Source organism: Camellia sinensis, chromosome 7 (genome assembly GCF_055761805.1).
Source record: "Camellia sinensis isolate YWXY chromosome 7, ASM5576180v1, whole genome shotgun sequence".
NCBI lineage: Eukaryota > Viridiplantae > Streptophyta > Magnoliopsida > Ericales > Theaceae > Camellia > Camellia sinensis.
In genome coordinates this window covers 676,897-821,075 of record NC_138967.1, presented here as the reverse complement: position 1 = coordinate 821,075, position 144,179 = coordinate 676,897, and the positions used below count along the sequence as shown (strand labels likewise).

At 37.2% G+C, this 144,179-nt stretch overlaps 5 protein-coding genes and 1 pseudogene across 8 annotated transcripts; 4 read left to right on the top strand and 2 right to left on the bottom strand.

The window, feature by feature from the left end:
* The first annotated feature begins 15,969 nt into the window (after positions 1-15,969).
* On the top strand, positions 15,970-19,075 carry LOC114320916 (uncharacterized; annotated as a pseudogene). Its single transcript, XR_014334884.1, has 5 exons — positions 15,970-16,064; positions 17,577-17,716; positions 17,811-18,173; positions 18,379-18,441; positions 18,690-19,075. The product of XR_014334884.1 is annotated as an uncharacterized LOC114320916 (transcript).
* Positions 19,076-20,203: 1,128 nt separating this feature from the next.
* Positions 20,204-34,478, bottom strand: LOC114320913 (protein TRIGALACTOSYLDIACYLGLYCEROL 4, chloroplastic). Its single transcript, XM_028268000.2, has 5 exons — positions 34,070-34,478; positions 33,663-33,909; positions 32,757-33,111; positions 21,249-21,586; positions 20,204-20,637 (listed from the first exon to the last, which is right to left on the bottom strand). The coding sequence occupies exons 1-5, from the start codon at positions 34,339-34,341 to the stop codon at positions 20,440-20,442; spliced, it is 1,410 nt and encodes a 469-aa protein (XP_028123801.2). The 5' UTR covers positions 34,342-34,478; the 3' UTR covers positions 20,204-20,439.
* Positions 34,479-76,647: 42,169 nt separating this feature from the next.
* Positions 76,648-88,704, bottom strand: LOC114320912 (F-box/LRR-repeat protein At3g26922). Its single transcript, XM_028267999.2, has 5 exons — positions 88,390-88,704; positions 78,917-79,033; positions 77,843-78,802; positions 77,344-77,490; positions 76,648-77,169 (listed from the first exon to the last, which is right to left on the bottom strand). Exons 2-5 carry the CDS (start codon positions 78,950-78,952, stop codon positions 76,852-76,854), a joined length of 1,461 nt encoding a protein of 486 aa, XP_028123800.2. The 5' UTR covers positions 78,953-79,033; positions 88,390-88,704; the 3' UTR covers positions 76,648-76,851.
* A 5,092-nt stretch (positions 88,705-93,796) lies between these two features.
* LOC145794924 (uncharacterized) lies at positions 93,797-94,551 on the top strand. Its single transcript, XM_082877256.1, has 2 exons — positions 93,797-93,964; positions 94,141-94,551. Exons 1-2 carry the CDS (start codon positions 93,797-93,799, stop codon positions 94,549-94,551), a joined length of 579 nt encoding a protein of 192 aa, XP_082733382.1.
* A 5,666-nt stretch (positions 94,552-100,217) lies between these two features.
* Positions 100,218-100,841, top strand: LOC145794923 (uncharacterized). Its single transcript, XM_082877255.1, has one exon. It carries the CDS (start codon positions 100,218-100,220, stop codon positions 100,839-100,841), a length of 624 nt encoding a protein of 207 aa, XP_082733381.1.
* A 396-nt stretch (positions 100,842-101,237) lies between these two features.
* LOC114292546 (uncharacterized) lies at positions 101,238-141,940 on the top strand. 3 transcript variants are annotated; one of them, XR_014334877.1, is made up of 6 exons: positions 101,238-101,841; positions 103,689-103,770; positions 104,859-104,940; positions 105,299-105,332; positions 140,651-140,779; positions 141,749-141,940. XR_014334877.1 is itself a non-coding variant. In XM_082877262.1 (5 exons), exons 1-3 carry the CDS (start codon positions 101,696-101,698, stop codon positions 104,937-104,939), a joined length of 309 nt encoding a protein of 102 aa, XP_082733388.1. In that variant the 5' UTR covers positions 101,238-101,695; the 3' UTR covers position 104,940; positions 105,299-105,332; positions 140,651-141,940. The 3 variants fall into 3 exon arrangements, 1 of the variants encoding a protein (XP_082733388.1); XM_082877262.1 differs by having other exon boundaries at positions 140,651-141,940; XR_014334879.1 differs by lacking the exons at positions 103,689-103,770; positions 104,859-104,940; positions 105,299-105,332 and having other exon boundaries at positions 140,651-141,940.
* Positions 141,941-144,179: the final 2,239 nt, after the last annotated feature.

Sequence of the window (144,179 nt, the reverse complement as noted above, 5' to 3'; positions counted from 1 at the left end):
ACTTTTCTTCAGTTTGCAGACTAGATTCTGTTTCCCTTTGACTTCAAATCCTTCTGGTTACTCCATATAGATCTCTTCCTCCAAATCACCATGGAGAAAGGCAGTCTTAACATCCATCTGTTCTACCTCCAAATTCAAGCGAGCTGCTAATCCTAGAGTTACTCAAATGGAAGTCATCTTCACAATTGTGGAGAAGATCTCATCAAAATCAATTCCTTTCTTCTGCCTAAAACCTTTGACCACCAAGCGAGCTTTATGCTGCAGTATTTTACCGTTGCCATATTTCTTCAATTTGTATACCCATTTGTTCTTCAAGGCTCTCCTACCTTTTGGAAGTGGAACAAGCTCATAAGTGTGGTTCTTCTGCAAAGAACTCATCTCTTCCTTCATGGCTTGCACCCAACAGTCTTTCTCTGTATGACTCTTTGCTTCCAAAAAACTCTCGGGCTTCCCTTCATCAATAATCAGAATATACTGAGAAGCAGGATATCTGGTTGATGGCATGACAGCTCTTCCAGATCTCCGCAACTGAGGCCCAGTTGCCTCTGGTTGAGGGGGTTGCTTCCCCTACTCAACACCCTCTTCATCTGGGTCTTCATTTTTTTCCTCTTGATCCTCAATTTCTGGCATAGGATGCTGCAACTCTGGCATTTCTTGTTGCACATCATCACATCTAGCATTTTGTGATAGCTCGGAAGATGGGAACAAGTCTAAAGTGATGACATCTCTAAATTTTGCAGACTTCTCAAAATCTGCTACTGTCTGGTTTTCTTGGAACATAATATCTCTGCTCTTGAACATCTTCTTGTTCACTGGGTCCCACAACTTGTACCCAAATGCTGCATCTGAATAGCCTACAAATATACATGGAGTAGACTTGTCATCAAGCTTCTGTATGTTTTCCTTTGAGATGTGTGCGAACGTTTTATACCCGAAGACCCTCAAATGAGAATATGATACATTTTTTCTGGACCAGACTTCCTTAGGTATCGCAAAATTCAACAAGACTAAAGACGACCTGTTGATGAGATAACAAGTTGTACGGGCGGCTTTAGCCTAGAATGACTTTGGCAACTTTGTCATTCTAAACATGCATCTGACTCTTTCCATAATAGTGCAGTTCATCCTTTCTGCCACACCATTGTGTTGTGGGGTGCCGAGAACTATAGTCTCGTGTCGGATACCTCTGCTGGCACAATATGCTGCAAAAACATTGGAAGTGTACTCGCTTCCATTGTCTGTGAGAAAACACTTTAACTTTTTTCTGGTCTCTCTTTCCACTATTGCATGGAACTTCAGAAAATGCTGAAATACCTCATCATTTGTCTTCAGGAAATACACCCACAACTTCCTTGATGCATCATCAATGAAAGTCAGAAAATACTTGCGGCTGTCGAGTGACTCCACTTCAATTGGGCCACAAACATCAGAGTACACCATACTGAGTACTTATGTTTTCCTCTTGCTCGTTGAACTAAATGATACTCGATGCTGCTTGCCATAAAGACAATGATCACACGGCTTCAAGGCACTCCCTTTGGATAGGGGTATCCTAGATTGCTTTGCCAACAGATGCAATCCCTTCTCACTCATGTAAGCCAGTCTTCTGTGCCATAAGTCTGGTGACTCCTTGTCTTCTGCTGCGTTGAGACTTTCCAAACATATCTTCGTTTGAGTCTTATACAGTATTGGAGACATCTCTCCTCTGGCGATTGTCAAAGCTCCTCCTGTCAACTTCCAACGACCATTTCCGAATGTACTTGTATAGCCCTGTCGGTCTAGGCGCTTCTGGAGATAAGATTGAGGCGCAAATCTGGAACATGCCTCACATATTTGAGAACTAGTTTGTGCCCGACATTAGTCTGAATGCTAATGTCTCCAATACCCACAATCTTCAAATAGCTAGAATTCCTTATTCGAACAGTGCCAAAATCTCCAACGTTGTACGAGCTGAAGAGTTCTCTGTGGAAATGGCGTGATAGGATGCAACTGTGTCTATCACCCACTCTGTATAGCTATAGTCAGCCACATGAAGGCAGTCCTCCTCTTCACCAACTGCAAGAAGTATTTCATCAGTTGTTGTGGCTATCGTGTTTTCATCTCCCTTTGATTTACTGCTTTGGCATTTGTTGTCTTTTTGGCTTGGGTAGTTTCTTTTTATGTGACCCTCCTGGCCACAGTGAAAGCAAGTGAAGCTAGAGTTATCTCGACCTTTGTTGTCTCTGGATTTACTCCTGTTGTTCCAGCTGTTTCTACTCTTGTTTCTTTCTCTGCCTCTTCCTTAACCTCTGTCTCTGCCTCTATCTTCTGTGACAAGAGCATGGGACTGATTACCTCTCATGTCTTTCCTTCTTGTCTCTTCATTGTACATGGCGTCTGTGACTATGCTCATAGTTAGCTTCCCTTCTGGTGCAGAGGTGCTGAGAGAAACCACCAATGTCTCTCAGCTGTCCGGTAAAGAACTAAGCAGTAGTACGGCTTGCATTTCATCATCCAAGCGCATCTTGATGGTTGTAAGCTGATTAACCAGATTTTTGAATTCACTGGTGTGCTCGGCAACAGACACACCATTCCTCAACTTCAGATTTGCAAGCCTTCTCATCACCAAGGCTTTGTTTCGGGCAGTCTTTGACTGGTACATGTTGTCTAACATTGCCCAAAAAGCATAGGCATCTGTCTCCTTGGCAACATGATGGAACACACTATGGTCTATCCATTGTCTGATACAACCGATATTCTTGCGGTTCATCTTTATCCAGTCATCATCCTTTACTTCTGCCGGTTTAACCCCTTTTAGAAAAATAGGGTCAAACAGGTCCTTTTAATACAGGATGTCTTCCATCCGTGGCTTCCAAATTGCATAATTGGAAGGATTCAACTTGATCATGGATCCTGAAGTTGATGTGGATTCCTCCATCGTATTCTTTCTTTTTATAGAAACTCTGATTCAAAACTATGACCGTACGGATGTGTCCGGAATACTTCAAATAATTGGAAAACACTATTAGATCGTCAAAAACGGACTCAGAATGGCTCAGATTAATCCAAAACAGTTTGGAGAATTCAGATCTGTAGAATCTGGTACGGCTGAAAAGCACTGGATAATTTTTCTAGTTTGGGTGACGTCAGGCTGACGTCATCAGCTTGGTCAATGGCTGGTCAACACGGCTTAGGAAGCGGCTCGGCTCGGTGGCTTGGTCAATGGCGCGATCAACGGATGACACGTGGTAATGACGTGTCTGACACGTGGCGATGACGTGTGTTGACGTGACGATGACGTGGCTACCACGTGGCTCGTCTTCTTCCTTCCTTCCGTGCGAGTGAGGCGGGTACTGGCTACTGAGTTGATGCGCCAGCAGTTCGAACGGCGCGTCGAGGCGCGTGCTGAAACTGGCTTCACTCGCTTTCTTCAGAAGGCGCGTGAGGGCGCGTGGATTCTCTTTTGGGGGTCTTCTTCAAAGTTTTGGACTCCTCTCAGCAAGTCCTTGCTCTTGGTATGCTCAAAAGCTGATTTCAAGCAACTTGATTTCTGGGCAGTTTCGAAAAACACTCTGTTTTTGTTCCGAAATACGACCAACGAGGCTCTGATACCACTTGTTAGGACTATGAGACACCAGAAATCAATCACACACAGAAAGGAAGACAAGAATTTTACGTGGTTCGGCAATAGCCTACGTCCACGGGAGAGATATCCACTATAGAAATTCCTAGAGGGAGTTTACAAACTCACAACTTGTTAGAAAAATAGTATCAAACTATAAGGAAAATATAATGTAAAATTATATAAATGCTTTTTGGGCAAAACCAAAAAACTCAAATATATCAACATAATAACGTGATAAAACTTACAGTACGTAAACAGATAAAACCTGATCGAGTCGAGTGTGTGACACTCTTTCCTTAAGACAGATTCGTCTTTCCACCGGTGCTTAGGATTCAATGGACGTCTATCTCCCAGGATACAACGATCAATGTCTTGCACTAGCAGCACTACTATTGCAAGCCTAGCGAACTTTGCTATGCATGAACTCTCTTTATAGGAAAATTAGACTCAGGCAATATGAAGAATAAATGCAAAGTGAAGAAGAATGGCAATTCCCCATTTAAAATGAAGTGAGGGACATGGAATATAAAGACTACTAAGTGACTCTTCAAAAAGGTTGTGATCCTTCAAAAGGACACACCCTTTCATTTCAAGAGACACAACCATTGAAGTAAATTAAATTCAAATTTTCCAACAATCCCCCACATGAATGAAATTTACGGAAAGGACATGCAACAACATGCAGACAAAGAGAGAGTACATTATGGAAATATCCTGCATCGGGATAGGTAGTTTTCGACTTTGAACCTTCCCTAGTGAAAGCCTATCGGACTTACTAGCTAATCAGTGGACGTGATGCCTTGAACTGTTCAGCCGTTTGTGTAAGCCAAGACAATAGAATTCACACAGAATATCTTCAAACACAGCTTAGTTCTCACGGTTGTGCCCGTTTTGGCCTTGGGCAAGTCCTGGTGTTTCTTGAGTGCTTTAGAGAATTTAGCCTTATCAATTCTCATAGAAGCGGCCCCTTCACACTCATATAGGTGATCCTTATTTCGAGTCTCTTAAATACTCCTCTTGAAAGATACCCCTCTAGGATTTCCAAGATATAAGTAATCATTAAAAGCATAGCTTACCCTAAGTTCCCTGCATTCAACACATGTTGCAGATATCACTCTCATCATAGGAATGGATAGGAGTTAGACTCCTTTAGTGATTTCTGGCGAGCCACACATAACTTAGTTGTCCCTTTGAACTTAGTTCTTGGGATCTCCAGTCATCTAAGTAGGGTTACCATTATGATGACTCTGATATAATAGGCTTTAATCACATTCCCCTCGATAAACTTTCCCTCATTTGCTCTTTGGTCAAACTTTTTGTTTAGCGGCCGCTATTTTTCCGTTTGACTTTCTCAATTAGATATCATTGAGTAGTTAGTGAATCCATTATATTATCATTAGACAATATTCACAACTAAAAGCAAATGTCATACGGTGTCAAGTCTTTGATTACATTGAGACTTATCGTTACTCTATGTCACTCCCATTTAAATAATAAACATAGAGTTGTTCCTTAGGAGTTAATGAAACCATTGTTATTTCTACTCCAATTTTGTCCTATATAAAGAATTGAGATTCTTTGTGGACCTATTATCGGAACCGTTACTTTGGTAAAATCCTCCAAGCACTCCCACATTTTAAGCATTCTAAGGAAACTTAATTCCTCTTGTTGATGTATAATTATACAAAATATTAATACACCCCCACAATTCTGAGATAAATCAGAATATATCATTAATTGACGTGCTTGAACTAAATAACAAGATGTAAACTATTTTGTGAATATAATCACAATACTAATTTGTCTAAAACAATTGGACTTCATAACTTGCTTTTGCAGTACAAAGAAGAAACCACTAAAACCAGTTGTGGCCACAACACTTTGTCAAATAACATTTCTTTAGCCATGATTAATTTCTTTTTGTTTACTGCAACCCTTAATTCCAATCTCAACATGGAATATCACTGAATAAATACATTTACATCTTATTTGTCTTATCCAGTATTGGTGACTACGTTAACAATTACCAAAGTGTCTTTCACCCATGAAATATTTTAACTTATAATATTTCATTATGGAGTTATCGGTCACCACACCAATTTTAGTCTTTATTCCAAAGAATAATTAGAATTCCTCTTATGTAAAAACACATAAGTTCACATTTTTATCAATACTTTGATAAATAATTAACATCCATTTATAATATATCAATACTTTGATAAATAATTGACATCCATTTATAATACACCGCATACCAAATTGATATTAAGGATATCATAAATTGATTGTCAACTCTACAACATATGTAGACATGAAATCTCTACAACATATGTAGACATGGAATCTCTCTTCCCCTACATTTGTGATAATACGTAAATTAGCACAAACAACATGATTCATTCCCAGACAAGTGACACAGTCACAAAAAATAACTCATAAATATATATATATATATATATATATATATGGGACAAAAATGGAATTATCTCTTTTAATTCAAAAGATAAATTCCCACAGTAAGAACATGATACAAGGTTAACCAAATCTACCATACACGGGAAATAAAGATTGAAGACATCCTATCTCACAAAATTTAAAGTTACTTGAAAAATAACTTTCAATTAATTATTAAAAAATAATAATCAACACAAAAGATGTCTCAAACTACTTCCAATTAAATTGTGATTGTATTTGTTTTGAATCATAGATTGACCAATCAATATAAAATTTCCATTCAAATACAAATTACATAAATTAGATATTCTAATTTATTTATCCAGAAAATTTACCCAAGCATATAACATATACTCTATATTTTCTCAAGCTTCAAGAGATCACCAACGAAAAGTAATATCTTGATTTTTATAATGAAAATCATAACTTGATTTTAAAATATATTCTTGAAATTTCCACAAATAATCTTGTGGGTTACAATAAACCATGAATATAAATATGAAACCTTAGACCCAATGACTTAAATCCAATATATGGATTTAACCACTTCAAACCAGGCATATAAAAACAATATATTGCTTTATTATCACACAAAATTTAAAGAGAAAAAGGTGTCTTATTGTATAACGTCAAAGACACTTTGAATAATGGAAAACAAAATTTTAAACAGGCTGTAAAAATTTCTTTTTTTTAAAAAAAAATAAATAAATAAATAAAATAAAATTCTATTATCAAGTCACCATATACATGGTTTTAAATTTAAAAATCAAAACCCATGGGTCAAAACCGTATTTCAATACACAAGACTCATCAGGAAAAAGATGTATCTATTCATAATTGCTACAAGAGAAACAAATATATATATATATATATATATATTGCAGTTTCTGGAAACAGTCTGCCAAACAAATATTTGTATTTTTTTTTTCCCCCTGTGAACAAAAAATAGTTTCTGAAAACAAGTTGACAATTGTGGACATGTTATTAGCAACCTGATATCAGGCAAAAACCATGTCTGAAAATTTAAATTTGTTGATAGCAACAACCTGATCCAAAGCAAGTAAAGTAGGCAAAGAATTTTAACTAAATTCCGTAGTATAGGATAAAGATATGGAATATACTTCAAAGACTTCCTGTTAATTCGAAAACATATCTTTCACAAAAACATATCTTTCCAACCAATGGAAAATATTTCTCCAAGACGTATACACAACGGCAATCACAACACTTACAATTTGCCTTTTAATTCCCTCACCTCACCAATCATAAACATGATAGATTTAACAAATTACATATATCTATATATGCATAGAAACATTTTGACAAGATTATGAACTTTCTGTATATTTAACCAAAAATTGAAATTTGTAAACCCATATTTTGATATACATAGATTCATATCAATTCTTAAGATTCACTACAAATATATCAAGGATGATTCTTCAAATTAAAACTATGGGATAAATACATACAAAACCGTATACAAAGATGCGACTTTCATACATTTGCGATTGTACAAAATACATGTATAAGAACCAAAACCATTGAGCAAATAAGATTTGTCAAGGAACATAAACAATTTCTATCTTTAACAGGTTCTCATAACAGAGTACTATAAGAGTTTTACCAAAAACAGAAACTACAACCAGAACAATGTTCTGTTGTTCATAAACATTGTTTCACAAAATTCTAAATCTGTATGAAAGTAGTTACTAAAGTAACCAACCAAAAATAAATTGATTTCTGGTAGATTCAAACTACTTATAAGTTATAATCGGAACTGTTTTAACATTGATAAATCTGTTTAACAACAGTTCTGATACATAAAACAATATTTGCCCAAAAATTATATACATGGCGAATCTATCTTAAGATTGTTAGAAAAATAGTATCAAACTATAAGGAAAATATAATGTAAAATTATATAAATGTTTTTTGGGCAAAACCAAAAAACTCAAATATATCAACATAATAACGTGATAAAACTTACAGTACGTAAACAGATAAAACCTGATCGAGTCGAGTGTGTGACACTCTTTCCTTAAGACAGATTCGTCCTCCCACCGGTGCTTAGGATTCAATGGACGTCTATCTCCCAGGATACAACGATCAATGTCTTGCACTAGCAGCACTACTATTGCAAGCCTAGCGAACTTTGCTATGCATGAACTCTCTTTATAGGAAAATTAGACTCAGGCAATATGAAGAATAAATGCAAAGTGAAGAAGAATGGCAATTCCCCATTTAAAATGAAGTGAGGGACATGGAATATAAAGACTACTAAGTGACTCTTCAAAAAGGTTGTGATCCTTCAAAAGGACACACCCTTTCATTTCAAGAGACACAACCATTGAAGTAAATTAAATTCAAATTTTCCAACACAACTCACTCTCTCTCTATAGCACTCTCGCTCCCTCTTACACTCTATGTCTCCCTCTTTGTTTTTAGCCTCTTTTCCTCACCTCACATTTATACAGAAGAGCAGGAAACAAAGTCAAAAGAAAAAATTATTGGGCTGCCAACTGCCCTCGTCCCTTTTTTTTTTTTTTTTCACTTTCCTCCTACTCCTTGACTTGGAGTACTCCTCCATGTGGGCTGGAGCCAATAACCATTTCTAGGAGACCCCAAAACAATTGTCCCAATTTGATTTTGAATCTTTTTTTTTTTTTTTTTTGTTGGTGCCACAAACAACAGAATCACCGAGTATGGGTTATCTTCCATTTTCTCTCTGGGTGTCGATTTCTCTTCCTCTCTCTTCTCCTGGTTAACAACTAGACGTATGTGTCACCAATGGCTCTGTTCCTGGCCAGCAAGGCTTCTTTAACCCTCATATTGGCTTCAAGCCCTGATGCCGAAGCAATTCGAGCAGCGGCCATCAGTTGCATTGCCAGGACATTGTTCGTTATCATTGCCCCCCAAAATAAAGAAAAGATAAAGAAGAAATTACCAATCACATCAGAGGTTATGTGAGAAAGTTATTACATATAAATGAATAAGTTTACACTTTTAATTATTAATATTGATGAGATTTATCGTTAATCTGTAATTATTTTCAAATTTTACACTGATTTAAAATTTTCTCAAAAAGTAAAAGGCATCCCTTAAATAAGTGCACTTATTTAGGTTATATTATTTCTTTATTTTTTTTATATATCTTTTCGTAAAAAGTTAAAAAATACATTTATCTAAATCATTCTAAGTCTATAATTAAGTGGAACAAAGAAAGAAAATTTACACTGCAATTCTGCCCCGTCTTTGAGTTGTTGGCTCCATGATTTGTTAATATTTTTTTTATCTTACACTGAATTGTAATTTTCTTAAATTTTTTTTTAACAAATATGGTCATAGTTTGCAAAATGGAGGCAAAATTCATTGTATTTTACTCCGTGGGCAATTTGTATCTATAACTTTTGGAAATAAAGATATAATTCTCTTATATCCTGATGTGTTTCACCAAAATTAAAAAAAAAAAGAAAAAAAAAAAGAAGAAAGAAAGTTAATTGCAATGGTGATACTACATGTGTAGGTGGCAAAGTAATTACTCATTGAAAGTGAATTCACTCTCCGTATGTAATTTTATTGTTGGTTGAGGATACCAAATTATGTATCCCTATGACCTTGAATTTTTTCTTGTGTTTCACATTTATTATTAAAAATGTAAGGCAATAAATACATCTCTTCAGATTTATTTAAAATATAAATTGTTCTCTGTAGTTTAGAAAATTACAAATGCCCCATATTATAATTTTTTATTTAATAGAATTAATTTAAAAAAAGAAATTCATAATTGTTCTTCTATACAATAATAAAATTACCTAAATTATTAATTGCAATATATTTCTAACATCGTTAAAAACTGTTAATTGACTTGATAATTTATTCATAAAATGAGCGATTTGTTATGAAATTAGAAACTTCAAAGAGTGAAATATAATTTTCAGAACTGCAGGGGCGATTCGTATTTTAATCAAACCTCATGGGGTGTATTTATAATTTATCCAAAAATGTATAATGGTGTATTTTAATACACAAAACTACAAGGAATTATGTTATTTATTTTCAAATAACAAAAGATAAACCACACATGGGATTATCTATAAGGGAGTCAAGTAAAATTTGCCCAATCATTCTTCCATCAATACAACTAATAAATTTGTAATAAAAAATAGATTAAAGTAGGGAGAATTACATCCCAGTGAGACATATTTTTTATTTATTTTTTACATAAACATGGAAGGATGCACGTCACACTTGCACCCCCATCATCTCACTTGCATCCCATCACAGAATCACTTGCACCCCACATGTTTTTATAAAAAAAAATTTCTCTGTAATTCCCTCATTAAAGTCTTACATGAATTGAAAGTAAAAAATAAAAAAAAATCCAATATAATTGATGGAGCATTGCTATCCAGACCAAAAAGTTAGACATACTTTCTAAACCCTGTGATGTGTCAAGAAATTATCAATTAATCATCTTATTGACACATCACTAAGTAAGTGGGTCTAAAAAGTGGAGTTGTATATTGTTTTCCCGATGAGGGATAAATTTGTCATCATTTTACTCGATTCCACTTAGGTCTTTCTTGTCTTGTTTTTATAGATTCATAAAATGAATATGCAGTTAGACTACTCTATATATATCTGTAAGGGAATATTGCCCCTTAGCAACCACAACGTATTTTCAGGGAATCCCACCGCACCTACATCGAGGCTGTAGCGACTCTAATTTTTCTTAAGTCATTATTTATTATTATTACTTTTAAATTTAAAATAAATTTATGGTGAAAGTTTTTAATTTAGAGGTAATATTTATTATTAAAAAAATAAGGAATAAATTAGTTAGTATATTTTGATCTAGTAATAGTTGTATTTTATTTAAATTTATTAGAACCTTTTTGTTTATATATATATATATATATATTGGAACCATAGGTTGCCTATAGAATTTATAACAACAGCAGCCACGAGAGAGAGAGATTGAAAAAAAAAAAGAAAAAAGATCATCAGAACTGGGAAAGTCGAGAGAGGTCGTGAGAGACGGCGGGAGAGAGAGTTGGAGAAAAAAAAAACAAAAGGGCTAGGGTTTGGTTTTGATGGCTTCATTAATTCTCAAAGTAATTTTTTGATCTTTAAAAAATAATTGTAGGGGCAAAACTCATTTTTCTTGATTTATGTTTATTTTATTGTTATTATTTATTTATTTGATGTTGGTTTGATATTGTATTTACATGAAGATGATGGATTGATTTCAATTATTTTGATTAATTGTGTACGCAAGGTTTAGGGTTTTATATATATTTATTTTATGAATGTAATCACACTCATAAATATATAAAATTAAAATAAACTAGAAACTCATAGATAAATTTTGAATACTCCACCATGACTCCATGAATTGTTGTTTTATTTGAGTGCTGGTGAGAAAAAGTATATAAAAAAAATGAGGATTATGAGATTTATTTGAATGCCTTAGGTTTGACATTGTTATGTTTGTTCTCATGAGTAGATGAGAGATTGTATATATATATATATATATATTGTTATGAGTGTTTTGATTTACGCGCGTACATATATGTTAACCGTCCAGGGAGTGTGGGTCAAACTCGGGACGATATTCCCGTACAAGTTTGGCTTTGGATCGCTGTTAGGTATATGGAAGGCACATAGGATATATGTATAGGCCGGAAGTGAAGGGCCAAAATGGTCGAGTTAAGTTACAAATAATTAAATATGAACTTATTGGTATAGTTTGAATTGTTTTGATTTGTACATCTCGAAAAATAGTAAATGATCTCGATAAATTACGAAATTTGGACAGAGACATGCATGTGTGATTCTTGACAACTTTTGTATTTTATCTTTTTATTAAAAAGATCAATTAGAACTTGTAATCAGATGATTTTGGTTACAATAATTTTTATTCATTTTAGCAAAGCAGACTTTAGATACCGTTTTAACTCACGAAACGAGCTCATTTTCATTGATTTCACACTAATGGAAGTAAAACATTATTCTAAACACTTTTCATGTTTTGAACTTTTTCGAAAAAAATTCAGCTTCAGGTTTTTCGGTCGAATTTCGTCTAAGTTCTTCTATTAAGTTTTTCTCTCAACTTGTTCAGTTTCTACTAAATCCTTCCACGTTACTTTTTATGAAATTTGATTTTGTACAACTTTTGTTCTTTGAGTTTTGGCCAATTCAAATAATTTAAGCATGAAGCGGTGCATTTTTATACTTCTTCAATAATCTACTTATGATTAAATTATACTAACTTTATTTTTTGCAAAATGGTAAGATTTACTAACTTTTTATACAAGGCTTTCCCACCATATTTTTTTTAATTTTATTTTTTTATATACTCAATTTATATTCAGTTATGTTATGGGTAAGAAACTAAATGTCACCATATCTCGGGAAACTATTCTTTCATCTCAGTGCGAGTGGAACTACTTGTTTTTGTCCCGCAACAAAAATTAAATGTACTTTTGTTTGTGTCTGGTGGACACGTGGGTGTCAAATCTTATACTCATACCAGTATACTTTTATACTAACTCGTTTTGTCTCTTGGCATCTTGGGTGCGTTCGGTTTGAGTTAGGGCTGCAAATGAACCAAACTATTCATAGACAAGCTCAACTCGGCTCGGCTCAGCTCGTTAAGGGCTTGGTTGGACTCAGTTTGTTTAGTAAACAAGCCGAGCTCGAGAGCTCCCATAAGCTCGACTCGTCAAGCTCGGCTTGTTATCTTTATTTAAATTATATAATAAATTCATTATTTATATATTAAATAATATAAATAATATTTTTTATTTAAATAATATAAATAATATTTAAAAAAAATTATCTAGCCGAGCTCGAGTTTCATTAATGTTAACAAGCCGAGCGGAGCCGAGCTTGAGCCCAATTTCTTATCGAGCTGAGCTCAAGCTCAACAAACGAGCTCGAGCTCAGTAAAGCTCGGCTCAGTTCGGTTCGTTTGCAACCCTAGTTTGAGCGCAGCCGAACTTCCTTTACAGGATTAGTCGGGACTACGGTGATAACAAGAAATAACTATGGTTGTAGGACATGTCTTTTGGATTTCTTTTGTTTTCTGGAGTTTAGGATTGATATTAGTTTATTTATTTATTTTTATGACCTTAATATTTTGATAATTTGGCATTGTGGGTTATTTTCTAACTTTGCATTATTTAAGTTGTTTTGATTATTTGTTGCTACTTTAATGTTGGATGAATTGGATAGTTATGAATTTATAATGGATGGTTTGGTTGACGTTTGTTAATTTTTTTTTATCCCTTGTTTTTTTTTTTTTTTTTTTTTGAGTATTGAAATTTACTTAAACCAGATTGAGACGAAAATATTTAAATTTTGTTTTACTCTTAGGATTTGGATGATGGAATATTAATTGAGATTTAATCTTAATTTAATATTTAATTGTTTAAATTTTGGGACGTGACAGAGGCCAAGGCTTAATTCTCGTGTGCTCTAAGTGCTAAGAAGTATATTTAACCCAACAAGGGGTGCCCAAGCTTAACACTCATTATTTTTTTTTACTTGTCTACATAAACATAAACAAGTGATGTGATAAAAAAATTTCTGTCTACTCATATTGTACGAGGCGTGCATGATAAAATTTTTCATAGGGAAAGACTATGGTATACACCCTTTAAAGGGTGTGTATCATATGCACCTTAAAATTATAGAAAAAAAATGACATAATTTCATACTTTCTGAGTTATAACTAAAAAAAATAAAAATAAAAATGAAATAAAAGTCATAACTAAATACAAAAAATTCATAACGAAAATCTTAAAATAATGTTATAACTAAAGAAGAAAATTAGTCATTATTAAAAAAAATTTAGCTAACTAAGAGTCTATTTGTTTTGGGTTATAAGGGATGGGATTTGATTAAAATAGATGTGGGGTATTTGTTTGCAAAATGGGTAAGAGAATTCATAATACCTTGAGACTATGATAGGTTTCTATAGATGGAATTAGTAGTCCCCATGGGAGATGGTATTAGAAAACAATCCCTTGAGATTAGAAGGAGATTTACTATTTTACCCTCTATTATCCTACCTAATTTATTTACTCTACTTGATTAGTATGGTCTTTTGTCTATTATTTTTTTTAATTATTCCATCATTTTTTATTCCACTATTCTTTATATCAAAATAATTTAATATAAAAATATAATATTATAATAATGTTTATACCAAAAAATATTATAATAAAAATATAAAATAGTACCAAAAAATATATATCTATGAAATATAATTTTTTATATTAAAATATGTAATGCATTTATTCATTGGTATAAATCCAAATTTAATAATAATGAAACGAGGATATTTGTGAAATTTTATATGATTAATCTCACTCCTATCTCTTAAAATAAACTAGAACTATTGTTAATCCATTGGTTATCAAATAAACACAATTTTTCTTAGTCTCCTCACTAATAATCTCCTTATTAATAATTTCATCCAACCTATCTCTATCTCTAAAAACAAACGACCCCTAAAGGTATACAAGATAAAATTATTTGTCTACATATACACTTGGCTACATTTGTTTGACGGATTAAGTTGAATGAGATTGTTAGTGAGAGGATGATTAGTGAAGAGATTGTTAATGTGGAGATTGTTAGTGAAAAAATTAAGTAAAAGTGTGTTTGTTTTGATGATAGTATAAGAAATGATTAGTAATGAGATTGTTAAATTATTTTTATATAAAATAAATAAATAAATTATTTTTATATTAACAATATTAAAACAAACAAGTGCATTATTTTTTTTATATAAACAATAAACTCACTCCCTCACTATTTTTTTAATCCCGCTCAAAACTTAACCAAACTAATCCTTTTAGTGTGGAGATTACTAAGCCGCTTAAATTATCCCTCTACGTTCTCATTCCATTACCAAACATGCTTTGAGTAAGAGAGATCATAACTATAAGGTCATGTTTGATTCACACAACTAATAGTGAAATATTAATAATCTTATTAAATTAGTGTAATATTCACTATCTAATTGGATTAATATTCATTAGATTAATAATCTCACTCCTACCCCATTACTAATAATCTTATAAATTTATTGAATTAATTATTCATTGAATTAATAATTCTAAACCAAAATGTTAAAACAAATATAAAATAATTAGACCTACAAATTAATAATCTCAATCTCATACTCTAATCCATCTAATCAAACATTGCCTGATAGTTCAACCCAACCACTCAAGCCGCGAAACAAACTTGAGCTTAGGAAAATTCTAGGTACAAACACCCCCTTTTAACGCTCATTATTTTTGCTTTATCATGCGAAAGAAAGAAGGCTAGGGAGAGAGGGGGATTTGGAGAGAAGAGGAGCCACCGAACAAGCCCAGCCAGTCGGACTCTGATCTTGAATATATATATATGTGTGTGTACTAATAGTGTGTAGTGTCATCTCTTCTCTCTCTCTCTCTTTCTATCTATCTATCTAAATATATATATATATATACACGTAACGCCCCCTGGTGGATTCGTTTGAAGAGAGAGAGAGAGAGAGAGAGTGGGGGTTATGCTGCGGTTGTGGGACTTCACTCTCTTGTCAATCTGAGGAACTGTTCAGACAATTATAATGTCTCTGTTAATACATTTCCCCATAATATTTGTGTCTCTATTTATATATACCGAATTTGAGCATATTTTTAAGTGCGTATTTTTTGGCGGCAGAATTGGGGGGGGGGGGGGTTGTGGGACTTCACTCTCTTGTCAATCTGAGGAACTGTTCAGACAATTATAATGTCTCTGTTAATACATTTCCCCATAATATTTGTGTCTCTATTTATATATACCGAATTTGAGCATATTTTTAAGTGCGTATTTTTTGGCGGCAGAATTGGGGGGGGGGGGGGGGGGGGGGATCCTAAGCAGTTAATAATAATAGGGGGGAAGCAGCAGCTCACCGTACCTGTACCACCAGCTTATAAGCGGCGCATGCTTATGTCCTACGACGGTTCTCGATTTTACGTTCTTTCCTTACTTAAATCTTGTCTGAATTAATTAGTACCATACATTACATTACATACATATATAATTCATGTTAATGAAATGGTCCATTCTTTGTGATGGGGATTTTGCTCCTGATCCTGTGCATCATCTGCTCTTCCCTATTTTATGCAAATACCATTGTTTTAATTATACCCTGCCTGCAGAACCCCATTTCTCTGTATTGCTTTGTTCTACGTTTTCCCATTATTTTCTTATGTTATGTTTTTTTATGCTGCGTTTGGTTGGAGGATTTGAGGAGAATTTGAAAAGTGAAATAGAAAAAGTAGGTGAAATGTGAATAAAATATGCTTATATTTCACCTAATTTCACACTCTTTTATTTTTTCCTTTCAAATTCCTCTCCAAATCTGTCAACCAAACACGGCGTATTGGTGAACCAAACACAGCATAAAGAAAATAGTGGCAAAATTTTCTTATGTTGAGTTTCTTTACTGAATTTTGCCACTATTTTCTACTTCTGTTACTGTGCGTGTATTGGTGAACCCTTCATTTCATTTTGAGGCTGAGTTACTTCAACAAAATGGAATTTTACTTCTTCTTTTTCCATCACTTCAAAGCCTATTCTGCCCTACTTGATGGGGAACGGAATGGCGTTGGATAAAGGACGGACAAATTAAGCAGATTTTGAGGTTTAATTTAATTTAGACTTTATTTTTTTGTGACCTTAGTTAAGGTTTTCTATGTTGCCTATTTATAGGAATTTCATGTAATATAGTTTTAGATTAGCCTTTTTTTCTTTTTTGATGGGAATGCTTTGAATTAATGATGTTGAGAGTGTTTTAGGCTGTGGTTGTCTTTCTGTCTTCTTCTCTTAAATATTCTTTTCTTCTTGAATCTTGCTTCTTTTCTTTTGGAACCATTCTCCATATTTTTTGGTCTTTGGAATCAATTGAATCGTTGAACGGATTTCTTAATAGGCGTTCTACATCACTACTCCTTGAAGAAGCATCTGTTGTCTTCATTTATTCTCGGATCTCCAAGGTTGTGGCTGCTGAGATTACAGTTTTTTGTATTCAAATTCTTGTGAGGGCGGCCTTTACTTGGGAATGCCTTGGTTTGTTTGCGATAGTATTTTTCTGGGTTTGAGGGTTTTTTTTCATGATCCAGGTCGGGGCTTCATTCTGATTGCTAGGCTAGTGTTCGTTAGGCTTCTGCTTTTCAGTAATTCTTCTTTAATTCTCAATTAAAATATAGGATATAGCACTCTCATTCTCTTATAGACCTTGTGTGTGGCAGTGGCAAACGTGAATCACGTGAATTATTTTTCTTCTTCCCGCTAGTAAGATAACACTACATCTGGCACATAGGTTTGGCTTCTTCAATTCTGTTTTTTTTTTTTTTTTTTTTTTTTTTTTTCGTCAGGCTTACAAAAATGCTTATGATTCCTGAAATAACTCTTGTTTCAAAATTCTATGCTTTCACTGGGTGTTATCTTGAACGTTATGTATGTTGTTCAGGTTGGCAGTATCAGCAGTCTCCACCAACCATACAATGCATTGTGGAGAAAGCTTTAACCCAAATAACAAAACAAGAACGAAGGGATCTCCATTTAGTTGGTACAAGTAGGACGGATACTGGAGTCCATGCTTGGGGTCAGGTCTGACTCTTTCTTCATTATGCTTTTTGTGTGGGGGTTCTACAAGCATTAACCAACACATAGGATGTGTATTTAAATTGTGTTTAGCTTTCAGGTGGCACACTTTGTTACGCCTTTCAACTATGACAGATTGGAAAGCATTCATGCAGCCCTAAATGGTCTTCTTCCTTCAGATATCAGAATTTGAGAAATTAGCGCTGCAGTGCCTGAATTTCATGCTCGCTTTTCAGCAAAGAGCAAGGTTTATCACTACAAGATATATAACGATACCATCATGGATCCATTTCAGCGTCAGTATGCTTACCATAGTGTTTATAAACTCAATACCAATGTCATGAGGGAAGCTGCAAAGCATTTCCTTGGGAAGCAGGACTTCTCCGCTTTTGTAAATGCATTACACAATGATTGATCACCAAATCCGGTGAAGAATATTTTCCGCTGTGACGTAACTGAGATGGTAATTGTGAAGCCCAACAGCAATGTACCTCAAGTTAAAAGGGTTGTAGGATTTCTGGGTTTCATCCTATTAGCCCTCCTGTATGAATGGATTAGCAGTTCCACCATAGATTACACATCCTCCCCTATTTTTTGCCATTTTGTTTTTTTGTGTGTTTCTACTAGTGATAGTTTTGAATTTGCCGGTTGATTGTGTTGTTTTTTAGGGACCTCTTTGGCAGCTTGAAGTTGAGGGCTCTGGTTTCTTATATAGACAAGTGCGAAACATGGTATGCATTCACGACAACTAATGATTCAAAGATTCTATCATCTCATTTATCTGCTTCATTACTGCTGTACTATGGTTTATTCTTGGTCTTGTTAAGTTGATTATAGATGTCATGATCTTGAAGTGATATTTCTTATTGACATTGTAGGAGCTAGCGATAGTGGGGGCATGTGGAACATGATATGTGAAAATTTTAAACATCCTTTCAATAATCTACTTTTTTACGGGTTGCTTTATTGCTGCAAATAGGGAGGGAAGCAATTCCACCAGATATCGTCCCCAGGATTTTGGCAACTCGAGATTGCAAGGCGCTTGCAAAGTATGCTTTATCTGCCCCACCTCATGGTCTGTGTCTTGTAAGTGTCAATTATAATGAAGAACATCTGCAGCTTCCAACAGCTTGCCCTGCAACTAGTTTCGGTAGGCATCATAGCATAAGGAAATGCAAGCTTCCATTTTTTTTAAAGGAAATTCATTTGTAAAATTGAAAAGTCAGAAGGAAAAAAATCAAAATGCAAGAATTGTGTTTAAAATTCTCCGAGAACTTGCCCTTTTAGCAAGCCATGTGGCATCGCGTGTCATATGTAATATGCAATAAAGGGATTTATTTCTCTTAATATTAAAATGTTTGAGATATCCTAGCTGTGAGGTACCTTTGCTCTACTCTGCAGCTTAAACAATTAGACGAAGTTTTTTCAATGTTGAAAAGTTTCATATAGGTGTGAACTCGTGGTGGCATGGTGCAATATATGAACTACTTGGAACTTCGGAAGTGATAAAATGGCTGTTGTTCTGCTTGTAAGGAACCACTGTCTAGTCTGATTTGTGCAGGAGGAAACAAACATTTATCAGACCATCAGTCAAGATAACAGCTATGACTATCTGATCAAAGATACCACCCACCCAAGTATGAAAGGAAAGCAAGCAAACCTCATACACACCCTTTTACAAGTATCAGTATCTGGTATTTGGTTGCCAAAACAGCGGCTGGGCAAATTTAAAAATGGAAAATTTAGTCATAAGTCCTAGTTTTTAAAACGTTGAACCATTTAGTCCTAAAAGTTTTCTTATGCTCCATTTAGTCCCATTTTTACATCAACATGATGTGAATGATGTAAATGATCTGATGTTTCATTCTATAATTTCAAAATTTATTGAAATCTGATGAACATTAGATGTTTTTCATCCTATATTTTCAAACATTATTGAAATTTGATGAACATTATATATTTGAAATCCAATGTTTGTAACATGACTCTGATGTTATTAACATTGTATCTGATGCTATTAATATTGTAATGGGACCTTTCAGTCTATAAGAAAATTTTTAGGACTAAACAGTGCATAAGTTATTAATTTGGGGTTTATTGGTGCATCCTCCTTTAAAAATATCACCTTTGCAATTTCTTTTTCATTCAACACACAGTGCACAAAAAATTAGTAATCTCCGTCCCAAAATATTAGTCTCTTATTTCATTTTTCATTGTCTCAAAATAGTAGTCCCTTTTCAAAAATCAAGTACAAAAATAATATAAATTTCTCATTTTGCCCTTCTTTTAAACTCATTAACAATATAAAAAGTATAATTATGATATTAATATTTCTCAAAAAATGTATTATCAAAGGATAATTTTGAAAAATCAATTTTTTTAAAATACAATAATTATACTATCAAAAAAAGTTAAATTCTCTAAAAGAGATTATTATTTTGGGACGGATGGAGTAATAATTTCCAACATGACATGACATGACAAACTACAATGTTGTAGCAAACATGAATATCCAAGCCTGTTAAAAGGCAGGACTGTATTGCATATACCAGAAATTGCATAATTCAAAACCACCACTCCAGTTAACCGCTGCATCGACTTGTTAGATGGTGAACAGAGTGGATACAGATATCTGCATGGACAGTGTCTTCCTTGAAAGCAAAAAACACTAAAAGGGAGGGGGAGAAAAGAAAAGCAACTGAAATGATAACAAACTGGAGAAACATGGTTTATGTCTCAAAAAAACGAAGCTCTATCATAAACTCTTGCTGCTTTGGGGAATACCAAGCCACAGCCTTTGCTGACCCAAGAACTTGCAATGCATATTCAATTGCAAACACAGGATCATTCACACTTACATGCCAGCCACTGTTCTTGTAATCGAGTGCCACTCCTGAATCAACTCGGAAACTGAAAGGCCCAGCAATCTGCATTTAAGTATATGTAAGATGTCATAACTGATCCCCAAATTGATATTATTTCATACTGAACATGATGCAAACAATAATTTGAAGTATTCCCAATCAAATACTACCACAGAATCAATTTGAGATTCATGAGCTCTGATATCAGACAATTTCTTAAATGGTTAAAATTATAACACAATTTCATCACAATTTCAGACAAGGCGCAGAAAGGGAGACTTAAATTTTTCTTAGCAATCAAAAAAACAAAGCGCAAGGGAGGTCAGTTCAGTACTGAAACCTTAGCAACTACTTAGAAAAATAGTGTTAACTCAGAATGAATGCCTTCTGTTTGATTCGAAGCCAAAACCCTGTTTGGGAACCCGTCACCACAATATCAAGGTTCAAATTCAACACCTCCAAAGTACAGAATTATGTCTTAAATTAATTAAATTAACAAGAAGAAACATTCAGAAGCATATTTGAAACTGAAATTTAAGTTTGATACAGAGAAGGAACAAAATAGAGCGAGATATCCAATCGATACTATTGCCTTTTCCACTCACTTCTCAGTGTCAATTTTATTTACAATATTATAGCATAAAACATGGGAGGTTGGCAGAAAAAGTAGGTACCTGCTGCTGAAGTGAAAGGGTGGCTTTGGGACAAATTGCCTGAATTGCTTCCACACTTGGCTGACAAGAATTGTAAAGATCTTGAGCCAGATGAGTGGCGCCTGAAATAAATTTTGAGCCAGAAGGAAAGTCCATGCGGGCGTAAAATCGAGTAAGATCTAGGAATAACCTTTGGAAGTTTCCATGCTGCACAGAAAGTGAAATGGATGCAAACATATCAGCCAAAATAGTAGAATTTACTACTGGAGCACGAAGAGTTAGGCCCTTAAAAGGCAGTGAATCTTCTCCTCCTTGTGATATGAGTAAATTATCTCCAATACATGCCGTTAGAACAGCACCTGTAAAGATAATCATTCAAACAATAAGGGATCAAAATATCAGGTAAGAGGGAAATGTATGTCAATTTAGCAGACTATGATGACTTCCACGATGCTCAAAGACAAAATAAAATGACTATAAGCAATTGATTGTTGTGGGCATTTATATCACGCCCAGTACGTGACGAGTCCCACAGGCATCACGTCATCTCCACCATCACCTCTACGCAGTAGCGACTCTAGAAATTTTTTCTACTGGGGTCAAATGAAAAATTTAAGCAAAACAAATTCTATAAAAAATAATAATAATAATTTACATATGTATCATCTATTTCCAATAAGTTGATAAAGAATTTAAAATTTCAAACCACAAAAAAAAAATATGAGGAAGAAGAACTCCGAAAATATGAGGAAGAAGGAATATATTTCTGTTATATTCAAAACTTCTTATTTTACAAGACCAAATGACACTCCTTATATAGGAGATATTACAAACATCATTATAACCCATTATATGCCACTTACATATTATATATTACCACTATCTACCACTATCATATTATATACATGCCACTATCTACCACCAACACCACTATCATATTCTATACATGCCACTATCTACCACCAACACCACTATCATATTCTATACATGCCACTATCTACCACCAACACCACTATCATATTATATACATGCCACTATCTTATTATATGCATTAACACAAATTTCCAGCACTCCCCCTCAAGCTGGTTTGAAGATATCTTCCATAGCCAGCTTGCTAGTCAGCTTATCAAATTGCTTCTTGTGTAGTCCCTTCGTTAGCACATCAGCTAATTGTTCACCTGTTGGAAGGTAGGTCATACAGATTATGCCAGCATTGATTTTCTCCTTGATGAAATGTTTATCCACTTCTATATGTTTTGTGCGATCATGTAAAACTGGATTATGAGCTATAGATATAGCTGCTTTGTTGTCACAATAGACCTTCATAGGTGTCGGGTGAGAAAGCTTTAATTCTTCAAGAATTCTTTTAATCCACATTACTTCACAGATTCCATGGGCAACAGCTCTGAACTCTGCTTCTGCACTACTTCTCGCTACCACATTCTGTTTTTTACTCCGCCATGTAACTAGGTTCCCACCTACAAAGGAGCAGTATCCGGATGTTGATCTCCTATCTGTAACACTTCCTGCCCAGTCTGCATCTGTGTATACTTCAACTTGAAGATGTCCATGTTTCTTGAACAGTAAGCCTCTCCCCGGAGTTCCTTTCAAATATCTTAAGATCTTATAAACGGCCTCAAAATGCTCTGCCCCTGGTGAGTGCATGAACTGACTTACCATGCTGACTGCAAAGGCAATATCAGGCCGCGTATGAGACAAGTAAATCAATTTCCCGACAAGTCGCTAATATTGTTCCCTCTCTTTGACTTCTTCAGCCCTAGCAGCTTGTAACTTCAAGTTAGGCTCGATCGGAGTCTCCACCATCTTACAACCAAGCATACCTGTTTCTCCAAGGAGATCAAGAACATATTTTCTCTGATTAACGAATATACCTTCCTTGGATCTTGCAAATTCCATTCCGAGGAAATACTTGAGGGCTCCCAGATCCTTAATGTGAAATTCTTTTGCGAGTTTCTCTTTGAGGGCTGCTAACTCTGCTTCATCATTACCAGTTAAAATGATGTCATCAACATAAACAATCAAAATTGCAATTTTACTGTTTTTTGAATGTTTATAAAATATTGTGTGATCTGCTTGACTCTGCGAGAAGCCACAACTGATAACTGCCTTCCCAAAGCGTTCAAACCACGCTCTTGGTGATTGTTTGAGTCCGTATAATGACTTGTTCAATCTGCATACTCTGTCGCTTCCAAGTCTCTGCTCAAATCCCGGCAGTAGGCTCATGAACACCTCCTCTTCAAGATCACCATTGAGAAATGCATTTTTAATGTCAAGTTGATGTAGAGGCCAATCTGAATTTACTGCAAGAGATAACAGTACTCTGATGGAATTTATTTTAGCAACAGGAGCAAACGTCTCCTGATAGTCGATCCCATAAGTTTGAGTGAAGCCTTTAGCCACCAGTCTCGCCTTGTATCTCTCAACGCTTCCATCTGCGTTACATTTTATCGTAAACACCCATTTACACCCAACTGTTTTCTTGTCTTTGGGTAGATCAACTATCTCCCAAGTACCACTTCTCCTTAAAGCATTCATCTCCTCCATGACTGCTAATTTCCAATTCGGATCATCCAATGCTTCCTGTATATTCCTTGGAACAAACAAGTGTGAAATCCTAGATGTGAAAGCTTTATGGTTTTTAGACAGTCTTTGATAGGAGAGGTAATTTGCAATAGGATGTTTAATGCAATTTCGGACACCTTTCCTAATTGCTATAGGAACATCAAGGTCGGAAATAGAAGGAATAGGATTACCTAAAATTTCGATGCCAGAACTCGGGTGGACATTCGGGTCATTAGGATGGACATTCGGGTCATTATTCCTCAGATGAAATCGCTTCCTAGTATAAACCTGAAGCTCAGGATTTAGATCATTTTGTAGTACTTCTCCCCCTAAACAAGAATCTTCTTGACTAGGCACCATAGAACTTGGTTCTCCTAAGTGATCATTATCAGACAGATGTGGTTTTTGTGTAGGATAAATGACATTGGGGAGCGGGATAGAAATATCCCAAAAACGGTCTTCTACTCCACTTGTCTCCCCCTGAAGAGAAGTGTTGGGGAAATAAGATTTTGTTTCCACAAATGACACATCCATACTCACATGAAATTTCTTGGTTTGAGGATCGAAACACTTATACCCCTTTTTGTTTGAGGAATAACCCAAAAAAACACATTTTATAGCACGGGGGTCAAGTTTTGAACGAAATTGACTGGGAACATGAACATAGACAGTACATCCAAAAACTTTGGCGGGTAAATCAGAAAACAACCTCGTGTCAGGAAAAAAAATTTTTAGACAATCGAAAAGTGTTTTGTATGTTAACACCTTTGTAGGCATCCTGTTTATCAAATAAGAAGCTGTTAAAATTGCTTCACTCCATAAATATTTAGGAACATGCATGTAAAACATTATAGCACGTGCTACTTCAAGTAGATGTTTATTTTTTCGTTCTGCAATGCCATTTTGTTGAGGGGTATCCCGACATGTAGATTGATGAAAAATCCCTTTTTTTTCCAAAAACTCACCCAACTGCCCATTGAAATATTCTGTTCCATTATCAGAATGTAAAATACCAATTTTGGTTTGAAATTGGTTTTCAATCATATTGTAAAAATTTGTGAATAAATTTTTCACGTCAGATTTTTTATTCATCAAATAAATCCAACATAAGCGGGTATGGTCATCAATAAATGTAACAAACCATCTTTTACCAGAAAGAGTAGTGATTTTAGAAGGGCCCCAAACATCACTATGAATCAAATAAAAAGGTTTGGAAGCCTGGTAAGGTTTTGGCAAATAAGTAGAGCGACGAAATTTTACAAAAATGCAACTTTCACAATGAAAAAAAGAACAATCAATCCCTTTAAATAATTCTGGAAATAAATGTTTCAGATAAAGAAAACTAGGATGTCCTAGCCTATAGTGCCATAGCATTATTTTTTCTCGAACAGAGATTGAACTAGTACTATTAAAGCTCTGAGCTTTTTTATTACTAACAGGTACTTCATCAAAGTAGTAAAGACCTTTAAGCATCCTAGCACGCCCAATCATCATCCCCGAGTTCTGGTCCTGAAATTCACAATGGGATTCAAAAAATGTAACACGACAATTATAATCCTTAGATAGTTTACTGACAGACAAAAGGTTACAGGCTAAGTTGGGGACGTGAAGAACAGCATTGAGATTAATTTTCTCAGTTAGTTTAATAAATCCTTTTCCTGCAATAGGTGAAAAACTACCATCGGCTATTCTGATTTTGTCATGACCAGAACAAGGGAAATAGGTACTAAATAAATGGGAAAAACTAGTCATGTGATCGGAGGCACCGGAATCTATGATCCACGGAGAGAAGTTTAGGCAAGAGAAGGCTTTAGGATTTCTACCTGTTTGTGCCAACAAAACACTAGGAGTACCGGATGAGGAGTTGGATTTTATCAGCTTTAAGAGTTGATCAATCTGCTCTTTGTTGAAGGGACCTGAATCGGCTTCATTAGCGGTAGGAAAGCCACGATTCTTCTCTCCTTGTTTGCTGCTTTTCCAGTTGACAGGTTTGCCATGGATCTTCCAACACGTTTCGCGTGTATGGCGAGGCTTGTTGCAAAAATCACACCAAACCCGTGGCTTATCATCAAACCTGCGCTGGTAATTTGCAGCCTTGTTGGCCGCAGCATCGCTAATTAAAGCAGAAATTCAATTGATTCACCAGTACCTTTTTTCTTAAGCATGACGCTCCTTCGGCTCTCTTCCCTTCTGACTTCAGCAAATACTTCGCCAATGGATGGGAGAGGAGGTCTGCCAATAATTCTTCCTCGCACTTCATCGAACTCAATGTTGAGGCCGGCAAGAAACTTGTAAATACGGCTGTCTTCCACTGTTTTCTTGTGGTGGTTGCAGTCGTCAACCGATTTCCATTCGTATGTGTTGAAGATGTCAAGATCCTGCCACAACCTTTTCAACGAATTGAAATATTTGGTGACGGAATCATCTCCTTGACGAATCTCTCCCAACTTCAAAGTTAATTCGAAAACTTGAGATTGATTTCCTAGGTCAGAATACATCTGACTAACATTATCCCACAATTCTTGTGCAATAGGATAGCACATGTAATTAGAGCTTATATCCTCCTCCATGGAATTGACCAACCATGTCATAACCATGGAGTTTTCAACGTCCCAACTGTCGAACAGCGGATCACTAACAGCAGGAGCCTTCTTGTCACCAGTGATGTAACCGATCTTTCCTTGCCCACGGATATACATCCGGACAGATTGTGACCAGCGGAGAAAATTATCACCATTTAGGCGAATGGTGGTGATTTGGACAGAGTGAGAGTTGGACGTTTTCACTGGAATGGCAGCGGCAGGGGTTGAAGTGGTTTCGGACGTAACTTCCGACATGGCTATGACGGTTTTAGGGCTGCTGTGTTTTTTGTTGCTCTGATACCAACTTAGAAAATATGAGGAAGAAGAACTCCGAAAATATGAGGAAGAAGGAATATATTTCTGTTATATTCAAAACTTCTTATTTTACAAGACCAACTGACACTCCTTATATAGGAGATATTACAAACATCATTATAACCCATTATATGCCACTTACATATTATATATTACCACTATCTACCACTATCATATTATATACATGCCACTATCTACCACCAACACCACTATCATATTCTATACATGCCACTATCTACCACCAACACCACTATCATATTCTATACATGCCACTATCTACCACCAACACCACTATCATATTATATACATGCCACTATCTTATTATATGCATTAACACAAATTTCCAGCAATTAAAACTCCAATGCATTCATATGAATGTTTTTTCAAAAAGTTACAAGTACATAAACTTCTATAACTACCCTCAACAAGGTGTTTTATTTTGCCTCAAATTATTTTGCTTTATTTATAATGGAAATTCTATAATTCACCTCATGGAAAGGGGTGTACCATTTGTTTAGTTACAACTTTTGTGATATTTGATTATGACTCATTACGGTGTTGGTTATAACTCATTGTAGTATTGGTTATGACTTAGTTATGACCATTTGTGGTTGTTATTTTGGTTGTGATCGAAAAGCGATTTTTGCTTATGCTTCAAGTGGTGTTTGGTTATGATTCATTGTGGTGTTGGTTACAACTTGGCTATGACACATTGTCGTATTGGTTATGACCTATCGTGGTTGTTATTTTGGTTAGGACTATAGAAGTCTTTGGTTAGGACTCAAAGGATGTTCAGTTATGATCCATTGTGGTCAAGGGCGTAGCTAAAAACACATCTAAAATGATATGTTAATAATATTTTTGAAATTATGAAAACAATAGTAAGTGTTTTGATTGAAAATAAAAGGGCAATAAGAAATAACATCATTTTGTATAAAACTTCTGTTTATATATCATTTCTTCTTTTTTTTTAATCTTTTAAAGTAGAACTTAGTTGAGAGTTTACCTTCTTTTTAAACATGAGATTCTTAAGTGTATATGGATTTTTTCCCCTCACATTAAGGCTTATTTTGCCCTCTATTTTTTTTTTTTTTTTTCATGCGCTGTATTCAATCAAATATATATACAATGTTATTGTTGTGAATATAATACGTTTTGTAGAATTAAAATTATGAAATAATGATATCGATGACACCATTGAAATAAATTTTTGGCCACGCCACTAATTGTTGTCCTTTTGATTATAACCAAAAATGGTTTGGTTATGACATAAAGTGGTATCAAAATCATAAAAGGTCATAATTTACATACAATATACAACAAAATAGTGGTGTGTACTATTGTATAAACTCCCTATTTATAACTCTTGAAAATAATTTAGTGGGTTCAATATCTGCCACTAGTGGGTTCAATTTCAAAATAAATGTGTATATAAATTTTTTCTTAATGAAATCTTGAAGTCCAATGGGGTCAATTGACCCCGCGACAACACATGCAACGTCGCCAGTACCTTTACGTGGCAGACCACTGAAGCACCACGATGTCATGATTGGACTAACTGGAGTTACGTACTCAGCCAAACCAAGGCATATACACCACCAAGTATGTCTTCTAGGCTCACTAGCATAGTCACCTCTATAACAAGCCAAAGCACTATAGTGAATGAGTCAAATTATGAAGAGCTCGATGTACAGCTCGCAGCACTACAAGTTAGAACCAAACTCACCCACTTAGCCATAGTCAACTCGGCAGTGCCACAATTTGCCCGAACGAGCCTCTGCTTAGCCATGGGCTTTCATACCTCATTCTCATTGAGTACATTGAGGAGCGACCAGGAGCATTGCTCGAACCCAAGCATGCCTCCACTCAGTCACTCCTACTCGACAACATCATAGCCCAGCCTTTTGCTCGCTTATATGTCCCTTATGAACTCACTCCCTTTGTTGGGATCTATGTTACATGGACTCGGGTACGAATATCAAGTGTAGGTGTGTATTCAAGTGTTAGGCCTTCATAAAATTGGACATGGGTACGGAGATGCGTCATGTGCACATATATATTGCATATTATATAATATTCTCAGATGAGATGTTGTAAATTATGTAGAAATATACTAAAAATTACATAGGATTTAGAAAAAATATAAAATTTCTATATCTAATTCATGTGAGAGACTAAAAATATTGCTTTACTAATAAATGTAAGTTTCTTCTTCTTCATGTATTGTCACAAATTAAAGGATCTGAATGTCTAAATTGAGTGCGAGTGTCGGACACATATCGCACACCCTTACCTATGTCATATCCGGTGGACATGGGTACTCTGGGGAAAATAGACGAGTCCATGTAACACAGGTTGGGATCACTTACTACATACTGCTATCATAGTCATCACTTGGCATCCTAGGCTAGGAGCAGGGTCCACACATTCACTACTTGGGATCATTGAAGGATTGTGAATTGGAAGCTAGGATCATGGGTTTGTCAAGGTTGCTTGGTTGTCTCCCAAGGGAAGACAGCTCCTCCTTGATTAGTCTTAGAGAGATAGAACATTGGCCTAACACTCACACATGCATCATGCCATGAGCCATGATACACATATCATCCCTACCTTTGTAGCTCCTATGATACAACCTTCCCAAGGTCTAAATCATATAATGCACGAATAGACCTAATACCGCCACTCTGTTGAGTCAAGGAGAACTAGCCACCTATCCATAGGTGACATGAGCTCCAATGTGCTTGCTTGGCCTATAAAATGGTATCTTTACACATAGTCAAACACAATAACTTAACACACAACAATCATATATCTCCCATAACTCAGGTGTCTAAGGTCTCTCAAAAACTACGTGCCAAACCAATGCACGCATAGAACTGTAACAAGTATTCTAAGCCACTACAAATAGAAAGGTAAAATGGTATCATACTATTCCTCATAAAAGCAAATACCTCAACCAAATGCAAGTATTTTTTTGATAAGTAACAAAAGTGACAAGATTAATAAGCCAAAAAAAAAAAGAGAGAGAGAGAGTGAGATAAAAAGAAGAAGAAGAGAAATACAAGAAAATGGAAGACAAGAAGTCTACTAAAGAAAACAAAAGAGCAGAATAAGGAAAATCGAATCAACATGACAAACTACAAGTGACACACCGTCCTCCAATCCCTAGAAATAAAAAATAAAGGAATCCCCTTTAAAAGGGAGGAAATTGAAGCCTGAAAAGAGGATAGAAAACACACTATCTCAAAGCGAATTAATGTTCTTGACTTTGTCCTCAAAAGACCCTAGCGTTAGAGGTGTTCATAGATAGGTTCGACTCGAGTTTACCCTTGGCCTGGCAGTTGGACTACCACCATCAGGTTAGGAAATCGCTCAACCATTCTCAATCGATTTATTGTTCAAAATCAACCAACCAAACATACTCAATTTGGCAGTCAGTAATGATCAATTTCAAAGATCTGTTAAAGAAAGAGGGCAAGGGAAAAAATGGAGAAAATGGGATTGAAAGGTCAAAATCAAAATAATAAATCTCAAACAAATTTATGAAATAAAAAGATGGAGGGAAAAAATGGGGAAAAAATGGAAAAAAAGTGGAAACTCATCATGCCACTGGCATTGCCATTGCCATTGTTGATTGCCACCGCCATTGCTCATTGTCGCCGCTGCCATCACTCATTGACATCTCCACAGTTTGTAACCAACATCATTCGCCACCAATGAAAAGGCGAAAATGAAATACCGAAGAGGAGAGACGAGAGAGACACAAAGATGGGAGAGACTAAGAGATTAAACAACATGTGTCTATGAGGCTTAGAGAGAGAAACGAGACACCTAATGAGAGGGAGCATCTGTGTTATGGGGTTTAGATTTGTTCTTGGAAGTTGGAATGTGAGAGAGAGAGAAATGAGACACTTGATGAGAGAATGCATGCGTGTTCTAGTGTTTATGTTTATTCTTGGACATTGGAATATGTGTGTGTGTGAGAGAGAGAGAGAGAATGAGAAAGAGAGAGAGAGATGCTCAAAAGATTTTGAAATTTGGAATACAGGCTGTCAATAATTAACTACATGAGAGATAAGATAAGCATGAAAGATAATCCCAAAGGCAATCAATTGCCACCTGGACGATTTAAAGGTAAATATAAAATCAAAGTCGAGAAAACCACAGTCAACCATTCAATAGTTCGAAACGGTCCGTATCTTCTAGGATTGGGTCGATTTAAACGGTCCGTACCTTGTGTTGTGGTCTAACCAAATAACCCGTAGTATTGAACAAAAGACAACATTCAGCTTTGCCTTTCTTATTGGTACCGAAAGCTCTAAAGTCGATTAAAAGTAATTGGGAGCAAGAAGCTAGAGCCACCCAACACATCTGTTAGTTGGAATAACCAATGCCATAAATACAAGGCCAATGGACAACGCAAAAACAAATTATCCATTGATTCCTCATTCCTCCCACACATTACACCAAATGCCAGAGAGTGTTACACTCATGGGAAAATCTCCATAACTACTTTCCAAGCAGAGCAATATTTCTTCCCACAATATTATCGATGGCAAGACCTCCTTTTATTTAGAGAGAGAGAGTTTCACAATTCACCAAATGATCCCTTCTCCCTTCATCTTTTCCCTCTCACAAAAAATCCATCATTATTTTTTTGATTTTATTTGCAAACCAACTGGAATCTTAGACAATGACAAAAAATAGATTGGAATACTGCTCAACATTAATTGCACTAGGGTATACCCCCTTCTAGAAAACAACGCTCTCTTCTAAACCTCAAATTTCTTAGAAATTTTCTCTAACATCGGGCCCAAAATGACTCCTCTATGGGATTACCCCCTATAAACTTGAAAGGAAGATGATCAACAAGACATTCCAATAGACTCGACAACCTCTATAACCTATCCTACTACAAAGTGCACGTGAGATAGAAACTCAATCCCTCTCTACAACGAATCCATCATCAAGACCAACCTCCAAGACCATATCAACCATTCGTCCCAAAACATCCACCACCAAAATAGAGAGAAACGGGGAGGACATAGGATCGCCTTGCCTGAGACTCCTAAAGCCCTAAAACTCTTTCCTGCCTTACCATTTACAATGATCAACATGTTACAAGAACACCAAAACCTGCGAATCCACCTTTCTCGATTTTACAGCAAATCCTTTTCTAAGCACATAATCCCAAAAAACCCAATCAACATGATTATAAGCTTTCTCAAAGTCCACTTTAAATTACATCCTGCTTATTAGACGCTCTATAATCTTCAACCACCTCATTAGCAACCAACACAGCATCCAAGATCTGATGGCCCTCCGCAAATGCCCCTTGAACTATGGGAATAGTGTCTCCCAAAACAACTCTTAATCTTTTTGATAAGACTTTCCCCAAAATATTATACAATGATGAAATCGAGCTAATAGGCCTAAAGTCACTAATTTTCTTGAACTACCTTTTGTAGGAATAAAGCAAATAAAAGAAGCATTGGTCCAAGCATTCACCACACCATTCTCAAAGAATTCCTCAAAGACCCTAACCAAATCCATTTTTTGACAATATCCTGAAAAATCGCCAAGGAAAAAACCATCAGGACCAAAGTATAGAAGAAAAGCATTGTAGATAGCATGACAGGATAAGCCAATGTCCAGCCTCTATACAACTCAGTATTTCATGATGCAAGTTCTATAAGTGGTTAAGATAACTGGTCTTCCCAGCATAGGGATCTAATGAGCTCAACCATCAGATCAACACCTTGGTTTTATAACAGTGAGAGGTAGTGGGAAAAATAAATAAATCCTTCCAACAAATTTAGGATCATTGACGTGGGGAAAAATGAACTTAGCAAAACATCAATAAAATGAGAGCTTCAGCTGCCTGACCTCGAAGTCAGATGCATGATATAGATACAGCACAAAGAAAATGTTGACTTCCTTGAAATAGTGTCATTTCCTTCAACTAGATCAACGAACAAGAAGCTAGACATATAAGAAAATCTCAATTAGCAAATGACGGCAATTAGGTAGTAAACAGGTAGTATCTTACCAAGTATCCCTGATGCTGAGATGTGAGGATTTGACAAGAATATGTCAAACGGTTGCACCATTTTCAACTTGGGAGCTTTGCTTCTCCAAATATCAACATTTTTCTTAAATGAAAATGCATTTTTGATTAACAAACCAGGAAGAAGAGTCATCGGCACTCCACCGGTGAGTTGATCTTCATGCTGCTTAGGTTGTCCCGCATTATGATTGACGCAAAAATGATAACTTGCACCAGAGTCAGAAGCAACAGAAGCCAGATCAATCGCCATTGAGAATGGTACATCCCAGTAACTACCAAGATCATCAACAAAAAGTTGTGGCCACGATGCCTCCGCCGTTAGATTGTGATGCAAAAACTGCAGAGGCATTCATATCCAACACTCATCAAGCAAAGTAGAAGAATACATTTCCAATAAAAAGCATCAAGCAAAGAAAGTATACATCGCAAAACAAAAACATTTAACGTGTAAACCATTGAAATTTTCATGAGAACAAGTAAAAGCTGCTTAGCGATATTTGACAGGTACCGGGATAGAAGAAAAAAATGCATTGGCACGACAATGTCAGATAACAACAAGTGCCAACAAATTAGACTTGGAAAAACAATAGAAAATGAAATAAAAGAAAAGAAGAGGCTACAGAAGCACAGCTGGATCAACAACAAAATTTCATCTTTTTGTTTTTCTTCCCCCACCCCATATAAGGAAGTGAGGAACCAATTCAAATCCAAATAAAATTCAGTTAGTAATGCTAAGCAATAAATAAAAACATGAATAAAATCTATAAATAAATAAATAAGCAAACGAAATACAAAAGTCTCATCATCAGCATAACATTTGAAGCACCATATATATATATATATATATATATTATAATCAAAGAGGCCAGGCAGGTCAAAGACCCTTGCCTTGTGATGAAGAAGTGCTTTCTTTCGAGTTGTCTTGTTATCACCATAGGCTTCTATGCCAAGGAGCAGAGTATCATCAGGAGTTATCAAGAGCTCTGAACAGAAATTGAGGGCATACAAGGATTTGTTGCAAAGGTGTCTTCCAAGGCTTTTCAGCCATGAAGATTCGGAGGGTTGCATCAATCCATTCTCTTTGACAGAGGATAGGAACTTGTGTAAATTGAACTGACCGAGCAAAGTTGCAAACCTGAAGGACGTGTAAGAAGATAGATAGATAGATAGATAGATAGATATCAGTGAGTGAGTGAGTGAATATCAAACTAAAAAGAAAAAAGAAATGGGGGATCGGCATGATTAATTATTGCAATAGTAAGTGGTAGTGGTAGTGGTAGTGGTAGTGGTATTACCAGTATTCAGCAGCAGGAGGAGGAAGGGGGAAAGTAAGAACGCGTTGGAGAGACAAGGAGTGAGGAGGGGAGAAGGAGGGGAGAAAGGGGATGGACATGAAGCGCTGGAAGAAGTGAATCTGCTTAGGTCGGGACAGCCTGGACCCTCTACTGCACATACCCAACGGCAGAGCCTGCCCTGGCACCGCCCTACCCACTCCCTCCAGGGTTACGGGTGTCGACACATCCAATTCCCAAAACCCACCGTCCATTGCCCATCTCAACTTCTTCATTTCTTAATTCCCCCCACCCCACAAAAACCCCTCCCTCCCTCCCTCTTTCTTCCACAAACAATATTCTACCACTTCTTCTACTGTATCTGTATTACCCCTCCCTCCCTCCCTCTCACTGTCTCTCCCTCTCTATCCCCGGCCAATTTCCCTCTTCGTGCCATTTTGAACGTTTTAGTCCCATTTTAGGGTGTGTTTTTATCTTTATTCCCAAAATAGGGTAAAACGGTTTTCCTAATGCCGTTTTTTAGAAAATGGTTTTCCTAAAACCGTATTCATCGATTAAAATAATAATAAAATTTCAAAATAGAAACCGGCTTTTTTAAAGCCGTTTTTAATTAAGTTTTAATTATTTTGAATTAATTAAAAACGGTTTTCGTAAAACCGTTTTCCCATTAATTTTTTTTTTAATTTATATTTTCAACATAAATATTTTTTGGTCAAAATTTTTTTTAATAAAAACCGGTTTTAGAAAAGCCGTTTTTGCATTAATTTTTTTTAAATAAATATTTTATGACAAAATTTTTTTTTTAATAAAAAACGGTTTTAGAAAAGTCGTTTTTAAGAATTTTTTTTTTTTTTAAAAACGGTTTAACAAAAGTCGTTTTTTGACCAAAAACATTTTTAATGAAAACCGGTTTTAGAAAAGCCATTTCATTCCTTCTTCTCCCTTATGAAAGTCGTGTTTGATCCAAACCATTTTCTTCTCCCTCTCTCAGCCGAAGAAGACCGACGACTTGATCCAACCCATCTTCTTCTTCCTCCCTCAGCCGAAGAAGACCGACGACTTGATCCAACCCATCTTCTTCTCCCTCTCTCAGCCGAAGAAGACCGACGACTTGATCCAACCCATCTTCTTCTCCCTCTCTCAGCCGAAGAAGACCGGCGACGAAGAGGAAGCACACCACCGACGGAACACCTTCATCAAACACCCACTTCAAGTTTGTATCGCATAAATGAGGGATTTCATTTTAGATTTGGGATTTTAAATTTTGAAATTAGGGTTTCAGATTTGGGATTTTAAATTTTGAAATTAGGGTTTCAGATTTGGGATTTTAAATTTCGAAATTAGGGATTCAGATTTGGGATTTTAAATTTCGAAATTAGGGTTTCAGATTTTGGATTTTAAATTTCGAAATTAGGGTTTCAGATTTGGGATTTTAAATTTTGAAATTAGGGTTTCAGATTTGGGATTTTAAATTTTGAAATTAGGGTTTCAGATTTGGGATTTTAAATTTCGAAATTAGGGATTCAGATTTGGGATTTTAAATTTCGAAATTAGGGTTTCAGATTTGGGATTTTAAATTTCGAAATTAGGGTTGTAAACTTTTCATTCAACAACGCCAGAATTTTTTGAATAATTTTCTCGTCAGTTCCATGATATAAAAATGATATTTGTGAATAATTTTTCAAATTAATTTGATAGGTTGTGATCATATATATGAAAATAGTTTCTATGATATTTTAAAGAATTTTGTAAGATTGACGAAAACTTAGTTAATATTAGGAGCTGTAATGATGAATAAATCAATCAAATGCCTATATTTAGATGAATAGCATGATGATTCCAACCATTTCTTCCTAATAACAAGCCAATATCTTATTGAAGACCTAACAACCACCTTCAAAATGAAGTATGTCTTGAGATTTATCATACAGAATGTGATTGAAATAGAGATTCAAGGAAAAGAAAGAGAGAGAGAGCTTACATGTGCAAATGTAGTTATATAAATGTATCAAGAATAAGAGCTGCAAAAGAGAAACCCAAAGAAAGAGAAAGCTCTCTCACAGATACAAATTGGTGTGAGAAGCGAAGCAAAGATAAGCTCACAACCAATATAGGAGAGAGAAGTGCAAAGATGATTCTTCAGTTCTCTCTCTCTTTTAGAACAAAGCTCAAGATAATCAACAACAAATGACAGTTTTTCTAATTAATTTGAGAGAGAGAGAGAGAATTGCTGAGTTGGGGATTGTCAATGAGAGTGTGGTGGATTAGCTTAAATAGAATGGAAAGGAATGATTGGTAATGATTTGCTCTAGTTGAAAAGTCAGGTTAGGGTGTCAAAGAGGGACAAGTGCACATACAAACATATAATTAGAGAGAGAGAGAGAGAGAATCCATGTGAAAGGAAAGTGAGGTGGATTACGATGATAGAAGAAGAGAAAGAAATGGATGGTAGAGATTGGTTTTTGTAGAACAGATGTAGGGGTGTTAAAGAGGGACAAGTGCACATACAAACCTATAGAGATATAGATAGATACAAAATAGTCAAAAGAGTATTATCGGCCACGTTTTATATTGATTCATTCAACTCTTTATTTGTTTCTTAGCTATTCACACATGCATCCCTACCCTATCATTACACAAATATTTATCCTATGTTTCTGCCCAACTTCCGGATATGGTAAGAAACACTCCCCATGCAAATATGTCTCCAATCTCTCTCTCTCTCTCTCTCTCTCTAGAACTTACGTATATCGCACGTCTCTCTCTCTCATCAATTGATATACGCGGCAAATACAATTCTTAACTTGAGAATTTGATGCATATCAGATACATGCTTGCTATAGAATTTTTTAAATTTAGGAAAAACAAGATAAATGTTAAAACATTAATAGACGTAATACGGCATGTCTTTAGAATCATGTGAAATTTGATCGAAATATGAAAAATGACATGGCCAACAATATTCATTGCTTCGTCATGGCATACGATGAATTTTGAATAATTTTTAATGTTTATGTCTTCAATTTTGTAATTTTGCTAGTTTTGAAAATAATTGATTCACATATAACTCAATTTAAACGAATCCAATTGGGACTAGATTTTTTTTTGTTCATAACATGTATTTTTCATTGTAATTTTTAGATTTGAGCTTAACGCAAATATTTTCATATTTGATAATTTTTATAATTCCTTTGATTTAAGATTGATGAGCACATATTGTTTTTTTCAATTTATCTTTTAGCTTAATTAGAACCTCGTTCTATTATAAATAACTATTGTAAACTTTAGAAGAAAAAAAAAACCAATTTATTGTGGAGAATTAGTATTATTACCAAAGAGAATATCTTTTTATTAATGTTGATCGACTATGTCAAACACTACAACGTGAGATTTCTCAAATGGGTCGTAGATTGGCCCGCGATATGCAGCTACTCATACTTAAGAAGGATGCCCAGAAGAACAGAACAGAACCAAATGTTGCGGCTATCAAGGGTATCATGGAGGATCCTGAACTTGTCTCTGACGCTGAGCTTTCGGATTGTTCAGACTCTGAGCCACCTGCCGATTTAAGCGCGAATTAGGTATTAATGTCTACACTTCGGCAATATAACAACTTGCATTAATATGTAATGTCTGTGTTAGACTAAGTGTTTCCCTAATGAGTTTGTCAGATTGTCTACCTAATATTTGTCTGTCTAACTATTATGTTTATGTATTGTGTGTTCAGTTCATCGTGTCTAGGATGTATGTATTGTGTGTTCAGTTCATGGTGTCCAGAATGTATTTTTGTGGGAGACTTATGTCTATACTACCTATGTAACTGAAAATTGTTAGATTTGCAACTTCAGTTATGTTGTTTTCACGCATGTATGAGTATTTAGTAAATTAGTGACTTCTTATATTATGTATTAAGTTTTATTACAAAAATGTTGACAAAATTTATTTGTGGAGAAATACACTTTTATTTGTATTAAGCTTTCAATGTTCATCAAATTTTCAGCCCCAAATAGTGAAAGCGTGTTTTGTAATAGCACTTTAGCCTAATTTGGAAATTCCGTCCAAACTAGGCCTAGTTTGGGAATTAAGATAATAATTTGGCTTAATATGGGAAAAGCCCCCAAATATAGTGCACATTAAAAAAATAAATAAATATTTAAAACATAAAATATTTATTCCCACTCTAGGGTGGGTTTTGTAAACACTTTGAAATTTTGAAAATTTTTTAAAAGTGATTTTGGAATTTTTTTTTCAAAAAATTTGAACTACAAAAATTCGTTTTTTCTGTTTGTTTGTATTTTTGGCATTTAGTGTATTTATGCTAGGTATGTTTAAAAACTTAAAATATTAAAAAATTCAACAAAAATAAAAAAATTTGAAAAATAAGAAAATAGAATTTTCTAAAAAATGTTTTAGAAAACTCAAAGCAAGCATTACGTTTTAATTTTTATTTTTATTTGTGCTGTAATTTTCTAAAGAAACCCATCTTTGAATGCATTGAAATTGCTGCTCTCTTACTCATCTTTTCATTCCCAAGTCCAACCTTCCCACATGAGAAAACATAATTAAAAAAAAAAAATTCTAAAACCATTTTTTATTAAAAATATTTGTCGTCAAAAAATATTTATGTTGAAAATTTAAATTTAAAAAAATTAATGTAAAAACTTTATATTTTAAAACCACTTTTTATTAAAAAAAAATTTGGTAGTTTTCATATTTAAGTTGAAAATATAAATTTTAAAAAATTAAAAATTAATGTGAAAAACGATTTTTCTAAAAACGTTTTTTATTAAAAAATATTTTTGGTCATAACATATTTATTTAAAAAAAATTAATGTAAAAACGGCTTTTCTAAAACTGGTTTTTATTAAAAAAAAATTTTGAACAAAAAATATTTATGTTGAAAATATAAATTTAAAAAAAAAATTAATGTTAAAAAACGGCTTTTCTAAAACCGGTTTTCATGAAAAAAAAAATTTGAACAAAAAATATTTATGTTGAAAATATAAATAAAAAAAAAATTAATGTTAAAAAACGGCTTTTCTAAAACCGGTTTTCATGAAAAAAAAAATTTGAACGAAAAATATTTATGTTGAAAATATAAATAAAAAAAATTAATTTTAAAAAACGGCTTTTCTAAAACCGGTTTTCATAAAAAAAAATTTTGAACAAAAAATATTTATGTTGAAAATATAAATAAAAAAAAATTAATTTTAAAAAACGGCTTTTCTAAAACCGGTTTTCATGAAAAAAAAAATTTTGAACAAAAAATATTTATGTTGAAAATATAAATAAAAAAAAAATAATTTTAAAAAACGGCTTTTCTAAAACCGGTTTTCATGAAAAAAAAAATTTTAAACAAAAAGTATTTATGTTGAAAATATAAATAAAAAAAAATTAATGGGAAAACGGTTTTACGAAAACCGTTTTTAATTAATTCAGAATAATTAAAATCTTAATCAAAAACGGCTTTAGAAAAGCCGGTTTTCATTTTCAAATTTTACTATTATTTTAATCGATGAATACGGTTTTGTGAAAGCCGATTTCTAAAAAACGGCATTACAAAAACCGTTTTACCCTACTTTGGAAATAAAGATAAAAGTACACCCTAAAATGGGATTAAAATGTTCAAAATGGCACAAAGAGGGAAATTGGCCCTCTATCCCCCCACCTCCAACACTCCAGGTTACATATTTATGGGTAATTCTTTTGACGGGTAATGCTTTTTTTTGAAAAGAAAAATGCTAAGCCCTCCAAATCTTTTATTAATATTTTTATCAAATATTTTATATTGCTGTAAGGGTCATATCACGTGGTTTCATATACATTTCACATTTATATAAGATATTTGCTAAAAATAAGATATATTTTTTTAAGGTCTTTGACATTAAAATTTTATACCATAAACGATACTTAATATTTTCTTAATGTTTAAGGTTCCTCAATATCGATTTAGAGAAAATTCGATTTAAAGAATTTATCTGGACAAATCACAGAAAAAATTCTAAATGTCTTTGGACACATCACAAGAAAATCTAACTAGAGAATTTCTCTATTCAACCTAGAGAAATTCCCCTCTTTACCCTAGAGAAATTTACTCAACCTCAGAGAAAATCCCCTCCAACCAGAGAAATTCATTTGTGTTGTTTACAATTTGATGGCTTTAGTGATTTGAATGCATATTCACAGAGAAAATCTCATTAGAGAATTTCTCTGGATTCAACCCAAAGAAATTCTTCCAAATCAAAGAAATTTTTTGCATCACCCAAAAAAAAAATAACCACAACCCAAAAACAATGGCTTGAATTATTGAATGTCTCTGCAACTCTTTGCATCATCCATTCATCAATCAATCCCCAAAACCCAACTCAATCAAATCTACAATTAACCAACTTAACGTCTTTTTCCTCTCTTTTTTCCTTCCCACACAACAACCGTCATCACACAATCTCTCTCTCTCTCTCTATCTCTCTCTCTCTCTCTCTCTCTCTCTCTCTCACATTTTGGAGTTTGAACCTTTAACCTTGGCAAACCAGCAGCACAAGAACTTTCTTTAGCAATTCACTTTTCCCTCAAAGATATATCTCATTGAATTGTAAATGCGTTTGTATGCATTCATTATCTGGAATTTCTTATTTGCATCTTCTGCTGCTATCTTCAGAATTAGAAATGCTAATTTACTTGGGCTGCATTCTATCTTTATGATTATGGGACCGTTTGTTTTGTAAGAAAATGACCTTAATTTTCTCATCTTGCTAATTTCTGTTTCTGGGTTCTAATCAATAAAACAACCAACTCTTCAAATAACCCTAATGATTTTATCATGCTCCTTTTTAATTCTGTTTTTGGTCTTTGAAATTCTCTGGATTCAACCCAGAGAAATTCTTTAAAACCAGATAAAATTCCCTCCAACCAGAGAAATTCACATGTGTTGTCTGCAGTTTGATGGCTTCAATGATTTGGATGCATATGGCACTATAGCACTAAAAGTCAAAGGAGAATCAGCCTCATCTTCATAAGTGGTGATGTAGTGTAGATCCTGGGGAGTTAAACACTGTTGTATTTTGTGTTCCATAGTGGGTTTGTGGCTTCGGCAATGACAAGTTTTCTCCAGCGCTGGTTTCAGATTCTTCTTTGGCGCAAGCTTTTGTCTGTTCTGGCTTGAGTTTGTCTCAACTCCGACACTGGTCTGGCTCTGCTCCGGTGCTAGGTTGCTCTGGTTTTGATCGCTAACACTGTCGTTACGGTGAGCGTGAAATGTTTGCCCAATATCGGGACAAATCGCGGATCAGAGCTGATCTCCATCGGCAAAGCTTTATAAATCTTGCTAGTGCAAATTCCTCCATCGTAGTCAATGCCAATGAAGCTTTGAACAATGCTGCGGATGAAGAGGAGAGAGAGAAAGAGGAGTTATTTGTTACAAGAAGAGAGAGGAGAGAGAATGAGAGAGTGGGTGTTATATATGAGTGTGGATGAGATACCTTAGACTACAAAAAAATTTATTGTGGACCTCTCCCATTACTAAATGTTGGAGAGGGATGTTAGACCAATTTTTCCTAAAAATAATAATAAAATATTTAAAATCTCTAACATTAATCGCTATTTATTTCTTGTTTTTGTTTTTGTGATATTTTTCTAATCCGGTGTAATAATTTGTTGTTTTTGATGATTTTATATATTTTTTAATTATAAAATATTTGGATAAAAAATTACGTAATATTATAAAAAAATTACAAAATGTTAGAATGAATTACAAATTATTGTAAATTTATCAAACAAATGCACAATATTTACTACAAATGTTGTAATTTTACAACTACAACATACAGGAAAAAAGTGACAATGTCAACAAAGGGCTAAAAGACCAATGCAAAAAGTAATATTTTGCAATGCAATTGGAGTTCACACATTTTTTTTAAAGAAAAATTGTACCAATCGAGAAGAGTATTTGGAACATATTCATGAGTTTGAAAGAAATTTTTTATCAATCTCATTTATTTTTTATTGTTCTTTAATTATATTAATTTATGTGTTCGATTTTGTTGTAATATACGAGAAGGGCACTCAATTTAAATCTAGATGTAACTAAACTTAATTATGTAGTAGCTCTAAAATATTTTTGCTTACATTTTTTATTTGAGATCTTCATGAGTTTAAATTTGTTTCTTTGCATATATATAGCGAGTACACTAATTAACTAGAATTAAGTTGTTAAATGATGAGTTTCTCTTTTGCAGTAAAATGTCCTCTAGGCAAAGAAACATTTGAAGCACAAGATTAGATCTAAAAATCCTTAATAAATATGCAAATAAACTACTTTGTTTTCAACTCATAATACTCTTTATACCTATATAATAAAGCAAGATGGTTTTTGAATTTGTCCTACTGTCACGACCCAAACTCGCCTCTATGGGTTTAGCACCGTAACCGGCCAGTAATCCGAGATTACCGAAGGCCTGCTTAACAGTAAAACAGTAATACAGAGTACAGGGGTTGGCGGAAGCCAAAACAGTAATTAAAAGATGTCCAATGAGCTATGAAGTCTGTATGCCAAAAAGACTTCTCATACATATTCACATTCGAAACAAAATAGTATGTACATACATCATATACAGGTATTCAGGTTAGGGACCAAATCCCTACCATAACAGTATAGTACAGGTACACATATCATTCAGTCTATACAGTGTTACAAAACTAGATACAAAAAAGGGAAAAACTAAAACACCCCAAAAAGCCCTAGCTTGAAGGACTTGGAACCTCACAGTGAGGCATGATGGTTGGCTTGACAAAACGAGAGCTTAGCCCGACGCTCCTAGCAACGGTTTGGTGCCTGTACACCTACATATATATATATGAGCAGTGAGCTAAAGTCCAGTGAATAACATATGCATAAAGAGGTTAAGAATGAATGTCCTTTCAGTATTGAAAATAGTCATTTATCAGTATATCAGTCATTTAGTTTGTGGCTCATATTTCATGCCATAACAGTCAATCAAAAATTATAATAGTCATATGTGGTACATCTAATAGCAAAACAATACATTAAGTCTTAACAGACCGAACAGTCAGTTGATGGCCATCATATCAGTAAACAGTAGTGGTTCCAACATGGGAACCGACAGAGATCTCTGTGACAGTAGCAGTACAGTACAGTATCAGTAAATTGCTATAGATGCCACGAATACAGTTCACAAATAGGACAAACATTCATTCAGTAAGAAATATCATTTCAGAAAGCAGTACAGTTGTTCATTTAGAAAATATTCATGATTGAATATATCTTTACAACATTGTTACTCACAGAGCATTGGGCTATAAGCAGCTAGAGTGTCCTCGAATACCAACCCTACACAGTTACAGAACAAACACACACTAAGCTGTGCAGTTGGGGAAATAATAACTTAATCCCTAATTTGCCTCGGTGTGGTTCTACATCAATATCCTCATTAAGATGCCTTAAACTAGGCCTAGGGTGGAATGAGGATGCAAAGATGCACTTTAAAACACTTTTCAGAAATTTTAGAAAATAGGGGTCTCGTTTGAGCGTGGCTTTCTACGCTCGAGCAGACATGCAAACAAAGGAGCTCCGCTAGAGCGTGACTTCCGTCACTCGAGTGAACTGTAAGCTACAGTAAAAATACTGGATGCACAAAAGTCACGCTCGATGGGCGCTCGATCCACGCTCGAGCGTGAGACATAAGTCCTCGCTCGAGCGTGCACTCTCTTGCTCGAGCGGACTGTAAACTCATGCAAAGTAATGGATACACGCATTTCACTCTTGAGCGCCACTTTCCTCGTTCGAGCGGACTGCATGAACACAAGGCGTACGCTCAAGCGTAGAGTTCCTCGCTCGAGCGTGAGTCCAAAATCTAGAATTTCCAGATTTGAACCTCAAGCTCAAAAACAACTTTAAATGTATCAAATTCGATCCTTTTGGGCTACATTTCTGGAAAACACTTGTAAACTCATAATATGACATCTTTCAAAGATCAATTTGAGAAATCAAAGCGCAAAGGTAGTTCAATTAAACACAAATTCATTTAAAACTTCAAGAACATGATCAAACATAACATGCATGTGTTCTATTGAGTTCAAAGCTTCTAATACATGCTCCAATGAGCCAATTCCCTCAAAAACAAGATGATTTCATGATCTAAAATCAAGATATGGACATGCATGTAACAAATTCCATGAAAACAACTTCAAAACCTCAATATAAGAGCATGCATACATGATCTAGCTCTCAATTGACTTAGATGACTAAATTACCATGAGCCATGGAAGAATTAACTTAAATTCACAAACAAGAAGGTAAATTCCACACCTAGGTCCCTCAATTATAAGAATGAGAGCTCAATTATGCAATCAACCTTCAATTTCTTCAAGTCTCCTAGGCAAGTTTGATGAATTCAAGCCTATCATCCTACTCTCTCTCTCTCTCTCTCTCAATCGGTTGTCTCTCAAAATGGATGAGCAAGAGGTATGTCTAAGTGTATTCAAGCCTAAAGGTGTTGGAGAAAGTGGCCCACTAAGCATGGCAATTTGGTGAATAAGTCCAACTCTTGTAAATTAGCATTATTTAATCCAATTTAAACATACCAAATCACATTTCAATTAAATATACTATAAAATTTCATAAATTCTAATTAGCACATATCACCAATCAATTTCGGATTCGGCCGCCGTTAAAGCCTTCAATTTGCAGTTCAAAACATAATACATGAACAGATCATTTAACAGCCAAACAAATAGAAATGCATTTAAACTAATACCCTTAATCAATCAGTTCAGAATTTCAGTCTAATCAGTCACTTATCATGTTCAGTCACAGTTTAGCAGAAATCAGTGGTGAGGGTTGTCACAGTCTCCCCTCCTTATAAAGAGTTTGGTCATCCAAACTCGAATTACCTTCATTCTTGAAAGAAAACAGGATTCAGTGGGAACAATTCAGGATATCTCGTCATCATATCATCTTCCCTTTCCCAAGTGGCATATACGCCACCATGGTTTTGCCAGTCAACTTTTACTAACGGAATCTCTTTGTTCCTTAACTTCTTGATCCGTCTGTTTACAATATGAATAGGCCATTCTTCGTAAGTGTAGTCATCACTTAGCACTATATGGGTAGGCTCAATCACATGGAAATGATCCCGGAGGTACTCCCTCAACATTGAAATATGGAACACATTATGCATATGCTCCATTTCAAGAGGAAGCGCTACTTGATACGCCACCAGATTAATCTTTTCAATAATCTCATACGGTCCGACACATCTCGGCGCTAGCTTACCCTTGACTCCAAAACGAGTCTGGCCTTTCATCGATGTCATTTTTACAAAAACATGATCACTTACTTCATACTCTCTGTCCCGCCTTCGGACATCCGCATAACTTTTTTGTCGGTTCTGTGCGGTTTTCAGTCTCTGTTGAATTAGTTTCACCTTCTCTGTGATTTCCTATACAATCTCGGGCCCAAGCAAAGGCCCATCTCCAACTTCTGCCCAGCAGATAGGAGGTCGACATTTCCTGCCATATAAAGCCTCGAAAGGCGCCATACCAATGCTTGAATGAAAACTGTTGTTGTAGGCCAATTCAGATAACGGTAGATGACTTTCCCAATTTCCCTAGAAGTCAAGAACACACATTCTCAGTAAATCCTCCAGAGTCTAGATGGTTCTTTCTGACTGACCATCTGTCTGAGGATGGTATGCACTACTCAGTCTCAGTTCAGTACCCAATGCTGTCTGCAAACTTTGCCAAAATCTCGATGTAAACTTTGAGTCTCTATCAGAAACAATGGACACAGGCACTCCATGCAATTTAACAATCTCATCAATATAGATTACAGCCAATTTGTCCGCATTATAAATTGTTTTGACAGGTAAGAAATAAGCAGATTTAGTCAGTCTATCAATAATAACCCAAATTGAATCCATACCTTTACTAGAGCGAGGTAAACCAACAATGAAATCCATGGTGATATGTTCTCATTTCCACTCCGGTATCGGTAAGGGTTACAGTAAACCTGCGGGTCGTTGATGTTCGGCTTTAACTTGTTGGCAATGAAGACATTTCGACACAAAGTCAGCAATCTCTTTCTTCATTCCCGACCACCAGAAACTCAGTTTCAGGTCTTGGTACATTTTTGTATTTCCCGGATGGATAGACAATTTTGAATTGTGGCCTTCTTGCAGAATTCTTCTTTTTAGTTCAGAATCACTCGGTACACACAATCTTCCTTGAAATTTCAACACATTATTTTCAAATTTGAAATCCAGCCTCGGTTTAGATTCCCGTTCTTCGATGATCTTCCTCAAGAAGTCATCATGTTGCCGTCTCTCTTTAATCTCTTCAATCAGTGCCGGTTGAGCAGAAATAGCGGCTATGGTTCCACCTTGTTCATGCAAAACAATCTCAATTTCAAGTCTTTCAAGATCACATAGCAATTCTTTCTGCCCGGTGAGCAAACAAGCTAAATTTCCGATCGATTTCCGACTCAGTGCATCGGCAACGATGTTAGCTTTTCCTGGATGGTACAAAATTTACAAGTCATAGTCTTTTATCAGTTCTAACCATCTCCGCTGCCTCATGTTCAGTTCTTTCTGTGTGAAGAAGTATTTCAAACTCTTGTGGTCTGTATACACCTCACATGTTGCCCCATAAAGGTAGTGACGCCAGGTTTTCAATGCAAACACTACTGCAGCAAGTTCTAAATCATGGGTTGAGTAGTTCTTTTCATGCGGTCTCAGTTGTCAGGAAACATATGCAATAACTTTACCATTCTGCATTAAAACACATCCCAAACCCTTATGAGAAGCATCACTAAATATTGTAAAACCATTCATACCTGAGGGCAAGGTGAGAATCGGTGCAGTCACTAGTCGAGTTTACAACTCTTGAAAAGCTGATTCCCTCTGATCGGTCCAGTCAAATAATATCCCCTTCTGAGTCAGCTGTGTCAGTGGTAAGGAAATTTTGGAGAAATCTTTGACAAACCTTCTGTAATACCCGGCTAAGCCTAGAAAACTTCGGACTTCGATAACATTTGTCGGTCTAGGCAAGTTCACTATTGCTTAAATTTTCTGTGGATCAACTATAATACCATCCTTACGATCACATGTCCCAAAAACATCATACTATCTAGCCAAAATTCACATTTAGTCAGTTTAGCATACAGTTTCTGTTCTCTTAGGGTCTGTAGGGCAATGTTCAAATGACGTTCATGTTCCTCCGTGCTTTTGGAATAAATTAAAATGTCATCTATGAATGAAACAATAAAGTCATCGAGGAATGGTTTAAAAATTTGATTCATAAGGTCCATTAATGCAGCTGGTGCAGTAGTAACTCCGAAGGGCATAATAAGAAATTCGTAATGTCCATACCTCGTTCGAAAGGCAGTCTTTTCAATGTCCCTTGTCTTGACTTTCAACTGGTGGTATCCAGATTTAAGGTCAATTTTGGAGAACACTTGGGCACCCTGTAACTGGTCAAATAAATCATCAATACGAGGTAATGGATATTTATTTTTCACTGTTACCTTGTTCAGTTCACGGTAGTCAATGCAAAGTCTCAGTGAGCCGTCTTTCTTTTTCACAAATAAGACTGGCGCGCCCCACGGTGAAGTACTGGGCCTGATGAACTTCTTATCTAACAGTTCTTACAGCTGAACTTTTAACTCTTTCAATTCGGTAGGTGCCATTCTGTAAAGAGCTTTAGACAGTGGCTGCGTACCCGGAATCAAATCAATGGTGAACTCAATCTCCCTATCAATCAAATCCCCTGGAAAATCATCTGGAAAAAAATCTGGGAATTCTCTGACTATATGAATATTGTCCACATTAGTTTTATCATCAGTAAGTACAATCAATACAGAACATAGATACCCCTTACACCCCTTTTTAATCAGTTTAAAAGCTTTCATAGATGAAATCAGGTACGGGGAGGTACTACTCCAACTCCGTTAAACACAAATTCAGGCAGTCCGGGTGGATGGAAAATAACTTGTTTTGTTACACAGTCTATGGTAGCATGATATTTCGTTAACCAGTCCATTCCCAATATCACATCAAGATGATCTATATTCAATGGCAGTAAATCAATATACAGGTGCGCATCTTCAACAATAATCTCACATGCAGGATACATATAAGCACAAGTCATGGATCCCCCAACAGGTGAAGATACAGCTAATAGATAGTTCATGGGTTCCAATAGTCTATTCAATTTTCACGAAAAAGCATGCGATACATATGAATGTGTAGACCCCGAATCAATCAAAAGATATGCATTTTGAGTACAGATTAAGAGTATACCTGACACAAAGGTCACGGTATTCTGTACATCTCCCGGTACAAGTGCGAACACTCGGCCTTGCCTCAAAGGCTCTTTTCCAGTCGCTTTGGGGTTGGGTTTCGGTAGAGCAGTTGATGCTGCTGTGCTTGGTGCAGCTTTACTATTGCCTTGAGAAGTGGAAGGACAATCTTTAACCATGTGGCCCACCTTGCCACACCTGTAACAAGCACCTGAAATTTTATAACAAACCCCTTTATGATTCTTGCCACATTCGGAGCAGGGCGGTATAGAATGGTTTCCTTGACTAGAACTGTTTGTTGACCCTGTATTTTGCTCTTTGTTCAACGAACTGTTCCGGCCGTTCTTAAATTTAAAACCTCGTCTCTTACCACGCCATTCAGACGTTGGTGTTTCAGTCTGTTTCAATGCTTCGATGTTCGACTCAGCCATTATTGCTCGATCAAGAACATCCACGTATTTCAGTAACTTCAAAACATTTATCCTGTCAAGTATTTCAACATTAAGGCCGCCTTCAAATTTCCTGGCCTTCTTGTAGTCAATGTCCACCATGTGTGGTGCATATCGGGCAAGTTCAGTAAACTTTGATTCATACTCTGCTACCGATATGGTGCCTTGTCTCAACTATTCAAACTCGGTTACCTCGCGGTCTCTGACACACTGTGGGAAGTATTTCTCAAAGAAGGCTCCCTTAAACTGAGCCCAATTCATAGCAGTATTGGTGTCGCGGACCAGTATCCACCACCTTCTGGCCTCTTCTTGTAAGGTGAAGGTAGCCAGTAGCACTTTGTGTGCTTCGGAACACGGAAACACTTCAAATAATTTTTCAGTTTCTAGCACCCATGCTTCAGCCTTCAGTGGTTCAAGGCCTCCCTGAAATGACGGCGGTTTTATCTTACTGAACTTTTGTGTTAGAGCAATGATGTCATCATTCACATTCTGTTCCGGCTGTACCGGAGGAGGTGGGGGCTGTTGGTTCTGTTGTTATAGCCTTAAGGCCTCAGTCAACATTTCCATTGTTCTTTCTAGCCTTACCATTCTGGTCTCAGATGATTCAGATTCATCAGTAGTTCTTGCGTTATCCATTTCACTATAGGTAATTATGACAATAATAAACATAGGCAGTTGCATACTTAAACACATTAACACGTATATTCATGTCATGGCCACACACACTTATCAATGCTTATGCAATGCCCTATTCACTTTTTTAGGACATCCTATAGCTCATTCAGACACGTGTGTGCGGTATAACTCGTGGTTTAGTATCGCTCTGATACCACTCTGTCACGACCCAAACCCGCCCCTATGGGTTTAGCACCGTAACTGGCCAGTAATCCGAGATTACCGAAGGCCTGCTTAACAGTAAAACAGTAATACAGAGTACAGGGGCTGGCAGAAGCCAAAATAGTAATTAAAAGATGTCCGATGAGCTGTGACAGTCTGTATGCCAAAAAGACTTCTCATACATATTCACATTCGAAACAAAACAACATGTACATACATCATATACAGGTATTCAGGTTAGGAACTAAATCCCTACCATAATAGTACAGTACAGGTACACATATCATTCAGTCTATACAGTGTTACAAAACTAGATACAAAAAGGAAAAAAACTAAAACACCCCAAAAAGCCCTAACTTGAAGGACTTGGAACCTCGCAGTGAGGCACGGTGGTTGGCTTGACAAAATGGGAGCTTAGCCCGATGCTTCTAGCAACGGTCCGGTGCCTGTACACCTACATATATATATGAGTAGTGAGCTAAAGCCCAGTGAATAACATATGCGTAAAGAGGTTAAGAATGAATGTCCTTTCAGTATTGAAAATAGTCATTTATCAGTATATCAGTCATTCAGTTTGTGGCTCATATTTCATGCCATAACAGTCAATCAAAAATTATAATAGTCATATGTGGTACATCCAATAGCAAAACAGTTGACCGAACAGTCAGTTGATGGCCATCATATCAGTAAACAGTAGTGGTTCCAACATGGGAACCGACAGAGATCTCTGTGACAGTAACAGTACAGTGCAGTATCAGTAAATTGCTATGGATGCCACGAATACAGTTCACAAATAGGACAAACATTCATTCAGTAAGAAATATCATTTCAGAAAGCAGTACAGTTGTTCATTTAGAAAATATTCATGGTTGAATATATCTTTACAACATTGTTACTCACAGAGCATTGGGCTATAAGCAACTAGAGCGTCCTCGAATGCCAACCCTACACAGTTACAGAACGAACATACACTAAGCTATACAGTTGGGGAAATAATAACTTAATCCCTAATTTCCCTCAGTGTGGTTCTACATCAATATCCTCATTAAGATGCCTTAAACTAGGCCTAGGAGTGCCAAGGGTGGAATGAGGATGCAAAGATGCACTTTAAAACTCTTTTCAGAATTTTCAGAAAACACGGGTCTCATTCAAGCGTGGCTTTCTACGCTCGAGCGGACAAGCAGACAAAGGAGCTCCGCTCGAGCATGACTTCCGTCGCTCGAGCTGACTGTAAGCTATAGTAAAAATACTGGATGCACAAAAATCACGCTCGACGGGCACTCGATCCACGCTCGAGCGTGAGACACAAGTCCTCGCTCGAGCGTAAACTCTCTCGCTCGAGTGGACTGTAAACTCATGCAAAGTACTGGATACACGCATTTCACGCTCGAGCGCCACTTTCCTCGCTCGAGCGGACTGCATGAACACAAGGCGTACGCTCGAGCGTAGAGTTCCTCGCTCGAGGGTGAGTCCAAAATCTAGAATTTTCAGATTTGAACCTCAAGCTCAAAAACAACTTCAAATGTATCAAATTCGATCTTTTTGGGCTAATTTTCTAGAAAACACTTGTAAACTCATAATATGACATCTTTCAAAGATCAATTTGAGAAATCAAAGCCCAAAGGTAGTTCAATTAAACCCAAATTCATTTAAAACTTCAAGAACATGATCAAACATAACATGCATGTGTTCTATTGAGTTCAAAGCTTCTAATACATGCTCCAATGAGCTAATTCCCTTAAAAACAAGATGATTTCATGATCTAAAATCAAGATATGGACATGAATGTAACAAATTGCATGAAAACAACTTCAAAACCTCAATATAAGAGCATGCATGCATGATCTAGCTCTCAATTCAACATTGTAAACCAATTATAGACTTAGATGACTAAATTACTATGAGACATGCAAGAATTAACTTAAATTCACAAACAAGAAGGTAAATTCCATGCCTAGGTTCCTCAATTACAAGAATGAGAGCTCAATTATGCAATCAACCTTCAATTTCTTCAAGTCTCCAAGTCAAGTTTGATGAATTCAAGCCTATACTCCTACTCTCTCTCTCTCAATCGGTTTGTCTCTCAAAATGGCTGAGCAAGAGGTATGTCTAAGTGTATTCATGCCTCAAGGTGTTGGAGAAAGTGGCCCACTAAGCATGGCAATTTGGTGAATAAGTCAAACTCTTGTAAATTAGCATTATTTAATCCAATTTAAACATACCAAATCATATTTCAATTAAATATACCATAAAATTACATAAATTCTAATTAGCACATATCACCAATCAATTTCGGATTCGGCTGCCGATAAGGCCTTCAATTTGCAGTGTAAAACATAATACATGAACATATCATTTAACAGTCAAACAGATAGAAATGCATTTAAACTAATACCCTCAATCAATCAGTTCAGAAATTTAGTCTAATCAGTCACTTATCATGCTCAGTCACAGTTTAGCAGAAATCAGTGGTGAGGGTTGTCACACTTACACACATTTGTCCTACTAGGACATTTGAATGGCTCAGATCTATTCAAATTGTAAAACAACGGCTGAGATATATTTTCTACATGTACATATTCTATTTTCCCGCTTCTCTCTCTTATTTTTTCCTTTTCTCACCATCATTCTATAATCCCATGATCCCACATTCCTCTCTCTTTTCTTTTTATTTTTTTTATGGTCTTCCATTTTTATTTCTCTCTATTTGTTTTTTTTTATTTTCTCTTTTTTGTTCACTTATTTTTATTCATATTATCTGGAAAATTCTGCAATCCCAGAATTGGGAGCCAGATTTTTCTCTGTGTAGTGGAGATTATATTAATGAATTTTATAGTTCACAAATTAAATGAATTTGAACAATTAATTATTATTTTTAAATATATTGAATAACTGATAGACTTCATAAATTTAGACATCATATGAATCTTCAACATATTTTAATAAAGTAGGACTGTTTTTGAATCTTCAACATATGTTTGTCCTATTAGGATACTTGGATGGCTCAGATCTATTCAAATTATAAAATAATTATATTTTTCAAAAAATGTCATATATATACATTTTCTACTTTCCCGCTTCTCTCTCTCTCTTTCTTTTTCCTTTTCTCATCCATCTTTCTATGATCCCATGATCTCGCCTTCCTCCCTTTTTTATTTTTATTTTCTCCCGTTTTTATTCTTCTCTCTATTTGTTTTTTTTAAATTTTCTTCTTTTTGTTCAATATATTTTACATATATTTCCGTACAATATATGTATGCCCGTAATACACTAGGACATTACGAGCATACATACAATTTTCATATAATTATATAAGCAAAAACAATGTTGTATGTATACCTGTGGAAATTATATGTATGTGTAACATGCCCGCGGGATACCCGCGCGCGTTAAACAATTCGGACCCTCGAGATCTCTTTGATCCAGCCTCACTAGTGCAATGTAAAACATAGATGAGAGTCCAGATTTGGCAACTTCTAGAAAATCCATTTTATTGCAAAACCTTTTGCTAAAAATGGACTGCGTAAACAGATCTCAGAGTCGCCACCTAATATTTTGGGAAATTAGGAAACCCATGACTCGTGTCAAGGCCACTGTTCGTCATAACCAATATTGTCTCGGTTCGAAACCTTAGGCATGAGAGGGAAATGCCATTAATTGAGCACCCCCGCTCACCCGATCAAAAGATCGGCCTTTACTAACCATAATATGAATTTTAGTTTCTTTATATGTTCATGTTCTGATTATTTAATAAATCCTAAAATTTACTATATAAAGCATACAAGTATAGATTATGTCACCCACTTTAGAACAACTTGATTTCATATAGTTTTGAAAGAGTTTTGAAGATGTACAACCCAAATAAATTGAGTTTACCAACATGAAAATCAACATTATTCCAAATTAAGCAACACAACCTCCATCCACTGGCATTCATAGAGTTATATCACATAAGCAAATAGCCTCATGGTAGAATGCTAAACATAGTAAGAAAAACACACACAAACGGAATGCTAAAGCATAAAAACTTACATGTTTGACGTCCCGTGAACAAGCTACAAAACAAAGTTAGTAAAACATGCATGATCTGATTTACAAAATTCTAATACAATTCACTCATGAGATGCAACTAAAGATTCGGCTTCTAAGATATGACATGTGAATCATCTCAAGAGCATTAGGTAGCGCACATAATCACATAGGAATTGATTAAATCCACAAATGCAAACTTAGCCGAATCAAGATGCATGAAACATGGATGCAAAGCATGAATATAACGAAAAACAAAATATGATGCATATTCACAAATAAAGAAGGCGAGTAAAAGAACGGGATAGAAAGAAGCGGGGCGGCGAATTATTATAACACTTGAAAGAATAATTACAAACCAAATTAAAGAGGGATGAGGAGAATATTACAACAAAATAATAAAAAAAATCTCACAAAACACTCAAAATAAAATAAATAAAAGAAAAAGCTTCATGTGCCTTGGAAACCACCAGAAGTTGGTTAACATCGGAAGACAATATCGTTTTGTCCAAAAGAAGCTAACCGGCCGACCAAATAGGTCGGCCGGCCAACTGGGCCTAGCAAAACCTGTCTTGTTGCAAAACCAAGAAAAGGAACAAACAAGAAATATGTATATGGCTTGACTAACTACTACCTGTTAGATTAAAACAAGGAAACACAAATAGAAAGTGCAAAATTATAACAAAACTAGCATGAACCTAAATTAAGAAAACAAATATAAGATAGACCATGTAAGATTACAACAAAACTAATATGAAACTAATATAAGGGGATAACTTTAAGCTAGGAAACGCAAGATTACTACACAACTACTATGAAACTAAAACAAGAAAACAAATATTAAGATAGAACATGCAAGATTACAATAAAACTAACATGAATCTAAAACAAGAAAACAAATATAAGATAGAACATGCAATATTACAACAACACTAACATGGACCTAAAACAAGAAAATAAATATAAAATAGAACATGCAAGATTACAACAAAACTAATGTGAAACTAAAATAAGAAAACAAAGAACACAACTACTACAAAACTAAAACAAGAAAATAAATATATGATAGAATATGCAAGATTACAATAAAACTAACATGAACCTAAAACAAGAAAACAAATATAAGATAGAACATGCAAGATTACAACAACACTAACATGGACCTAAAACAAGAAAACAAATACAAAATAGAACATGCAAGATTATAACAAAACTAATGTGAAACTAAAATAAGAAAACAAATAACACAACTACTACAAAACTAAAACAAGAAAATAAATATATGATAGAATATGCAAGATTACAACAAAAGTAATATGAAACTAAAATAAGAAAATAAATATAAGATAGAATATAATATGAAACTAACATAAGAAAATAAATATAAGATAAAACATGCAAGAAAAATGAGAGAATTGAAAATTCACTTTGCAAAGAAAGATTGAACTTCTTGATTTTCAAACTTCCTCTTGATCACCCTCAAGGTTGTAAATTATGATCTTAATCCTCAATTCAAAAGCTTGGAATTTGAGCTTAAAATGACGGTTTTGAACAAGTGTATGATCACTCTTTTCTTGGCAAGAATACTCTCTCTTTGGTTAAGGCTTTGAGTGATTTTTGACAAAGGGAGATGAGATGTAAAAGGCTATGTAACTTCACTAGTTTGGCAAAACAACTCTCTTGTTTTTAAGACTTCTTTTCTCTCAAATTCTAACACGATTTTAGCATTCTCTCCCTATCTTTCTCTTCTTCAAAATCCTCCCCCAATTCAAGACTAGAGTTCTCATTATATAGCCAATGCAAGTGGGCAATGGTGGAAGACAAAGTGGGGTTAATGGGGGACAATGTATAATGGAGATGAATGGTGATGGTGGTGTGTGCTTTAGGAAAATGGATCATGACTTGAGATGGTGGGATGTGATTATGAAAGTAGATAGTGAGTGGGGATGGTGGGATATGATTATGAAAGTAGATAGTGAGTGGGGATGGTGGGATATGATTATGAAAGTAGATAGTGAGTGGGGATGGTGGGATGTGATTATGAAAGTGGATGGTGAGTGGGGATGGTGGTGTGTAATTACGAAAGTAGATAGTGAGTGGAGATGGTAGGATGTGTAGATGATGAGTGGGGATGTTGGAGGATGAGTGGGTGCACTTTAATGGATTAAAAAATGGCTCAATAGGGTGTCCCAACCGAACTAAAACCAAGAAAAATGGGGCTGCTACTATTTTGGACCGAGTCAACAAAATCTGCTATTAAGCCCAACTTCAAACGGGCATATCTCCCTCCTCCGGACTTGGGTTTAGGTGGTTCTTGGGTCTAAATTGAAGCCCCAGAAGTCTAATTTCCAATGTTTATAGCCTCACAATTAAATTCCAAGTGTACAAAGAGATATGCCTAATTTAGTGAAGGTTGTTCATTTCTCTCGGGCCCAGGTCAACAAAATCTACTCTTAAGCTCAACTTCAAATGGGCATATCTCCCTTATATGGACTTGGTTTTAGGTGGTTTTTGGGACTAAATTGAAGCCCCATAAGTCTACTTTCCAATGGTTATGGCCTCACATTTGAATTCCAATTGTACAAAGAGATATGCCTAATTTATTAAAGGCTGTTCATTTCCTTCTTAATAATTTGATGCTAATTTTTTTCCTAAACTAGTTTTCTTTCATCCCCTCCTATTTCCTTCAAATCCAAACCTATTAAGAAGATGTTTTTAAATATTTTTTCAAAGATTTCACCTCCTTTCCATTAATTTTCACTTTGTCCTTACTTAGTTTACTGAAAAGTATAATACTTTAATCGAAATGGGAGCCTCGGAACATCGTAGAAATATTTTAAAAAAAAAATTATTTTGAAAAGAGAGTTTTAAGGTCTAAAATAGTTTGGCCAAAAAAATGTGTAAGGATTGGGATTTAAACTCAAATTCCATTTTTCTTGTTGAGGATTCTGTGAGAAACACATTCTAATTGTCATCATCGAGTAATGAACAGAAAGCGTCCAAGTCTTAGGACTGGTCAAAATGGGGTGTCTACAGTATGCCAGACACATCTATCTATCTAGCTATATATTATGTAAGCAAAAACAAGTTTTCGTGAGGAGTTTTGTTAGAACTCTAAAATTTTGTAATAACTTTGTGATTTTATTAAATTAAAAAATAAATTTAAATAGTGTTGGGATTACAATTATATTCTAATCCTAACATTATTTACACCATGCCTTCAGGCACGGGCATATGCCAGTATATATATATATATATATATAATGAAAACCAATTATAGACCGGGGCATTTGGATCTATTCGAAGAACACAAACTCAATATACATATTTTTTACTTGATTATTATTTAATAGTTAATTTCAATTACATTATTGAATGCCATGTAATTTTTAAACAGATTGGAATCAATATGTGAATATTTCAATAAAAGTTTGGTTAAAATAGCTTTAAAATACCAAAACTGTTAAAAAATAGCTTTAAAATACCAAAACTGTTAAAAATTATATGTAGTAGACACAAAATAGAGTTAAAATTTATATAATAAGATAACATAAATGCGTATTTTTTAAGAAATTTTTATTGATAAATCCTATTTAGAAGTGTTCTAACCCAAGAAGTTCATGAATAAATTTTTTAACTCACTTAATTTCATGTATTTATACTTTTATTCTATAAAATTCTTTTTCTTGATTTATACTATTTTCTTAGACTCGTATGCTCTAATATTTAATATTGATATTTAATGTTGAGGGGAGGAGAGAGAAGGGAAATGACCAAGGCATAGGAAATTTCATACACAAATTAAATAATATTGATGTTATTATTTTATATTATTATATAATGTGAATATATTTTTAATTGACAACATATTAAAAACAATGTGAACATTCTCTCTCATCTGATGTGAATATATTTTTAATTGACAATACATTAAAAATATTGTGAACATTCTCTCTCATTTGATGTGAACTTTCACAACACCTTTCCAAAAAATTCTCTCTCATTTAATGTAGTGATGTGAATGTTTACAACATGTGAACCTTCTTATTTTTAATTGATAACACATTAAAAATAATGTTTGTTATATTTTTAATTGACAGCACATTCTTATTCAGAACATGTAATGATGTGAACGCTCACAACATGTGAACATTTTCTCTCATCTAATGTAGTGATGTGAACATTCACATTCGTATGTTTTAGTATGAATATTCACATCATGTAATTGACAACACAATGACAAAAATTCATTTCAAATTAATGTGAATATTCATTTCAATTACATGTTATGAATATTCACATCATGTAATTGACAACACAATGACAAAAATTCATTTTAAATTAATGTGAATATTCATTTCAATTACATGTTATGAATATTCGCATCATGTAATTGATAGCATAATGACAAAAATCCATTTCAAATTAATATGAACTAGCGTATCACCGGTGCTATGCACATGTTGTGTTTATAATTATTCGTATATATGTGAATTGTGATTTTTAAATGTCTCTTCTTTTTATTTTTTTTTTTTTGTATAGAGGAAATGAAATATAACAAATGCAGCATATCTTCAATCAATTATTTTATATTTGCATTTATTCAAAATTTAAAAATAATGTATGGGCAAAATTTATCCCTAACAACATTTTTTTACTTCTATATAAATACTTAAAAAATAAACGTGAAAAATGTAGTTAATGTAATATTATACATCAAGTGAAAAAATTTGATTAGCAATTATGCTTACATAAATTTACTATAATTTTAATTTCAAATTTAAAAATATATAAACACACCTGACAATTTAATTGGAGGTATAACCAGATAAATCGCTATAGAATAGGAAGACAACCTTTATTTTTCATTACAACAATTACGTAACTCAATATATAATTTTAATGTCTCTCAATCTTCTACACGTTCAATTCTCTATCAATAGTATACTGAATGTATGAACCAAAAAAAGAAAACATTTGAAAAGATAAAGAGATGTGGTTTGAGACCTTTCAATTGCTGAATTCTATTAATCAATAATTATTAGGTTTCAATGGTCGGGCTTCTAATATTTGTTAGCCATTAAAACTGAGTTATTTGATTTTATCTATATTCACTTGATAATTTGAGAGTAGACACGTGTTAAGTCTTTACGTAAACACTAAGCACATTTTTTAGTATTATTAATGAAATGCACAGTGTAATTTTTTAATAAAAATTTATATTTTTTTAGATATTTTTTTAATAGAAAAATTATTTTTTTCAGATAAAATCTATACTACCGCACTCTTTTTAGATTTTTTTATAAAAATAATTTAACAATCTCATCATTAACCATAGTGTATGAGAGAAATTGAAAAGAGTGCGGTAGTAGGCATGGGAGAAGGAAAAAATGCTTGGAAAATTTAGCTAAAATCTCTCCATTGGACCCTTATTTAGGGAAAAGGACAACCCAATTTATTTTGCTTCATAAACCCTCTAAGGAGAAAATACATAATTAAGTAAAGACAAAATAAAATATCTTTTTTTTTTCTTGAACAATATTGACAGAGTAACATGTTACTGTCAGAAGTAATAATTTTTTTTCTTAAGAATTTCATAGTCAATATGGATCTTATTTGATAGATCTTGATGAGGGAATTTTAAAAATATTAATTTTATTACAAACTGACATCTACATTAAAAGCTATATTATATTAAAGTTTAATATTTTGATAGTAATCATGTGTTAAACTTTTCAAGGAATTTTTTTATGCTTATCTTTAATGCATTAAAGTTTTATTATGAAGGGATTTTGACCAAATCTCCTAAAAGGCTTGTAGGTTGTGAGAAGTTAATAAATGTTGAGATTTTTTTTTTTAAATCAAAAAATTAGAAAATTAAGATTGAGATATTGGAGCTCCCACAAGGCTTGTGGGTTACCAACCCCATTTTCCTCATATAATATACTAGCCTATCAGCCGCGCTATGCACGGGATAATTTTAGATATTTAGATTTGTTTTAGATTTTTTTTAATATATAAATTATGTTTTTTTAAGACTTTTTATAAAAATAATTTAACAATCTTATCACTAACCATAGTGTATGGGAGAAGTTGAAAAGGGTACTGCAGTAATTATACACGGATTGTATCTATAATTATTTGTATGAGGTGATTTTAAATGCTGATCGGCAGTTTTTGACCAAATCAATAAATACAGGTATGCGGAAAGACATGTGGATTGAAAAAAGTTAATAAATGCTGATCAGAGAATTTTGACCAAATTAACAAATGTTGAGTTTTTTTTTTTTAAATAAAAAATTTAAAAAATTCAGATTGGGATATTGAAACTCCCACAGGCCTTGGGGTTTAAAAACTCCATTTTGCTTAATATATGGTACTAACATATCACTCGTGCTATGCACGGATTGTGTTTACAATTATCTATATATGTGAATTACGATTTTTAAATGTCTTTTTTTTTTAAATGCCTTCTTTTTTTCCTTTTTTATATTATATTAAAGTTTAATATTTTGATAATAATCATATGTGTTAGAGTTTTCAAAGAATTAAATGTCTTTTTATTATTATATTATATTAAAATTTAATATTTTGATAATAATCATATGTGTTGGACTTTTCAATTTTTTTTTATATATGTGAATTACGATTTTTAAATGTCTTTTTTTTTTAAATGCCTTCTTTTTTTCCTTTTTTATATTATATTAAAGTTTAATATTTTGATAATAATCATATGTGTTAGACTTTTCAATGAATTAAATGTCTTTTTTTTTATTATATTATATTAAAGTTTAATATTTTGATAATAATCATATGTATTGGACTTTTCAAGAATTTTTTTTTATGCTTGTTCTTAATGCATTAAAGTTTTATTATGAGGGTTAATAATCATATGTGTTGGGACTTTTCAAAAAATTCATATGTGTTGGATTTCAAAGAATTTTTTTATGTTTGTTTTTAATACATTAAAGTGTTATTATGAAGGTAGGACTTGGGAGTTGGGATAAGTTAATAAATGCTAAGGTTTTTTTTTTAAAAAAAAAATCAAAAAATCAAAAAAATCAAATTGAGAGATTGGAGCTCTCACAAGGCTTGGGGTTAAAAACTCCATTTTGCTTAATATATAGTACTAGTGGTAAACCCGTGCTATGCACGAGATTGATTTATAGTATATAAATTTTTTAATAATGCATCAAGTTTTAAATTTTGTCATAAAATTATAATCATAATGAATAAAGACCATCTTCTCAAATTTCATAAGTAAAGACAATAATTTAAAAAGCAAATATGCACAAAATGTTATTATAATTCAACTGATCTATTTTTCTTGAAATAATAAACTTGATTTCTAACTAATGAAATAATACTAACAATAAATAAGATGTTTCTCAATAACCCTAATGTCTAAAACATATATATGCTAAAAAGAATTACTAATAAACTAAATGCCATAAATCTATCTATCTATATTTGTTATGGGTTTATATATATTTTTAATTTATATATATGGTTATAAATATTTGTGGGTTTGTAATTTTTTTATCACTTTATGCCAAATATATTTTTTATTTTTAAAAATTTAAAAATTGAAAATTTCTATTTAATGCTTGAAGCTCTTGTAAAAAAATAAAAATTCAAATAAAAAAAATCAAAATTTTAAATTAGATTTGTTTAGATAGACTTTAAAAAACATAAAATTTAAAATTAGATATTGAGAGATAAAATAAAGATTTTAATTGAACATATAGGATCAAATTTGTTAATTACGAAAGATTTTAACAGAAGCGAGATAGATCAAATTTGTTAACTTTATCTATTTGTATATCAATTTTTATTTTTATTTTTACGTTTATTTAAAAAAAATAGAAATTAGGAAAATTAGTAAAGGGGACTTGAGAGAATACCAGTAGGAAAGAAAGTGATTAAGAGTTAGTATTAAGGGTTTGGAGGCCTTTCATGTTTCATACTACATTCTTATAATATATAAGAAGATAAAAGAAAAGGAAGGGACTGAACATTTTATAAATATTTTATTTTTATTTTTTCATATATACCAAAATGACACATTAATATAAGTAATTTTGTCTTTCTTATTTGGTCCTTAGTTTTTATTATTATTATTATTATTATTATTATTATTATTATTATTATTATTATTATTATTTATTATCTAAGATTAGTGTTTTAACCATTTGCCACACATGACCTCAAGCTAAAACTTTAGAAAGAAAGAAAAAACAATGGTGTGCTCATATCTATTGGACTAAGAAAAAATTATGCCAAAAAAAATTGAAACACAATTAACAACAGTGAACACTCAAATAGAAAAACTCTCCATCTCATATACACCATTTTTATGATTCAAGATTCTAGTTATACACACACACAAAAAAAATAAAAAAAAACAAAAACAAAAAATAAAACAAAAATGAAAAGAAAGAAAAGGGTAACAAAAACAGAAGTGTCCTCTTTACATAAGAGTCTTTGATAAGTTTATTATTGACATATTGTTTTAAGACTCGTTGGCCATATGTGCTTCCAAACTAAAATTTCTTCCTCATAGTAAAACTTTCTAATTCCTCTATAAAAGCCATCTATTTGATCGTTCCAGTAATTTTCGATTATCCTTCTCATTTATTGTTGTTTGTTCTCCTTGTGACTTAGGAGTATTGTTTGAACTTCAGTACTATTGTAACTTGTAAAATACTAAATTTTCTCAAATATAAGAAAAAGAAAAACATATACAAAAAAAGAAAAAAAAATTGACAGATTGCTTTATTGATATGGAATACAAACACACAAAATTCTATGTAAAGCAATTGTTTTGTCTATATAATAAGTGAAACATATAACTCAAAAAACTTGGAAAGGGGCTTAAAAAATAAATAAAAATAAAGCAATGGCAATCTCTGTTGTATCATATATACCAATCTCTAACTTTCTTACGGAATGGCCGTCTAGGCAGTACCAATCTAACTTTCTTATGAAATGACCATGGAGGTGATGGTGACAAATAAGGGCAAGTTTTTTGGGAGAGAGATATAGTCATATTTTTATTTTTTTGATAAGAAGCAGTGTGAGATTGAAACAAAAATGTAACTATATATAAGGAGAGAAGAGAGACATGTGAGAGAGGAAGTCATGTGAAAGGAGGTTACTTTAATTGAGATAAAGGAAAAAGGTGATAAGAGAGTTTTAAAATTTTTAATCTATCTAAAGTGATAAATATATATTTTTTCTTATATATTTCATGTGGATTTTTGTCTCTCCTCTATTTTGGCTAGAAAAAACAGGGTGAGAGAGGAAGAAGTGCCACTTCATTTTTTTAATCTCTCAAAATTATGAGAAATTATGATTAAATAATTGATAGTCTGTGAGCTTCCACTACATTTGCTTATATAGATAGTATAGAAGTATAGATAGATAGATAGATAGTATAGATAGATAGATATAGATATATAGGTAAAAAGATAGATATCAAATCTAATTTGAAAAAAGATAAAAGTAAAAGTAAAATAAACATCCTTAAAAAAAAAAAAAGAGAGAGAGAGAGAGAAATATGAGAATTCAGTTGTTGATAATCAAAATTTTTAAAAAGATAAGATATTTATAAGAGATTATGTATGAGTAGAAGATGATTTAATTTTTGTTATATTGAAATAAAGGCATATATATTTCTTGAATAGTAGCAAAATAAATTTACTTTTTTAATAAAGTTGTAATAGAATAAAATATATTTAATTTTTAAATTCCATGCTTGATGATAATTTTTTTTTTTTAAATACATTGATAGAAAATTTTAAAATTGATGGTAGTCAATTGTTATCATTATAGCCAAAAAGAATTTAATAGTGGTCAATCATTAACCAATAATTTTGGATAAAATCATGGATAGCCAATAAAAAATCAACACTTAGCAACTTAAATTTTGTAAAAATTTGAAAAAAAAATAGAAAATTCAGAAAAAAAGTATTGGAATTCCACAAATCATATAGTTAAATATTTTAATTAATTTTAAAATTTAAATGTTAAATCCAGTAATATTATGCCATGTGTAATAACTCAAAACAGCTAGCCTCATGGTAATCATGCTATTATGGCAACACTCACACGCATGCGGTATGCTAAAGCGTAAATGCTTACCTAGTACTCCGAGCCAAAACAAAAGCTAGTTAGTAATCAATGCATGATCCTAGCTCATGTTAAGATGGCTAATGCAATACATACAAGATGCAATTACAATAGGCTCGGCTATTCTAAGATGGCATGTGATGATGCTACAACTAACATGTATTCAACTTTGGAATTGAAATACAAATGCAGTTAGTATGATGCGCCGAGCCCGGTGCATGTAAGACAAATGTATGGATGCACGCATGCTATCATACTGTATGCTAATTGAAACATGCCCTAGGCTAACCATCGAAAGCTAGTAAATAGAAGGGAAGAAAGACGTAGGGTTGGGAGACATACACACACTCACCCACACTTATTACAAGTTAGCCCTCACTCGGAGGGACCGAATAAATATTACAGTCCGAATAAATAATACTAAATTAATTATTACAGAATTTCTAATTAATTAACAAATTAAATGCAGAAAGAAGGTGGCCACAGCCCCGCCTCGAGATGCGTGAATGATGCATGCTTGACTCGTCTCGCCCGAAAACTCTCTGCCATAGCATTGTTGCCTCTGTTTACACTGCCTTGCCCCTCTAAAAATTCTGAAAGTCCCCAGAACTGCTCCTTGAGCGTTGTGGAATGTCACCGGCCGGAACAAAATGCCACCGGCCATGGGAATGGGATTATCGGCCAAATCTTATGCTCTCGGCCAAACATGTTTTGCCGGTCGGCACCAGAAACTGCCGGCCGGCCAATTCTTCCTGCTGAAACTTGCAGCTGACAGCAGCAAAGGGCAAGCAGTGTGTGGCATGGAATTTTCAAACAAATGTGTGCATGGCTACACTCCCTATCATGCAATGAACTCAAGGGAGAGTGGTCCTCGACCCTCGAGCCATCAATTGTGCATCTCGATGCATGATGGCCTAAGAGGTCGAGTTTGCGACGTAATGTAAATGCATGCAACACACAAATGAATGCTAACACCCTTTCATGTTGAGGTCAAGGGGGTCGGCGACCGAGGATCGAGGCGCGTTACGTCACTTTGAGTACGAACGCATCTCAATTCTCATGTTTGGTTTGACACCCCAAACCAAACAATGCAATATATGTATGCAAATGTGGCTCAACTATGCAACATGAGGCTAAGACGCAAAACATGTCAAGTGCAATGCAATCTATCATGCAAGCATGCAATGTCCAAACATGCAATGTAACTAGCTAAACGACATGCAAACATGCAAATGTAATGCAATGTAAGCATGCAACCAATACAATGTAACATGCCAAACATGCAAAGTATGCGAGGATGGACTTATACTGAAATGAGAAGGCCTCAGCCTTCTCCAAAACAGTGGCCAAAGATGGTGTAAATGGTGGACAAATGTTCATGCAAACATGCACATCAATGAGCCTAAGACTAAGGCACAAAAAAAGAGCATTCTACCACCACTATCATGACCACACATGGTACGAATTAAACAACCAAAAACAGAGTTTCAACATGCAAAATGAGCCCCCAAAATCCACTGATATGGCAGCCCTAAAGACTTAAACACTTAAGCATGCATAATGCTCATTCCAAGGCACAACAAAACAACTCTTCAAGGCATGAAAGGGATGACAAATTCAATCATACGAGCATGGGTTATGGACTGAAATAGCATGGGAAATGACTCCAAACATGGAAAACATGATTAAATCAGTACTCCACAAACCTTAAACATGGTAAAATATGACCAAGGACTTCATAAAGCAAGGCCAAAATATGAGAGCATGGTGGTCTAATGGTATGATGCACTTTTAGACAACATGGAGGAATGTAAAGCAAGTATAATATGCATGCAATGGGTCATTAATCCGACCAAGAAAGAGGCAACATATGACCTAAACAACACCCAAAACATCTGATATGGAACCAAAAACAAACCAAACATGCATGTTACCCTTGTGAGCCAAAACATGAACAAAATGAGAGACCGAGGGAGAGGGGTGCCCCTCCCCTATGCAAGACCTCAAACCCCCTTCTTCACCACTGAAAATCCATTGGATTTCAGTGGTGAGAAGGCTAATACACCAAAGAAATCAAAACTTAATAAAGGAAGCACAAAAAGGAGCCAAACAAGGCCTAAGAGGGGGAGGTCGACCCCCAATGCCAAAACAACCTTAATGAGATATCTTAAGCATGCAAATACAAGACTTTTTTCAGTTATACACAAAGTCTAAAACAATGAGCAAGATAGGAAAAAGTCTAGTGCAAGATTGGGGAATCTAAAGTAAAAGAGTTACCCTTGAAGAACCCTTGATGAACAGCAAGTGCAGCCTTCTTCTTTTGATCAAAACCAGTCCAAAACTTCAAGAACAAACCCCCCAAGCCTCTCAAATTCGAAGTATGGTGTAGTAGTGTGTGTTTGTGTGCAAAACTAAGAACAAACACACACCTTAGGCCCTCAAACACACACAAAATGAAGAGAGAGAGGGAGATATAGAGAGAGAGGATGATATATATTAGATATATATGTGTATAGCTCTATTTTTTTTGTTGAACCTAACAAAGGAGGAGGAGAGGCTCTTATATAGACAAGGGAAAGCTTTGAAGCTTCTTAGAGAAGCTAAACAAAAAGGGGTCAGAGGGGGCAAGGCTTCTTGAGGAAGCTAGGACAGCTGGCAAGCTTCTTGAGGAAGCTTTGACAAAGGGTCAAGCTTCCTCAAGAAGCTTTGACCAATAGGGGGCAAAAGGGGCAAAATAGCTACATGTATGCCCCGGGGTAGGTTTGGTGCATTCCAACTGGCACAGTTGGCATGCACCATGCCTGAAAAAGGTAAAAAGGTGTTACCGGGGTCACCGGCCAAACAGATGGCCGGCCGGCCATACTGAGTGCCGATCGGCCAATGGTATAATTCACCAATGGTCGGTAGCCTCAAAACATGACCGGTGGCCTCAAACCAAGGCCGGTGGGTGTCAGGGGTAGCTAACAAGCTACTTTATACCCTCAGAAGCAAAAACACAAGTGTTTGGTGCAAAATCAAACACAGGACAGTCGAGTTGAGAGATCCTGAGGCAAGGTGCGTAGCCGAGACCTCCGGGAACTCAAAACGAAACACAAACATGAGTAATCACCGAGTGTTCGAGCAGTGACGTCCAAGTCTTGAGGACGGTCAAAAATGGGGTGTCTACATGGGGTCCTCCTCTCTCCCGACCCTTACATGTTGTGGTATCGGCGACATACACACCTACTAGTCGGTAATCCGAGCCACCTGTCTGAGTCCGGATATCAGGGAGTTGGGCCTTCTCTCGAGGCATTGGTGAGTATTATACTATGTGTCAGATAATTGTTAATATCATAATTGATTTACTTTCAGTCAACTATAGCCTAATATATCTGATTTTTTGTTCAGGTGGTTCGAGTTGGGAGGTCATATCACTTAGCTGAGGACGCCCTTTTCAGACGTGATGGGCAGCTTGGTATGCAAGCCCTTGCAGAGATTCGACAGTTATTGTACGAGGGGATCCAGCATGCCCATCGGGTAGATCGTCTGCATTTTGGGGACTACGGTGTACACAGTGCAGCAGCTGCTCCAAACACATCAGTCTCATCCACGTCAGTGCCTCCCACTTCAACGCCAGCCACAGCAGTTCCTTGGACTTCAGTCACCCCAACGCATGATACCCCATACATTTCGCCAGATTCCCCACACGTATATCCTACCCAGCATGCTGACCCTGATTGGACACCGCCTCAGTTCATGCATGATGTTGTTACCCCACCCACCCAGTTATCACCTGTTTTTTTGGGGACTACTTCGACCGCGCCCATGAGTACACAGGATGCAGTTCTCACTAACATCTCCCACGTTGACGATGAGGCCCTTATTGAGCCCCCTCCTAGAGCGCGAGGGAGAGGCCGAGGTTATGGTCGTGGGGGACGTCGTGGCCGAGGTCGGGGTGCGGGCAGAGGCAGAGGCAGAGGTCGAGGTCCAGCTGCAGATCGTGCTACAGTTGCACCAGATGAGGGAGTTTCATAGCTCACAATAGTATCCGATCTCCAGGTAGAGACAGGATCGGGGGCAGCAGTTGTAGGAGAGGGGGGGTCACACTCACAGGCTCCACAAGCAGTCAGTAGAGGGCCACATGCAGGGGAGGGAGTGCCAGATATTCAAAGAGTCTATCGCAGGAGACCGAGGAGGGAGGTCCACGGTCGGGGTTGTGGGACTGGGGGCAAGTTAGGGCATTAGCGGTTGTGATATGGACTGTATAGTTTTTTTTTTTTTTTTAATTGTTATAGTTTTTGTAAATCAAACTTCTACAGATGATGTAAATGTGTCATACTTATTGATTCCAAATTTTAATTTCACAAATTATTATTGTTACTTATTTTGATGAATCACACAAATCTCTTTTACATCTCTACCTCTCTCTCATTCTCCGTAGTCTATGCATTATTTATAGTAATTTACGTTTTTTCCTCAAATTTACAAATTGAGACAACCATTTATAAACCAAAAAAATAATCGAACAAATTGAGACATCAATTTATAAAATTGAAGTTCAAATAAATTTTAAAAATTAACCTATAAATCCTAAACCCTAAAATAAAAATAAATAAGGTAGCGTTTCGTAACGTTTACGTTTTTTGTTTATGTTTACAAAAAAATTAAAAACTGGTTTTTCTTTATTTTTAGAAAAACATAAATTATAAACGCGTTTGGTTTGAACAAAATGTTTAAACAACCCATAAAACACATAAAATAAAATAAAACATGTTTGTTCAGGCCTAATAAAAAATGTTTGTTCAGGTCTAAAAACAATTGAAATATCTCCCTTCATTGATAAGTCGTGGATAAGCATTACAAATCCATTACAACATAAATGGTTTGGTCATTCATCCAAACAATTTCATTCATTATCATCATCATCTGACATCTCAATATCAGATTCATACATAATATCCATGCTCCAGGCGAAGTACTGGTGTGCATCATCCATTAGCCCATCTTCGGCACGCTCATTTGCGGTCTTCATTAGTGAGGACCTTTGCAGATGTTGGGTCATGCGATTAACTTCGTCGCGGATACGATGCAATGCCCTTTGCAACAACTATGGAGTGTCAGTTGGCATATGCATGGCTAACCGGCGAGGAAATTTAATATTAACTTCACGACATAACTCAACGAGAACGTTTGCTCGAGTTATGCGAAATTCCCACTCAACTCTCATGGTATTGACGGTGGCATGTGAATAACGCAAATTTGGATTTAATGGGTATTGAAATTCATCTCCATCTGCAACCCAATAGCGACCCATTGCTGAACATAGATCAACCACCGTATATGTCATGATGATATCGCTCGAAATAGCTGTAAAACTTTTGTTGGGGTATGATGCGATATTTATATCATATATACACATGGTAGCTGTATGTATGAAATTATTGTAAACAACTATGCATCAGAGTTGTCACGTCAACTTGATGACCTGAACAACTATGCATAAACTTAAAACGAGTTGTCACTTAGACTTTTATGAATTGCATAATTTATTGTTATTTCAAATAATTATAACTAAACACTGCCTCAATTTTGACTACAATATTGCATTGAAATATACTTACAATTTGAAGTACTAAAATATTGTAATGCATGAGCATTTCTTGTTCGATCACATGCATGCCACTGGCCTTATACAGTGCATTCGGCTGCTAGGACTCCATTTTTGTCAAGTCATGAACGAATCAAAGGCCTATAGCATCGGCTGTTGTGCCATATTAATGGTGTCAGCCTGGCTACTGTAAAAATGTAACTTTACCTTCTTTCAAAGTCAAGTTGAAATTTACTACATAGATTTACAATATTTTTCTACAATACATTAATGGTGTCAGCCTAGCTATGTGACTTTGTGCAGCGATGCAGTGATGCATCTGACTTTGTGCATTGATACAGTGAGGCATGTGACTTTGTGCAGTGGTGCAGTAATGCATGGCGCTTTATGCAGTGATGCAGTAATGCATGTGACTTTCTGACTTTGCCATGCTTCTATACGTTGTGACTTTTTTCCTCACATTACGTGATGCATGTGACTTTGTGCAGCACAACTTACATGCTTTGTTTTTTCCTCACATTTCAGAATTCATCTAAGTCACATTAATACGACCATTTTATAATTTTGGTGAAAAAAACAACGATAGTTTTGCAGGTCAAAGTGAGTTGGACGGTTGTGTATTTACTTGCACTCTGTTTCATTACGGTTGTATATTTCCTCACATTACGGTTGTGTATCTACAAAAGTAAGCATGAGAAAATAGTTTCATGTGGCGATGTGACAACTCACTGCATCTTGTTTTGTTTGACAACTCACTGCTCAAACACGAAGGGATTGCATTGTGATCCTCTGGCCTACAATTATGATTTTATCTGACAACCACGTCCGTGACTACATCACAGGTACACTTCGTCACGGGTACTCAGGATTGCATGAAATGAATAACATAAAATAATATCACGGGTATCACTTCTTCCATAGTGCCCCAACATGCATTATCGTCACTAGATCATCTCTAGTTAACCCCTACTATGATGTCTATAAATAGCGATACCCCTAGTAGGATGTTTGTTCAAGTCATAACAATAGTAATATATCTACAATTACAATTATTATTTGTTTTTTCATTTTATGAACAATGTCTTCAAGAGGTGCAGGAAGTTCACGCTGGCAAAGAAATCAGAAAGTGTGGTTGCTACCTCCATTTACTTATGACTACAAGAGCGAAAAGTACTCGAGTCCGAAGGATTATTATGCTGGTATCTTAGCAGAATGGGCGTTCAGGGTAACGAAGCAACAAGGATTGTTTAATGATCTATGTAACTTTGGGGCATCGGTACCTCATCGTCGTTCATTGAGCATAGCTAAACGAAATGTCAGTGACTATGAAAAAGCAGTTAGCAGACTTAAAAAGGAGAACAACAGAATGTTGATGCGGAGATGTCGACATTTCATGCTTCAGCTAGCCACCGAAATGGCAGAAGCAAGCAACAGAGATTTGACAGTGATTGAGCAAAATAACGTCTTAAATAATGAAAAATATCTCTCTGACTACTACATGTCAGATGAGGAATGAGAAATCAAACACCGTTATCTTTCATATATGTTCATCTAATGTACTGATGTATTTCAAGTATTTGTTTTATGAAGCTGAAGTTTATGAAATAACTACATTTATAAGTACACATTTATTAGTTCATGACTTTCTTTATTGAATTGCAATGAGTTAATGAATGTTCTGGATTAATGAATGGATTAATGTATGTTGAATTATGTGAATACTTAAAACACATAAAACATAACAGTTGGGGGACTAATAAAGTTAAGACAAACGAACTACCGCCTTCAATAACACATAAAACATAATAGGTAGGTCGGTGAAAAGCTTCCCTTAACTGGGGCTCGTGAAATAGGGATGATTCTCTACATAAAGAATTTCAACCTCCATCAGGAAAGAAGAAAGAGTCACATTTCAATTCCTGGAAGTCTAGTAAAAATGATGACTCTGGTAAGGAATGAGGGGTTGACAGAAAACTAAACTTCGGGGGCTGGACAAATAACCTCAAAGCCAAGTGGTTGGTCCAGTTGGAGACTGATAAAGTTAAGACAAACGAACAACCGCCTTCAACAACACATAAAACATAACAGGTAAGTCGGTGAAAAGCTTCCCTTAACTAGGGCTCGTGAAATAGGGATGATTCTCTACGTAAAGAATTTCAACCTCTATTAGGAAAGAAGAAAGAGTCACCTTTCAATTCCTGGAAGTCCAGTAAAAATGATGACTCTGGTAAGGAATGGGGGGTTAACAGAAAACTAAACTTCGGGGGCTGGACAAATAACCTCAAAGCCAAGTGGTTGGTTCAGTTGGGGGACTAATAAAGTTAAGACAAACGAACTACCGCCTTCAATAACACATAAAACATAACAGGTAGGTCGGTGAAAAGCTTCCCTTAACTAGGGCTCGTGAAATAGGGATGATTCTCTACGTAAAGAATTTCAACCTCCATCAGGAAAGAAGAAAGAGTCACCTTTCAATTCCTGGAAGTCCAGTAAAAATGATGACTCTGGTAAGGAATGGAGGGTTGACAAAAAACTAAACTTCAGGGGCTGGACAAACAACCTCAAAGCCAAGTGGTTGGTCCAGTTGGGGGACTAAGTGTAAGACCCAACTGGTTTTACTTGATTTGGTTGGGATGAATCACTATTTACAATTACTTATACCCAAACAGATTGTTTTCTGCACATTTGTAAAGAAATTGACGATTCTTTTAGTATAGAAACTAGAATGGTAACCACTTCTAATGACGCTGCTTTGTTATTTTCCAAATTTATACCCAAAGAGAACAACACTTCCTAAATTACTATGTAACACCAGTTTTCTGGACAGATTTGAATGCACCAGTTTTCTCGACAGATTTGAATGCACCATGATATTCACAAACATTGGTGGCCAAGTAGTCCTACGTAACCCACGTTTCACTCACAAGATCCACCATTATTTTAAAGTTGATTTTAAAATAATTCCAAATGACAACAAAAATTGAATGCACCAGTTTTCTGGACAGATTCATACTTTTCAATGAAAAACAAATAGTAGGTCGTAACAACGAATGATGTATAGCTACGTGAAACACAACATTGCCTACATAAGCTTCATTTTTTCACACATTGAGTAGTCAAATCGTGGAGAGACTTGTCAGTATATGCAGATGGATTGTGAAGTCATGTGACCTGGTGCACAGGATTTGGTTTTCTCGATTTGTTGCTCGATTTTTTTATTACAGTGACAACTCATCTCTTATTAATATATGTGAGATTCTCAATTCAGAAAGTCACATGGCAACAGTGAATTCACTGATTTACCTTACAGTGACCATGCCTTTACTTTGTCGGTATATGCAGATAGATTGTCAAGTCATGTGACCTGGTGCACAGGCTTTGGTTTTCTCGATTTTTTGCTCGATTTTTTTATTACAGTGACAACTCATCTCTTATTGATATATGTGGGATTCTCAACTCAGAAAGTCACGTGACAACAGTGAATTCACTGATTTGCCTTACAGTGAGCATGCCTTTACTTTGTCGGTATATGCAGATGGATTGTCAAGTCACGTGACTTGGTACACAGTATTTGCTTTTCTCTGTTTTTCATTCTAGTGACAACTCATACCTTGTTTATATATGTGGGATTGTCATGCAGATGCAGAGGCATCTTTTTAAAGCTGTTCATAACCAACTATATAAACGACTAAAGGTGAAGACACAACCTTACAACTCATTTCGCCTTACGAAATTATCATTCATTTGTTTTAAAAAATTAGCATGGCTACATGGTTCATGGGAGGGAGTGAGAATCGCAGAGGTGGTAGGAACTTGCAAAGGGGTGGCAGTTCACGACGAGGAGGGGGAAGGGGCCGTGGCGATGCTGAAGACGATTCATGGAAGGGAGTGGGAATATCTGTTTTAGATTATGCTTGTGGTTATCGTGATAGGTTTGGGAAGCGACATTTTTTGATGCCCAAGTATTATCCAGTTCAAGGAGGTTCATATATGGAGCCATCAGATAATCAAACAAGATATGGTTTAGCACACGCTAGACTTCTGAAGTGACCCGCACTATTTATAGAGCGAGTGCAAATGGAAAGATTATGTCGGGAAAATCGACTGAAGGTGCCAAAAGCACGTTCTGTTGAGATCCAAAAGGAAGATCCTGATAATGTTGATCGACTATGTGAAAGACTACAACGTGAGATTTCTCAAATGCGTCGTAGGTTAGCCCGCGATATGCAACTATACATAGTTAAGAAGGATGCCCAGAAGAACAAAACAGAACCAAATGTTGCGGTTATCAAGGGTATCATGGAGGATCCTGAACTTGTCTCTGACGTTGAGCTTTCGGATTATTCAGACTCTGAGCCACCTATCGATTTAAGCGCGAATTAGGTGTTAATGTCTACGCTTCGGCAATATTAGATCATGCATTAATATGTAATGTCTGTGTTAGACTAAGTATAACTGTTATGTTTATGTATTGTGTCTGTCAAATGTTGCAGCTATTAATATGCAATATTAGGTCATGAATTGGGTGTTTGTTTGTCTAACTGTTATGTTTATGTATTGTTTGTTCAGTTCAGGGTGTCCAGGACGTATGTAATGTGTGTTCAGTTCATGGTGTCCAGAATGTATTTTTGTGGGAAAATTATGTCTGTACTACATATGTAACTGAAAACTATTACATTTGCAACTTCAGTTATGTTGTTTTCATGCCTGTATGAGTATTTAGTAAATTAGTGATTTCGTATATTATGTATTAAGTTTTATTACAAAAATATTGACAAATTTTACTTTAGGAGCTCTCGTGGTGGCCTTCGTCTTCTTGATCTACTCCGCGGTGGTCTTCGCGTCTCACCCTTCGTCGTTGCTCATCGAGCTGCACAGTGTGTGGGTGTGCTTCGGACTGTAGAGCATGCATATCACCTTCTAACCCAAAACAAAGACGAAAGAAAAAAATAATTTTTTTTAATGAAAACGGGTACAAAACAGTTTTACTACACTGGTTTTCTGAATTACATTCTCAGCTTCTAACCCAAAACAATGACAAAAGAATAAATATATATGTATATTTAAATGAAATCCGCTTGAGTAAAGCCAAAATAACTTTCTGAATAACACCTTCTAACCCAAAACAAAGACAAAAGAAAAATAAAAAATTTACATGAAAACGACTTTAGTAGAGTAAAAAAGAAATTATTAATTATATTATCACATAAAAACGGCTTTAGTAAAGCAAAATAAAGACAAAAGACCAAACAATAAACAATAAAAACGGATTTAGTAAAAAATTGCATTAGTAAAGCAAAATAACTTTCTGAATAACACCTTCTAACCCAAAACTAACACAAAACAATAAACAAAAATATTTACATAAAAACGGCTTTAGTAAAGACCAAACAAATTTTTGAATTATATTTTCTAAACCAAAACAAAGACAAAAGCAAAAAAAAAAAAAATTTAACATGAGAACGGCTTCAATAAAGTCAAACAAAATTTATGAATTACATTATCACCGAAACAATGACAACAGAAAAAAATATTTACAAAAAAAAACTACATATAATTTAAATGAACAGTGAAAGCGTGGTTTCAATCCATGCTTACAATAGTGAACAGTGAAACCATGAATTTTGTAAATGAACATGATTGCCTTAATAATTTCTAAATGAACATGATTTTAAAATTATATATATGAAAAATATTATGTAAAATTAATATATGAAAAGAGGTTTTTCCCATATTATGTAAAAATTCTGAATTACACCTTCTAAACCAAAACAAAAACAAAAGAAAAAAAAACAAATTTGAACATGACAATGACTTTAGTAAAGCCAAAAAAATTTTATGAATCACATTATCACCAAAACAATGAGAACAAGAAAATAAACAAAATATTAAAAAATAAATAAATAAATGAACACTGAAAAGTAACAGTGAAATTGCTTTTCGGAATAGCGTTTTCTTCACAAAGCTTGATGCATAGTGAAAACGCTATTCAGAATAGCGTTTTCTTCACAAACGAAATGGACATTGAAATTGCTATTCGAAATAGCGTTTTCTTAGAAACCTTATTCCAGAAATGAAGCGCTATTAGAAATAGCGTTTTATTCGCAAGAAAAGTTTATGATAAAAGCGCTATTTGGAATAGCGTTTTCTTAATTAAAATCGCTATTTAAAATAGCGTTTTTACTATTCACAAAATTTTGGACTCCAAACAGTGAAAGCGCTATTCGGAATAGCGCTTTAGCCTAGTTTGGAAAATACGTCCAAAAGAGGCCTATTTGAAATAGCGTTTTTACTATTCACAAAATTTTGGACTCCAAACAGTGAAAGCGCTATTCCGAATAGCGCTTTAGCCTAGTTTGGGAAATACGTCCAAAAGAGGCCTAGTTTGGGAAATAGGATGCAAAAGAGGCTTAGTTTGGGAAAAGCCTCGAATTAAGTCCTCAAATGAGCCCAATAAGACGCGCAACAGTTGCTACTGCGCACCATGCGTAGCAGCAACCCCAAACTCCCATTCAACTCCTTTTTTCTTTTTCTTTCCTTATGTGAAACCCCTCTCTCTCTCTCTCTTTCATTCTTCTTCTTTGCGAAACCCTAGCCACAAAGAGGATGGGGGTCACAAAAGTGAGGATTGCAAGGGTAGGGCTACAGGGTCATAAGGTTGTAGAAGTGATGATCGACGGAGTGAGGAGCTAGGGGGTAGTTGAGCGGATAAGGGGAGTTGGGATCGCAAGGGTGGAGTTGTAAGGGGTGGTGGTCCTGGAAGCAGAGGAAGGAGCTATGTGAGGATAGAGAGGGAAGGGATTAGAAGTGACGGCCAGAGTTAGGGATGGGTAGGAGGGCGGTTGGAGCCGGTAGTAGGTGGTGAGGGTAAGTTGGTACGCAAAGTTAAACTTTTCCTGAGTTTCCTCGTGGCAGTCTATTTTGATAGAAAGGACATTTCAACAGCCAAATGCTTGCCAAGAAAATCATAAGCCAAGGCCTCCTTATCAAAAGTATGGGTGTCAAACTTTTGATAGATTTTTCTTTCAAAATGCTACATTATGTAGGCGTGGTTGTCCCCTTCTTGAAAAGAAGTATAGATGGCTTAGTCATTTCAACATCCGCTGTGCTGTCCCCGAATAGCAACAAGTCTTTGTTTAGAGTTAAAAGTTTTGTGTTGTTTGAATATAAATTTTTAAATAAAAGTCAAATGTTCAGACGTAAACTTATGAACAAAAATGAATTATTCAAATAAATATTCCAAACAAAAATGAATTATTCAAATATATATTCCGTTCAAACAACTACTTTTTGTTTTATAAGTTTTTGTCCAAATATTCAACTTTTGTACAAAGTACAACATCAAAATCAGTCATATAAAATGAACTAATCCTATAACTGAATGGTCATCTATTATCGTCAGCAAGTATTGTATCATAGCACCAGAAACTATACAACCTTATCACCGAATATGCAAATGGACAGTGGGGGGAACTACTGTATGAAGCCACTCACGGATGGACTCAATTCTAAATTTGTACCATGACAATGCTTCTTCATAAACCCAGTTGTTGAATCCTCTGTACACCTTCTGGGAAGGACTCACTGCTAGAACTTTGAGTTCAACTAGATTGTCAATAAGATACTTGAGGAGCAAAACTTCATGCTGATTACCGTAAAACCCATTTACCTCTAGTTCAGTGAGATGCTTATGAGGGCACACAGGAAGGACTCTTTCAATCTCTTTTGGTTGTGTTGTGATAAAGCTTGGGCAAAACAACTGTAAGAAACCAAAAAAAAAAAAAGAGTTACTCAGCTTATATGTTCTAGCATAAATTTCTAATTATCAATCAGCACATTGCAAACGGAAAAACAAGTATTCAGCGATATGAACAACAATGCACTACAAAACTTGATCTAGTTTGCTTCCATAAAAAGGTTAACATGTACTTACATTTAACTGTAGTTTTTGCAATAAAGGGAAAGCCTTCAGGACATAACTAATCCAGCAGAGTTTGTCTTCATCATCAAATGGAAAAACAGTCAGCACAAATTGCTTGATATTGGTGAATGTAGGCCCAGTTTCCGGAAGATTCAGTATCTGAAATGGAAAGGTTACAAACTTAGCATGCATTATATAAATTATAAAATAAAAACAAAAACAAAAACAAAAAAGAGACTACACAGAAGACTCTGCATAAGTGGCAAGGTTGGATATGCAGAGAGTATGACTCACTGTCAACACTAATCCAATGGCATAGGAATCAGGACTAAACTCACTGTGAACTGGAACTGGAAAACTATTCTATTTAAATACATCATTATAGAACAAGTTTCAGGTGCATGAACAGCTCGCATTGGCACGGATCCTGATCCTATCAATTTCAAATATTCTTAAATTCTTAGCTGAAATACCTTGAGATATTCTAGAACAGTTTTTTTGCTACATTTACCTTCATAGCCAGTATTGAGATAAAATTAAAAGTCTCCAACTGAGGTAGATCGCTCACAAATCTTGTGAGGGCATAAATTCCACCATCCAGTCTGCTCTCTCCAGTGAAATTCAGAAAAGCTTCAGCCAGCCTTGGGACATTTTTGAAGTATAAGCTAATTAAGTGACCAGTATATTCCAACAAAACAAGATCCTTTGCACATAACTCCATTGCCTGCAATCTGATACAGTTTTGTACACTCAAAAGCTTCAGCCGGAGGTTTGAACCAGCAAATTTTAAATTGACAAGATCATTGCACAGATGCAAACTTAATCCTTCAAGAAACAAGCAACTTGATAAGAGATTCTCTAGCTGTTGATCACTGATATTTACTCCTTGCAGTTGAATGGTTCTCAGAGAGGTGAGACTGCTGGAACCTGGAGGAGCACTGAGACTGCATGAGGCCAGTTGCAGATGCTTTACACTACATCTTTTTCCAGCTGCAACAAGAAGCCAGCAAGGGAACTCGTATTTTTCTGATGCAGTAGAAGAGGCATGATCCACCATAAAGCTACATGACTCCGATAAGTCAAGATCAATGTTTTCAACTCCCTTTGTGATTGCACAACTGATCCACTGATCTATGTGAAGAGCAGAATCCTTGCTCAAGTGAAATTGGACAGCAAAAGAGTCCACTTTTGTGCCTTTGCATCGTTGGTGCATAAAGTGATTGACCCACTTTAGAAACTTACACCTCTGCAGTTTTCTATCCAACTCAGATTGACAATTAGATATGCTGTTGGAGTAAACAATGCTCCCAAGTATATTAGCAGAATCAAAATAGAGGTCAGCATGATCAATCCAAATGAGTCGCCATCGTTCTGATAGGACACTAGTTCTCACAGCCTCTTTCAATGGCAGCATGGAAATGATTTTGGAAAGAATCCCATCTGGTAGTTGAATAAGTTGATCCCCCTTTCTCTGCCAATTAAAAAAAAAAAAAGCATCAGAAAACTGCTTCTGCAAGGAAAGTCATATGTTTCAAAACTATAGAATCAAATTCTTCTTCCCAATATGTTACAAAAAGCTTCTTACAGTCAATTTAGCAGCTTTTTGTCGTCGACCCATCATGTTATCCTTCAAAGTTCAGGTACTCATCCTAACCTTGTCTGGGAGAGTTATGTAAAGAGAAACTGAACGGAGAACAACCACCTATGCCACATGAAAGCAGTAGTCAATTAAGGGTGATACTACAGGCATCACTGTGCCAATTCTGTGTGTCTGTACATGGACAGAACACCCAGAATTTTATTTCTTTCATTAATAGTACTAAGTAATTAGAGCTAAATAATTAACATGATTCAAATACTGATGAAGATGCTGTCAAAGAAAAGAAAATTTCCTTAATGACATAGTTTTTTGGTAAAGAAGGATACCAAAAAATGATTATGATTATTTTTACGCTGGAACTTATTAAAAGGTAAAAAATAAAAAGACCACATCCAAATGCGAGGCAGTGAAGGGAAGAAACTCCAGAATGTGCCAAACGTATACATGTGGAAGCTTGCAGGTAGCCCTAGACGATTGTTCAAACATAAAGTCAATCTGATTCTGTATCTAACATTTTTTTTTTTTGATAAATAACCAAACTTTATAAGAAAAGCATCAAGAAGATGCAAAGAATACAAACTAGAAGCCACAAAGGCTCAACAAATCAATAAGTCAAATCCTGCACAGAATCTACAAATGCCAAAACATCGGGATCAACCGAACAAGTCAACCAACTATGCAAAACGACAAGAAGTCAACGTTCCAACCAAGGAACCGAATGAGACACCCCTTGAAAAACACGCCTATTACGTTCCAACCAAACCAACCAAACAATACAATGAGAAGCAAGCAACCACACTTTCCGCCGCCGCCTACCAACACGACCCCCCATCCAACTTTGCAAAACTGCCATAACTGAAACTGGTTGCACCCAGGCCAAACCAAAAGTCGCGACCACAAGCATCCATAGACGATGAGTAACTGGACAATGAACGAGCAAATGGGCCACCGACTCCGCGGCCCCACAACACATGCAGCACCAATTAACCAATATATGGCCACGGAGAATTAGATTATCCAATGTCAAGATACACCCCAACATAGCTGTCCACACAAAAAAGGCCACCTTGGATGGCGAACCTGACACCCAGACACATTTCCACGGAAAAACAACAGCCTCCGCAGGGGCTAGCACAGCATAATACGAAGACACAGAAAACTTCCCCTTAGCCCCAGGACAATTCCACACCAAAGAGTCCTGCCCAGCCCTCCCAACTCGCAACTCATAAAAAACCCAACAACGCCATCAACTGATCCTGCTCCCAATCCTGAATAGCACGGCGCAAGTGCACATTCCAAACAATCGAATCCCCATGGCCACACTTGACATCACCCACCATAACCTCTCTATCAACGGCAAGAGCATAAATTAAAGGGAACCGCACTTCCAATGGAACGTCACCACACCACCTATCCCGCCAAAATCGAATTCTATCTTCCACCCCTACTTGGAGCAAAACCCTCCTCCAAAACTCCTCCCACCCCAACCAAATCCCTTTCCGAAGACCATAGCCATGCGATTGCCCCACCCTCCCTGAACACCACCCTCCCTGCCCCAACCCAAACTTCGCAACCACCACCCTCCTCCAAAGGCAATCCCTCTCCTCCACAAAACGCCACCACCACTTACCCAACAAAGCCACATTAAACAGGACCAACCTCCGAACCCCTAAACCCCCATGAACCTTGGGACTACAAATCCGATCCCAAGCCACCAAATGATAAGAACCCTCCCCCCCATTTCCCCAGAGGAAATCCCTCTGCAACCGCTCAATCCGTGTTGCTACAGACACCGAAATCACATGAACGGACATAAAGTAAGTCGGAATGCTGGACAAGACACTCTTAATCAACGTAAGTCTGCCACCTTTAAATAAATATTGCCTTTTCCAGCCTGCCAAGCGCCGCTCAACACGGGCCACCACCCCATCCCAAACCCCCGTTGCCTTAAAAGATGCCCCTAGAGGTAAACCCAGATATGAAACTGGGAGAGGCGCCACCCTACAGCCCAGAATAGCTGCCAATACTGAAATCCGAGCCACATCTCCCACTGGAATTAGCTCCGAATTTGCCAGATTCACTCGCAGGCCCGACACTGCCTCAAAACACAACAACACACATCTCAAATGACCAATCTGAGTAACATCCGCATCACAAAAAATAAGCGCGTCATCCGCATAAAACAAATGCGAAACCGTCAAAACTACTGGAGCCCGTCCCACCTCAAACCCATGCAACAAACCACCTTGTACTGCTCTAGATAACAAACGCCCCAACGCCTCCATCACCAAAATGAACAGTAACGGAGATAAAGGATCTCCTTGATGTAAACCTCTATACGAAGGAAAGAATCCCGCTGGAGACCCATTAACCAGAACCGACATTCGCACCGTAGATATACAGAATTGAATCCACATCCGCCACCTTTTCCCAAAACCCAATCTGTCTAGCATATACAATAAAAATTTCCAATTGACATTATCATATGCCTTTTCGATATCAAGTTTGCAAATAAGCCCCACTTGGTCCTGGCAAATCCTAGAATCCACACACTCATTCGCCACTAAGACCGCATCTAGAATTTGCCGCCCACCCACAAAAGCATTCTGAGACTCGAAAACCACCCCATCCAACACACTACACAACCAATTAGCCAACACTTTTGCCAACAACTTGTACACACTGCCCAAAAGACTAATAGGGCGAAAATCCCGAATATCCTCCGCCCCACCCTTCTTGGGAATCAAAGCAATAAATGTGGCATTGAGACTACGCTCAAACTCCCCAGTTTGAAAAAAACTGCTCAAACATAGCCATCACATCTGCCTTCACCACCTCCCAACAGTGTTGGAAAAATGCTATCGAAAAGCCATCGGGACCCGGAGCCTTATCACCAGGCATACTCCGTAAAGCTGCAAACACCTCCTCCTCTGCAAAAGGCCGTTCAAGCATGCCGCTATCGGCCTCTGAAATAACATCAAACACAATTCCATCCAAACCTAGCCTCCACACCTCCCCCTCGTCCCGAAATAGATGCTCATAGAAGCCAACTCCGTACCATTCACTCGCAATCTGCCAATCTGATTCACCCGACGATGAGCATTAGCCATACGATGGAAGAATTTGGTATTACGATCCCCGTCCTTCAGCAACAAACATCTAGACTTTTGACGAAAGCTAATCTCCTCCATACGTGCAATTTTGCCAAACTCCTTACGAACCCCATCCCGATGAACCAAATCCGCCGTAGATAAACCCCCCACAGGCTCTATCTGATCCAATTCCTGCATCATAGCTAACACATTGGCCTTCTGAACCTCCAGGTGCCCAAACACCTCCCTATTCCACTGCTTCAAATCAGACTTGAGAAGCTTCAATTTCTGCGCTAAGCGACAACTCGGCAGACCAGACACACGATAACTATCCCACAAACCCTGCACCCGGTCCTTGAAACCCTCCGACAACAGCCACATATTTTCAAACCGAAACGGCGCGGGACCACTCCTGATACCCCTACTATCCAATAAGACTGGCCAATGATCTGAGACTGGACGTTGCAACCGAAGTTGAGTCACTTGAGAGAGATGCTCCTCCCACTCCCCTGTCACCAAAAATCTATCTAGCCGAGACATCGCACCACCCCCAGACCAAGTATAACCGCCCCCCTGCAATGGCAAATCCACCAACTCTAGGTCATTAATGAATGAAGAAAAAGCCCGCATAGAAGCCACCACCCAACTTGCCCCCAGCTTCTCGTCCACACTCCTAACCACATTAAAGTCTCCGCCCACACACCAAGGAACCTCCCATCGAAAAGCAATACACTGTAACTCATCCCAGAAACCAGGCCGCTTCCCTCCACGAACCGGTCCATATACCCCTGTAAAGGCCCAACGGAAATCATCCGCAATACATCGAAATAGACATGATACTGAAAAGCCCCCACCTCTTCCTCCTCCATTTCCACCACCCTCTTATCCCAACAAAGAACTCCCACTCCCCCTGCCACCCCTAGAGCTGGTAAATACGTCCAAGCCACATACCGACCACCCCACAGCTCCCGAACTAACTTCCCCCCCCCCCCCCACACACCCTAACTTGGTCTCCTGGAGACACACCACATCCGCTCTCGCATTTTTTAACACAGATTTTACCAACACCCTTTTCTCTTTATCATTTAACCCACGCACATTCCAAGACAGAATTTTTAACCGTGTTAAAATTTATGTGATATTGATTGTTATTGATTGATTGATATAATGTTGATATCTATTACAATGATTCATGATTCCTATATATAGAAGAGGGTGAGTGTGTAGTAGGTAAGGAGTAGGTGAAGTGGAGGTGGTAGTGGTGTAGTGGGTTAGGTTTAGTGGAGTAGGTGAGGTGGTAGTGGTGTAGTGGGTTAGGTTTAGTGGAGTAGGTTTAAGTGGGTGAAGTAGGTGGAGAGTAGGTTTAGTGGAGTAGGTGAGGTGGTAGTGGTGTAGTGGGTTAGGTTTAGTGGAGTAGGTTTAAGTGGGTGAAGTAGGTGGAGAGTAGGTGGATTTTAACAGCCCCCCGCAAACTCAAGGGGGATAGGAACTAACCAACTTGAGTTTGGAGAGAGTAACAAAACAAGAAAATACATAAAAATAAAAGAGGATAAGAGACACTGTATGGTCGTGTCTTAACGGTGTAGAGGACACTGGATGGCGGTGTCAGACCGATGTAGAAGACAGTTTATGGGGTCATGTCGGACCGTTGTAGCAGACAATGTTGTGACAGTTGTGGTGACAGTTTACGGAGTCTTGCTGGACCCTTGTAGAAACTAACCGGAATCAATGTCGGGACAGTTTACAGAGTCTTGTCGGACCCTTAAAAAATCGCACCCTCAAAAGGTGTGCCCAATCTGTCAAAAAAGGCGTGCCATAAAAAGGCGTGCCCAATCCATAAAAAGGCGTGCCATCAAAAGGCGTGCCAAGTTGTCGGGCGTTAAGAGGCGCGCGATGCGCGTGGCTGCCTCGGCTATAAGACGGAGGCTGAGGCTGAGGCAAAAAAAAACTGCGAGCGATAGTCTGAGAGAGATTTCTGAGAGAGATTCTGTAACACTCTGTTTTCTGAGAGAGAGTTCTGAGAGATAGACTGTGTGACACTCTGTTGCCTAGAAAATGGCTTCATCGTCTTCCCGCGGGCTGCTCACCCTCTTTCCCGACCTTAACGAGTCAACGAGAGAGAGAACTGGTGCGGTGGCACTGGAAACTCAACCAAGCGCCCCGGAGTTTGCTCCGTTGAACTTTCCGATGCGGTCTGTGGAGCAAAGAATGGCAGTGCAGTCGGATGTGGAGGCCAATCAGTATACTTTGAAGGCATGTGTGGAAAGCATGACGGCGGTCACAAACTTGTCGAACCGGCTGCAGAGTAGGACAAATGAGGTGCAGCATTTAAACTCCCAGCTGGCTCTGCTCCAACGCATGTATAAGGATGCGCGAGCAGAGATAAGCGTGCTAAGGGCAGAAAACAAGGAGCTGAAGCGGAAGGCCACCGTGATGTTCCGATTTGGAGGTCCTCCATATGCTGCAGTGGAGGAGTATGGGGGAGTGAACGTGCTCGGTGGCGTGGAAAACACGGAGACAGCACCGTCAAGGGCCGCCCAGGACGGAGGCAAGAAGAAGAGACCGGCGGCAGAGTAGAGAAGAAAAATCCCGCCTGTGGATGTGGTTATTTGGTTTGTTTTGGTTTGGTTTGGTTTTTTTTTTTTTTTTTTTTTTAAGGGAAATATCTTGGGGGCATGTGAAAGGGAAAGAAAAATAAAAAACAGAAGAAAGAAAGAATATTAAGATGCTAGTGCGTAGAGAGTGGTTTTAAAAAATGAGATGATGATGTTTGTTTTAAAAAAGAAGAGGAAAATAAAAAATAAAAAAAAATCAATCACTGCTCAAAGCACGGGGTGAAAGAGTGGGTTGAAATATTAAAATGGTTGGTTGGAAAGTAGAAATAGGAGAGAGAGAATGAGTGGGGGGAGACATGCCCATGTGGGGCAAGAGAAAGAGTGGAATTCGGTGGAAAGAAGAGAGAAATTAGGATTGCTTTGGCTAGTGGTAGGACCCACCAGCACTATTCACTTAAAAAATGTGGAATGGTGAGCATGTGTTTTAAGCTTTAGCTCCAGCAGCATCAATGATCTCTGTCAATGATCACCCCAGAGAGAGAGAGAGCACATGCCGCCAGTAGAAGATGCCTTGTATATTCCATACAAAAGCTTGAGATCAAAATCATACAGGAAAAGCTTCAGCCCAGGTTTGATGCTCATCACAAGCTCCTGCTTGTTGGTTGGGACGCCCATGACAAGATACTGAAAACAGTCGGCCACATCGACGCTCTCCGCGAGCTCGGCCACTGCCTCCAAGACGGCTATGGCGTACACCAGAACATCGCCGAGGGACGGCGCTTCCTTGTCCAAGCCAACGCTCGCGAGCTCGCCGCCGCTCGAGCCGGCTTCTTCGGCCACATCGACGCTCTCCGTCTCGGAATGTGAACGTGACGGTAACGACACTTGAAACTGAGTTAACCCGGGTGAGGATGAGAATGAGTTGGAGCTAGTTTCAGGTTCTGAATTGTGTGGTGGTTCAGTACTCATATTTCTACTGCCAACCCACTCAGTCATTTATTTATGCAGAGAACAAACAAGTGTACTTGTGCAGAGAGAGACGATGAAGATGAGAAACCAAAGAAAGAAGAGTGTCTGGTATGTGTTTGTGGTATGTGTTGAAAAATCTAGCGGATTAGGTTGAGGTCCGGCGGGCGGCTAAGGTGAGGTTGCCGCCCGCCGAGGAAGCGAAAATACTAGGTTCTAAACCTGCTCTGATACCATGTTAATATTTATGTAATATTGATTGTTATTGATTGATTGATATAATGTTGATATCTATTACAATGATTCATGATTCCTATATATAGAAGAGGGTGAGTGTGTAGTAGGTAAGGAGTAGGTGAAGTGGAGGTGGTAGTGGTGTAGTGGGTTAGGTTTAGTGGAGTAGGTGAGGTGGTAGTGGTGTAGTGGGTTAGGTTTAGTGGAGTAGGTTTAAGTGGGTGAAGTAGGTGGAGAGTAGGTTTAGTGGAGTAGGTGAGGTGGTAGTGGTGTAGTGGGTTAGGTTTAGTGGAGTAGGTTTAAGTGGGTGAAGTAGGTGGAGAGTAGGTGGATTTTAACAAACCGCATTGCAACAACAGCTGATTTGCACGACTCTTCCTTGCACCCAGTCCATCCCCACCCTTATGTCGGTCATAATTTATAGAACACTCCAGTTTCCGTAATTCTCGGACACATACGATAATTACCCTTATGTCGTTTATTATGAAACACCCTTATGTCGGGATTTTCGCCCTATTTCGTAACATTACCCTCCAACTCCAATATATAATGTGTTTTCATTTTAACATATTTTTCTTCTTTTATTTTTTTAGGTTGGTAAATTTGCTTTTATCCCAAGGTACATACGAATTTTTAAACACGAAGACAATTTAATTCCATGTCAAAACTTTACCCTCCAAATATATAGTGCATTTTCATTTAAACAGATTCTGAAGGACATTGAGATTATATACAATTAAACGATTTAATGGTATATATTCCTACATATATTAGGTATTGATTTCCTAGATATATTAGGTATTTTCATAGATAGGTCTTTTATATGATACTCTTTCTCATAGTTAGATTTCTAATAAGATACTCTTTCTCAACCTATATATACAAGCTTTCTATTGTATAGGGCATTCATTCAATACAATAGATATTATTTTCTCTCTCTCTCTCTACTACTCTAACATGGTATCAGAGCTAGGTTAAGAACCTAGTAATTTCGCTTCACCAGCGGGCGACAGCCTCGCCTTGGGCACTCGTCGAACCTCAACCTATTCCGCTGTCATGTTTTCCTTTCAGTATCGTTTCGTGGTGATCTCTCCCACTACCCACTCGTTTATTCCTATCCCAAATATCTCTATCATATTTTTTTTTTTTTACTCATAATACATTTTTTTTTTCCCTCCACTCTATATTTTCATCTGCTTCAACCTCAAATTGGTTTCTATCTTCAAACCTATTTGAGTTTGAGGTACTATCATGGTGAACATGGTTATACACCATGCAAACCACCTAGTAGCCTCCTTTGGTGCACAATTCAAGCCGCACTCTCTAGCGCACAACCTAAGCCGCCCCTCTCTGGCGCACCACCAAACCCATCCCTGGCACACCATCCAAGCCACCTCCTGGCGTACTCAATCATCTGTTGCCATCATCGTTCAACGCCACATCATAAATTATGTGTGCGCCATGCTTACTAGTTCAACATCCAGTCTCTACAACGGTCTGGCATGACCCCGTAAACTGTCCCGACATTGATTTTGGTTAGCTCCTACAACGGTCTTGACATGACCCCGTATACAGTCCCGACATTGATTCCGGTTAGCTCCTATATCGGTCCAACATGACCCCTTTAAACTGTCCTGGCATTAGTTCCAACTAGTTCCTACAATAGTTCGACATGACCATAAACTGTCTCTCAGCATTAGTTCCAATCAATTTCTATATCGGTCCGGCACGACCTTAAATTGTCCTGGAATTAGTTTCAGCCAATTCCTACAATGGTCCGACACAACCATAAACTGTCTCCTGGTTTTAGTTCCGGCCTCTAATCGGCTTATTTCCAACAGTTTTATTTCATGTTTTAGTTTCTCTCTCTAAACTCAAGATGTTTATCCTCTTCAAGTTTGAGGAAGATGTCAATGTATATACGGTATATATTCCTATATATATTAAGTATTGATTTCTTAGATATATTAGGTATTGTCATAGCTAGGTCTCCAATAGGATATTTTTTCTCATAATTAGATTTCTAATAGGATAATCTTTCTCAGCCTATATATACAGGTCTTCTATTATATAGGAGGTTCATTCAATATAATACATATTATTTTCTCTCTCTCTACTATTCTAACATGACAAATTATTTACAATGTTTTGACAGAAAGCATAATGTAATGAGAAAACAGAATAAGAAAGGTACCACAGTCATAGTCATGTTCCTAGTTGCTTGATATTAGGAGAAAGGACATAGAAAGAATAATTTATTTTGGCGAATGTGGTGTGCTTTTCTTTATAGAAAATACAAAATTAAAAATAATAATAAAGAAAAAATCCATGACAGAGACGCACTAAAGTGCGATTTTTTACAGATTTCTCAAACCCAAGTATGAAAACCCCAACTGGCTGGGTCAGTCGCTCGTGATTTAAGATATGATGATGTCAGAGAGCTAAAACCCTAGATGTTTGCTGAGCACGCTAAATAAGCGCTTCAGCTGTGGTGTGGTTGAATACCAAAAGAACAAGGAAACGAAAGTATATACTAAAAAAAAATATTTAAGAATTCAATAAGGGGAGGGTGATGACAAAGTAAAGAAGAGTCAGAGAGAGATCCACTTACAAATAGAAGAGCGAATGCAATACTGGAAGTTGTGATTCTGCTATATATATATGTGTGTGTGTGTGTGTATTCAGAGTTCGATTAGTAGGAGATCTGATTGAGATTGACGAGTCTCTACTGTGTTCGTCGAGAGAGAGAGAGAGAGAGAGAGGGAGAGAACAAGGAAAGGGAATATATGCAATGGAAGATTGGGAGATCAATAGTTGTGCTAATGATGAATAAATACTGAACACCTAGGTGTTACAGATTGTCTCCGGTTCACAGAGCGAACTGGACTATACTGGTTGGCCCTAGGCCCTATAATTTAAATTGGTCAGTATATAAGGGTAAAATCAAGTATTTTATTTTTTTAAAAAAATTAAATTAATCAAATATCAATAATCATTTAATTAGAACATATTTTTATTAATAATTTATTTTTAAAATTATATTTATTATTGATAAAAATATGATATGATCACAAAATTATTAATATTCGATTAATATAATATTTTACAAATATAAATTATTTGACAAACTTTATATATTAAACGATTTAGATTATCAAAATTAAATTCATGAATTCCACATACTTAATAATATGCTCTAATCAAATATCAAACTGGAGACATGCCTCCTCCTATTATATTACATGCGTGATGATGCAACTACGTAAATAGATAGACAACCCCGGAAAGCACTTCTACATGTACAAGACTGCTGGACTCCCCCCTGACTCGGATTCGGGATCTGCTGTGACTGTAATGCTCTAGTGGGGAGATTTTTTTAGTTTTTTTTTTTTATAATTCGGTTCATTTTTATTTTAAATTTTATTAATTATATTATTTATATAAAAAATTAAGTTAATTATAAATTCATAATTTTATGATCAGATTCAAATTGTTTTTTGAAAATTATCAAGATTATTTTAACCATTTATTTTTTAAAAACTAAATGTGTTATTGCTATAAAGTTATAGATATTTAATCAATTTAATATTTTGCATGGATAATTTATTTAACGAACTCTATAATATTAGTGATTTGAATCATCTAAAAAGAGTCAGAAAAAAAACTCTACTAAATCATCACAGATCGCTACCATGACTTAGTCACAGCAGATCCCTGGTCCCTCCTCACTCGCAGCTTCTATAGATTTCTACCTCAATCCACGTGTTAAAAAATCAAACTAGCAAAATTAATTTTAGTTTTTATTTTTATTTTTTTATTAAAAAAAAACTCTGTCCAGACCCTTTTTCATATTTTTTTGCTTCCTAATTTGATACGTGCGGACAGAATCGTTGATCAAGGGATTCATGTAATTATATTTTTAGGATAGTAAAAATATCATAAATTTAGGATTCGAATCGATAGAATAATTATAATCTTTTTGTTGTAATTGTCACAACCCAAACCCGCCCCTATAAGTTTAGCGTCGTAACTGGCCAGTAATCCGTGATTATCGAAGGCCTGTTTAACAATACTGACAATAATACCATATAATAGGGCTGGCAAAAGCCAATCAATAACAACATATATCGTCTAATGAGTTGTGAGGACTTGAATTGAGATACACTTTCGTGTACATAGCCATATTCATAACCATTTATGCCCATAAGCATATATATACAAGACAAAACATAAGTTAGGGAATCAATCCCATTATCTGGAATAGTATTGATATTAGTCTTAAAACATTCTTTTCATTTAACAAACTCAAAAGGGTGAAGTCAAGCCAGCCAAAAACACCTTGACACATGCTAGTTCGAAACCTCACAATGAGGAACAATAGTTGGCTTGACAAAACAAGGGTTCGGGTCGACATCTCTAGCTTTGATCTGGTGCCTGGCCACCTACATATATATAATAAACTGTGAATAACAAATGTATAAAGAGGTTAAGAGTGATGTACTCTATAGTCTTTGAAACAATCAATTAGCATTAGAACACTTCAATCACTATCATTTGTCAATCATCGTTCAATTCAATCGATTTAATCAATCTTATTCTTATGGGTTATACGTGGTACATCCAATAGCAACAATACACTAGGTCTTAAAAGACCGAACAATCAATTGATGGCCATCAAACAATAACACTAGCTCCAAGATTTGGAACTGACAAAAATCTCTATAACAATAGCAATATCAATAACAATAATGATAACACTACGCTATGGATGTCACGAATACAATTCAAAAGAGGATCATCATTCAATCGATAGAAAGTAATCGTTCAAAAACAATATAATTTATCATTCAGAAAATAAATACAATTTGAACATATCTTGACATCATTGTTACTCACAGTGGGCTCCTCAGTACATGTACTAATGGTTTGGCATCCGACCTAAACAAATAAAGTCAAGCACCACACAATTACAATTACACTCTACACTCGAGTTAATTCGGTTACTTGTTTGTCTTTCGGTTTCTCTCATTTGATTCTAATTTTTCTTTCGGTTATTCATATTTATTTTTCTCCATATCAAACCCAATTTCAAACCCACAAATTTTAAAACATGAATTAAACTTTCAAAACTCTTGAAAAATTCATGATGCATGTACAATTGAAATTCTAATTTAATTTTTACAATTTGAATTTAATTCAATTCCTTCACCCTTTTACTAATTTCTTTGAGATTACATGAAATTGATTCTTAATTCTTTTCTATTTTCCTTTAAATCATGAAATTTGAGTTATGAAACTTGCATGTATGAAATTAAGATCAAAACTAAATAATTTTAATTAGAATAGCTCTAATTTGGATTATTCTTAATTTTCTTCACATCAAAGTCAAATTCAAATCCATAAACCTTTTAAACGTGAATTAAAATCTCAAAACCTTGAAATCCTATGATGCATGTTTAATTAGAGTATTAAACTTGTAGAATTTGCCCATGCATGTAACAATGAGGCTTAATTTTATCCAAGACTATATCATCAAATCCAAAATAATTAATTTCCATAACCATGAACCTATTTTAATTACTTCATCTTTGTTTTCTAATTTCTTCCAAATTATGTGAAATTGAACCCAAACTCATCTTTAATTCAAGCGTAATACAAGGATTTTGCAAAATTCAAGCTTGAAGTCCTTACCTTTAATCTTCAATTTGATAAACTTTTTGATGATCTTCCATTTTTCCTTCTTGTTCTTCTTCATTTCTTTAACCTTAGCCTTTCTTCCAAATTTTCCATCAAAATTCCTCCAGCAAGAAGGTGAGCTCTCACTAGTGGGCTCCCCTTAGCTAATAAGTTGGGCCCATCCTCCACTGCTCCAAGTGCCTATCCTACCCAAATTCTGGATGTCTGTTTATCCAAGGCCCTCCAACATCTGACTTTGAAAAGGAAATCTCTCGAGGAAGTTGACCCCCCCACTCGTTACCCAAAGCTCCTGAAATTGGAGGAAGCTGACCATGGCCCTAAGTTGATCACCAACACTCCTCCTCTTTATTCCAAGGCACCAGGTAAACGCAAATATTCACGCAGAAATGCTAAACCTTCGACCACTCCTACTACCAGCTTTAATTTGGTTGATGTCCTAATTCGGCAGTCTGAGGACCCTACGGTAGCTGAGAGTATTTGCCCAGTAACTGTAAGCCCTTTGCCTGATACTGATGATGAGCTTGCCTCCCAAGCTCCCAGTACTTACCCAGATGAGGATATTAGTTTTGTTCCCAGGGTGGCCCAAAGCAGCCACACACGCTATGTTGATTTTGAGCTGGAATTGTCAAGGGATGGGACGACCCCTGACAATCCAGATCCTCCGAGGGTTAAGCCATACCCATCGTCCTGCAATAATCTTCTTAATGGAGACCAAAAATAAACAACCCAAGCTAGAAAGACTTAGAAGAAGCTTAGATTTTCCTCACGCTAGCTATGTGGATCCAGTGGGAGCTTTTGGGGAATTGGCACTGTGGTGGAGGGATGAAGTGCATTTACAAGTCTGCTACAAGTCTGCAAATCTCTTCAAATGTTTTGTTACTCTGGGAACAGTTCCTAATGGATGGATGGCCACCTTTGTCTATGCCCCACCTAGGTGGCCTGATAGGAAATTTTTTTGGCAACACCTCAAATCATTTGCTGCTGAGAATTGTTACCCTTGGGTCTGTTTAGGGGATTTCAATGAAGTTGGATGCATGAGTGAAAAGTAAGAAGCAGTGGGATGCAGTCTCTCTCGAGTCTGGCACTTTCAGGATTTGATTTCTGATTGTGAGCTTATGGACCTAGAATTTAAGGGTCACCCGTATACCTGGACAAACAATCAAACGGGTAGTCACAATGTTCGAGAAAGGCTAGACAGAGCCTTAGCTTCGGTAGATTGGAGGCAAAAATTTCCTTATGCACAGGTTTTTCATGAAGTCTTAATTGGCTCCGACCATTGTCCCCTAATCCTGCAGTGTCATGTTCCTCCCAAAAAAATACCACGCTTGTTCAAATTTGGGTCTATGTGGACCACCAGTTTGCGTTGTGTTGAAGTTATCAAGTCTAACTGGTTGCATTCTACAGTGGGTTCCTCTATGTACAACTTAGTCCACAAACTCAAATAATGTCAACGTGGTCCTTCTTCTTGGAGTAAAATTGAGTTTGGGGATAATCGTATCAAGCTTGCAACCCTTAAAGCTAAACTCTTGGAACTCCAAATGTTTCCTTTTTCAGATGCTAATTCGAGCCTTATCAAATCTTTGCAAGTTGACATTGAAGAGGTTTTACTGAGAGAAGAGATGTTCCACCACCAATGGTCAAGGGTTAATTGGTTGACTTATGGGGACAAAAACTCTGCTTTCTTCCATGCTACGGTTACCCAGCGCAGGCAAAGGAATCAGTTGGTTAAACTCCAAACAGCAACTGGGGACTGGCTAGAATCAGATGAGACTATCAATGGGCATTTACAAGACTACTTCCAAAATCTCTATCTAGCTTTACCTAGGAGGGATTTGAGTGACGCCCTGGAGGTGGTTCATAATGCAGTTACTGAGGATATGAATAGAACCCTCACTCGAACAGCGACTGATGATGAGATTAAGGTGGCAACTTCCCAGCTTGGGGCTTTAAAAGCCCCTGGACCTGATGGTTTTTCTGGGATCTTCTATCATAAGCATTGGGACGTGGTAGGGACTGATGTTTGTGCAGCAGTTAAGGGCTTCGTCAATGGAGGGTTTGTGCTTCGCGAATTGAATCATACCAATCTAGTTCTCATTCCCAAAGTTGCTGCCCCAGAACAACTCACACAATACTGGTCCATAAGTTTGTGTAACTTTTCCATGAAAATCATCACCAAAGTGCTGGCTAACCGTTTGAAAGGTGTTCTCCGCAGTCTTGTCACACCTAATCAATTGGCATTTGTGTCGGGATGACTGATCCAGGACAATATTTTAGTGGCCCACGAAGCTTTCTACTACCTCAAACATAAGCGGAGAGGGAGAATGGTGGATATTGCATTGAAACTTGACTTTAACAAGGCTTACGACAGAATCCAGTGGGACTTCCTGGAAGCAGTCCTTCATAAATTGGGGTTCGATAGGCGTTGGATTCAGTGCAATTCTCAATTTTTGCAAATGGGGCACAACGAGCATCTATCTCTCCCTCATGTGGTCTCCGCCAAGGCGACCCTCTCTCCCCATACCTTTTTCTTCTTGTGGCTGATGTCTTGTCTAAATTACCACTTCGGAGCCTCCATAGGAGAGATATCTTAGGCCTTAGAATGAGGAGAATTTGCCCCACTTTATCGCATTTGTTCTTCGCTGATGATGCTATTCTTTTTCTTCAGGGTGCACCACGGGAATGCCAATCTTTACTGAATATTCTGAGAATTTACAGTGAGGCATCGGGACAAGTCTTGAATTTCGATAAATCTGGTATCATTTTTTCGGCAAATGCTAGCATGGTTGAGAAAGGGGCTATTTGTTCGTCTTTGGGGATTTCTCAGGTGGACCCAAATGCCAAGTACTTAGGTCTACCTTCTCTTTGGGGCAGATCCAAGGTCGACACGTTTGGGTTCTTGATTAAGAGGGTGATATCCAAGCTGCAAGGGTGGAAAAGCAAGCTTCTCTCCTCTGCCGGGCGTGAAACTTTGATAAAGGCTGTAGCACAGGCTATCCCTTCATATGCCATGGCCTGTTTCCTTTTCCCTAAATGCTTCTGTAACAAGTTGAATGCCTACATTCGAAATTTTTGGTAGAAGGGGGACCTAGACAGTAGAGGCATTCATTGGGCTCCATGGGACTCCATGATAACTTCAAAAGCTGCTGGGGGTATGGGTTTTTGGGATTTTCAGGCGTTTAACCATGCTATGCTGGCTCGCCAAGGCTGGAGAATGCTTCAGAACCCCTCCTCCTACTAGGCCAGAACTTTCAAAAGTTTATATTTTCCTCACTCTAGTTTCATGACAGCTCCTAGAGGATCTCGGCCTTTTTGGGCATGTAATAGCTTGTTAAAAGGCAAAGACTTACTTCAGAGGGGCATTAGATGGTAGATCCATAATGGGCAATCTGTTAACTTTTGGGAGGATAAGTGGATTCCATCGGCTCCTCAATTCAAGGTTTCAACTGTCAAACCAACCAGTACATCTATCCATGTTGTGGTAGATGCTATTGACCAAACTCGAAAGTGTTGGAGCATGGAGGTTCTAAAGCAGATCATATCCCCGGAGGAACAACAGGCTGTTAGTGTCATCCCTATTTCCATGGAAAACACACAGGTTGTGGTGGTATGGCATCCCTCTAAATCGGGTATTTTCTCCGTCAAATAGGGGTATGTTTTGGCTCGTGCCTTACAGGAAGAACAACAACCGACCCGCCCTTCCACCTCCTTCCAGATCCCCCATGACTTTTTGGAAACACATATGGCACCTCAATGTACCACCCAAGCTTAAACACTTTTGGTGGAAAGCTTGCAAGAATTTGTTAGCTACCAAGGCCAACCTCTTCAAACGCAAATGTTCTACTTCTGGGTTGTGCCCAATCTGTTGTTTAGCTCTAGAAACAGTGGAGCATTTGTTTTTTGACTGTCCTTGGACCCAAGTGGTATAGTTTGGGAGCCAACTCAACTTGCATTTTGAAAGGGGTATGGTCAGCCATTTAGCAGTTTCGATGACTCAACAGTTGGAGCTCTTACAGTCCCGACTGTAGACGTCCCCGAACGTCCCGGGAGGGAGATCCTGTTTTGTTCATATGGGCTCACTACAGTTCGGACTCAAAAGTCACGGTCCTGTATCTAATCTCGCAGAGTGCAATGCAAGACCGATGAATCATCAAAGAGTCCAAATCTGGCAAATCGTTTTTGAAAACAGATTTTTTTTGAAAGAAGTGCCAAACATAGACTGCTTTGCCAGATACAGAGTCGCCACCTAAATATTTTATTTTGGGAAATTTAGGAAACCATGACTCGTTGCCTAAGGCTACGTGTCCGTCATCACCAAAGTTGCCTCGGCTTGGGAACTTGGGTACGATTGGGGAAGGTCACTTCGTGAGCACCCCCGCTCGCCCGATCAAAGATCGGCCTCTACTAACCATGATATCTAGTTTTGAAAACGTTATGCATTCTTATTCCGGTTATTAGCCTAGATTTACTACGTGATGCGCACAACATACAAGTATAGACCGGATCGCCTGAATTGGAATAAAAATCTTATGTTTTTTTATTTTTGAAAGCGGTTTGCTACTCGCAAGTAGGTTTAAAATGCAGATTTTGCCACCCTCGGATGGGCTTAGAAAACATGATTTTGCCACTATCTAGTGGGCTTAAAACTCACAATTGATGAATTGTTCCAATCCAAATAACCCAACCTCCACCCACGGGCATTCAGGCAGATATATCTCATAAGCAGTTAGCCTCATGATGAGCATGCTATCATGGCAGTCACTCACACGCATGCAAGGATGCTAAAGCATAAGTACTTACCGAGTACTCCAAGCCAAAACAGAAGCTATGTTAGAAATACATGCATGATCCTAACTATACAGAAATGCCTAATGCAACACATACAAAAATGCAACTACAATAGGCTCGGCTATTCTAAAATGACATGTGAAATGCTACAGCTAACAAGTATTCAACTCGGAATTGAGATACAAATGCAGTTAGTATGATGCGCTGAGCTCGATGCATGCAAAACAAATGAATGATGCAAACATGCAAGCATAAGTATGCTAATTGAAACATGCCCTAATCTAACCATCATAAGCTGGTAAATAAAAGGGAGAAAGACGTGGGGTTAGAAGACATACATCACACGCACGCACACTTATTATAATTGTGCCCTCGCTCGGAGGGTCCGAAAGAATAATACAGTCCGAATAATTAATTAAATATTACAAAACCCTAATTAACAAATTAACTAGGAAAGCGGATAAACTAGCATGCAAGCTTATGGACCGCCTCAGCTCTGTTCCGAATAATGGAAGATGCATGCTTGAGTTGCCTGGCGCGGAAATCCATTGCGATGCTCCGATTCGCCTCTGTTTGCAATTAATCCTGGAATGCTATGCAAGGCTCTGGAAGGCTGCTGATTTTTGATTTGCTGCAACAGAGAGCAAGAAAGGGGCACAACAAAGTATTTCCACATATGTATGCATGACTACTCTTAAGGGAGTGTAGTCCGCGATCCTTGTGCCACCAATCACGCATCTCGATGCATGATGGCCGAGGAGTCGAATTGCACGACTCGATGTGAAATGAATGCACATATAAACACAACAAGACCTAAACTCCATCATGGGTAATCCGGAGTGTCGGCAACCGGGAATTGAGACACGTTCCGTCACTCGGAGTACGAAACGTTCCTCGTTTCCCGTGCTTGGGCTAACTCCTATCCCAAACACAATGCCAATGAGATGGCATACACAATGTGACTAACACACAACCTAGCATACGCAATGCTATGAAATGGCATATACAATGCTCGATATAACATGGCATGCACAATGCTCTAACATGCAGCCTAGCATACGTGAAGGCTATGGACTAAAATGGCATACACAATGCATGATGGACTTACACCAACATGAGTGGACCTCAGCCACACTCACATCAGTGGCCATATGATGGAAATGAGACAACCGAAACACATGCAAACATGTACGATGCAAGGGATCGATCCTAAGGCATTGAATGTCACTCTACCAAAGCATGGAAAATGATGCAATATGGCATACAAACACACAAATTCTAGCTCTGAAACATGATACAAAATGGTCCCGAAACATGCAAACATGGCATACAATGCAAGCTAGGGGGCCCGGGTACCGAAACTAGTGAAGTGCGTTACTCTAGAGGTACCCAAAACAATGCACTAATGGAAAAATCAACCCCAAATAGACCCTAGGCAGGTCTGAAACAGTGGGGAAATGGCCTAAAATGATGGATCGGAATGCAACGAAATGGAACTCATTCAATGGTCGGTAAATGAGGTATACAAGCCCGACTCTCAAACACATTTAAAGAGATGAAAACATGGCAACATGGCATTCGTATAAGCTCTGAAATTTGATGAATAATAGGCTCAAAACATGAACACACCTCAGTATAAGCATGGAATGGATCTCAAAAACTCAAAGCTAAGCATGGGTATTGAACTACAAGTATGCAAAACAAACATCATTCAATCATGAGACCTAAAAACAGAGCTAGGGAAGTCCAAAATAAGCACAATATTAGTTTATGACATGGCCAAAAAGTGCTAAAATCAAGGGCCCACAAAGCATGCAAAGAAAGCTAGTGAACCATGAGTTGTTCTACAACTATATGAAGCATATGAAAGCTCATTAAACCAGCCAAAAACAGATGTATTCCTTGCCAAAATATGCCCAAATAATCACTGAAACTCAGTCAATGCATGCAAAAATGATGAGCTTCTTTGGAAGGCCATGCAAGGGGTTACTCTACACCTATATGATGGACACATAAAAGGTCAAAATCACCTCTAGAAATGAGTTATGAAAACCTTAAAACCCACCAAAAAGAGCCTAAAATTGGTCTAGGAAGCATGCAATGAAAGGTCCCTTTGAAAGGCCTTGAATGGGATTGTTCTACACATACATCATAGACATAAAATATGGCCAAAGGGGCTCCGGACAGAGCTCAGGAAGACCTTGAAACTCACCAAATTAGGCCCAAAAAGTGACTTTACAACATGCAAGATGGAGCCCCTTTGGAAGGCCAACAATGCTAGTAAAGAACAAGGGGTGAGAGGGTCACCCCTCTCTGATTTTGAAGCTCAAAAGCACATCTAAGCCACTGAAAATCCACTAGATTTCAGTGGCTAAAAGGCCAAACCAAGGCCAATGCAAATGCTCAAATACAAGGCTCAAAACATGAGGAAATGAAGCATGGAAGGGGAAAGATGACCCCAAACAGAAAAGAGTCCTTAAACAAACATGTTTAGAAGATCAAAAAAAGACTTTTTCTAGTTTAAGTCAAAATTCAAAAATACTTGCAAATAAGGCTAAACTATGGAGCAAAATAATGCAAAAATGGGAAAAATAGGAGCTTACCCTTGTAGACCCGACCCTCAGCAACTTCTGGGCCAAGAATGTGACTCCTCAAGCTCTGCAAATGACCTCCAAGATGCTTGAATGGATGGTGGAGGTGGTAGGCTATGAGGTGTAGTGTAAAATGACCAAGAACAAGGGTGTCTTGAGCTTGGATGAGAGAGATATGGAGAGTTGTATGTATATTCCTCAGTTGGTTTTTTCTAACCCTTGCAAATGGAAGAGTAGGCCTCCCTTTATAGAGAAGAGAGGCCAAAGCTTTTCTAAGAAGCTTCAAACCAAGCTCAAAGATCCTCCATACACGTGTATGGAGGATCACTTCTGAGGCTTCCAGCTGGTACAGCTGGCTTACACTCAAAGAGACCAAAAAGCAGGAAGTAGGTCGACCAGTTAAGGTGGTCGGCCAGCCACTCCCCCTGGTCGGTCGACCAGGGGTCAAAAGGTTCATGGAGAAATGCTGGCCGGCCACCCCAGAAAGGTGGTCTCCTAGATGAGTGCAACACAGCTGTATGGTGGAAAACTAGAAAATGTGACCCAGGAGAGAGAAAAATCAACTTCTTAGCAAGGTTCAAAAGGGTCAAGAAGAATTACTGGTCGGCCTACCCATATTGGTGGCCTCCCAGATGAGCACAACACAATGGTGGTATGAAAAACCAGAAATTATGGCTCAAAAGTGAGAAAAACTAGCTTTTTGTCAGAAAAATCGGCTTTTGGAGAGAGAAAAAAAGAAAACTAGTTTCCAAAGGGAAAAGGTGGCCTCCCACCATACTACCACCTCCCTAGCAATGAAAATAGGGTCCCTACCAAAAATGGACCAAGACGGATGCAAAACAAAGGTTCGGGGGCCAAAACGCGCAGTCCGGGGCCCTGAAAACAAGCTGTTAGTTACCGGAAGTGGCGTATGACCACGAAGGTGGTCTCTTGGGCCACAGTGTCCCTCAAAAGAGGGAAAACAAAGTGTGTGCCAAAAATCGGAGCAAATGGAGGTAGTTAAGCGGTCCCGAACCGAGGCACACGGCCAACGCTCCAAAAACCGGAAACTGGGCTCCAAACGGGAAAAAATGGCCTACGACCACGAAACGTAGCCTACGGTCACTGAGAGATGGTCTACGAGACCTCTCCCTCCCTTTGGGAAGAGAAAACAGAGAAAACAGGACCTGGTTCACAAACCGAGACAAAGCACAAAAGAGGCTCAAAGTCCGGAGGTAAGGCTCGCAACCAAGACTCTGAAACCTCAAAACGAGCACAATATGTAACATCACCGAGCGCTCAATTGGTGATGTCTGAGTCTTAAGGTCGGTTAAAAATGGGGTGTCTACACCGACCCAATTGGAGGCTTTTTTTAAGTCAGTTCATCATGACTGCTTGGCAAATCTGGAAGACTCGGAATGATTTCATTTTCAATCATATCCCAGTTAATCCAGTGGAAACTATTGCTCGTGCTGCCATTGCTTGGACGGAATATGTCCAATTTCTACGGAGCAGCTCACCTGCACAAACTGGTTCCTCTATCCTCCAACCCAGGCCTAACCACTGGCACCCTCCTCCTCCTGGCTTTTTGAAAGCCAACTGTGATGCGGCCTTCTGCAAACAGTCCACCAGCACATCCTTAGCTGTAGTCTTTCGTGATTCCGCAGGGCAAGTTATTGATGGCCACACTATCCACATCCATACTGCTTCAGCCTTCCAAGCTGAGGCCCAAGCCATTTGGTTGGCTTGCATCATGGCCAAGCTGTTCAACTGGAGGAATATGATCGTTGAGAATGACAACTTGCTAGCTATCAAACTCCGTGTTTCTGAAAATGTGCCCCCTTGGGATAGCTTAGCAGTTTTCTCTGATATTAGATGTATTTCTCAGGTTTTGCCACTGTCTTTTTGCTGGGCAAAGCGAACCTCTAATCGTGTTGCCCACTGGGTAGCCTATGCAAGTGCCTTGTCATTACTGCCTGTTAACTGGGTAGCTATACCCCCCAGGAATTGAGTTGTTTGGCTCACTTGGATGTCTCTCCTACTACATCTTAATATATATATATATTCATTTTCTACTCAAAAAAAAAAAGATGAAGGTGCGCTCTCTCTCTCTCTCTCTCTCACACACACACAGTTTTCTCTCTCTGTCACTCGGCTATTCTTGTTCTAGCCAAAAACAAAAGCATAAATGATGCCCATTTCTTTATTCTACTTTCTTTTCCTTTTATTTTTATTCTTCTTTTTATATATATATATCTATATAATAAGGCAAGAGATTTTTTGAAAATATCTTAAAATGTATGTGAGATACATTTTAAATCAAGGGTTTAGATCCATTCTAATAAATATCAATGGTTGAGATGTGTTTGATTCCCACCCAAATGCTCATCTCTCTCTCACTCCCACGTCTGCCCAAACAGACGCCTCACTTTACACATTCTTTCTCTACACATCTGGCCCTCTCTGCACGTTCTCTCTCTACACGTTCCCTCATCGCCGCCATTGAAGGGGAAGATCGAAATTGGCTCATCGACACCTACCCTCCTCGCACTCGCACCTGCTCCCTGCAAATGATTTCTTTGAGCCCCACAATTCATTCTCCCAATCCCAATCAGACGGCTGAAGATGACGATCAACCCATTTCCCGGCGAATCCAACGGCTGTCCTTGCACCTAAACCCACCGCCGATTCATCCTGACCGTCAAGTGACCGGCGCCCTCGAGCTGCAATCGTGCGCGAGCAGGACGAAGCTGAGCGTGAGCGCCCAACAGGGACATACAAGAAAGGGTTTTTGAGTACTTCAATTCTAGGCCCGATCTTCAGACTCCGGTTGAGATCTCCAAGGACGATCATCGAGAGCTGTGTATGAGGCAGCTTCTGGGTCTGGTCAGAGAAGCTAGGATTAGGCCTTTTAGGTACGTTGCTGATGACCCTTCCAAGTATTTCGCCATTGCTGAGGCTGTTGGCAGTGTTGACATGTCGCTCGGTATCAAGATGGGGGTTCAGTACAGGTATTTTCTTTTTGGGTTTTTGGTTTTCAAATTTGAATTTTGTGTTTTGTACTTCTATGTGGTATTGGGTTTAAGACTCTCTGATTTCATCTTTTGGGGATTATATTATATTATTGCTGTATTGGATTTTGAGTCGAATGGAAATTGGGTTGTGTGTTTATTGAAATTATTGTTCAGGCAATTTGCTCATTTGGTTGCCTCGGGAATACATATTTGGCCTCTTGGTTGTGGATTAATTATGCTTATTTGATTTTAAAAAATTGTATCTTTAGTAGTCATATTATACATTGATTTTGAAATATTGCAATCAAGGGTGTAGAATGGATATAGAGAGTGTATATAATGGATATATATCTATATATATATAGAATGGATGTATATAGATAGAATGGATGTATTATATATATTTTAGAATGGATGTATTATAGAATGGATATATATCTATATGTATATAGAATGGATGTATTATATATAGAATGGATGTATATATATTTAACTATATATATAATACATCCATTATATATTGATCGTTGATTACTATCTATTATATATATTTTTATAGCAATGGATGTATATATAATGGATAGCAATTGTCCATTCTATATATATATATACATCCATTTTTATTTTAGCAATTGATTAGCTTTTGTGTCTCACTGTAATTTGTTCCTCATATATTTAGCTGTCTATCCTGAAAGAGATCTTACCCTTTTCCTCTGGTTGCTAACAAACAAATGCAGGGGTTTAGAAAAAAAAAGTTTGATATATCTTACTCTTCTTTTAAAATTTTGTTTAGCATTTCTTGAATCTACAATTGAAATTTAGTTGCTTGCTTGCTGCTTCTACAGAGAGAACCCTTCATTATTTTTTTTCCCTATCTAATTTGATTCTAAATTTGAGTTAAAAGCTTCATTTGATATGAAATATTCCAATCCTTTTATCAAATTTTTATTAAAATATTTTTAGAAGTTCCACCCTTATCCCAAATTTCTTTTTTCATCAAATTTGATGGAAAAAAAATCACCTCCAATGCTTCATTTTTTAAATTTTCATTAACTTCTAATTTGATGAAGGATTTGATGAATTCCTAATTTGATAAAAATATATATATATCATCTTTGATGAATGGATTGGATGAATGGATTGGAGATGAATTTTGAGCATGTTTTTTTTTTCATCTTCATACATCTTCATATATCTTCATATACAATACATCTTCATATATCTTCATATATAATACATCTTCATACATCTTCATATACATCTTCGTAAAGGATTGAAGATGTATATATATAATACATCCATTACTGATTTGTGATGTGTTTCAAGGTGTGAGTGGCAATTTGGCTAAAATCTTCATATCAGTGGAGCTTCATTCTCAGTTAATGGAGTTGTTTTCAATTTTTAATAACTCAGGAGTTGTCTTGGTTCTTCATTCTCAGTTCTGCTAATTTTTGCTGATGTTGTGTGCTGTTTTGCTGGGATTTTTGCTCTGGTTTTGGGGTTTTTTTTTACTCTGTTCTGTTTGATTATGCTGCTGCTGGTGTGGTGGTTTTGAGTTTCTGTTGCTGTTGTTGAGTTGTTTGCTGCTGTGGTTGCTGTGCTGCTGTTGGTGGTTCATTAGGCTTTGAGTTGCTGTTGCTGTTGCTGTTGTTGAATTGTTTGCTTTTTAGTGCTTTGAGTTTTAATTATATATCAATTTCTATAGCTATCTCTACATCTGTGTAAATTCTTACTATATATAGGTTCAATTTTTTCGAGATTGAAATGTTAGCGTTGCAATCCACGATGAGCGGGACCTTTATTTCTTTTTATTCTATTAATAAATTTTATTTCTTTTTCAAAAGGAAAAAGAAAAGGCTAAGGTGTCTTAACAAAAAAGAAAATGAAAGCCACGCAGGAATGGGAACACAAAATGTATCACAAATGGTATGGTTCTTCAATCATTACTTTTTGGTTCTTCAATCATTATATTTTGGAGCATGCATAACCTATTTTAGTGTAAAGTTTCTAAAGATGAGCATGGTTCTTTTCTACTAAATGATTTTATAAATTTTATCTATAAATTTTTCTTATAAACTGAAAGTGTATTTTTGTAGTTGCTATGGTCCATTTCTTATTCTCTCTCTCTCTCTCTCTCTCTCTCTCTCTCTATTTTTCTTTTCTTTTTCTTCAGGACCACTGAATCTCATTTGTGATTGGTAGCAGTAGGCCAATATAGGTGTGCTTTGTTTGGTGTTTATAACTTACTGTGAATATATCTTTGCTTATACTCTACAAAATTGAAGACTCTTATGAAATAGTTTTAATCGAGTGTGACATAGTTTTTAAAATTTCTTATTGTTGACTTAAATTGAAAAACTTCATTTTTTCTATAAAATTTTGTAGTGCTTCCAATATCAGGTAATCCATTATATTGTCATTGTTAACTTAGTTTTAGTTGCCAAATCCTTGGACACATTATTTGGAGTTTGGATTTATAGAAAAACAAGAAGCATGAAGGGAGAAGTGGAGATGAAAATGGGAACATGGTGGATACATCTATTTTGGATTGGAAGAATTAGTTTCTGCTTGCTTAGATGGAAATTGTCATTACTCAGTTTCATTTTGCATGTTCTGATTTGAATTTCTTCAGCAAAATAAGTTTTGAATTTTGGATTTAATTGTTTTAGCCATGAGCATCTTATTACAAACTGTCATAGGCTGCTTCTTTTTCTTCTTCTTCTTTTTTTTTTTTCTTATTTTTTATTTTTTTTAAAAAAAAACAACATGCTCTATTGCTTTTGGTTAACACTCGCTTCTTCTCTCATTCTTTTACACATAAAGCCTATTGGGTTTTTGTCACTTTTTTTTTTTAAACCAACGTTCTCCTTTTGGTTTGGTTAGCCCTCTATTTCTCTCATTATTTCACTCATGAAGTCTATTGGGTTTTTTGTCACTACATGCACAATTGGATGCTGATTTTTAATCAATACATATGCTGATTTTAATGGGTAAATTGTATTGATATTTGATAGCCTGAAGAGTGGTGGTTTTTCTGGGACATATTATTGCTGGGACTAATAAGAAGACTTGGGAGTAGTTGCATTTTACATTGAGGTTGGTCTGAGAATTTTGTTTTGTCAGAGTTATATTTCTTGGGCTATGTTTTATTGGATTGAATTGTTCTTTTATGTAACAGTTACCATAAAGTTACACTCTATCTATAAGGCATTGGTTTAAGTTTGGATTAGAATATATTTGGGAATGGCTTTAGTCACAAGTAAATTATCTATTGGATGGCTCTGGAAGCCTTTTACTTTGGCCATTTTTTAGGAAACAATTTCGATTTCTTTGTCAATATTTTCCATTTAAAGTATATATGGGAGTGCCTTTCTCTATTTAATAATTAGTTTTCCTAAATTTCAGTTTGTTTCTTTCCGCCATTTTCATGTTGTGTTGTGTCTTTTTGTTGTAGGTCATCAATTTATGGGTTTTCAATATAATCAAAGGTATAAACTCTAAGCGATTTTTTGTTTTTTATTATATCTGTTTCATTACTCAAAATTTTAGAAAATTTATTTTTTTGGGGTCTATTACTTATTGGGTCTTTTGTTGGATCTTTTTGTATTTTGTGCTCTTTTTTTTCCCTCCACCCCTCTCCTTCTCTTCTCTCCTTAATCTTTCTTTCTTTTGAAATTATTTGGGTTTTTGGTTTATATACATTTTATTTACAGAGAAACTATAAATTGCAAACGTTTGTTTCATGGTTGCTCATGGTTGTTTTGATTCAAAAAATAGTATAATGATTCTGTTTTTGATAGATTGGGGTAAATAGTAATGTTTTGATTGGGGTAAATGGTTGTTTTGATTCAAAATATAGTATAATGATTCTGTTTCTAATTCAAAAAGTGGTAATGTTTTTTTTTTTTAAATTTTTTATCCAGTTAAATTCTCAACCTTAGAGCATTCTTTGTTTTTTTAGAAAATTTGTGTTAGAATGTTTGGTGCTGCTTTTGCCAATAACTTAAGATATTTTGCTTAATTCTATTGTATGTGTATTTTTTAATTTTGTTTTGTTGGGAAAGAGTTGTTCGATGTTCCGATTGTTCTCTCACCTTCCCTGACGAGGTCGATCTCTCTCTCTCTCTCTCTCTCTCTCTCATGCAACCAAACCTGAGGCTTCAAGGTTTGATTGTTTATCTGGGTTTAAACTAGGTTTAAACTAGGTTTATTGTACACAGATTGAGGAAGAAGATAGATTATAACATATACATCCATCCAAATTCCAACATATTTAACAACTTTTGTCATTAAAAATAAAGAGCAAAATTGGAGAGAAGTTAACCTTTGAGTTCTGGATGAGGCACAATCTCCAAATAATCATTAAAGAGAAAAAAAAAAAAAAAATTGGCCAACTACGTGAAGGATGATGATTTAGAATAAGCATTTTTTGATAAACTATTTTGGTTCGAGAATGATTAAGTTGCTAAACTTCGATGTAGTTTTTGGTCTTATAGGTGATGAGAACGCTAATGTTTTTGGATAGAAACTGTTGGCTACATATTTTGTAAAAGCCAGTTACAGTTCGACACGTGGCAGAGTAAGGGCAATAAAGGAAGGTTATTCAAACCTTTAATCCTGATCGTACACGTGGCAATAAATATTGGTCCTCACATGATTTGAGTAACACTAGATCAATAACGGGATGCAAGATGACATATCTTCAACGGTTACTCATATTCAAATTCAAGTACAAGAGGGAAGCTCAACTGCCAGTAATGGCGTAATGGAGCTACTTGTAAGGGAGCATGATCAGCGATCATGGAGGAGCAGTTCGACGGTTCGAAGTGCAGTTCGAAGGTCATCACTGACGAGTATAAATAGCAGGGCAGCCCCCAGAAAAAAGGACGGACTCAGATCATACAAATCAGTCATTTACTTCATATATTTTCTTTTCTAGTCTTTTACATTTCCAGTCTTTAAATACCTGTTCTTTAAATACCTGCACTTTAAATACCCGCACTGCGCTTCGATTCGTAGGAGTAGCTTCAAGTAGATTCAAGTAGATTGCTGTTGTAAACCTCTCTGAGGCTGAGTTCGGACCATTGTAAGTGTTCATTTTTATGAAATACTTCAATTGTTCTTCATATTACTGTTATTTCTATTAACTTCTCCTAAGTCAAGCCACCAGTAAAAGTCCTCTTCATTGAGGCTGAAAAGAACTAAAACACAATCGTCTGATAATTGGTTGGCAATCACAAATTCTGTAAGGACTGATTGATCCTTGCTGGCACGCTCACATTCACAAAAATACCCTTCGAAAAGCCAAAAAGCCAACATATATTTTTGGCACGCCCGGTGGGACTTAATTAAAAATGGCTAGAAGAAGACGACAAGGAGAAAATGAATGCTTGGAAGAAGGCGTGGAAGGAGAGGTAGAAATACCAAATCCAGAGGATAATGTGGTAACACATCTTGTGGAAACTCCTATATTGTCAGAACCTATGGTCGAACAGACCAGTACTTCTGGACAAGAACCATATGTTCATATTATTGGACGAAACCAAGGAATTGGACCATCCACTGTGCCATTTACTCAACCAACAAATCCATGGGATGGTTTAGTAGATGCCATGGGACAACAATTAATGAACACAATGGAAAGGTGGGCAACATCCTTTTTGGATCGAATGAATAACCACCAACCAACAAACACAAGACAAACGGAGGAAGTTGTAAATGTCCCCCAACAAAGATTGGCTAGAGAAAAACAGCCTATGCAAGTTAATGGACATTCTAATGGTCAAACTAGTACCCAAAACTTTGAAAGACCATCACCTCAGTCTTGGTATGAACCCATTTCAAGGCCTATAGCAGGCCAAAATGCCTCAGTACTTAATAATGAAGCCACACAAGTTGGTGGATCTGGCCAAATACAAGAAACTGGCATAAGAATGGTTACAAATCCCGTGTTCGAAGCCATACCTGGCACAAGGGGGTACACTAATCCCTTATTCGAATTTACACCCGGGGGGTTGGAGGGTTTTCCTACAAATGGCAGAGACACAACACCTGTTCCAGCACCTTTTGCAGGTCCTTTCGCAGGTCATGCTCAAAGGGGTTACCCATACCCTCAACAGCAACCTGCACCGCAAGGACAACCAGCCCCAAATTTACCACCTTATGGACCAAGAGGACCACAAGCACAAGTTTGTCCACCAAATCCTGTGTTTGCCCCTCCAGTAGTGGTTTAGCAGGCACAAAATATGGTCCCTAGAGACCAGATTGCTGATATTGTTAGGGAGATATGTGGACCAATGGCTCGGGGGGTCCAGACTCCTATATACAGAAAACCATACCCAGAATGGGTAGATAGGGTACATGAATACCCAAGGGGATTCAGGATACCAGATTTTACCCTTTTTTATGGGACTGGAAATCAATCAACGATAGAACATATTGCTAGGTTTGCTGCTCAATGCGGTGAATTTACTAACCATGACTATATGAAACTGAGATTATTTCCAAATTCCCTAACAGGGGGAGCATTTGTATGGTACATCAACCTTACACCTGGCTCCATTCAAAATTGGCAACAAATGGAAGAGGCGTTTCATGCCCAATTCTTCCAATCAGAGCCAGAAGTATCTATGGCAGACTTGGCTAGATTGAGTCAAAGGCCTGAAGAAAAGGCTACTCAGTTTATTGCCAGATTTAAAAGGGCTCGAAATAAATGTAGAGTCATCCTGCCAGAGCCAGAATTCGTCAGATTGGCTCAAAATGGTTTAGAATTCAGGCTTCGAAAGAAGTTTGATTCAACTGAATTTAGAGATTTGGTCGAACTAACCTATAAGGTGTCTCGATATGAAGCATTATTAGAAGAGGAACAAGATCGAAATAATGCATCATATAAGACATATTATAGAGATCCTAATTATGAAATAGATGCAGCAGAGATTGTAGGCAAAGAACCTGTAATATGTGAAGCATTAATTCATAAGGATACAACTATAGACCAGCAGTTTAAAAAGAAAGACTTTCATAGAAAATACTCTTTCGATTTAACAAAAGTAGATGACATCTTTGATCATTTGCTCGCGGCTAATTTCCTTAAGTTACCTAAAGGAGTAAAACTACCATCTCCAGATGAACTGAAAGGAAAAATATACTGTAAATGGCATAATTCTTGGACTCACTCGACTAAAAACTGCATTGTTTTTCGAGACAGGATCCAAGAACAGATTCGAAAAGGAAGTTTGAAGTTCTCAGCTAAAACAGAAAAAGCCATGGGAATTGACAGTGATCCCTTTCCAGAAGTTGGAGAGGCAGCAGCCAATGTCATTACATCAGACTTTCAGAACTTGTCCTTGACAAAATTGGAGGAAGTCAATGTGCAGATGCATGTTGCTAATCAAACCAACATCAAGAAGAATGCTAGAAGCCTACCAGTTATTGAACAAGGTTTCTCGCACCAGAAGGAACATTCGGATGAAGAATCATTGGATGATGATTCTTTAGAACCAGCGGTGATGCAGAGAATGTGCCCCAGGTGCAGACTCAGTTACAAGTGGTTGAAGGGGCTCCCAACTGATGGGAAGCAATACTACAGGGATGTTCAGAGACGTCCTAAGTCAACCAATGCTTACAACAAAAGGCCGTATCCGGCTAGTGATAGGCAGAGACCACCAGTGGTTGAGCCTGTGGTGAACAGAATGCATGACAAAGGCAAGAAGCTCTTGCATGAATCCAGGCCACATAACTATTATAGAATGGAGAGTAGCCATTCTGAAAGAAAACTGGAGAGAGGTTCAGTTCATGGAATCAAAGCCAGAGATTGGTCCCCTAGACCAGTTTCACGCAGGACAGAAAATGGTCACCCTTATCGAAGGTCTGAATCAGATTCAAAACATGAGGACAAAACCAAGCACTTACCTTTACGGCCAGTTTCGAAGATGGCTTCGAAGGTGGAAAAGGGCAGTTCAGCATCTGAATCAGCAAGTTCATGGGTACCTGGAGTCCCAGACTGGTTTGTAATGCAAAACAAACCTAGAGAATTGCCTGTTCGAGGAGATGTTGTAAACCAAGGCAGGATGATCAGGCCTCCTATGGTGGCTCCAAATAATTGGGTACTGCTTAAACACCCAAAGACAAGGGAACCAGATATGGTCCCAGTCATCTCAAGATCACAGAGAAGAAAAATTCAGCGCAGGTACACCCAATATCAGAAAGATCTGAAGGAAAGTGGAGAAAATTCTTCACCAGTCAAAACGGAAGGAAGGAAGAACCCAAAGTCAGACCATGCTCCAAAGCCAGTTCCACAGAGCAAAGTGGTCTGCAGCCGAGAACAGTTGGCCAAGGTTCATTCTGAACTGAAAACCAGAGAGAAGGCTAGTTTGGTAGGGTTGGAGAAAGCTTTGATGGAGACAGATAGCGAGACCGAAGAAGAGATTAGCATAAGCCAGAAGAAAGAGGTCATGGAGGAAGAGATGTTCGAAGCCTTCATGGCTGAGCAAACGTTTCTGACTGAAGAGCCAGTTAAGAAAGATCCTTCGAAGGGATCAGTTAGCAATGAAATACTAGAATGCATCATGCAGGATGTTTCTGAGGGAGTCAACCATAGTAACCAAGAGGGGGAACAAGTACAGCCAGCCATCCAGTTTGGCTCGTTTCCCCCAGTATCAGTGAACATGGTACACATACTACCACAGGAATTCCAAGCTGGAGATGAAAATCAAGAGGGGCAGGAAGCTGATCTAGTTCAGATCTCTAGTGAAGACTCGCAAGCAAGCATGGTGCAAGATAACTTCGAAATGGTTACCCCGATGGAAGATGAATATGAAAGTGAGGAAGTGGTAAGCATCAATCTATCGTATCCATTCGAGTACCCCTCAGATTCAATGACGCAGCACGTCAGGCCATTGTACATCAAGGCTTTCTTTGATGGGATACAGCTGAACCGAGTCCTGATAGACAATGGGGCAGCAGTAAACCTACTCCCGAAATCTGCTTTGAAGAAACTAGGAAAAAAGAATCCCAGGTTGATACCAACCAGCACAACCATTGCTGGTTTTGCTGGAGATAAGCAAATGGCTCAGGGGATTCTACCCATTAATTTAAGTGTGGGAACCAGGGATTGTATGACAACATTCTTCGTAATCGACAGTAATGGTAAATACAATGCTTTGCTTGGAAGGGATTGGATCCACACTAACAAATGTGTGCCTTCTTCTTTACATCAGAAAATCATGATGGCTTTAGGCAATGGAGAGACAGAGGAAATCGATGCAGATTCTCAACCCTTCATAGCCTGTGCAGACTTTGCGGAGGCTAAATTGTATATTGAGGGAGTGACACCTCTCAGTATACTGATGAAAGATGACAGCTCAGCCGAAGTGACGGCTGATGAGGAGGTGACGCACCTGAAGCACTTAGTCCAAAAAAGTGCTGATGAAGAGGTTGTCCTTAGAGATGACAATGATGCCTGGTTATAGGCAAAGAGAGGAACCACAAGAAGCCAAGTCCTTGGCTTTGATTAAATTTTCAGCATTGGACATAAAAGCAATAGTGTCACGACCCAAACCCGGCCCTATGGGTTTAGTACCGTAACCGGCCAGTAATCCGAGATTACCGAAGGCCTGCTTAACAGTAATACAGTAAAACAGAGTACAGGGCCTGGCGGAAGCCAATACAGTAATTAAACAATGTCCAATGAGCTGTGACAGTCTGTATGCCAAAAAGATTTTTCATGCATTCATACATAAACAGTACAGAAAGCATTCCGTCTGTACAAAACAGTACGGTCTATACAAAATTTACAATCACACAGTACAGGGACCTAATCCCTTGATAACAGTACGGTAACAGTCAGTCTATACAGAACAGTCAGACAGTATGGAGACAGGCGGGGGAGAAACAAACAAAACACCCCCAAGCCATAGCCTGGCAACTCGGAACCTCGCAGTGAGGCACAAAGGCTGGCTTGACAAAACTGGAGTTACCCTGACGCTCCTAGCTCCGATCTGGTGCCTGTACACCTACATATATATATGAGCAGTGAGCTAAAGCCCAGTGAATAACATAATGCGTAAAGGGGTTTAGAATGAATGTCCTTACAGTAATGAAAACAGTTCAATTCAACCAGTATTTCAGTTGTTCAGTACAGTGAACAGTCATATGTGGTACATCCATTAGCATAACAGTAACAGTAGGTCTTAAAAGACCGAACAGTAATGATGGCCATCAGTCAGTAAACAGTAGTGGTTCCACGAGGGAACCGACAGAGAATTCTGTCGCAGTAACAGTAACAGTAGGTACTAAGGATGCCACAGTACAGTTCAGAAATAAAGGACATACATTCATTCAGTAAATAATACCAGTTCAGTAAACAGTTCAGTTCAGTATTCAAAAGATAATCAGTTGAACATATCTTTACACAATTGTTACTCACAGAGTTCTGGGCTACAGTATGCTAGAGCGTGTCTTCCCAGTTGCCAACCCTACACAGTTCACAGGTTGAACACACACTAAGCTACACAGTTGGGCAATATCATAACTTAATCCCTAATTTGCCTTGGTGTGTTCTACAACGATATCCTCATCTAAATGCCTTAAACTAGGCCTAAGAATGCCTAGGATGTGATGAGGATGCAAAAATGCACATTTAAAAGCATTTTCAGGATTTTCAGAAAAACAGAGTCCCGCTCGAGCTCAGGTTTCCCCGCTCGAGCGTACAGGCAAACAAAGGTACACGCTCGAGCGCAAACTTTCCCGCTCGAGCGTACTGTAAAAGTACTGGATGGGTGAAATCCCCGCTCGACGCCCGCTCGAGCTTGAGACATGACTCCGCTCGAGCGCCCAATACTCCGCTCGAGCGGACTGTAAAACAGTGCAAGATGCTGGAAGCTCGATTTTCCCGCTCGAGCGGCACTTCCCCCGCTCGAGCGGACGACTGAAATCTGGAAATCCCAGATTCGAGCTCCAGGTCCAAAACCAAGCTCAAAAGCATCAAAACCAATCCTCTTGGGCCCATTTTCTGGAAAACATTTAAAAACACATAGGATATCATGTTTCAAAGCGCAATTTGAGAAATCAAAGCCCAAGGGTGTTTAATTCAAACCCAATTTCAAATCATTTTCAAGAACAATCTTCAAACATGACATGCATGATCTTAAATCATTTTCAAAGCTTTAATGCTGTTTCAAAAGAGCTCAAGCCGTCAAAACCAAGATGAACTCATGGAGTATGACCAAAAGATGGACATGCATGTGAGGTATGATGAACCACAACCTCAAAACTTCAATATATGCACATGCATGCAACAATCAAGCTCCAATTCAACATCTAAACCATGTTTGGCTCTTCACTCCTTCAATATGACATGAATCATGCAAGAATCAACTCAAAACATGAACAAGAAGACAATGGAGCTACCTTTAGTCTTGTAGTTCAAGAAGGGAGCTCAAATATGCAATCACTTCAACAATTTCTTCAATTACCAAGCAATTCTACAAGCAAAATTGAGATGAAATCAACTCCTCAAGTCTCTCTCTCTCTAAGGTCGGCTAGGCACAATGAGAAATGGCTGATGAAATGTTCTTGGCTCAAGTATAATGAGCTCAAGGTATAGAGGTAGTGGCCCACTCAAGGTCAAAACGGTAATTAAGTCCAACTCTTTAATTAGCTTAATTTAATCTAATTTAATCATACCTAATCAGTTTTCAGATAATTATACTATAAAATCACATTAATTCTAAGGATCATTAAACATCAATCGATTCCGGATTCGGCCGCCGATAAGGCCTTCAATTAGCAGTTTAAACATATAAACATGAACAGATAATCAGACAATCAAACAGATAGAATGCAATTAACTATCATATACTCAGTCAATTCAGTTTCAATTTCAGTCAGTCAGTTCAGTATTTCATTCAGTTCGATTATCAGTCAGTTATCAGTTCCGTTTAGCAGTAATCGGTGATTATCGGTAATCAATCAGTCCTTATTCAGTAAACAGTATGAGGGTTGTTACAGTCTCCCCTCCTTATAAAGAGTTTAGTCCTCTAAACTCGAGTTACCTTCATTCTGGAAGAAAACAGGATTCAGTGGAAACAGTTCAGGATATCTTTTGGCCATGTCATCTTCCCTTTCCCAAGTGGCATACACGCCACCGTGGTTCTGCCAGTCAACTTTTACTAGCGGGATCTCTTTGTTCCTCAGTTTTTTGATCCGTCGGTTTACAATCTGTATAGGCCGTTCCTCGTAAGTGTAGTCATCACTCAACACTATCCGAGTAGGCTCAATCACATGGAAGGGATCCCGGAGGTAGTCTCTCAACATAGAAATGTGGAAGACGTTATGCATATGCTCCATTTCAGGAGGAAGCGCAACTTGATACGCCACCGGATTGATTTTCTCAATGATCTCATATGGTCCGACGTATCTCGGTGCTAACTTGCCTTTGACTCCAAAACGAGTCTGGCCTTTCATTGGTGTCACTTTCACAAAAACGTGATCACCCACTTCATACTCTCTGTCTCGTCTTCTGACATCTGCATAACTTTTCTGTCTACTTTGTGCAGTTTTCAGTCTTTGCCGTATCAGTTTCACTTTTTCAGTTGTTTCATACACAATCTCGGGCCCAAGCAAAGGCCCATCTCCAACTTCTGCCCAGCAGATTGGAGATCTACATTTTCTGCCATACAATGCCTCAAAAGGCGCCATTCCAATACTCGAATGGTAGCTGTTGTTGTAGGCGAATTCAACTAATGGCAGATGACTTTTCCAGTCTCCCTGAAAATCAAGGACACACATTCTCAGTAAATCCTCCAGAGTTTGGATGGTCCTTTCTGATTGGCCATCTGTCTGAGGATGATAGGCACTACTCAGTCTCAGTTCAGTACCCAATGCAGTCTGTAGGCTTTGCCAAAACCTCGATGTAAACTTCGAATCCCTGTCAGAAACAATAGACACAGGCACTCCATGCAGTCTCACAATTTCATTAATATAAATCACGGCCAATCTATCCGCATTATAAATTGTCTTGACAGGTAAGAAGTGAGCAGATTTAGTCAGTCTATCAACAATAACCCAAATTGAATCCATACCTTTTCTGGAGCGAGGTAACCCAACGATAAAATCCATCGTGATATGCTCCCATTTCCATTCTGGTATGGGTAGGGGTTGCAATAACCCAGCGGGTCGTTGATGTTCAGCTTTGACCTGTTGGCAATGAAGACATTTGGATACAAAATCAGCAATTTCTTTCTTTATTCCCGGCCACCAGAAATTCTGTTTCAGATCTTGGTACATTTTCGTATTCCCCGGGTGGATAGACAATTTTGAATTGTGGCCCTCTTGCAGAACTCTTCTTTTCAGTTCCGTGTCATTCGGTACACACAGTCTTTCATGAAATTTCAGTACATTGTTCCCAAATTTGAATCCCGGTCTCGGTTTGGATTCTATTTCTTCGATGATCTTCTTCAAGAAATCATCCAGTTGCTGTTTTTCTTTAACCTCTTCAATCAGTGCCGGTTGAGCAGAAATAACAGCTAAGATTCCACCTTGTTCTCTCAAAACAATTTCAATTTCAGATTTTTCAAGGTCACAAAGCAACTCTTTCTGTCCTGTAAGCAAACAAGCTAAGTTTCCAATCGACTTCCGGCTCAATGCATCGGCAACGGTATTGGCTTTTCCCGGATGGTACAATATCTGTAGGTCATAGTCTTTAATCAGTTCTAGCCATCTCCGCTGTCTCATGTTCAGTTCTTTCTGTGTGAAGAAATACTTTAAACTCTTGTGGTCGGTGTATACTTCACATGTCACCCCGTACAGATAGTGACGCCAGATTTTCAGTGCAAATACTACTGCAGCAAGTTCCAGATCATGGGTCGGGTAGTTCTTTTCATGCGGTCTCAGTTGACGGGAAGCATAGGCAATTACTCTCCCATTCTGCATTAAAACACATCCCAAACCCTTATGAGAAGCATCACTAAATACAGTATAACCATCCGTACCTGAAGGTAAGGTAAGAATCGGTGCAGTCACTAATCGAGTTTTCAACTCCTGAAAAGCAGATTCTCTTTGGTCAGTCCAGTCAAATGATGTCCCCTTCTGAGTTAACTGAGTCAATGGTAGGGCAATTTTGGAGAAATCTTTGACAAATCTTCTGTAATATCCAGCCAATCCCAAAAAGCTTCGGACTTCAGTCACATTTGTTGGTCTAGGCCAGTTCACTACAGCTTCAATTTTCTGCGGATCAACAGAAATTCCATTTTTGCTAACAACATGCCCCAGAAACATAACATGGTCAAGCCAAAATTCACATTTAGACAGTTTAGCATACAGTTTCTGTTCTCTTAAGGTTTGTAGGGCAAGTCTCAGATGATGTTCATGCTGTTCTATACTTTTGGAGTAAATCAATATGTCATCGATAAATACAACAATAAAGTCATCAAGGTATGGTTTAAAAATTCTGTTCATGAGGTCCATAAAAGCAGCTGGTGCGTTCGTGACTCCGAACGGCATAACTAAAAATTCATAATGTCCATACCTCGTTCTAAAAGCAGTTTTATCAATGTCCTCCGGTTTGACCTTCAGTTGATGATACCCCGATCTGAGATCAATCTTAGAAAACACTTGGGCACCCTGTAACTGGTCAAACAGGTCATCAATACGCGGCAATGGGTATTTATTCTTTACAGTTACCTTGTTCAATTCACGGTAGTCAATGCACAGTCTCAGTGAGCCATCTTTCTTCTTTACAAACAAAACAGGCGCACCCCATGGCGAAGTGCTAGGTCTGATAAACTTCTTATCCAGCAGTTCCTGTAGTTGTACTTTCAATTCTTTCAGTTCAGTTGGGGCCATTCTGTAAGGAGCTTTCGATATCGGCTGTGTACCCGGAATCACATCAACGGTAAATTCAATTTCCCTGTCAATCAAATCCCCTGGCAGATCATCTGGAAATACATCTGGGAATTCCCTGACTATAGGAATACAATTCACATCAGTTTTATCACTATTATCAGTAGCCACAGTCAGTACAGAACACAGATATCCCTTACACCCCTTTCTAATTAATTTAACAGCTTTCACTGACGAAATCAAATACGGAGGAGGTACTACTCCACTCCCATTAAACACAAATTCAGGCAAACCAGGTGGACGGAAAACAACTTGCTTGGTCACACAATCAATAGTGGCATGATATTTTTGTAACCAATCCATCCCCAATATTACGTCAAAATGATCAATGTTCAATGGCAGTAAATCAATAAACAGATGCATATCCCCAACAATGATTTCACATGCGGGGTACATATAAGCACATGTCATGGACCCTCCTACGGGTGATGATACGGCTAGCAGATAGTTCATAGGTTCTAAGGGTCTATTCAATTTCCGTGAGAAAGCATGCGATACATATGAATGCGTAGACCCCGAATCAATCAATACATATGCATTTTGCGTACAGATAGAAAGGATACCTGACACAACGGTCTCGGTATTCTGCACATCTCCCGGTACTAGTGCGAACACTCGGCCTTGCCTCACAGGCTCTTTCCCGGTAGCTTTAGGGTTAGGCTTTGGTGGAGCATTTGATGCTGCTGCGCTTGGTGCAGCTTTACCACTGGCTTGTGGAGCAGAAGGGCAATCTTTAACCATGTGGCCCACCTTGCCACACCTGTAACAGGCTCCAGATAATTTGTGACAAACCCCTTTGTGCCTGTTGCCACATACAGAGCAGGGTGGAATGAACCCACTCCCTTGGCTGGGGCTAGTCATTGATCCCGTGTTCTGTTTCTTATTGGCTGGGTTGTGCTTGCCTTTCTTGAATTTGAAACCCTGCCTTTTTCCATGCCATTCAGTTGTTGGTGTTTCAGATTGTTTCACTGCTGCAATGTTCGACTCGGCCATCAATGCCCGGTCGAGAACACCCACAAAAGTCGGTAGTTTCAAAACATTTATCCGGTCAAGTATTGCCACATTAAGGCCGCCTTCAAATTTTCTGGCCTTCTTATACTCAGTATCCACCATATGCGGTGCATAACGGGCAAGCTCAGTAAATTTGGTTTCATACTCTGCAACGGACATTATGCCCTGCTTCAGCTGTTCAAATTCAGTCACTTTTCTATCCCTGACACACTGAGGGAAGTACTTTTCAAAGAAGGACTCCTTGAACTGAGCCCAAGTCATAACAGTGCTTGCATCACGGATTAACATCCACCACCTTCTAGCCTCTTCTTGTAGGGTGAAGGTAGCTAACAGTACTTTGTTCGCTTCTGAGCACGGAAACACTTCGAATAATTTTTCTGTTTCAAGCACCCAAGCTTCAGCCTTTAACGGTTCGAGGCCTCCCTGAAAGGATGGCGGTTTCATCTTGCTGAATTTATGGGTGAGAGCAATAATATCCCCATCATCCACATTCACATTAGGTTCCGGCTGTACCGGAGGAGGAGGAGGTGGGGGCGGTTGGTTCTGTTGTTGTTCAAGTCTAGCAGTTATCAGTTCTATCATTCTTTCCATTCTTTCCATTCTTGCCTCAGTAGATGAGGACTCAGGTTCATTTGCATTGTCCATTTCACTATAAGCAGTTATAACAGTTTTAAACATAAGCAGTCATTTGTTTAACAGTTTAACACATTAGCATGTATTCGGTCATAACATAACCACACACTTATCATGCTCATGAGATGCCCTAATGACTTTTCTAGGACACCCTATAGCTCATTTGGACACGTGTGTGCGGTATAACTCGTGGTAAGTATCGCTCTGATACCACTCTGTCACGACCCAAACCCGGCCCTATGGGTTTAGTACCGTAACCGGCCAGTAATCCGAGATTACCGAAGGCCTGCTTAACAGTAATACAGTAAAACAGAGTACAGGGCCTGGCGGAAGCCAATACAGTAATTAAACAATGTCCAATGAGCTGTGACAGTCTGTATGCCAAAAAGATTTTTCATGCATTCATACATAAACAGTACAGAAAGCATTCCGTCTGTACAAAACAGTACGATCTATACAAAATTTACAATCACACAGTACAGGGACCTAATCCCTTGATAACAGTACGGTAACAGTCAGTCTATACAGAACAGTCAGACAGTATGGAGACAGGCGGGGGAGAAACAAACAAAACACCCCCAAGCCATAGCCTGGCAACTCGGAACCTCGCAGTGAGGCACAAAGGCTGGCTTGACAAAACTGGAGTTACCCTGACGCTCCTAGCTCCGATCTGGTGCCTGTACACCTACATATATATATGAGCAGTGAGCTAAAGCCCAGTGAATAACATAATGCGTAAAGGGGTTTAGAATGAATGTCCTTACAGTAATGAAAACAGTTCAATTCAACCAGTATTTCAGTTGTTCAGTACAGTGAACAGTCATATGTGGTACATCCATTAGCATAACAGTAACAGTAGGTCTTAAAAGACCGAACAGTAATGATGGCCATCAGTCAGTAAACAGTAGTGGTTCCACGAGGGAACCGACAGAGAATTCTGTCGCAGTAACAGTAACAGTAAACAGTAGGTACTAAGGATGCCACAGTACAGTTCAGAAATAAAGGACATACATTCATTCAGTAAATAATACCAGTTCAGTAAACAGTTCAGTTCAGTATTCAAAAGATAATCAGTTGAACATATCTTTACACAATTGTTACTCACAGAGTTCTGGGCTACAGTATGCTAGAGCGTGTCTCCCCAGTTGCCAACCCTACACAGTTCACAGGTTGAACACACACTAAGCTACACAGTTGGGCAATATCATAACTTAATCCCTAATTTGCCTTGGTGTGTTCTACAACGATATCCTCATCTAAATGCCTTAAACTAGGCCTAAGAATGCCTAGGATGTGATGAGGATGCAAAAATGCACATTTAAAAGCATTTTCAGGATTTTCAGAAAAACAGAGTCCCGCTCGAGCTCAGGTTTCCCCGCTCGAGCGTACAGGCAAACAAAGGTACACGCTCGAGCGCAAACTTTCCCGCTCGAGCGTACTGTAAAAGTACTGGATGGGTGAAATCCCCGCTCGACGCCCGCTCGAGCTTGAGACATGACTCCGCTCGAGCGCCCAATACTCCGCTCGAGCGGACTGTAAAACAGTGCAAGATGCTGGAAGCTCGATTTTCCCGCTCGAGCGGCACTTCCCCCGCTCGAGCGGACGACTGAAATCTGGAAATCCCAGATTCGAGCTCCAGGTCCAAAACCAAGCTCAAAAGCATCAAAACCAATCCTCTTGGGCCCATTTTCTGGAAAACATTTAAAAACACATAGGATATCATGTTTCAAAGCGCAATTTGAGAAATCAAAGCCCAAGGGTGTTTAATTCAAACCCAATTTCAAATCATTTTCAAGAACAATCTTCAAACATGACATGCATGATCTTAAATCATTTTCAAAGCTTTAATGCTGTTTCAAAAGAGCTCAAGCCGTCAAAACCAAGATGAACTCATGGAGTATGACCAAAAGATGGACATGCATGTGAGGTATGATGAACCACAACCTCAAAACTTCAATATATGCACATGCATGCAACAATCAAGCTCCAATTCAACATCTAAACCATGTTTGGCTCTTCACTCCTTCAATATGACATGAATCATGCAAGAATCAACTCAAAACATGAACAAGAAGACAATGGAGCTACCTTTAGTCTTGTAGTTCAAGAAGGGAGCTCAAATATGCAATCACTTCAACAATTTCTTCAATTACCAAGCAATTCTACAAGCAAAATTGAGATGAAATCAACTCCTCAAGTCTCTCTCTCTCTAAGGTCGGCTAGGCACAATGAGAAATGGCTGATGAAATGTTCTTGGCTCAAGTATAATGAGCTCAAGGTATAGAGGTAGTGGCCCACTCAAGGTCAAAACGGTAATTAAGTCCAACTCTTTAATTAGCTTAATTTAATCTAATTTAATCATACCTAATCAGTTTTCAGATAATTATACTATAAAATCACATTAATTCTAAGGATCATTAAACATCAATCGATTCCGGATTCGGCCGCCGATAAGGCCTTCAATTAGCAGTTTAAACATATAAACATGAACAGATAATCAGACAATCAAACAGATAGAATGCAATTAACTATCATATACTCAGTCAATTCAGTTTCAATTTCAGTCAGTCAGTTCAGTATTTCATTCAGTTCGATTATCAGTCAGTTATCAGTTCCGTTTAGCAGTAATCGGTGATTATCGGTAATCAATCAGTCCTTATTTAGTAAACAGTATGAGGGTTGTTACAAATAGTCCAGAAAGTTCAGGAGCAAGAGAGAGAGGCCATGATAATTGGCTGCAAACAGCAGCAGCAACAGGCTAGAGTCTTGACTCTTGGTAAGTACTGTGCCTTGGACATTGAAACAAAAGTCCAGGAGATACAGGAAGAGGAAGCCTTGTGGACAGATTTTGTCTATGAGGAGGAGGACAGAGATATTGAATTGAAGAACCTGGGGGCAGAACCAAGCTTGAAGATCACTTCAAAGGTAGAAGAAACCAGAGGGAGTTCTCATGCACAAGACCCTTTAGAAGAAGTAAATCTAGGGGAAGGTTCTGTACAACAGCCCACCTATATAAGTGCTTGTTTGAATGCTCTGGACAAAAACCAGCTATTGGTTGTTCTGAAGAAATACAAAGATTGCTTTGCATGGTCTTATAATGAACTACCAGGATTGGATAGGTCATTAGTGGAACATAGGCTCCCCATGAAGCCTAATTTCAAGCCTTACAAGCAGAAATCAAGGAGGATGAGTCCAGAAGTAATTCAGAAGGTCAAGGAAGAGATCCTTAGACTCCTCAAGGCAGGTTTTATTAGAACAGCCAGGTATGTCGAGTGGCTATCTAATATTGTGCCTGTAGTCAAGAAGAATGGCAAAATGAGGGTATGTATTGATTTCAGAAATTTAAATCTGGCAACTCCCAAAGATGAGTACCCTATGCCTATAGTGGACTTGCTGGTGGACAGTTCAGCAGGTCACCAAGTCTTGTCAATGATGGATGGGCATTCCGGCTATAACCAAATCTGCATTGCAGAGGAAGATATCCACAAGACAGCATTCAGATGTCCTGGGAATATTGGCACCTTTGAATGGGTTAAGATGCTATTTGGTCTAAAGAATGCTGGAGCTACATATCAAAGAGCCATGAACACTATCTTTCATGATCTTATTGGAGGATATTTGGAATGTTATATTGATGACATTGTGGTTAAGTCCCAATCCATGGAGGAGCACCTGTTTCACTTAGAAGCAGCTTTTGAAAGGATGAGGAAGTTCAAGTTAAAGCTCAATCCTCTTAAATGTGCTTTTGGTGTATCATCTGGAAATTTCTTGGGCTATGTTGTTCACAAGAAAGGAATACAGATTGATCAGAATAAAGCCAAAGCAATCATTGAAGCCAAACCCCCATCAAGTAAGAAAGAATTACAAAGGTTCCTTGGGCAGGTTAACTTTCTTCGAAGGTTCATTTCTAACACTGCAGGGAAAACTAAAGTATTTTCTTCCTTGTTAAGGCTGAAAGATGAAGAGGAGTTTATGTGGACAGCAGAACATCAAATTGCTTTCGAAGGTATCAAGGCCTACTTGGCCAACCCTCCAGTGCTGATGCCACCAAAGGGTAACAACCCCTTGAAGTTGTACATAGCTGCAACAGAAGATTCATTGGGAGCTTTCTTGGCCCAAGACAATGAAGAAGGCAAGGAGCAAGCTGTTTATTACCTTAGTAGGTTTTTAAATTCTTGTGAATGTAAATACTCAGCTGTTGAAAAGCTGTGCCTTGCTTTGTATTTTGCTGCAATAAAATTGAGATACTATCTTTTACCTACAACTGTCTTGGTAATTGCAACCACGGATTTGGTTAAATATATGTTATCTAGACCAATGTTGAGGGGAAGAATTGGCAAATGGATGCTTGCCTTATCAGAATTTCATCTAGAATATGTCCCTCAAAGGGCAGTAAAAGGGCAGGTTTTAGCCAATTTCTTGGCAGATCATCCATCTCAAACAGAGAGCCAGGAGATAATGGAACTTGGTATGGCCAGTGTTGAGCCATGGCAAATGTGGTTCGATGGGTCGAAAGCAAATGGGTTAATTGGAATTGGTATTGTAATCAAGTCTCCACAGGGGACAGAAACTACCCATGGTTTTAGAGTGGATGAAGCTACCTGTTCCAATAACCAGGCTGAATATGAAGCCTTAATTGTGGGACTAGAGATTCTTATTGGATTACAAGTACATGCAGTTGACATATTTGGAGATTCTCAATTGGTGGTTAACCAAGTGAAAGGAATTTTCAAGTGTCAAAGCATAAGTATCCTGCCATATTATGTTGTTGCATTACATTTGCTTTCTCAGTTTCAAATAGCAAATGTAACCCATGTTCCAAGATTCTTGAACAATAGAGCCAATGATATGGCTCAAAAGGCTTCGAACTTCAAGAGAAGGGATAATACCCAAAGGGACATAAGCCAAACAACATATCAGAGATTAATACAACCTTTGAATAAAAGGAATGTGATCTTGGAAGTCAATCATAATGACTTACAAGAACAAGATTGGAGGCATCCAATAATGCAGTACTTGGCTGGTCCATCTTCGAAGGCCAGTAGAAAAGTTAAGTTGCAGTCTATGCAATATATGATATATGGTAATGCTCTCTACAAAAGGGGGGGGGGGAGGAGATGGCTTATTGTTAGAATGTCTAGGCCCGAAAGAGGCATTAACAGCCATGGCTGAGGTTCATGAAGGCATCTGTGGTGCTCATCAACCTGGTGTAAAAATGAGATGGTTGCTTCGAAGGCATTCCTATTATTGGCCAACCATCCTTAAAGACTGCATAGAATATGCAAAGGGGTGTCAGGCATGTCAAAAGCATGGCACAATAAGGCACGTGCCCATAACTGACCTACATGCAGTAGTGAAGCCTTGGCCATTCAGAGGGTGGGCCATGGATATGATGGGAAAAATACACCCACCTTCTTCGAAGCATCATTGTTTCATTTTAGTGGCCACTGACTACTTCACTAAATGGGTCGAAGCTAAGCCATACAAGGCTATAGACCAAACAGAGGTTATTGGTTTTATTAAAGATTTGATCCATAGATTTGGCATCCCGCAAACCATAACAGTTGATAATGGAACTGTGTTTGATGGGAAGATGGTGAAGGCTTTTGTGGCAGAATTTGGAATTAGCCTTATTAATTCCACACCCTATTATGCACAAGCTAATGGTCAAGCTGAGTCATCCAATAAGTCCTTGAAAAAAGGAATACAGAAGGTTGTGGATGACAATCCCAGGGATTGGCATAACTTATTATTGGATGTTTTGTGGGCATATAGAACCTCACCGAGGTCAAGCACAAGAGTCACTCCCTATGCCTTGGTGTATGGACATGATGCAGTCTTACCAGTGGAGATTAATGTTAAATCTTTGAGAGTAAGATGTCAAGATCAATTGAATCCTGAACAATACCATCAAAGTATGTGCTTAGAAATAGAAGGCATAGATGAAGCCAGAATTTTGGCATTAAATAGCATTCTTTTCCAAAAGAAGAAAGCAGCCAAGAATTATAATAAGAAAGTCAAACACATTGGCTTTGATGAAGGTGATTTGGTATGGAAGACAATACTCCCAATTGGGATTAAAAGCCATAAGTTTGGCAAATGGTCACCTAACTGGGAAGGACCATATCAAATTCATAGGGTTCTGCCTTTTGGAGCATACCATTTAAGAAATTTGAATGGTTATGTACATCCCAAAAAGATTAATGGCAGATATTTAAAACCTTATTTTCCAACCATTTGGGAAACACGAGGAATAGAGTAAACATCATATGCAAGCATCATATGCAAAAACACAAGCTTGCTCAAATGATATACAAAATATTGTGCTTTCATAAAGAATCAAGTACATTGTGCCACAAATTGGCCCAAAAATCATTACAATGCTTTAGTTGTTTTTCTACAATAGCTTTCCTATTGCTAAGGGAAGGAAATAATTGGATAGCCATAGCCATGTCTTCTTTTCGATTAGCCAGCCCTTGATTGGTGGTGTGCAGTTTCTTATCAGTTCGAACCAAGGCTTGGTTTACTGCGGCTAACTCTTCTTCAAGCTGAGCTTTTTTCTCCAGAAGTTGGACTCGAAAGTGGGAGGCAGAAGAGTGTTGTTCTTTCAGAGTCGATACTTCAGTATGCACTTGAGAAACAAAACTCTGGTCCTTAGCCAGCTTCTCATCCGCAGTTTTAGCAGCATGACAAATATTGAGATAAAAATCAATAGTAGCTGCAGCCTGAGATAGATGACTTGAGACACTCATGGCAGACTGCTCAGCAATGTTACAGCATTGAAGGAACCTATTCCTGATGATAGGCCTTTGTAGAGCCTCGAAAGGGATCCTTGAAAAAGAAGTCAACAGTTGCAAGCATGTGTCCAAATCTACTAAAGGTGCAAAAGGCTTGTTGCTGGAGGAAGGAGAACTCTTGAAGATTTCCAATAGGGAGTCAGCCAAGGCTAATGGCTCAGCTTCAGCAGTAGAGGTGGGAGAGGTAGAAGGTATGTCAAAGAGACTAGCTAGTCTTCCTTCAAAAATGTCTACCTCATCCCTTGACATGAAGGGCATAGAGAGTGTTGTGGTGGAAGACGCAAAGGGCTGCATAGGAATGGGAGAAACGGATGGAGCATCTTTGGCAGCCTCTATGGTCTTGGCCACCAGCAAATCAAGAGAAGAGGGACTGGAAGTGGGCATTGGTGATGAACCATGAATTGAAGGGCTACTAGTGTCTTCTGTGGAAGAATCAACTGCCATTGGGAATGGAGTAGCAGTTGGAGTTTCTATAAAGGATGGAGAAAGAGCAAGGCTCGAAGGAAAAGTAGACTGAGGTAGGTTACGAGCCAAAAAAGGGAGGTATGGCTTTAATCCAAGAAAAGGAGATGCAGGAATACTGGAGTCTAAAGAAGGTATGACAAATATAGGCTTTTGAAGTGGAAGCACGACTCGAACAACCCTGACATTCTGCATTTGGTCAACCTCAACCGAAATTGAGGAAGGTCTCATTGGAAAGGTGAGTGCAGTAGTTGTCGCTGCAAAAGGAAGAAATGCAGAACAATGTTAAACTTCAATACCACAAGCTGACAAAGTAAAAAACAGCAGAGGTATGAAAGAAATTACTTGTTCCAGAGGCGCTAGTACTGATGGGAGAACTGCGGAGAGAGTAATGTCTAGCAGTCTGCTGCCTTCTTACCATTTCCCCTTGTGTTGCATCGGCAGCAGCAGCTTCCTCTCTTTGCTCTTGCCATCTTTTCTTGGCCCTCTCAAATACAACGATTGCCTTGGAATGTTCTTGTTCGACTGCCTTGGCGGCTGCTTTATGAGTAGAGTCCTCAACATAGTCAGTGACAGGAACAGTCATTTTCTTTCTCTTCTCCCCTGGCAGAGATACAACCAATTCTTTTCCAACCTCCCCTTCTTCAGATCGGGGTTCAGACTCTCCAAAGATAAGTTCTTTCTCCGCTATTATGGTGGTTGCCTCGCTAACAGGATTTTCAATGACATCAGATGAAGGTACAGCTACCTTTTGTCTCTTTGTTCTTTGTAAGGGCACTTCCTTCTCTGACTCAACCTCTCTTTCTTCTTCAAGAGATTCAGGTACTTCAGGAGGAAGGACTAGTCTCCTTTTTGTTTTTTGTTGTTGTTTCTTCTTGAGAATAGCTAAAGTCTCGGCTCTCTTGGGAGACTCTTCTTGTGGAGACCCTACACCAAAAGCATGAGTATAAGGAAACCAACAAAAGATTCAGAAATAAAAGGGGAGGAGAAGAACTTGAAGATACTCACCCTTCTTCGAAGCAGCTCTAGTAACCCTGGCTGGAAGGGGTAAAGTGGCAGGAGTAGTGGTGACAACTTCAGGAGGGGGAGAAGTGTTCTGGGCTGTTGTTGACTTATCCTTCGAAGGCAATCCCAACCCCACCAACAAGTCATGAGGGTGTGCAGAGAGGCGCACTTCCATATTGGCTGTCCACCAGTTCTTAAACCTTTTTAAGACTGAGCCAAAGGGGCGAAAGGGGATAAATTGGAATTCGCTCAATTCCTTCAGCAGTCTGAGTACTGCTGCCTCTGTCTTGGATTTGGGTATTCTCAAATCTCTGGCAGTGAGATGGACATTTGAAAGACTGCAAAGAGGAACAGGTATCCCTTGAGAAAGCCCAAATTGCCTTGCAAATTGAGAAGGGCAGTATACCTCAGATATGCATTTATAGGCTCGAGGGTTCAGAGTGCTAATGAACAGCTCCCTTGGTAATAATATAGAGGCCCACATATCTTTATGGGGAGAAGTGGAACATTCCTTATCAGCCAGAAAAGATTGTAGCCAGGTTGGCCCTCTATTGGCTTCGAAAGGACAAAAGAAGGAAGCAGAGGGAGAGATAGGAAGTTGATAAAAGAAGGTGAAGTAATAAGCAAAGGAAGCAGGGTAAAGGGCAATCCTAGCATATTTTTCCCCGTAAGTACTAGGATCCTGAACAAGGAATCCTAAACACTTGGGATGTAGGTCAGTGAAATAAGCAAAGAGCCAGAGTTGGAGCACCCAGAGGGGACCTCCTTGGTTAGCATCGAGGGGTTTTTCGCAAAATTGGGAGCAGGTTCTGTAGACATGACCTAGAAGATAAGGAGCAAGAGCGATATGTTTCTTCAAGACGAGTGCCTTCGCAAGTGGAGCAAACTCAGGCATAATCCTCTGAGATGAGGTGCAAAAGAGGAATTTGCATAACCAGTATAATATGAAGGAGAAGAATTCTCTGTCCCGCACAGGACCTTCTCTCTTATTTTCAGCCTTTACGAAGTCACTATAAGAAGAGTTTAGGGCTGGGAGAGAAAATTTGACAGGAAGGTCTGGATAGTTGGGAGTAAAAGGAGAACCATGGGGTGAAAGCCCTAGGAGATGGCAAATATCAAGAACGGTGGGGGCCATCATACCGCACCGAAACTGGAAGAAATTGAAAGCCATATTCCAAAAACATAAGGCAGCAGGAATCAAAAAGGGGTCTTCGGGAATAATGAACCTGGAAAGTCGAAGGGCATCGAGGATATAAAGCTCTTGCAGGTCATCCTCTCTCGCAGGCACCACTCTGTCATACCATTCCTCCCATTCAGTCCTCAATGTCGGCCAGCAGCGATGAGGACGGTTTACCCTCCAAGTTCCCCAATTAAGCCTTCCTTCATAAAGAAGGAAATGGTCCTCCAAACGAGGGTACAGAGCTGGGAGTTGAGCAGGAACCTCCCGGAAGATAGGACCTAGGACGTACTCCTGTTTGTTGCTGTGGCGAGGAACGAAAAGACGACCATCGATGTTACTTGACTCACCAGATGTCAGCTTGCTGATTTCTTCATCGATACAATGTTTCAAAGCCATGGTAGGACTGATATGGTCGCCAGCAAGTACTTTTAGAGAGGAAGGATCCATTGGTAGTAAGCAAAAGAAGAGCAAAGAAGATCAGAAGAACCAGTAGAGAGAAGGGTTTGTAAAAGGCAAGAGATTTCGGAACACGAAACGAGAGGGTTTTAAAACCTTTGTGTCCGAAATTATACCCCGTAAGTCGTTAAGTACTAAAAGTACGAATGCGAGGAATTTCTTCCAATATTGATAGTTTTTGAGGGAAAAGCTTATTCCGTTGATTGGGGCCAGCTTCGAAATGAAATATTTGGCTTCGAAAACAAGATCTTGGCGTCAAAAAATCAAATAACAACGGCTTCGAAATACATAAGTCGGCTTCGAAGCCTAGTATATGCTTAAAGGTGCTAAATTGCTTGATTATGGGTCTGTTTAGGGGTTATAAATCAAAGTAACGACCTTCGGAGCAAAACCTAGTATCCTCTGAGTATGCGAAACGCTGTTCGGAGCATACTACATGCTTAAAAATGCTTGAATGCTCAAAGTATTGGTCTACTTCAAAAAATCTAAAGACCTGTTTGAAGGTTATCAGTCAAAATGACAACATTCGAAGCAAACCCTAGGACTCTTTAAGGAAGAGGGGCACTGTTCGAAACATCCAAGACCAATCATTGGTTTCTATATGAGCAAGAAGGAATTGCCATAGGTTGCCCTTCGAAGCCAAAAGAGATCAGTTTAAAATTGATTGGCTTTATCAACCATGACCATATATTGGTTACAGTTAGTGTTGAAGAATAAAGTCATTGAAATCGAAGTACTAAAATAATATCTGCCAGAATTGTCAATTTTACTCCATGAATTGGAAAAAGACATGATTGGTTCTTTTAGTACTTCATTAAACAATTGATTCGAAGGGTGAGATTGTTCAAATTCGAAGTTACGAGTTAGCTGTTAAAGATAAAAGGAAACAAAGTCAAACAGTGTTAAATACAGAAAGACTTTGTTTATATTAAAGCCAAGATGATTACATTAGGTAACCCTATCTGGGTACAAATTCAAGCTCATAAAAATAAGGAATAGAATAAATAACAAGGTCATGAAATTTTGTCCAGCAATGGTCAATAAATTTTCGTTCTTTCTTTATTATTTCTTCTATTTCTTCTAAAGTTGATTGCATAAGCTGATGAGCTCTCACTTCATAATAGAGTTCTTCAGCCTTTGCTTCGAAAGCCTCTTCTCTCGATTTTTGTTCCAATTCATCTATAACCAAATCATCCCAGTACGCAGAATCTTTATTCCTGAAGTCATCAAACTCTTCGATAAAATTCTCTGCTTCATACTGGGCATGAATTCGGAGAGATGAAAGTTGATCCAGATTTTGGATGGTGATCTTAGAATTCTGATGCCAGTAGAGGAGCACTGGGAGTTGGTCCAAAAACAAATGAAGCTCTGCCTGGGCAATAGGGTTAAGAACATGACCTCTAGTCAAGACATCACAAGCCCATTGAAAGTTCTTAAGAGGAATGTCATCCTCAAGAACATTGAAGGGCAGGTGGGAGAAAGCCGCGAGCAAAAGTTGAGCTTGCTTTCGCTCGGCTGGAAAAGGAGGTAACGGAGGTTGGTAAGGTGGAAAAACTTTGTCCATTGGAAGGGCAAGTCTTAGTTTCTCTGTCCAGGAAAGAATGGGAGAAGGAGAAGGAGAAGATGATCCTGCTTCGGAGGATGGGAATAGAGTAGATGTTTCTATCTCAGAAGATGCAGAAGAGGGTGTGGATGCCTCTATTATGGGAGATGGCACGGGAGCAGAAGGAACAAAGGCATTAATGTAATCAAGCCAATCAGAAGAACAAATCTTCGCCTTCTTGGCTAAGAATGAAGGGGTATACCCTTGTGCTTCTTCTGGACGCCGGGCAGGGTGCATTATCTTTGTAGGCATGGAAGAAGTATACCAAGCCACAAGCAGAGTCTCTTCCAAGCTACGTCGAAGGTCAATGGGCACGTAAGGGTAGACCACTGAACTTCGAGCGTAGGAGGGAAACTCCAAGGGGTCAGTGAACTCAACAAAATGGTGATTGATTCGCTCCCTTAAATCATAAGTCTCAGGAGTTGACCAGCTTGTCCAGCCAGAAGCCCCAGAGGGTGAAGAGGTTACAGTTTCATCCCATGCAGAGGTCTGTGAAGAAGAATTTCCTAAGTCCATATTTGCAACTTGTCGAAGCAAAGGCTTGAGAGTAGTTTGGTCAAAATACAAAGGGAGCTTAGGGGAAAAACTCTTTGTGTCTGTAAGCTTGTAAACCAAGGGATTAAAGGCAATGTGTTCGTAGTCCAAAGGTTTATAATCTGCAAAAGCCTCCATTACCTGAATAGAGAAGGGCGGGTAAAGGTGGCTAATGAATGCGTGGAGATTCTTTCGAGGAGGAATAACATCACTCAAAGGCTCTTCATATGCTTGATCAGTAGTAAGGGAAGTTGATGCAGCCATAGCCTGTTCGAATACTAAGGTATTGGGATGTTCAACGAGTTAATGCAAATGATCACCAAATGGATGACGGTTGTATTTCCAGAATTTGGACTCCATACACGATCTAGAGGCGCGGGAAAACTGTAATCCACTAATATCACCAAGTATTGGGTATATTAGTGCGGGGGGTAATGTTGGCTACATATTTTGTAAAAGCCAGTTACAGTTCGACACGTGGCAGAGTAAGGGCAATAAAGGAAGGTTATTCAAACCTTTAATCCTGATCGTACACGTGGCAATAAATATTGGTCCTCACATGATTTGAGTAACACTAGATCAATAACGGGATGCAAGATGACATATCTTCAACGGTTACTCATATTCAAATTCAAGTACAAGAGGGAAGCTCAACTGCCAGTAATGGCGTAATGGAGCTACTTGTAAGGGAGCATGATCAGCGATCATGGAGGAGCAGTTCGACGGTTCGAAGTGCAGTTCGAAGGTCATCACTGACGAGTATAAATAGCAGGGCAGCCCCCAGAAAAAAGGACGGACTCAGATCATACAAATCAGTCATTTACTTCATATATTTTCTTTTCCAGTCTTTTACATTTCCAGTCTTTAAATACCTGTTCTTTAAATACCTGCACTTTAAATACCCGCACTGCGCTTCGATTCGTAGGAGTAGCTTCAAGTAGATTCAAGTAGATTGCTGTTGTAAACCTCTCTGAGGCTGAGTTCGGACCATTGTAAGTGTTCATTTTTATGAAATACTTCAATTGTTCTTCATATTACTGTTATTTCTATTAACTTCTCCTAAGTCAAGCCACCAGTAAAAGTCCTCTTCATTGAGGCTGAAAAGAACTAAAACACAATCGTCTGATAATTGGTTGGCAATCACAAATTCTGTAAGGACTGATTGATCCTTGCTGGCACGCTCACATTCACAAAAATACCCTTCGAAAAGCCAAAAAGCCAACAGAAACATTTGAACAATAATAGATTATGGTGCTGCTGCTGTTTGAGGAAGCTGTTAAAGGAACTCATTGTTGTCAATATGTAAGCATTGAAGCCCTATTTTGTTGATAGTCTATTACTTTCATTCGTTGTGTAAGCTAATAGTGGTGTTGCAATAATCATGACTTTAGTCTTGAAGAATAGCAGTATGAATTTTTAGGTGTACTATTTTTGGCTACCGAGGCACTAAATGTTGATCTGTGTCTCTTCCCCACAGAAACTCTTTCCAATATTTCTTCTTCTATTCAGTAAGGCACTAAATGTTGGCAATGGACCATATTTTCTTATTATTTTATTTTCTTAATCCATTAGAAATTATAGCAGTGTGCTTGCCGCTAGATATTGATAGTGGCATGCAACAAAGGACACCGATTTTATTGCTGTCTAGGGAATTTTGACAAATTCTCTGCTTGAATTAGTATTGTGTTGAAAACTTGGAATACTTTGCTTTAAATTTGTTTTTATTAAATGGATTTTATTGCAATCTTGGTACTAGCAACCAATCCTTAGATTATATATGTGGTTTGGCACAATTAATTATTGGTTTGAATTGTGGTAATTGTGTTCTGTTGGACAATCTTCACTGTATTTAAATTAATTAAATTCTGTTGTGTACTAAACAACAACCAGAATATAAAGAAATAAAGAAAAGGAGAGAATATGTTTGATTACAAAAATCAAACTCAAAATAAAAATAAATAAATAAAACCACAGATTTTATTTTGTTACAAAAACAAAATTAAAATCTGATTAAATAAACAAATAAAAACAGAATTAAATTAAACAACTTACTTGGTTAATTTATATGAATAATTTTTCTGATCAAGTCCAGTGTTTAACACTGTGTCCTTAAGACAGATTCGTCCTCTCCACGGTGCTTTCAGAATTTGGACGTCTATCTCCCAGGATGAAATGATCTACCACAAACAATAGCAGCACTACAAATTGTTTGCCTTACGAACACACTAAGTGTTTACACTCTTTCTTTCGGAAATAAAATGCAGCAAGATGAAGAATATAATTTGCAGAGGATGGAGTACGAAAATCTGAGTAAAATCCAAATGGGAGGCTAGTCTATTTATAGATGTTAAGGTGGCTTTTCGTTTTGAATTGAACAGGTATGAAACCTGTTAGATTCAAATTTAAACAGATTTGAATCTGTTTATTCAAACAGATAGAAACGGGAAGGGCCCTGTTTGGATGAACAATAAATCTAAAACAGTTTAATTCTGTTTGAAAACGGGAAGGGCTCTGTTTGGATGAGCACTAAATCCAAAACAGTTTAATTCTGTTTGAAACCGGGAAGGGCCCTGTTTGGATGAACAAAAAATCCAAACCAATTTAATTTGAATTATGGATTTTATTTTAATAAAAAATAAAATTAAATTCAAATGTTTTTGGCCCAAAAAGATTAGAAGCCCAACCACACACCCCGCACCCGCGCCCAAGCCCAGCCCAGCCCAGCCCGCCCGGACGGACCGCGGCGGCGCGCGCGTGTGGTGATTTTTGAGTCCAATGGGTCTAGCCCATTTTTCCCATAACCTCTCCCTCTAAAACACTTGGGTACCCCTTGGGGCACACCCCAAGTATCTCACCCTAAGCCTTATAAACCCTTTCAAAACTTCCCACCAAATCAATGTGGGACAAGCCAATTTACAACTTTAAGGAATTTCCACCAAAACTCCATTTCCATGGAGCACACTTTGGCTTCAATTTCCCATTCACTCGGTAATGGTTTTGAGCAACCAAATATACCACGTGAATCACAACGCGGCATAGAACGCGTTACCACTTTGACCCGAGTAAATCGACACTCGGGGCCCACCTAAAAAATAGACCGAACTTAGGAAAAAATTCTGGTTTTATCCAGAATTTTATAACCATTTCCAACAATCCCCCACATGAATGAAATTTGATGACAACGGAAATGCAACAATATGCAGACTTTAACGAAATAGTATAAGTCGAAAATATCTTGCATCAGGATAGGTAGTTTTCGGCTTTGAACCTTCCCTAGTGATAACCTATCGGACTTACTGGTTAACCAATGGACGCGATGCCTTGAATTGTTCAGCCGTTTGTGTAAGCCAAGACAATAGATTTCACACAAAATATCTTCTAACACATCGTGGTTCTCACTGTTGTGTTCATTTTGACCTTGAACGCACCTGGTTTTCATAAGTGTTTCTAGAGAATTAAGCCTCTTCATTCTCATAGAACCGGCCCCAGTTCAACACTCATATAGGTGATTCTTATTGTGAGTATCTCCTTATACTCATCTTGATTTTATGCCTTAATCAAGATATAAGTAATCATTAAAAGCAAAGCTTATCCTTATACCCCTGCATACAACATATGTTGCAGATATCACTCTCACCATAGGAATGGGTAGGGAATTTTTAATCCCTTGGTGATTTCTGGTGAGCCATACATAACTTAGTTGTCCCTTTGAACTTAGTTCTTGGGATCTCCAGTCATATAAGTAGGGTTACCATTATGACGACTCTTATGTAATAGGCTTTAATCCCATCCCCTTTGATGAACTATACACTAGCTCTTTTGTCAAACCTTTTGTTAACGGATCCGCAATATTCTCTTTAGATTTTATATAATCTATTGAGATTATTCCGTTTGACAACAATTGCCTTACGGTATTATGTCGACGACGAATATGTCGTGACTTACCATTATACATATGATTCTGTGCCCTGCCTATTGCAGATTGACTATCACAATGAATGCAAATAGCTGGCACAGGTTTTGGCCACATTGGAATGTCTTCGAAGAAGTGACGAAGCCATTCTGCTTCTTCACCTGCTTTGTCTAAAGCAATGAACTCGGATTCCATTGTGGATCGTGCGATACAAGTTTGTTTCGTGGACTTCCAAGAAACAGCAGCGCCTCCTAGAGTAAAGACATATCCACTAGTGGATTTTGAATCTTTAGTATCCGATATCCAATTGGCATCACAATAACCTTCGAGTACTGCTGGATATCGAGTAAAGTTCAAACCATGATCACGAGTAAATCTTAGATATCTAAGAACTCGAATGATCGCTTTCCAATGGTCTTCTCCAGGGTTACTAATGTACCTACTCAATTTACTGATAGCATAAGCTATATCAGGACGAGTACAATTCATTAGGTACATTAGGCTTCCAATGATTTGGGAGTATTTTAACTGAGACACTGCATCACCTTTATTTTTTGATAAATAAAGACTGATGTCTACAGGTGTTCTAGCTAAATTCAAATCATCCTTGATAAATTTATCAAGGATTTTCTCAATATAATGAGATTGAGATAATGCATATCCGTCAAATGTTTTAGTAATTTTCATTCCTAATATAACATCTGCGACCCCCATATCTTTCATATCAAATCTTTTGTTAAGCATCTGCTTAGTTGATTTGATCATGTTTTGACTGCTTCCGATGATAAGCATGTCATCCACATAAAGACAAACTATGACATATCCTTGGTCAGTGTTTTTAACATAGACGCATTTGTCACATTCCTTTATCTTAAACCCATTAGTAAGCATTGCATGATCAAATATTTCATGCCATTGCTTAGGTGCTTGTTTTAATCCATAAAGGGATTTTACAAGTCGACAAACTTTCTTTTCTTGCCCTGATACTACAAACCCTTCGGGTTGTTCCATATAGATCTCTTCATTTAGATCACCGTTTAAGAAAGCTGTTTTAACATCCATTTGATGTATTTCTAATTTAAACAACGCTGCTATAGAAATAAGCATGCGAATGGATGTTATTCTTGTCACAGGGGAATATGTGTCAAAATAGTCCAGACCTTCCTTTTGTCTGTAACCTTTAACAACAAGTCTTGCTTTATACTTGTCAATTGAACCATCTGCTTTCATTTTTCTCTTGAATATCCATTTATATCCAAGAGGTTTAGAACCTGGTGGAAGATCCACCAATTCCCAAGTATGATTTTGCATAATGGATTCAATTTCATTATTAACAGCCTCTTTCCACAAAGGTGCTTCAGGACCTGTCATTGCTGCCTTAAAGCTTTGAGGTTCATTTTCTAACAAGTATGTCAGAAAATCTGGACCAAAGGATTTTGATGTTCTCGCTCTTTTACTTCGTCTTGGTTCATCATTAGTTAAATCCTGTTGGTCGAGACTATTACTAGTCTCTTGTGTTTGATTGTCATTAGTCTCTTGACTTTGTGTACAATCATAAGTTCTTTTCTGTGAACTTAATTCCTGTCCTTTCTTGTAAGGAAAGACATGTTCAAAAAACACAGCATTCCTTGACTCTATAATAGTGTTCACATTTATATCAGGTATATCTGATTTATAAGTCAGAAACCGATATGCACTACTATTCTGAGCATAACCAATAAACACACAATCTACTGTTTTTGGTCCTATCTTAGTCTTGTTAGGAACAGGTACTTCAACTTTTGCCAAACACCCCCACACTTTTAAGTATTTGTAGGAAGGTGGTCGACCTTTCCACAATTCATAAGGAATGCTTTTGGTTTTATTGTGGGGTATTCTATTAAGAACATAATTAGCAGACAATATTGCTTCCCCCCACAAGTTCTGTGGTAAGCCTGAACTTAGTAACATGTCATTCATCATTTCTTTTAGGGTTTTATTCTTCCTTTCAGCAATTCCATTTTGCTGTGGAGAATAAGGGGCTGTAGTTTGGTGAATAATGCCATGTTGTGCACAAAATTCATTTAATGGTGCATCATATTCACCACCCCTATCACTTCTAACCATTTTAATGGTTTTACCAAGTTGATTTTCAACTTCTGTTTTGTAGAGTTTAAACATTTCTAAGGCTTCATCTTTACTTCTAAGTAAATAAACATAACAATATCTTGTGCAATCATCGATAAATGTTATGAAATACTTTTTGCCTCCTCTAGTTTGAATAAATTTTAAATCACATACATCAGTATGAATTAATTCTAGAGGTTCGGTTTTTCTTTCTACCGATTTAAATGGAGCCTTAGTTAGTTTCGCTTCTACACAAATTTCACATTTATGATTAGGATTAATTTCAAACTTTGGTATATAATCTAAACCAATTAATCTACGCAAAGCATCAAAATTCACATGTCCTAATCTACCATGCCATAAATTTGACTCAAGAATATAAACAAAAGATGTGTTATTCTTATTCATAGCAACTTTCGGTACAACTGTCATTACATTCAACTTAAAGAGACCATCACTCATGTATCCCTTACCAACATACATACCACTCTTTGTTAATACAAATTTATCAGACTCAAATACAAGCCTAAAACCATTTTTACTTAACAAAGACCCAGAAACTAAATTCTTCCGGATGTCAGGTACATGCAGTACGTTGTTGAGGGTCAGTTCTTTCCCTGATGTTATCTTCAAGATTACTTTCCCTTGTCCAACCATAGTAGAAGTAGAAGAATTTCCCATGAAAAGTTGTTCACCATTTGCAGCCTCATTGTAGGTAGTGAACATCTTCTTTCCTCACATATGTGACGAGTTGCTCCAGTGTCAACCCACCACTCTTTGGGATTTCCAACCAAGTTAGCCTCAGACACCACAGCAGAAAGGTTGATGTCATTCACTCCGTCAGAGATGTAATCCAATTCTGTTACATTGGCCTGATTGGTGGTCTTCTTACTTGTACTTCCATGATTCTTTTTAGGGCGGCAGCAGTCAGAAGCTCGATGTCCAGTTTCGCCACAGTTATAGCATTTTCCTTTGAACTTCTTGCTACTATCGCCTTGTTTAGGACCATCTCCAGTAAACTTTCTCTTTTTGTTATGTGGTTTATGAACTTGTTCAACCACATTTGCCTTGGACTCAATGGGATTTTTCCCATTCCTCTTTTCAGCCTTTCGGTTATCTTCTTCAATTCTTAATCTTACAATCAATTCATCCATAGTCATCTCTTTGCGTTTATGTTTTAAATAATTTTTGAAATCTTTCCAAGCCGGTGGTAACTTTTCCACTAAAGCAGCGACTTGGAATGACTCGCTAAGAGACATACCTTCTGAATGAATATCATGCAAAATTATTTGAAAACTTTGAACTTGAGATATTACCGTTTGGGAGTCTACCATAACAAAGTCCAGAAATTTACCGACGACAAATTTCTTCGTGCCGGCATCTTCTGTCTTGTATTTCTTCTCCAAAGAATCCCACAATTCTTTTGCTGTTTTCAGAGGACTGTATACATTATACAGCATATTGTCAAGGCCATTTAGGATGTAGTTTCTGCACAGGAAATCTGAATGTTTCCAAGCATCTACAGCGGCAACAACTTGCCGATCACTTTCACCCTCTTTAAGTGCTGGAGCCTCTTCATGGAGAAACCGGGCCAAATTAAGAGTTGTAAGATAGAACAGCATCTTCTGCTGCCATCTCTTAAACTCGGTACCATTAAATTTTTCCGATTTTTCTCCATGATTGATTGGTACATGAACATGGTTCTGGATAGGGACCGATGTATGTGTAACAATAGGAGTACCACTGCCAGATGCAGTTTCAGTTGTAGTAGCCATAATCTCTGATTACAAAAATCAGAAAATATTAAAACACAAATTAATTTTCTAGTTACTAAAACCAGAAAATAATTATAACAACAAAATAATTTTATTTTCCTTGTTACTAAAACTAGAAAAATAAAATATCACAAGAATTTTCTGTAATACCAAATAATATTCTGAATTGTTAATGACACCAGTATCGTACTACTAGTTGTTGTCAAAGAAAAGAGACAGTATATTACTACTATCTGTCAAATAGCATAAATCACTATTTGTTTTTCCAACCAGAATATTAATTTGAAAACACAGAAAATTAAATACAATAAAGATACCCAAAAAGGAATCTGTCTTAAGATTGTTGGACAATCTTCACTGTATTTAAATTAATTAAATTCTGTTGTGTACTAAACAACAACCAGAATATAAAGAAATAAAGAAAAGGAGAGAATATGTTTGATTACAAAGATCAAACTCAAAATAAAAATAAATAAATAAAACCACAGATTTTATTTTGTTACAAAAACAAAATTAAAATCTGATTAAATAAACAAATAAAAACAGAATTAAATTAAACAACTTACTTGGTTAATTTATATGAATAATTTTTCTGATCAAGTCCAGTGTTTAACACTGTGTCCTTAAGACAGATTCGTCCTCTCCACGGTGCTTTCAGAATTTGGACGTCTATCTCCCAGGATGAAATGATCTACCACAAACAATAGCAGCACTACAAATTGTTTGCCTTACGAACACACTAAGTGTTTACACTCTTTCTTTCGGAAATAAAATGCAGCAAGATGAAGAATATAATTTGCAGAGGATGGAGTACGAAAATCTGAGTAAAATCCAAATGGGAGGCTAGTCTATTTATAGATGTTAAGGTGGCTTTTCGTTTTGAATTGAACAGGTATGAAACCTGTTAGATTCAAATTTAAACAGATTTGAATCTGTTTATTCAAACAGATAGAAACGGGAAGGGCCCTGTTTGGATGAACAATAAATCTAAAACAGTTTAATTCTGTTTGAAAACGGGAAGGGCTCTGTTTGGATGAGCACTAAATCCAAAACAGTTTAATTCTGTTTGAAACCGGGAAGGGCCCTGTTTGGATGAACAAAAAATCCAAACCAATTTAATTTGAATTATGGATTTTATTTTAATAAAAAATAAAATTAAATTCAAATGTTTTTGGCCCAAAAAGATTAGAAGCCCAACCACACACCCCGCACCCGCGCCCAAGCCCAGCCCGCCCGACCGGACGGCCGGCGGCGGCGCGCGCGCGTGGTGATTTTTGGGTCCAATGGGTCTAGCCCATTTTGCCCATAACCTCTCCCTCTAAAACACTTGGGTACCCCTTGGGGCACACCCCAAGTATCTCACCCTAAGCCTTATAAACCCTTTCAAAACTTCCCACCAAATCAATGTGGGACAAGCCAATTTACAACTTTAAGGAATTTCCACCAAAACTCCATTTCCATGGAGCACACTTTGGCTTCAATTTCCCATTCACTCGGTAATGGTTTTGAGCAACCAAATATACCACGTGAATCACAACGCGGCATAGAACGCGTTACCACTTTGACCCGAGTAAATCGACACTCGGGGCCCACCTAAAAAATAGACCGAACTTAGGAAAAAATTCTGGTTTTATCCAGAATTTTATAACCATTTCCAACATGTTCTGCATGCTGCTGAACTTTTTAATTGGGTGGTCCATACAGGTGTTGTATTGGCTTCATGGGCGTACTTTTTTTTATTTAATCAATGCTTGGATATGTTGATATGGGGGTTTTATGTTCTTTTGCAGAGAAGGGGAGTCAAATACTAATATTTGAATTGTCTTGGATGACCAGAGAATGCCGTTACTGGTTTTTAAATTGTTGCAATGATACCAAAATCTATGCGAACTGGACTTGAATTTTTTGGTTTGTAGTGGTTTTGTTGGTGGCATTTAAGCGAGGACCAAGTTTGTTGGAGTCTGAAACAATTTTGTTTCTGATTAAAGTATGGTATGGTGAAATGTAGTGTCAGTTTAAGGTTTACTCTGATGTGGGAAATAATCTCAGGAAAGTGAAAGGTGTCTTTGAAATTTAGCTTGGTTTGGGAAGAGTTGATTTTGCCTGTTGGCCTTTTGGCTAATTTAGCCTAGCTAAATTAGTTTTGTTTGGGAAAAGGTTTTAGTTGTTTTTGATTTGAATTAAAGTACTTTTTATTGATTTTATTATTATTATTATTATTATTATTATTTTTTCCATTTTAGGTTTGATGTTATAGTTATATCTTGAGAGGTACTTTATTGTATAGATTTTGGGCTGCCATTCTCTCTCTCAATCTGGGTTTATTTCCTGTTCTACAACTGGTTTTCCGCTTGGGGTTTCAATATGTTTCTGCCTTTTCCCTTTTCTCTCTATTTTTTTCAGCTCTGATGGTTGTGTTTGTTTCCCTAGCATTAAGCAATTGTGGTGCTGCTACTGTTGGGAAAATTGTAAAACACATGCTGCTGTTGGGAAAATTGTGGTGTTGTTGCTATTGGGAAAGAATCGAATTGTTTGAGGGATTTAACCCATGTTAACCAGGTAATTTGATTTCTCTTTCTTTCCTTTTCTCTCTATCTCTATTTCTTTTTGGCTCTCCTTTCTGGAATAGCTATGCTCACATTTTCTGCCAAAAAAAGAAAAAAGAGTATGAAGAGTAATTGAGTTATTGAGTAAAAAGGAAGAGTAATTGAGTAATTGTATGTGAAGTCTGACTTATTCCATGATTTTTTTTTTTTTTGAAGTGTTGGTACTGTGAAATGTTCTATTTTGGGGTTGGAATTGGATTGTTTTACTATGAAGCTTTTGGGTGGGGCTGTTGGCAAAATTGAGGGTTTAGTTGAAGTGCTGGTAAATTGGTGTTGCTGAAGTGCTGAATTTGGAGTTTATTTGGGTTTCTAATAAATTGGTGTTTCATTTGAGTTTCATAGAATTTTGTTTCTTCCTGTGAATTCACTCCCTACTCTTTTAAAAGAAAAAAAAATTGTGCTGTGTTGTGTGACTCTTTTGGGTGTCTGTCCACTTCAGATTTCTTTTGCTATGTTTCTTTACATGTTTGTACAAACTGTTTTTTTTTTTTTTTTTAATGTTATAAAACTTGCAGCTTTCTTGCTATTTTGAGGTTATAAAAGTATATAAGCCTTTGGTTGGATTGTAAGGGTTGTGAAAAGAATGGAAATGACATAACACATCACATTGGTTTACTGCATGTAAAGGCATTACTATCATGGATATAAACTGTAAGCTATGAGATTGAGGCCCTTGATCACCCATTTTGATTTATTTTAATTCATTTTGGACCATAATGCATCTTGCAAGTAGTCTGTAGTTTATGGAAAATTTTACTTTCCTGTATGATCCAAAGGTTTAGTCATGGAATTCTTAGGGTTTGTTTAGAATTTCTTGGGTTGTGTCTGTTTGTTTTGCCTCTCCCCTTCTCTCTCTATTTGATTGCTAACTATTAAACCTATTTTGCTATCAGTTTCTTCATTTTCATTTTGGTTGTTTTAGGATCCGTTTGAGAGTGGAATGAACAAGAGCCTAATTTCCTCATGCTACGAACAATTAATCAAGCTGTTATGTGCTTGAATGTTTTTGTTGTTTTATTTTATTTAAATTTTGTCCTTCACAAACTTCAATTACATTTTGATCCTAACATTATTTACAATGTTGCTTCAGTTGCCTTCATTATTGCTTATAAAATGTTGTTGTCAGGTGTATTTTATTGCTTTAGAATTGCCAATTACATTATTGCTTTACTTGCCTTCCCACCCTCTGTTTCTTCCCAGTCCGACAAAGGCAATGGAAACTAAATCTATTCTACTTAGTTTCCTTTGCTATTTTTTAAATAGAACTCTGTGGTGATCGTTCTTGAATATATGTGTGAGTCTATAAAGTTGGATCAAACTGAGTTTTCTCAATTGTGTAGTTGTATAAATTATAATTATAATTATAATTTGATCCTAACATTATTTATACCGTGCCTTCAGGCACGGGCATACGCTAGTATATATATATATATTAAAATAGTGGGACACTTGTCCACCTTAAATTAATCCATGGGGTGATGTATAGTAGGATTAGTTTAGCACACTAATTATACATTAGCTTAATTAATCACTTTTTAATCTTGATCAATCCAATTGACTTCTATTAAGGCCCAATTTATTCTATTTAAATTATCAGTCTAAATCAAATGTTTAATCAAACTCCCGAAAGACTCCAAATATTTAATTAAGATTATTGTCATCATCAATTTTGATTTCCAAAATCATTTAGGCCTTCAATTTTTAATCAGACTCAAAGTTTTCGTCAATAAATTACATATTCAAATTGGACACTCCATAAATAAATTTAATTCATAATAATCACAATTCTCAATCCTCATAATTTAATTAACTCTAATTTGGACCTAATTAATCGAATCTCAATTTTACTAAACTGAATCAAATATTTAATTAAACTCCCAAATGGGTCCGTAATTAAAATTAAATTGATTCAACTTCTTAATTTCACTTCCTTAAGCCATTTGGACCTTTAATTTTTAATTCCAAAATAAATCTTTAATAAAATCATATACGAATTAGATTCTACAATTCTCATAATTCTCAAATTAGATTAGGATAACGACTAATTAAAATCACAAATCTCCTTAATTAACCAAATATAAAATATTACACGTGGCGGGGTCGTCACAGTAATCTAACTTACAAACATCTTGTCCTGTGAAAAATAAATAAAATAATACATGTATGAAATCAATATGCGGAGATTGGAAAATTCAGTAATGGAATTCTGATTTTTTATGTCTAGGAAGACGGGTTTATTTATAATGAGCATGGATCCTCTCCTTACTCTCTCTCTCTCATTTTCTTCCTACTTGTTGGGTCATTAGGCCCACTTTTGGCCCAATTTCGATGATCCGAAATGATCATATTTTAAGATTTGTTGAGTATATCATGTCTGTAAAAAATCAAGTTGATCGGATATTAGAAACCATGTGTTTGGAAAACTGTTTATTATTATTTTTTTCAATGGTTTTTAGTTCAATGATCCGAACACGTTTCTGATATCCGATCAATTTGATTTTTTTACAGGTATGATATACTCAACAAATCTTAAAATGTGAACAGTTTGGATTATCAAAATTGAGCCCAACAGTGAGTCCAATAGCTCAGCAAGTAAGGAGACAAGGAAAGGATCATTGCACATTTATAATAGTCTCCTTTTCTCTCAATTCTCATTTTTTTTCTTTTTTATTTTTTTGTTTGTGATCAGGTGTCCAAATCAACTTACATGCACTTCGATTAATCCCAAGACCTATGCAAAACGCCCCCTCCACGTGGATTGGGCAAATCTAAGGCAGAGTCCGTAGGCATGACTCCAATGAGCGGATTATTCCTAATAGGAGTTGAACTTGAAACTTTAGAGAGAATACCTTTATGCCCTAAGTTTCACCCATTAAGCCAACTCCTTGAAGTTCTCAATCCTTCTCTTTTATTGTTGTAGATGTTCTTTTTCTTCAAATTTAGCTTTCAGTATTGACTAAAGTTTGGTGGTGATAGTGATGGAGTTAGATAGCGACGACAACAGGGATGACAAAGAGGATGGTTTAGAGTGAAAGATAAAAATAAAAATAAAAATTGACTTTTTATATAAATTTAAAAAAACTTAACTTTTTTAGTGATTTTTTTTACTAAACTATCAACTATCCAACCGAGGCTTCAAACATATCCTAAAAGCAATTAACTCCCTCATAATCAATTACATGTTTTTGTAGTTTTTGAATGAGGTTTTCAATTTAATAAAAGATTTTTATTACATATATAATGGTTATAAAATAAGTATATAAATCATTTAAATTAAAAAGTATTATTACAATAGCCAAACTCAAACTCTGAAAGTTTTTTTCGCATTTTTCATTTTTGCCTTCTTTATTCTT

What these genes read in the sequence shown, in the direction of transcription:
- LOC114292546 (XM_082877262.1), top strand. Translation starts at nt 101,696, where the DNA reads ATGAGGCAGCTTCTGGGTCTGGTCAGAGAAGCTAGGATTAGGCCTTTT. An exon ending in AAGATGGGGGTTCAGTACAG is followed by an intron (nt 101,842 to 103,688) that starts GTATTTTCTTTT and finishes CTTTTTCAAAAG; the next exon opens with GAAAAAGAAAAGGCTAAGGT. An exon ending in CACAAAATGTATCACAAATG is followed by an intron (nt 103,771 to 104,858) that starts GTATGGTTCTTC and finishes GATATTTGATAG; the next exon opens with CCTGAAGAGTGGTGGTTTTT.
- LOC114320913 (XM_028268000.2), bottom strand. Translation starts at nt 34,341, where the DNA reads ATGAAGAAGTTGAGATGGGCAATGGACGGTGGGTTTTGGGAATTGGAT. An exon ending in CTCAGCATCAGGGATACTTG is followed by an intron (nt 21,587 to 32,756) that starts GTAAGATACTAC and finishes TTATCTTTACAG; the next exon opens with GTGCTGTTCTAACGGCATGT. An exon ending in CCCTTTCACTTCAGCAGCAG is followed by an intron (nt 20,638 to 21,248) that starts GTACCTACTTTT and finishes ACTTAAATGCAG; the next exon opens with ATTGCTGGGCCTTTCAGTTT.
- LOC145794924 (XM_082877256.1), top strand. Translation starts at nt 93,797, where the DNA reads ATGGTGGATATTGCATTGAAACTTGACTTTAACAAGGCTTACGACAGA. An exon ending in ATCTATCTCTCCCTCATGTG is followed by an intron (nt 93,965 to 94,140) that starts GTCTCCGCCAAG and finishes CTTTTTCTTCAG; the next exon opens with GGTGCACCACGGGAATGCCA.
- LOC114320912 (XM_028267999.2), bottom strand. Translation starts at nt 78,952, where the DNA reads ATGATGGGTCGACGACAAAAAGCTGCTAAATTGACT. An exon ending in AAAAAGCTGCTAAATTGACT is followed by an intron (nt 78,803 to 78,916) that starts GTAAGAAGCTTT and finishes TTTAATTGGCAG; the next exon opens with AGAAAGGGGGATCAACTTAT. An exon ending in TGCAAAAACTACAGTTAAAT is followed by an intron (nt 77,170 to 77,343) that starts GTAAGTACATGT and finishes GGTTTCTTACAG; the next exon opens with TTGTTTTGCCCAAGCTTTAT.
- LOC145794923 (XM_082877255.1), top strand. Translation starts at nt 100,218, where the DNA reads ATGACTGCTTGGCAAATCTGGAAGACTCGGAATGATTTCATTTTCAAT.